The following is a 126,154-nucleotide window of genomic DNA, read 5'->3' as shown; positions in this document are numbered from 1 at the left end:
TGGGCGAAATGGATGAAGGCCTGAATTTTGTTATTGCCTCCTTCAGAATTAGGAAAAAATCTTTGTGTTCTGTCCCAATATGTCAGGCTCTGGCAAAGCCTCTTGGAGCCCAGACAATTAAATTCTACATTTACTCTCTAACCGGAAACACTCGTGTCAAAACAGCCTTTCTCAAATGTTATACTAACCCTCATGCAGCCGGAAGAACCTGACGATGGCTATGGCAAATGCTGCAAAGCTCAAGTGCTCAGAAAGCTTCACGCAGTGTAGGTTTTGGGACTCTGCCAAGTTAGAGCCTACCTAGGAAGAAATAATTAAGCGGTATTGTTTTATGTTTCACATGAATTTTGAAATTGATTTATCCCTGGTGTTGCTGGGCCTAACTGCACAAAAAATTCCACCCGCTGCTTTCACATCAGCAGTCTCTTAAAATGTCTGTTTATATTTAACCAGAAGTATCAAACAAAAAGATGATGTTCAAAATACCTTTCCTACGAGCTATAAAGGGAAACAGTAACTTATTGTTTGAAGGGTCCCTGACCTAAACAGAAATCGGAGATCTCAGTTCTAATGTTGTTTTAGCTGCCACTCATGCCTGGTACAATGTGATCTGGCATCCCGTTTCTGTGACTGAAATCTCTTAGTTACTGGATCAGCCTGCATGTGTTGCTCTGAGGGTATTCGCCATGTCTTTGCTGACAGTGAAGTTTTCCTGATCCTTTTCTAGAGGGTCAAGATTTTAATGTATTAAGTCACAAGGACAAACCAATATAAAGCTCCCTTATTTACAATCATTATTTTAACTTACATTAAATGAAAGATTTAACTTGTGTCCACATTCTAGTATTATGATAAAGCACAAAAAAGGAAACAGATACAATTAGACAAAAACACCTAAACACATTCTGGCTAATGAGAAAAGAGACAGGTTTTAATTTTCCAGATTAGCACATTGCTGTGTCTTTAATAGTCGACCTCTTACAGTACTTATTCTATTCTGCAGGCTTTTGCTGAGCAACTATCCATTCACATTCACTCATACAGTAGCACTAAATACGCTGCAATAACTGAAAGGGAGGAAACCATTTACATTTCCACTGCTAAATCTGACTTTCAGTCGAGGTTAGAACAGTGTTTTCAGCACCTGTACTGAAAGAACCAGATTTGGGTCAGTTTGTCAGGCATCCAGTCTGTCCCCATAAGCCAGCATGTGCCCATTACCACGTACCTGTGAAAGTGAACTAACAGCTGTTTAATACAGTTAGTATAAAGTGAGGAGAGGGTGGGGCAAAGCCTCTCCCCAGGGCTCCAGAAGAACTGTAGTTCATTTGGTCTGATCAAAACAGCTAGTTGGTCTGACCACAAGAACTTGTACCCATGTAGGAGAGAAGTCTTATTTTTATTCAGTTTCTGGGTGATTTTCATTTTAAGAGTAGAATTTGCCAGACTTACATCTATGTAAGAACATCAATCTGCAACTTAAAAGTCATGAAAGGTGGCTTACACATTTTGAAACACTGAAAGTAAGGAGCTCAGGCATACACTAAAATGCAGTCTGTCAAGAACTCTATTTTTGGTGAGCAGCCAGAAAATCCATGGATTTTTTTGAGACATAATTCACACTCAGATCAAAATATTTCAGTATCAGATATGCTTGCATTCAGTTTTGACCAAATGGTGTGACAACTTCCCATGTAACAGCACTGTGATGTGACTGTTCTCTTTCTAATTTGCACTGGGTCCTCAAAACGTCATCATCATTTTTTCAAGCAAAACAGATAAGCATCAACATTGCAAAAAATAGGCAAATTGAAAATAGCAGACAAATAATACTGTGGGACATGTAGTTGTCTTTCTGCCGTGCGTTGGCACAACGGTATCTACAATCTCAAGAACAGCCTTCCTCACAGCGGAGCTGGCTGGGACAGGTCAGCTGCATGGAGACTTTAAAAAAGGGTGAAGTCATACCCAGGAAAAGGTTGCTTTATGCTTTTGGGACAGGTAGGAAGGCAACAGACCCCTCACTTGAGGGGCATTCAGTGAAAGAAGTCACGTTTTCCTGCAGTGGTGTAATATGGCCAGGACCTGTTCCCTTAACTGAAGAGGAGCAGAAGCAGCAGAAGGACAAGGAGGAGAAAAGCAAACTGAGTGCCAAAGGAAATGTTGAGTTGCTCTTCTGTCAAATCTATCTGTGGATCTACAGCAGATGTTGCCAATTATGTACTGCATTTGGAGGACTCCAGAGACTCATGGGAAGTACCACTAATGACAGTTGACTTGTAACATCCATGTTATTAGAATGATAATTAGGGAAATTTCAGAGCAAGTGAGAGTGATTAGATAGAGCTCACTGACTTCCCATGAGAACTGGTAACCTCAGGGATCTTTGTCCCTTTGATAAGAAGTGCATATGCGCTTTCTTTTCTAGATGTTACATGTCTTACCCATTCAGCTCCGGGCTCAGTCAATTTGCTGTTTACATTTGCCATCTAAATTATTGTAAAATTGCATGTTCTACAGTCCATTTTCTGCCTTACAGCTGAAACTGTTTTCACCCGAGTCTCAAATGACCCAAGTCCCAGAAACAAGACTCCATCGTTATTCTTAGTGGCTAGTTGACATCTTTCAAATCATATGGTTGAATTTCTCTCACTGAAATCTTGCCACACTTGCTTTTTTATGGCAACATTGGCTCATGATTCTCCCATTTTTCAGCATTGCCTTTGGAGGATTTGTCTTACTCCTTCACCCTTTTCTGTATACCCTTCACTTCTTTCTTTCATCTAAAGCACAAGTTGCCACCTTTATCAAAATCACTCCCAGGTCTTTCTCTCTTTCATATGTGTTTCCTTCTTTTAAAATTAAGATCTCAGCCTGTCCTTGACTGCCAATCTGCCTGTGGATGTCTGGCTTTCAGCCCACATGCAGCATCATTAAAAACACTTCTTCCTCCCTCTTTGCACTCCTTCAGTCACCAGGAGCCACAGGTTCCTGCCAGTCAGTACCCATCACCGAAGAATTATGTTTGTCTCAAACCTCTCAAAGCTTTTCTCTCAATCTGTCATAAGACGTGTTATGCAGAAGTTAATTTTTTATCTAAGATAGAGTCTTGTCCGTGTACCTTATAATATTTACTACCGAAATCCTTGTCCGGATCTTCACCTTACATCTCAAGTACTGAAATATCCTTTTTTTTTGGTCTCAACAAATACAATTTAACTCTCCTAGTCTTTGGAAAGGTAGTTTTTCTAGAATGTGAGCTTTGACAATGTCACCTATCTTTAAATTCCTCCACATCTTCTGTATTTTAGAAAACAACTTTGGTTTTGTGATTTTCATTCCTTATGGTTGATGCTTGCCCTAATTATCTTTTGTTTAATACTGAGAAGGTTGATGACTTTCTTTGAAAGGATTATAACATAATTTCTGAATAGGAGCTGTCAGTTGTGCCCGCAGAGCTCAAGAGAAACACAGTCCAGATCTTAACAACCGGCTGTGGGTGCTGGACGCCGCATGGCTGTGTTACCATGGCTGTACATCTGGATGAATAGATTGTACCTCTCAGCCGGGTAAACGGCCCAAAGAAAATACCACACTAATGAATTTGTTCTGCTTCCAGTGCCACGTTAACTCATTCAGAAGCAGCTCAAATATCTTTGCACATCATTACATTAGTACTGTGAAGATGTAGAATTCATTTTTCTTCCTATGCTCCCTCTTCTGTTTGGAAAAACTTTGCTGTTAGCACCAGCAAAACTACTTGATTGTTCTCCTTTAAACTGGTATTTGCTATGATATTGCCAGGAAAAAATCCAAACCAACAACAACAGCAATAATCCTTCCAACTGCTGGGCTAGTAATGCACTAAGACAATCTTCTAAGCTGTTTAACGCTTGTCTTATGGCTCCCTTGTATATATCCTGGTCTATCTGTCACAGATGGATCTTGTCCACTTTAAAAATAAAAAACAACCCAGTGAAAAAAAATCTGTCTAATGAAAACTGGACAAGAAAACTTATTGTGTGATAGGTACCACCAGTTCAAGCTTTGACAAAAGAGCTGATATCCCTTTGTAAACCTGTATTTTAAAACCTCATTTTCAATTACTAGCACATCACTTCAAAAAGAACCCATACGAATTCCAGTGTATCGTATGTCAGTACAGACACATCTTCCTTCAAATACCTATTCCTGAATCTTCTAAAGTAATATTACTGGAAAAGTTTACTTTCCTCCCAGTATATTTCCTACTGTTGATTTCCAAGTGACTCATTGTATACTATACTGTTGAAAACGATCCAGTTTAATTACATAAGATGACATCTACGTTGGTGGAAATCCAGGATGTAAAACTGTAATAAAATCTGTACCAGAAGGAATTATCTAAAGAATGATAAAGTTCTTTATATTTTATTTAAATCTGCTTTTTTGAAAGTGGCATTTTTATAATCTTGCCCCGATTTCCACCGTAAAGAAGGAAATGTGTATATTGCCTCTCCACAATGAGGACGCCAGAATCGTTAGTCCTTTGCAGGGAAAAGGGGTATATGCTTACTGTGATCGTGCTGGACACAGATTTTTTGTGTGTGTGATTCTCCTCTTGCTGGCAAAGAGTGGGTAAATGCTCCTGCTTCTTGCTAAACAGTTACTACAAGACTACTAACACACAGAAAGGAGATGGTAACATTTGGAATATCAGGAATATTTGCAATATCAGGAATATTCTGCCAAAAATACACTGTTGCTGTTGTGTTTGTGCTTTCAGCCACAGACTGTATGTGCCCAACAGTGAGTAAAAGTTGAGCACAAATACATTTAACTGAGTTACCTTATTACAGTTCCTTGACTATGTTGAAATATCTGAGTATAAACCAGAAGACAAAATCTCTAAATAAGTTGTTTGGAAAATGTATTTAATGTATTTTTCCTTACTAAAAACTGTCTTGTGCAGTTTTATGTAAAAACTCGTTAACTGAGTGTTCACTGCGAGGGCTGCTCTACTCTCCTTACTCAGGGAAAAGGAATTTTTGCCAGAATTAGGACTTCATGAGCAGATCCTGTACATTATGAACCAGCGCATGGAAGGTCACTATGAACTAGCTGAACACTGCACAGAGGTTGACAATTCTTTTTCTCTCTCCTTGTATATCTTGCCAATACCTGATTTTTTTCTTATGTATCTGAAAATCGTATTTTTAATACTGCCAAACTGCTTACATTTCTGGTGTTCATATATCTGTCTGCACTGTTAATACACATTTTACAGAAAACGGGTCACAATCTGTATTTATTGACACTGGTTAAAAGAAAAAAAACCAAAAACAATGCACCAGAAAAGTTTAAATACTTGCATAAAATATTTGCCTAAACTATGAATGTAAATGTAAGCACAGTAGAATTAAAAGGTTTTTGTATCCTAATTTCTGAAAAGATCACAACAGTTAAATCTGGAGCAATATTAATTTTATCTTTTGGTCCTTTAATAATTCTTTTTCCATAGTTATGCTTGGAATTTGTAATGGCAGAGGAGATTCTACCCACAGATAATGTTTCATAGGTTTTACTGCTACCCTAGTGGAGTCACAACTATTGGATTTATTCAGTGCCAAGATGTTGAATTCATGGGATATTTTACTCCTGATGTCGGTAGGGCCTGGATTCTTGCCCTTGCACTGTGGCTGCACAAGATGAAATTCTATCCACTCTGCAGTAAAAGACAAACTTTCTAGTATCTTCAGTCAGGACAGAATTTCACACTTTATGGGTAACTCAAAATCAATTCCCCTTTGGTAGCAGAACCAGTTTAAAACTCATCTCCTAGCTCCTTTTTCCGCTGCAGCTGTTAACATTTGCCCCTGCATCACTAAAGTGGAAGAGATAAGAATGAGAATGTTGGAAAGAAATGGATTAACAATATCTTAAAAAATTTAATTTGGGGTTATTTTTAGTACTAGTGATTTTAGTGAGCCGCCTTATCCTAGGGTCCACAGACGGCTCTGTTCACACAACTGTTGCGGATGCAAAGCACGATGCAGATTTGATCAGATCAGGAGCAATAGAACAAAGCCCATCAACTTGACTTGACTTGAGGTGGCTTTGCTGCCAAAAGCAGCGTTACATGGATCTGCAGCCTCCCTGTGTAAAGCAGGTTGTACAAATGGGAAAAGATCCCGTGTTCATTTCATTATAGGTGGAGACGAAAGAGAGGTGGAAAATTTGGGTATGGAGATAGTGGTTGTCAGTTTTTCACTTATCCTTGGCCATCCTGGACGACACTACCAATGGTCAGAGAACTGTGGCTGTTCTGAGGTCAAAAGTGCTGAGAACATAAAATATAAAAAGCCACATTGTAAGCAAATTGATAACCTAATTTCCTAAGGTGCATGTGACTGTGCTGTCAGCCATTGCCTTTTAGCTTTTGAAGTCAGTGACCAATTTCAGCAAGAGGATAATGATCCTAAAGACAATTACCATCTTACAAGCTTTGTAAAAAAACCCCACAGTTGTCCAGAAGAGAAAGGAAATTTATTCTTCAGCAGAGGGAAAGGTGAGTTCAGCTCTGCTACCGTCCTTTCTCCAGGTTTGCTGCAGTTCACGTTCTCTTTTGTCCAGGGCAGGTACCACAGAAGACAGAGGAGGACCTGAGATAGCTGCAGTGGCGAAGGAGGTTTCTGGACCAAAAGACTCCGATCTTTACCAAACCAGACTCTTCTGGTTGTGCTGCTCAGCAAAACATTTGTTGTTTCCTCATTAATGGCTACTGAACTTTTCTAACGAGTGCAGCTGAAAGCCCATTAGCTCTGGATTCTCTGGCAATGCAAAGAAACGCTTCGATTTTCATTATGAGGTAAAAATAAAACCATTAAAAGAGAAGTAAAGAAATAACTTCCTAAACAGCTTGAAGGGAAGAGGAGAAAAGACCTCCTTTTTTTCTGCTTCCCTCTTTACCGGATACAGGGTTCCCAATACCCTGGAGCAGAACACCTATGAATGAGTGCAATCTGACAGCCCATTTTTAATTACCACCTTATCTGCACTTCTGCAAAACAAATTAAAAAGCCTAAATCTGGGTTTGCACGGGGAAAACCTAGGTGTTCGCAAGACTGAATTCACCACACTTCTCTCTACACTGTTTCTCTTTTCTTCATTCTGACTTTTGAATCTGCCCCGATGCCCTCATCTGACACAGCAACTACATCAGGGAGAGAGAAAACAGGATAGGCTTTCACTTTTGTCTGGCAGCACAAGCTTGCATTCTGTGCTTTGGAGGTTTTCAGAGGCTCTTTATTCCATGTAATGTTCCTGGAGTGGAGAAGCGTATCTTTTGTTCTTCCTTATAAAGGGATATTTTTATACACAAAGATATACAGTACACTGAATTACAAGAGTTTTTATGTATTGGATTGTGAGGCTTTAGCACAGAAATTTCTGATGATTCTTTAATTCCGCCTTATCCAAAGCATTTCACTTCAAAACCTTTAAAGCATAAATGAATCAAAGCCTCAGAATCCATCCAACACATCAACTAATTGTAGTGACATCAAAAACAGAATGAGATCCTTAATTTAAACAGATTTCACTCCTAGCATGCTAAACATGCAGCCCGTGTATATGTGCTAAGCTGTATTATCTTGGTATACATATGTATGGCTTTATACACTTGCAAGGAATTAAAATGAGGGAGGGCAGACGTATACCTTCTCTGCTAATAAAAATAATAATTTTATGTTTAAGTATATCTCTTCTTGTTTTAAACACAGCTTCCACATTTTTGCTGTGAAGCACGTTATGTTCAAAGTGTAGAAGCCTGCATAGGTCTTCTGATTCCTTTAATATCGTTTCCATATTAGATAGCCAGATGGTGGAGGGCGATAATACTCTGTGCTAATCACTTAGGAAGTCTACAGAGTGGTGCTTTGAGATTTAGACCCACAGCTACTGCCATCACTCTTTTGATGGGAAGCCACAGATACTATTCCAACCAACTGAATGTTTTTAAGTATATCAACACTGAACAAATTATCTAAACAGGAAAAAAGACTGATAAATACCATTCAGTGCTAATGAGCAGACGGTTTTGTCCAGAGGAAATAATTGCTTTTACAATGATCAGAGATCAACAGGGCATTATGCAATAGTATTTATACACATCTAAAAATATATTTTTGTTTCTTTATAGCTGTCACAAATAGGAGAGAGATGTGCATTGCTAAGTTACTTTACAAAGAAGAAAAAAAAGAAGCCTAAGAAGCAGAATAATTATCTCAATGAGTTCCTTAGGCTTTGAATTTTAATTCCACACCGACCTTCTGCCAATTTTAAGATTTTGTAATTCCAACAGATTAATCATCAGAAACCTTTTTTTCCTACAGCAATATCCATTTATGCACAGGAATATTTTTTTGGTTTCTGTTTGTACCTTGAAAATACTTGGTTTCCTTTCTGAACTATGCATTGTTAATCTGTGGGTGCATTTTATAGGAATGAAATGTCAGATGTGCCCAATATTTCTCTGTGAATTTTACTTTTATTGTTAAGCCTTTTACAAAACCGCACACTGCAGGCTCCACTCCAGGCTGGCAATCAGAGACTCTGGAAAAAGACACAGGCAGCACTAATCAGCACTAGAATAAGATAAGCAAGCAGACAAAACATGTAAACAAGTCCTGTGCTGAGGGCTTTGTTTTGGTAGCACCGATTGTCATTTCAGCAGAGGAACAAACAACCCACTTCAGTCTATCTGGCTTATTAGTTGCAGAACACTTTAAATAGTACAGAGAAAACACAAAATAATGTTGAGCAGAAAGGTTTGTAATCCACTTCTCAGAACTGAGCTGCTCTAGCAATAATTTTCAAACAGCAGCAATGTTTTACTCCATCCTTAGGGTAAAATGAGCATCTTTGTCTTAATATTTGTACAGCATTGTACTAATGTTGCAAAGATAGTGGACTTCACAGAACCCACCTATTCAGCATTATTTTTTCAGCACTACTGAACAAATATTTGCTCAGCAATTCTCAAAATCAGGCTGTTTAACCCATGAGAACAGAAAACTAAAGATAAAGTCATCATTTAAAAAATAATGTATCTTCTTAATTCAAGGTACATTTTCCCTCTGATTATGCTTAGTAAAAATATATTACTGTTTTGAATGCCACTACTAAATTGCTAATTTTAATTAGACTTCTTTTCTCCTATCCTAAGTCCTTTGCTCTGTATATAGTAGGTATCATTGCAGATACATTAGTTACATTCCCCTGTAATGTGGTATTTTGCAAAGCCGCCCGGTCAGCCTGAAGCCAGAAAGCCTGTTTTTAACCTTGAATGACTTCACGGACTTAATACACACTAATATATTAAAAAACAAACACTGGGTCATAAACTGTATAAAACCAGCACTCAACACATACTACTGTTAAGCATGCAGTTGTGAAATATATGTGAGAAATAAACAAAGCATTAAGGAATGTCTTTAAAATGAGGATGGTGGAGGCACATGGAGAGGAAGAACATGTAAACAAATGGTGGAAAAGAACAGATGTGTGCCATTTAGATACGCAGGCAACTTGCCCAAGGGAAGTTTGGATTATTGAGCTAACATGGCAAAGATACATAGTCTGTTCACATTTAAATCATAATAGGTTTTGTGTGTGTTGCGTGAAGAGCGTTGCTGCTACTCCTCTAAAGACGTATGTGATTTCTTAGAGTATGCCAGTGTCATGCATATAACCAATTTAGAGTTCAGTTTGCCTAGAAATTTCCTCAGAAACGCTGGGAAATGCTGCATCTAGTATAAAATTCAACAGAGATGCAAGTTACAGAAACCTCTCCAAGATTGCTTCAAGTCAACAGAAAAAATGCTTCCATGAGGATAATAACTTCAAAAGGTGTTACTGGTTTTGCTTCCACAGATGCATCCCCGTACTAAACCTTTACCTTTTTCAAAGTAGAGAATACAGTTCAGTGCTGTCATTACTGCATGTAGGTGGTCCTGGATATACTTTTTATTTGTGAGGCCAGCTTCCCATGACAGTTGTGGACGGTAAAAAACAAAAAACAAAACAAAACCAACCAAAGAAACAAACACAACCCTGATGGAGCAGGAAGGGGAGAAGAGAGAAACAGGTAACATCTCCAGACACTCTGATGGAAGTAGTCCAGAGATTCACAGACCACAAAACTCATCTGACTTAACTTTCCTGCCTTCACCGTAGTTAAGATCGCAGTAAAAAAAATAAAATAGACCGAAGAGGAAACATATAATTTTATCCACATTAGGAGAGAAGAAAGACATTTTTTGTTCTATTTTAAGTCTGTTCATAAAAAATGGCAAGCCACCAGAGTACCTAGAGGAGAGAATCTATTATATAAGGATAGCGGCAACTTGTCCATAGCGAAATGAGTGTTAGAGCTGAAGACTATACAGCAATAGTCAGTAGTTCATTGTCACAAAAATCACTCTTCTATATGACTCAGGTTTGCATCTTCTCACCAGCATCAGAATCTCCCTGACACCTTGTCCCTAAATCTAAAGCTTTAACAGAGAGCAGAGATTGAATACAGGGTCCTGCAGCAAGTCAGGGAAAGGAAGAGAGGGAATAGTCTGCAGATGGGACAGGTGATGCTGAGTGAAGTGCAAGTTTTGAAATGAAAAATATTTCATGTGGGGTGCCCTGCCTGGGCCCTGAGGAAGTGGACAGACATGACTTTCCCCAGCAACTCCAGCTATAGTATTCTCTCCTCTCAAAGAAGGAGAACTTAAGAGGATTTGTAACGTAAGTGTTTGTGAGGTATGCAGAACTGTTTGTATACATCTCCACGTGCTGCTACCAGGCTCTTAGGAAGGCATTTGGTTACCCTTTCTCCCTGTGCAGTCACCCCCCTGTCCTTCCGCAGCACCCCGTCACTCTTCTCTGGGTCTTGCTCTTTGCACCCCACTGCTTGGCTCCACAGATGCAGCCTTTCTTACGGAACACCAGCAAACAGTTCAGTGATGCCATCCTTCTACAGGGCCTGTGGGTATATTTTTTGCATTTATGACAGTGGCTTCCCATGGCAGCTGTGCACAGTGAGACTGCGGACTGATGGAGTGGCAGGGGGAGGAGAGGGGCCGCCAGCGCCCTGTATGCTGGGTGCTTGCACAGTAGGACCAGATGAAGCTCGTGGACCCTGCCAAAGGACTCTCCCGGTTCTCCTGATCTCGCCTACAGCGACTTGCCCTCTGGCTCACTGCAGAGAAGTGGAGGAAAAGAGACAATGTGATGGTGATGGGTAGGGAAGGGAGCCAGCAAACGATGAGATTAAAGGAACTCAGTGTGTCCCATAAATTGCTCCTCCTTTTGAATTAGTCGGGACCACTTTTTAACAGAGCTGTGCTTGCCAGAAGACTACCAGTAGACCTTACAAAAAGAGGCTGACTGAAGCCTGTAGGAACGGGGAGGCTAGGACTGTCAGGCTTCCTGTAGGATAGGGGCTTACTGATTTTATTTGAGAGAGGGAGAATAAGTAACACTGCTAGGCTGGCAGCCAAACCACTAGAAAAGAATTGTGGAGCACAGGGGAATCCAGGCAAAATCCCTGAACATCACCACCTCCTGACAGATTGGTGAGAGCCTGCCATTGTGCAAAGGAATGGCTGAATGCACCCTGAAACATTTAACCTCCATTTGCAAGGTTGTGAAAAAACATTTGGCTATAAGGTGTGCATGCAGTATGCTATATAAAACTCTACTGTAAAGTAAGAATAACATTATTTATACCTATTTTTTAATACCTTTTTTTAAATATACCTGTACTAACTGAGGTTAACAGTGCATGAGACCACAGAGCAGTGCTTGCCATGAGTTAGACTGCACAGAGTCTGCAAACAGCACCTAAGTACACTATATGATACAGCAGAATGTCACTAATCCACAATAATGCAGGGAAGCCCCAGTGCAGATTAGTGTGGTTTGTGGATTACGGACTGGGAGGGCATTCGAGGGGAAGTCAGGCAGGTCTCATTCCAGACTCCCCTCTCAGCAGCGCGGTGAGTGGTGGAAGGAGCTGCCATGGGCCCCACTGTGCTGCTCCGCTCCAAAGGGCATTACAAACAACGTCAGTGCTGCTATTGCTTCTTTTTCACAAGTTGTAGTAGGCCCACTCTGAAGAGAGAATTGCACTCCTGGCCTCCCTTGCATCAGTTTAAACGCTTAGCATGCACCTGCTGTGCAGGCACATTAAATCAGTTTAAAGTGAGGTTACTTGGTGCATATGGAGTTGGCAAGAAACTCTAAGCTGCTCTGAGCACAGCTGGCATGGCTGCATGTTGCTGTGTGTGCAAGTCGAACCCTGAATGCAAAAAGTTAGTTTCTGAGACTTTCTGGGCAAGAGAGTAGTGACATAAACAAGTATGTTTCGTGACTATTAGCCTGTGATTTTCTACATTTAGTGGCTGTTTTCACACATCCAAAGGTCAACAAGGCTCCCTAATTCACTTGAATCTAAAATTGCATACAGGATAACCGTGTGTTCTCACTAATGATACAATTAGCCACATGATTTTTTAACAGCGGAGGATGCTTTCACTTGTATAAAACTGAAATACTGCTAAATGTCATATGGATAACAGTCCAAGTTAGTATCATTATTAGTACGGTAACCATTTTGATTAAACACTTTATAAATACTTACAATATTAAAGAACTTGAAATCGAATAACTAGGCCCAATATTGTTAGTCATGGTCATTTCTTCCTTTCAAAAAACAAAATGAATAATCTATACTGAAAAAAGAAGAGTGGGAAGGTTTTGGCTTAGGGTCAAGCAAATTTTAAATTATCTGAAAATCAGGATATTCATTATTTTTGATTCAAGACATCACAGACATCTGGGCAAGGTCATGGCTATAGATGGTATGCTTTTTTTAATGCTAAAAAATGACCTGAGGCAAAGACTTGAGATAGATGATTTTAAACAGGTTGACTCTCCGTAATGCACATTTTCCCCTCAGCACCCTGTAGGTTCAAACAATGAGTCTGTGCAGTTTGAGTTTATTGACCTTTGTGAAAACAGTACTTGAAAACTGGTAACAGATTTTTTTGAAAATCAATGCCAATTGTGAAGCTGTTTGTTATCCACTGTTTTTTCTTGAGTGTGATTAATAAAAAGATCATATATGTGGAATCGTAAACTCAAATTGGTTAAAAAGGAAATATTTGTTCCATTCTTCCTGGGAAAAGCAAAATGTAAAAGATCTGGATGTTTTATCTGGATCTCTCTCAGACATATATACTAACGTAATTCACCACAGACCAAGCAAACTTCTAATAGTTAATCCTGCTCTTTCTATGAGAAAACAAAACACTGTGTGGAAGTTTAATGTTACAGATAAATGCCCATATAGTGGTAGGAAAAAAACCAGCAAGCTAATTTGCTTCTTCAATTTCTTTTGAACTAAGGTCTCAAAGGTAAAAGTGTTGATTCACACTGCTCACCATATTTCAGTGTAAAACATACAGGATAAAATTCAGGCCCCATTGCTGTCAAGAGAGGTTGTTTTTTAGTGATGTGGTGAAGCCAGGATTTGACCTTTATTTCTCTTATCACCATTAAAGTCTTACATGGACGAGTGAGAATTAGAGACGCCGACATAAGTACCAATTCTTCTTTAAACTATATTTTTCTGAGATATTTTCTGACAACAACACACACGGCCTTTCCCAAGGAATTTGCTGTAAAGGTGTCTAAGCCTAACTGGCTGCATGGGAAATCTCTTGCGGGCAAAACCAGTTTCTGGCTCTGCAAACAGACAGAAAATATGAACTATGTACCTAAAGGTCTGCAGGACTGAGGTCTTGGCAACCTTGGGCCAATCAATACAAATGTTAAAACCGAGTTACAGGGTAACTTGTCAATAGCCAGGTTCCCTGAATCAGCTGTGGCTGCAATAGGGATGGGGCCCTAGAAGCTACTCAATGAAAACATTGCAAAAGCTGCTTGCCATTTAATGATTGCATTAACACCACTATCTACCATGTAATCAATGCTGTGATTGACAACTTTGCAAATCAGATTAGCTTTCAGTCTGTGTATGAGAGTAGCGTGGCCAGGAATGGAAAATAGTGTGGCCCCCAATTTATAGCAGATGAACAACAGTCATAACAGTGTATAAAACAGAAAATCACTGATAATGTAGATTAGTTGTAACAATTAAACCCCCAGAATAAATTAAAATCAGTCCTGTGATTTTATTCACATCTTGCATCACATCACTCCAACGCTGCTCGCATACAGTGAGGGGAAGTTCCCACCCAATGACATCATAGTTTGTCTTTGGCTACAGCGAGCTACATATTTTTAAAGAGGTCCTGTTTGTTCCATAACTGAACTCTTCACCTTTTGATTATATGTTTTGTTGTTGGGGGAGGAGGTAAAGGGAAAAGGCCTGCTAGTAAACTTGCTTAAACTTGGCGTTCACAGGCTGAGACTTGGGTGGGCTGCATTCCCTCCTCCGGTTACACCCTACCTGAAATCCTTGTATGTTAAATCACTTGACTGGTTCAGCCTTAATGATTGGGTCATACCCTGGGAAGCAAGTTCAGAGATACTGGAAATGTGTGCTTACAAAAACACACATAATTGTAGAAAAACATGTGGATAAACTAAGAGAGGAACACTGGGACTGCACTGACAAAACAACAGTTATTTGGAAGAAAAAATTATCTCTTAGTCAGGATGAAGTGTCACAAAATAGACATAACATGCTGCACTTCCAGTGACACATTTTTATGAATAAAAATAAACCCCTTGCTCATCAGGAAACTTTAGACTTTTTTTACATACTAACACCAACCTGAATATGCCCTTCTTCTTCAGCTGCTACAAACGCATTCCCTATTAATTATATTTTCTTTGCTCTGTGAAAGGCTTACACAAATGTGGGAACACAGTCACATCATGAGGAGGAGTTTGGTTGTCACGAAAGTACTAGTATGAGAAAAAGATATTTCTATAAATATCTGGATCTTCAGATCAGTGGAATGAGCTATCAATAAGCTTGACCTATTGGAGAAGTTTTATGTCACGATCAAGTTAAGTGGATTTATTACTACAGTTACAGACACACGGCTTCTTTGTGTTTTCCATAGTAGCTATCTCCAAGATGGCATCAGCATGCAATTTTTGAATGGTCTGTAGATAATTGATAGAATGCAAAGTGCTGCTTTCTTGCTTCCAGATACCTGGAGGTGCATCCAGGAAAAGTTGGGAATCTTATTTAAGTACTTGGAATGGGACAGAAATAAGTATCTTCACTGCCTCTTGTATGCATTGTCCTTGCAGAGAAAGTAAAGGCCAGAACTGCAGCTGAAACCATTAGGAATGACTAAATATTTTCTTACCATTATTTTTCCAGTGGAACAGTTGCTGTGGTTGTCCCTGTTTATTCCAAAAATGAAACAGGAGGTGACTCTCACCATCAGTATTCTGTGGTCCTCACTACAGCCTGGGAAAGCTTGAGTTAAGAGGATCCTCAGCACACACCCTGAAGAAGAGACACAGAGTTGATGCTGGATATGGTTTTATTTTGAAAAAGTTTTAGGTTTCAGGAAGCAGGTAAGTGGTTGGATATGATATCAAATTTGTATTTTTCCCCCTTTACTAAAATTGTAAGTACCATTGCTATTTGGGTTTTTTGGTTATTGTTTTCAGGGGACTTGCTGATTTGATTTTGTGTCTATGTTGTGAATTCCTGCTTTTAACTTTTTGCCATTGGAAAGTTTCAAAACTTAGCAGGAAAATCAAGTCAGTGAGTGATAGAAACTGAAAACATTTTAGAAAGCAATAGGGAAAGTAAAGAAATAATTTGTTCAAAGCTCTAGCAGGAATTTGACTTTATTCCTTTACAAGTATTCTGATACATATTCTGAATTGTCTTTGTTGGAGTCGTGAGGCCAAGACTCCCACGCAGAGTTTGGGGTTGACATGTAACTCATCTAATTAACCAATGTCATCTTCTCTTGTGTGATCTGTCACATTGAGATATGCTCTTTCCAAAGCATTCTTAGTGAATGGTTTGGCTTCCTACCATAGGACAGAGTGATACAAGAACTTCTTTAAAGAGTCATGGCAAGTGTGTTCTTACAAGGTGTTAAGTGATTTATACTGAGTTATAATCAGCCTTGGTTTCTTTGAACATTGCTAAGTGGTAAGGTTGCCCACAGCTTGGTCTCGGGTTCTTTAGCTGAATGATTCTAGGAATATGTGTGGTAGATACTACGCTGGTGACATAAATACCCATTGAGGATAATGGGACCAGGGTGGGACTTTAGGCTATTTGGCACAGCTCTCATGGAACCCCAATATAAATAAAAACCACCCCTCCCAGCCTACATTTTTTCCAAGATTGTATTTATCAGCCCCATGAAAATGCCTTTCAAATGTAATAATTATCCATAGCTTTTGTCAGCTGAGAGTCCCTCTCTCACACGACCCCATCCACTAACTCTGAAATTGCAAACTAAAAGTTAAAACAAGAAAATCTTTACCCTCAGGAGGAAATCACCTCAGCATGATCAGCATGGTCTACAGGCTTTTTATAGCAACAATTCTTACAGCAGGAGTAGAGAGCAGAGCTTATACAGGCACACAGAAATCTCCTAATGAGGCAAGAGCAGCTATGTCCCTGTACAAAGAACATGAAGGCTACTTCCCTGAATTATCTTAATGAGACAGCTATAGGATGTGCCTCTGCAAGTTAGATTATTATTATCATTATTATTAATGCACACGAATCCATTTCATCTAATCCTTTCCACACTAACATTGATGTCTTAGACAGGCAGCACTGTTTTCCAATCCTCTCTTTTATATTCAGCTTTTCTTCTACACTGTACGACAGAGGCAGTTGTTTTGGCCTCTTTACAAGGTGTTCATGCTCTCATCCCAAATGCTTTTCACTGTATGGACTTACACCTAAACGTTGCAGCTAGTGTGTATGTGCCAAATTTATCCATCCCATCTTTTGACTTGCTGAAGATAAGTTGTCTCCAACCAGAGCCTAGAAGCTTTCATCAGTACTGAAATAAATTAGAACCAGAAACATTTTAGAGATATGTTAACAGAGATTGTGTATGAATTGAGAGTTAACAGCTTTGCAATCAAAATCCCAGACATGCAGCAATCTTGTTTTTACTAAGTCACAAAGACATGCATCCTTTGCTTTTCTTAAAGTTATTTTTTCTCTGGAGTCTCCATTGGTTGGTCTGGTGGAGCTGTGAAATAAGGAAATTATTTTCTTTCTTAATGGCTTTCATCCTCTACTTTATCACCACACAATAATGTTTCAACTACATTTCTTCTGGCACAACTCATTTGAGCCCTGGTTGGCCTGCCAGCTTGGATCTTTCCGTCTGTTGTGGATGTCTGCTCTACAAACAAAATCTAGGTCTTCAGCAACACTTGCCACTTACCCATGCCAATATTTGTTATCCGCTTCACTACCCAGTCTGTAGCAATGCCAAGCAGCAACATCAAGAGAATACAGGCTTTTCACATCAGCAGTCACTTTGAACTACTAGTTGTTTTTTGCTGTTCGGGGGAATTTATGTTGTGGCATTGATTTTGACACAAAACCACTACAGAATCAAACAAATGGGGAATCTAAAGATAAAAGACACCTATGGGTATCAATTTCATGACCACCATGTTGTATTTCCCATGGAATTCTCTTCCTCCCCGCCCCTAGAGCTGAATTTAGAGAATTTAAATTCATTGTATTTACCTTACATCACATACTGCTCATCTTCTGGATTTTCTGCTATTTTGTGTTTTGCCTTTAGCACTCCTAACTCTACAACTTCTATTGCTATAGAAGTCACAAAGGCCCTTAAGGTGTGCTTTTTCTTCCAGCGATAAAAGCAAGCTTCTTTTCTTTAATGGTATGGTCTGACAATCAATATCTTCTTTAGAGGCGACATGTCCTAACTTGAGGACAATCCTCAAGTCAGTATAGAAGTAACCAGCAAGAATCTTTGCAATTCAGAAGTTGCACTCACAAGAAAGAATACTTTAACCAGTAGTGTCTGCAAGAGTGGAATCCTAGTAATTCCAAACCCCCACAATTACATTTATCAGCTTATAATCACCATATAAGAGCTGTCAGAGAAGGATTGCTGCATTTGCCCCCCTGTCAGCACCACAGCTGGGGTGTGAGAGAACTCATACCTTCACACTGCAGTGACATCAATTGTCTCTTGGTTTGGTCTGTACCTGACGGGTCAGAATCTGAGGCCGGATTCAAAATCTCTAAAATGGGGAAATCCTTGCATACAAGAAGGCAGCATGAGTATTTTTCCCTATGCCTTGTTTTCTTTCAGCATCAAGTAGTTTATAATTAGAAATGGATATTCTCATCAGAGGTGTCCGAGCCTGTCTGAGGAAAAGAGCAAAAAGAGAGAAGTCTCAAACTGTTTCTTTTAAAGTCTTCCTGAATTTTCTAATCTAGGAAAATGTCACTATCAGCATTTCCACTGGTTTTAGCAACACAGGGAACCTTATTGAAGACAAGATTGTTGCAGTCACAGCTGGTTTTAGTCCTGTGCCAATTAAACTTGCTCAGGCCAATGGTATTAAATACTGGCAGCCACACAAGTACTAGCAATAAGAAAAAGCAGTTTGGATGGTGCAAACTCAGGTATCCTCAGAAAGCTTCAGACACCAAGTATCTCCTGTTGTGGCTGTATATTAAGCCTCTAAAAGTAGTAGTTACTGTTTTTGGGAAGGCATGTGAAGCTGCTCTATTATTTTTTTAGGAACTGGCACATAGTCTGCTGTCATTCCTTCATGCTTAGAGATGTTAAAGCATCTGAGGAATGAAACAAGGAATATCATACATAGAGTTTTAGAGACTGTTCTGCATATAAAAAGCATCTAGAGGTAAAATCCTAACCTGGTTGGTGCTGTGGTAATTATAGCATCTACTATATCAAAGAAAGAACCACGGTGACTGGTTTCCCTGAAAAAGAAAAATGATACTACATCTCCTCTGTGAAAGAGTTGAAGGTTTTTAAAATGCTGGTTTTGAATGTGGAACAAGAGATGCTGAAAATACTTCATTAGCTCTCTTTAAATAATACACTATAATAAATGAAACATGAAGATTACAACACCAAGCAATATAGCTAGTCAGAATTAAAATTGTTTGTGCACATGCATTATAATTCCTTCTTTAATTATTGGTCCCTAGCCTCTTTCACTGGATGCAGAATGAACAATGCTGAATTAAGCACAGATATCTAATACTGTCTGCTCTCTATTCATTGCCAGCTCATTGCTTCTCTGTGTGCTTACATTAATTTCCTTTAACAGCACTCCCATGAGCTGCAGGGTTGTTTTTACTTCTGAAGCACCAAGATTAAAGAAGATATACTCATCAGTGTATAGCAGGACTTGATTTCTTTATCTTACACACTATGAAATACCTAGAGTATTTATGTTATATTGCCTGTTGATTTCATTTTCAGCAGTAAGCTACTCTAAATGAGACCTCGGCATCTTAAGACTGGAATTGTGAAAACATATCTCTCAACCCCTTCACAAAATCGGATTCAAGCAACGTACCACATGGCATCACACATTTTTTAATAAAGAAAACATAGTATCTTACCATTTCATTAGAATTCTGTAAAGAACACTCAGCAGCCTCAGTCATGATCCTTTCCCTCCTCCTCCCCCCTTTTAATTTTCATAGAAATGACACAAGGCTTACATGGAAAATAGCTTATTTTACTGCACAGCTCTGCTCCAAAGTAGAAAAATCTATTCTGTGCACTAAAAAGGCATGGCTTAGTGTGCATATGACTGTGAGATGCAAAGTCTGTAGTTAACTTTAGGTTACAATGCGTAAAAGGGATGAACTGAAATTGTACAGGCAATATATACTGCATGCTGGATTTTGCAAATTCAGTATGACTTCATGTAACGTAAATAATTTTCTTAATGAGAAAAGATCAAAGCTAAAAGAGGCCTTGCTTTCTTAATTAGACAGTTGTTTTGTTGTTTTATTGTTGAGTTCTGTTTTTTACACCTGTTAGTACTACATTTCTCTCCCAGCTTTTTCTTTTCTTCTTGTACATACATGCACAAATTGCAGGTCAGACCATCACATTGTGGTCCAAGATTTGATACACCTTTCATATGCTGGAAGAAAAGTTACAAAGAGAATGAAAAGGCTTAATATATGGTTTAAAGGAGGGCCCGAAGGGTTAGGGTAAGACAGTTGCCCTTGGGTGGGGAAGGTGCCAAGAGCTGACTACCCACAGCACCCCCAGGGCCTACAGCCCATGCAGCACAGCAACTGCCTTTACACTCCGTCAGGTTTTTCATATCCAGGCCTTTCAGCAGTCAACATCCACAACACACCTGAAAGGTCTTTAGCCAAGTGGAAGACAACCCCCATCAAGGCTGTAGGTCATCAGAAAATTCAGGCTGTAAGGAGGTCTCGGGTCCCACCTCCTGCTCACAGCAGGGCCAGCAGCATGGTCAGGACAGGCTGCTCAGAGCTGTGTCCCCTCACGTGTGGAAAACCCCCGAGGAACCCACTCCACTGCCTGAATGTCCTCAGCAGGAAAAAACTTTGTCTTACACCCAGCCCGAACCTCTTATTTCAGCTCAAACCCGTTGTCCCGCAGCCTCCCACTGTGCAGCACAGTGAAGACCCTGGCTGCATCTTCTCGACCACCTCCCCCTGGGGTTTTGGGAGGCTGCTGTTAGCCCCCCAGTGTGGTCTCTTCCCCAGGCTGAGCCAGCGCCGCACAGGAGGGGTGCGGATCCTGAGACCCCTCCGGTGTGTCCGTGTCCTTCCCGAGGAGGGGGCCCGCCTGGGGGCAGCGTGAGCGCGGGGTCTGGGGAGCGCTGGGCTGAGAAGGGCACCCGCCTCCCCGCAGCTGCCGCTGCGCCCCCCGCCCGCAGGGTCGCGGTGCCGCTGGGCTCCTCCGCAGCCCGGCCACAGCTCCCCCGCGCAGCACCAGCGGGTCACGAGTCTGCGTGGAGACGCCGCTGCGGGGACAGCGGCATCTCACCGCCCGCACGGCCAGCACGGTGCCCGGCGAGCCGGGGCCCTGCCTAGACAGCGGCGCTCCCGGGCAGCCATCCCTCCGACGCCGGGTGTCCCCAAGCCCACCCCGCCACCAGGCTGCAGCTGCCGGTCGGGCGAGAACCGCGATGCCGGGGGACAGTAGCCGTTGGAGGTGGCTCAGGAAGGGCGCGCGGGGGCGAAGCGCCCACTCTGATCATTGACGGCTGCTCCAGCCAATGGCAGCGGGGCAGGGGTCGGCGGCGAGAGCGTGGGCGGAGCGAGCAGTCGACGGGCCGGCGCCGGGGAGGCTCGGGCTGAGGAGGTGACGGGGCCGGGGCGCGGGGGCGAGCGGGGCGCGGATTGGCTGAGGGGCGGGGCCGGCGGGGTTTTTCCCGGGCTGGGCGGAGGGCTGCTGTTTGGCCGCTTCAATTTCGTATGTGAGCGCGAGCGGCGGCTGTTTGGGCGGCAGGTACCGGTGAGGGGCGGGAGCGGGGAAGCGGGTCCCTGGGGGAGTGCGGCCCGGAGCGAGGCCTCTCGCTGGCGGTGGTGAGCGGGGGGTGGTCGGGAGGGTGGCGGGGAAGGAGGGTGGTGGGGCGGGGGGCTCCGGGCCGCCGCAGCGCTGCGGGGGCGGGCGGGCGGCCGTGCGCCGAGGGGGCCGCTTTTCCCCGGACCCGTCCGGCGTTTTCTCCCTCTCTGCGCCGCGGGCGGAGCCGGGCCGGGCGGTCGTCACTACGGTCGGAGCTGCCGCCTCCCTGCCGGCCCTGAGCGGCTGCTGGGCGGGCGGGAGGTCGGTTGGGGGCTGTCAGAGCCGGGGCTGGCCGCGGGAGGAGCGGGGACGGCAGGGGGCGGCAGCGGCGCCGAGGAAGCGTGTCCGGAGCGTCGGCCGCGGCGGGGGAGATCCCCTCCCCGCCGGAGCCCCTCGGGGCGGTGGGGCCTTTTTCCTTCTCCTCGGGCGGGCAGGGGTCTCTGGGGGGCTGACTCCTTCCTCCTTTCCGTGGGGGTTTGGGCGCTGGTCGCGGCGAGGCCAACCGCGCGGAGCTGCTGCTCGCCGCCCCTCGCCGCTCAGTTTCAAATGTCCCTCCCGGGGCTGCACCGGGGGCGCTGCCCGCAGCCTTCGCCGCCCGCCCAGCCCGCCGCGGGGCGGCTCGGCTCGGCAGGGCGCCCCGGCCGGGCTGGACGTGCGGTCACGGCCGGCCCCGCATCTGCTGCGCTTGTGCGTCTTCCACCTCCCGGCCTGAGGCGCGAAAGAGAGGAGTGTTTTTCTCCGAAAATCTGCCCTGATTTCTGTTGGCTGCTGTCCCGCACCCGTCGTGTGAATGCTGTGCGAGGAGAGGTTGTTGTTGGTGTGGTTTGGTGTGTTTTTTTTTTTTTTTTTTTGTCTTACAGCACTTCTCCTTATTCTGTTAACTTCATCTGTTTGCATCTTGGGCTGTTTCTTTCTTAGAGCTGGAATTGAGAAACGGCAGAAAAATGAGCTAAATAGGTAAAAATGATTTTTACCCTACTGAAATATGTATATAGTAAGCTAAAATATAGAGAGCTTGTTCTCTTTCAATAAGTAGAGTAATGCTGTATACCACAGACATAACTATTAACAATCTAAACAATTTAGATACTTTTTCTGCCACTGAATCTTTTCATAGCCACAATTACCTGCTCTTGTCCACATTACAGGTACATCTATCACCATTTCATTTTGTTCCATCCCTTTTTAATCCTTAAATAGACCCTGCATAGAAGTCGTTTATTGCTAATAAGGTGGGGGGTGAAACTGAGGAAGACTCTACATTCCTAATTTCCTTTCTCTTCAGGATTAGAATAAAAATCATTGTAGAATCCTATTGTATGTTCTTTATCTGCTATTTAATAAAAAAGTTTACTTTTCAAAATGGGGTGACCTGGCCTCTGTGTGAACACTGTACACAGAAGTCTTTAAAAAACTTGAGATGTTATTTATAACTTTAAGCCCAAAGTTCTTTTCCTATTATTGTTCTTTTTAAGGCTTTGATTACAGGACTGTGAAGTCTGAATACTCTCAGAAGAGCTGTTAACACTGTGGTAACATTTTTAGTGCAGCAGCTCTCCACAGGTGAAGATCCCACTGAGTTGAAGATAATCCCTTTTGATGTTAATAGTATTGTGCATACATGTGTATGGCTAGAATGGACTTAAAGGAGGTTATGTTATGAATGATTGCTGGTTGACATAAAGGGAGTTGGCTTGAGAGTTTGTCATCTTAATGATTATGATTTCCAGAAACAGCTTCTGAAATAAATCAGTGCCAGAGAACAAGTAATAGCCAGCTAGGGAGTAAGTTTAGATTAAGGTGCTTTGATACCAGTAATGACTAGCAAGCAGTTCAATGAGGATGTTTTTTCTTCTTATAAAGCTGTCTCAAGACCCATTTGTAATTGAAAACATGTAATTTATAGATTTTTTTCATTGATATATAGTGCTTTGCTTAGCTTTACTGTCTTATTTTCTTGTCTGCTAGCATGGATGCTTCCAGAGTGTTAGCGAAATGCAACAAGGATGTAATTCTGTAAAACTTAGCCTTCAGCAAATTCTCATAAACTTGCATATTTCTAGATCTGGAGAGTTTAAAATGGCAAAGTACTTTTTTAACAGGAACTATCTACAAAATAAAGCCGCATCCTTTAGTGTAATAGTTTAAAGTTTCAAGCAGCACATAAATTTAGTCCCTAAGCTACAGAGCCAACTGGTTATAGAACAAACCCAGTTCAGAACCTGTTTTGTGGCATGTTGAGTTATGCAGGAGCAGCCCTGAAAGGGTCTTCAGCCGAACTGTTCTGCTTCAGCTGCTACTCTCCTCTCTTCCAACAAGTTTCCATTTCTGCTTGCCATGCTGTTTGCTGTCTGGTGTTAACCTCTATGGTGGGAAATTGAACTGCTTTTTCTTGCTTAAATTGCAGTGTTTCACCGAGTTTGATTCCCTTTGGGCTTAGAATATGGTCTTCCTTTTTGTGTTTTCAGAGGTTATGGATCTTGAAGTTTTTCCATCAACAGTTTGTACCAGTGACAGACAAGCTTGCACTTTAACAATGTCATTTAGAATGATCTAGACAAGGCTTTCAAAATGTACGCGTTCTGTGTGCACATGTGTTGAATAAAAGAGTTCAAACTTCTTAACAGCCAAGGCCACATGAAATAGGCTTCCAGGCTTCATTCCTTTGGAAATTTACCTTGTGTTTCACTTCTTATTTGGTAAGTCTTCAGCAATTGCAGTCAATTCATAAGAAATTTTGAATTTTGTTACCACTTTTTGATATAACTTTAGGAGAAAACAAGGGCAGCTCTCTGAAGCTGGTCAGACTTGCTGATGTCTGTTATGTGGGTTTTCAGTGGCAACACCATGGACTGAATAGCTCTCATTTGGAGAGGGTAACCTGAAGAATAATTGTATTACTTATTGGATTCCATATAATCTGAATCATGTAGTGAGTGTGGACATAGGCAAAATATGCATTTTTTGTGTAGGCAGCTCCTGAGTTGTACATTTAAAGATGAAGAATGTGGATCATAGGTGCAGAATGGAAAAATGTTCTGGGAAGTACAGACATTTAAAGGAGGTATTGTGGATTGTGATTAATAATAATTTGAACATAAGTTGTCTTTAAGCTGTCCAAAAAAATCAAACTAGGTGTATAAACCACATAAAATATAAGACAATAAAATCTTTCTGTAGTTGGTGCTTATGGCATTCCTTTTTGAATTCTGTGTTAACTTTCAGCGTTAAACTTGATAAAGCTGATAGTAATAAACTGAAAAATTTTAAAATGTTAGAGGAACTGGGAAGCATGTTTCAGTACAAAAGATTGATTATTTAGGGACTGAAAGGAGAGGGGACAAAATAAAATGATGACATATTTACCTGTAATGTGGAGAAGTGCAGATAATAGTGGCCATGAAAGGATTCAGTGCCAGGAAAAGGATCTAAATGGTTTACATTGTTAATAATTATGTCTGTAGTATACAGCATTACTCTAATTATTGAAAGAAGACAAGTTTTCTACATTTTAGTTTACCATGTGTAAATTTCAGTAGGGTAAAAATTATTTTACCGAAGGTTGTAATGTGTAGCCTGTTTGCCATTATATATTTTTAAAGCAAGATGGAATGCTTTCTTGAGAAAGATGTACTAATTCAAATGGTGGTTTTATTATGGAACTGATCATAATTTGGAGGGAGCAAGAAGAGGGAAGGTGGGCTTTCTTCCTTGTCACAGGCAAAATTAACACAAGCAAAGCGGTGTTGGAAAACTCGTTGTTGTATACTTGCACAATGGCTGGACACAAGAAGGGATGGGAGCAAGAAAAGGGGATGTGAGAGCGTGCGATTGTGTTATAGCCTGGGTTATATGAGAAGTCAAACTGCATTGTAAGTGGTTATTTCTGGCCTTCTAAATGGAAAGAAAAGACTCCTCTTCACTTTGTGTTAGACTTCACTATATACTGGAACACTTCTACTTTTTAAAGAGAGATAAGATCAAAGTGTAATTTAAATGACCGCATTTTTTTTTCTCCTATTTGGAATGGTGTTCACATTTAAAAATATATTTCTCGTTTAAGCATGGTTCAATTTCATGTATCTTTTAAAATTTACTCAGTGGGATACTTTTTGGTGTGATTTGACTCCAGATTTATCTCTTTCTTATAGGTAAAGAAGATATTGTGCTGTTATCACGTTGTAGTTGGTTGCATTCTACTAATCTTCAAGACTTCCATTGAGTGAAAGGTAACTTGTGTTTTGTTTTGGTTTTTTTTAATATCAGAAAATTCGCTGTAGGAATTTACTACATAGGTGAAGTTCTGTATTCTGTTTCAACTTCTCAAAATATTTTTGCTGTTGATGTGATAAATTTACATTATATTACAGTTTCGTAATATTATGCAGGGAAGAACATACTGATTCAGTAAATATTTTGACTTTTAGCAAGTCTTAAATTTTAGCAAGTCTTAAATTAAATTTGTGAAGGTAGTTTTACTAGTAACTCATTTCTTCCATAGACTTCACCTTGTCTTTGAATGCTTTGTAGAGATTTACAGACTAGGTGAAGGCCATATCAACAGAATATGGGTTAATTACAATTGGGTAATTGAAATTAGCTGTTGTGCTTGGCTAGTGAAATGAGAAAAGTATGTTCTGTGTATAGTATGAGACTATAGACTTTCATGTAATGCAAGTGGGACAGCTCAGCAAGAATTCTGGCTTGTTTATTGTAGCAGATTTGGGGAAAAGAAAAGTTCGTTTCTGTTGCAGTAGTGTCTGATGTTTTAGTGGCCCTATACAAACACTGCGTTACAGCAACTCTGCGAGTGCTGCTACCTCCCCAGCAAGCTTTATAGGCATTGTTGACAGTAATTCTGCATAGCTTTCTCTAATTTCAGTTTACAGCTCATGGCTTGGTTTCTCAATTTTATATTCTTTATGTAGTTGTCTACGTCTGGCCTACTACCTTGAAAATAGAAACAGTCGTAAGAAATCTATGGACTTTATATGTAAAACTTCAAACCCCAACAAAACAAAACTCAAATTCTGTTTCCCTTCTCAAATGATTCTCTTTACCTTCTTGTCTCTACAGTCCTGTACCCTGTGGTTTTTTTTTTTTTTCCTAGTTCTCGAGGAGAGCTGAGGCTGGATCTTTTCTCATTTTTTTAAGAGTAGAGGACTCAATTATAGGTAATGCTTATGAGGTCTCCTAAAGGACAATTTCAGATGCCTACCCTTTCCTCTGCACATCACAACTTTCTTTGATGGTATTATGTTTTGTGACTGGACTCAAGTATGTGATGCTTTGAAGGCCTGACTTTGGTTAAGCTGGCCTCTTGTATAAAAACTGATTGGCTGGCTCTGAATATTCTCAGAAGCAGGTAGTAGTGTTTTTTGGGTTTTTTTTTGCCTGGTGATTTTTTTTCTGTAATGGAGATAAGGTACTACTGCTGTTCATCTCTGTGTAGTGCTTTTATTAATAGTAGCTTGGCTTTTCAGAGACCTTGTTGTGAAGGAGCACTGCAGGAGGATCTTCTCTTTAAAGCTGGAGGCTTCTTTGTCAGTGTCTAGGACATTAACTTGGTGTTTTACTTGATGTTATATCTGCAATAGTGCTCATATTCATCTTTGTCTTGTTTTGTCCTCCCTGGATTCTTTCTGAAGAGTGTCTTTTAACTTACCTTGCTGTTACTAAGTGACACAGCCCGTGTGCTCTATAAGGTCATTGTTAAAAGACTTTGGAATTGTACTATAAAATAGGGTTAGCTAAGGACAGTTTAAAGGGATCTATGGTGCCTTGGTGCTCTAGGTTTGAATCTTTCCTTTTGCTTCTGACATCGTCTATGTGGTTTGCTGTTTGCAAAGCAGTAGTTCTGGAGAAATGTTCTGTAGGAAAAGATGTTCAGTTACCAGAAAATAAAAATAGACTCTAAAAAAGAAGTGTGGATTCTCTGAAAGATCAGTTTCATCTTAAATTGCTTGCACTGATGACAAAGCAGAGTTTAACCAAATATTTATTGTTGAAATTACTCTGTAATTAGTAGTGTTGTACAGCTAAATGTAACACCAGATTTTACTGTAAATTACTGCTATCCCATTACTGTGGCTTGAGAAGTATAGGCTATAACTGTGGTATTCTTTTTAGTGGCCTGGATAAGAATTTGACTACAACGTTTTAAGAACATAGGTTGTATATTTTTAATAACATTCTTCAGTATGTTTTTAAAATGCATCATGTGCTCTCTTACCACAATGGAAAATTAGAAAAGCTTTCTCTTATTTGAAATACTCAGTTATCCTGTGTATGGGATTTAAAATATATATTCTTATCGCAAGCCTTTGAATTTGTACTACTCAGACCTTTACATTCTGGTTGACTCAGCATGTATCCGCCTTCTTCTGAAAATCAAATAAAACTTAAAATTTTATTATAAAAATGAGCACTTGGGTTTCACATGTGTTGAAACATTTTTATTGCTTCCAGCTACTCCCAAAAGCAAGGATCCATTAATAAAATAGTTTTAATATACTGAGTATGTCCTGCAAAGTCCTTTGAGTTTGAACAATTCAAGTTTGGATCTGAAAGTTCTTGTTCAGTTTCCAAATATATTTTGTCCTTTGTAGACATAGTTTGTAAATGAGCTATTTGCTGTTTCCTCAGCTGAAAGAAGCTGTTTTATCCCGTTTGGCTTCCTCCTTTTGAATTTGTACCTAAATGTGTTACTTAAATAATTCTGTAAATGCTCCATCATCAATCAATTAAAGAAACATGGCAAAATAACAAGCCTGTATATCATTGATCTTCCCTTAGAGGACTGGATCCTTTTTTCTTATATGGCTTTTTGGGTGCTTTTCCTGGTAGGATATTGCATTATTGGACCATGAATCTGAAGCAAATCCAATGTCTGGAGGAAAAGAGGAGGCGGGGGAAAACCCAAAGAATGTTGTAGCATAAACTTTGTACTTAAGTCCTCGTTTGGTCTGAAGGCTGCTTTGTCCCCTCTGTGGTCAACACTTTTGTATTGCAGTAATCTTTTGTCAAAGAGACAGGTTAGCTACAGAATGGTCAGAGGCAGCTGCTCAGATCAAGGCTGGAATTGCTACATATCAGTGCTACTACTCCTTTTTTTACAAACTGCAATTGCAAGTGATTTTAGTATTAAACCTGTTTTGGACCTCTAATTATCTCATGTTAATTAACTTCAGCTGTTGGATGTTTGAGCTTACTTTCACAGTGTAGTTTCTCTGCTCATGGTACTCTTGAGGAGATCTTATAGAAAGCATTAATGTTTAATGAGAAAAATTGTAGAGGAAAAAATTATCGATTAGGTGAAGGGTTAACAACTTTCCTGCAGTTCAGAGTGAACAGGAACCTAAAAAAAACTAAGTTAAGGTATTGTAAATCTTTTGTATTGTCTATTTTGTGGGTCATCATTAGGAGAGATGGTTAACTAATATTTTTATTTAAGAACTTAAGGGTAGTTTGGTTGATGTGAAAATGGTGTTGATAAAAACTTCTTATAGAAGATACAGGAAACTTCATAAAGCTTTTTTTTAATTTTTGTTGTTGTGGTTCTTTTTTGCTTGGTGTTTTGTTGTGGTGTGTGGTTTGGTTTTTTTACTTCACATGGTCATGATGGGGGTCAATTCTTTTTCCTGACAATACTCTTCTGACGTTGGGCTGTGCTTTTGATCAACTGCTACTTCAGAGCTGAAATGACTGTATTTTTAGCAAAGGTAAAAATCAGAGCAGAACTGAACTACTTGGATTTAGTGTGTTAGAATTTGTACTACATAGTATATGAAGAAGTGATCATAGTTCTTGTGATAGGAAAAGTGCTTTAGGTTTTAAGCATCAGGAGCTAATGCAAGATGTTATTATAAAATACATTGATGTAGTCATGGGATTTTTTTGTTTACTTCTAACCTTAGTAAAGATGTATGACTTCTTTCATTAGGAATTAATTGTATTTTCCTTGAATGCTATTTTCTTTTTGTCTACCTTCTGTTTGTTATTAGATGCTGTTCTCTATTAAATTTGGTCCCTTTTTTAATTGAGTTTCACAGTTTCTCTTTTTGAGGTAACTTTTAAGTGGAAAAGGTGCTTGTTGTTTGTTTTTTCTTTTTCCTTGTGTGTGTGTTGTGTTTGGTTTTGCGTGTTCCTTTTCTTTTTGATTTTTAGCAAAGGTAGGTGATTCTTAATATGTAGTTAGTTGAGCCGAAACTTAGTAGTGCAGCAGGCCTGCTGCACTTCTGGAGTATCTTTTAGAAGGATATCCTGTTTTTATAGATCCTTTTGAATTACACTGTGTTAGGTAGTAGTAGTATGTTGCCAGTGGTTTCTGCAGTTTGTCACATCTTGCTTGTTCTTTCCTCACCCTTGGTTTTTTTCAATATAAAATGGAATAAAGAAGATCCCTCTTTTTCTGGGGAAACAAAGGTGGTGTGTATGTGTGTGTGGTGGCTTTTTCTTTTTTGGTGGCTGTAGAGTTTTTAATTTCTTGTAGAGAAGAGCAGATTTTGCTGACTAGCTTCTGGTTCTGCCTGCCACCAGTCTGCTGGAGCCAGTGAGTTACCTCGAAGTCTATTGCTGCTCCATGTGTCTCTGGGGAGTGTCTGCAGGACAGTGCTGTTTTGTGATGGTATCTGTCTGCTGTCAGATGACACTTCAGTTCTTGAAAGTATCTTGTCCTGATTTGAGGAAGAGGGTTCCTATATTCTTAGGCAAAGCAATGGTGCTTCATAACAAATATGACTCAGATGAGTCTGATTTTCTTACACAGATGCAAAATGTCTTATTTTGTGCAGTTAAGTCTTTTTTCCCAGATGTGTTCAGGAATAGTATTATTCCCTGATAGTTCAAGAATATAACTGATACTTGAATAATTGTATGGAAATTCTCTTATGAAGTTTCTTGTTGTAGAGATGTGGGTAACTTTCTTACATGACAGAACAATATTAGTTTGATTTCTATACAGAAACAAAATTGGAAAGTTTTGCAGTGTATACTTCCTGTATAAAATGAAAAAGAAACAATCATAAAATAGCAACTTTGAGTCAAAACAAAACTTAGTGGATATGATATATTTTTATTAGAACAGAAAGATTCCAGTATAACGAGAGTTCCACCTATACCATTGTTAAAGTTGTTTGTTTGCTATTGTTAGGGTATTAGCAGTTATCTTTTTATAGAAGACGAACCATGTTTTGCCATTAGATTTTCTGCAAGCTTAAAATTATAATTATTTCTACTTTTCAATAACAAAGTAAAATTACAGAAATTTGTTTTCTTTAAAGATATTTTTGTGGAGCATTATTAGTCTGAAATGGCATATAAACTATGATGGCATGAGGGGAGAATGTACCACTGTGTAGGAGTGCATTAGATCTGGAGATACTTGAGACATTTCTGACTATGATTCATTATTTCTTTGTTGGGTTTGGTGAGCTTAGAGTGTGACTTTTGTACCTTTGATCATATGATCTTGTATGCGCAAACCTTTGAACAGCAAATTTGGCCACCAACTAGGTTGCTCTTTTTCTCTCTTCAATACAAAATTTGAGCTAATTAAAGTAATGATATCAGTGGGCAACTCTGTGGATCATTCAAGGACACTACTTTCTAACTATTGCTTCTATTGTGGGACCTTAGACCAAGAATGTACTTACAGCAATGCCTTTAAAGTAGGAGGCTCAGTATCTGTAGTCTGTATGGAGGTTACATTAAGCAACTGAAGTCGGGCTTCCATTTTCAGCAGATGTGGTGTTTTGAGTATGATTTCTTTTCCCTCCGCTCCATTTCAGTTTATCCTCTAAAGGTGTGGTTCTCTGTATTTTTTTCTCCTTTTCATCCTTTCAGCTCCAAGCAAGCCCTTTGTAACTTCTCTCCACTTCATTTTCTTCTGTTCTCTTGTCTTTTTTGATCTCCCCTTGAATTAACTCTAATCACTACAATTGTTTACAAATTCCTGTACTACTGAAGAATTGAAGACAGCTAGTCATCACTAAAGAAACATTTGTAATGAGTTGAAAGTGGTGTGATGGTGATACACTGCAAAGGTATGCAAAACTTTTTGTCTCTGCTGTAAGAAGGAAAATGCTACCTGATCTACAGCTGGGATGTTTAAATGCTACACTACTTCAACATGGAAGGCTTCTTGTTGCTTTAAATGAAGGTGATCACATTCAGGGTTTTAGCTGAAATTGAAGCAGCCACCTCAAAATTCTTTGTTTAAAATAGGCAACATAGCTATTACTGCAGATGAGGTAGTCTCATATAGATATTACATCAACATGGTTACAGTGTAAAGACTATTCTGCAAAATCAAACTAAGCTGAATATGCTCTCATGCAGTGCTTCTAACCTTTTGTTTTGAAAAGAGTTTTTCCTCCTTTCACCCTGATAGACAAAGGGATATGCCTTGTTGTCTTTTGAGGTATGTCTTCCTTTGCCTGAAAAACCTTTCAGTTTACTCACTTGTCTCTATGCTCGAGAAGCACTGCCATAGGTTGCACTTACTTTTCCAGAGTATGCAGTCATTCACATGACAAAACTGTCTTTGATGCTGATACCCTGAAGAGCTGGTAATTCTGCAAAGGGCTAAACGGTTCTGCAAGAGTTTTGCCAGCAATTCAGTGCTTTTCAGTCAAGAGAGCATGTGTATTACATTCAGTTTTTCAGTTTGATCAACTGATTTGGTTGTAGTTACTTTTTTGAACCTGTTCCATGTTTTGTTTTGCTGCTATTTTTTAAAGCACACTTGCAGATTTTACTGTAGAAGTCTGGAGGAACCGAGCAGTAAGATCAAATTCTTCTTTAAATTTTTGTCTTCTTGCTGCACAGGGAGAAGTGATAGCAAGAGAAAGTCACTAATGCATGTGGAGTGCATAGGTACAAGCTCCTGGCTTTGACTTCTACTAGTTTTCAGTTCCTTATTGCTGTGCTAAGGAAGGTGTAACTTTTGGGACGAGAAGTAAGAGAAAAGGAGGAATCTAAAAATGCATGTTTTTTTCTTCTATTTTGTTGTGTGTTTGTGATTGGTGGTGTGGTTTGTGGGGGTTTTTTTAAATTCAAAAGTCACCTATGTTTTTTGTTCTCCAGCTTTTCTACCCTGTAAGGATAAGATGTACTTGTTCCACCTCATGGGTTAATGTGGCTAGTATTTTCCTTCTTAGAGATAGTGGGCTTTGTGGCTATTTGTCTAGCATCATAATGCAAATGGTGATATTCAGAGGTCTGACTAGCAGCTAATTCTTAAATAGCATAAAGTAGAAAAAGTGAAGAGACTTGCAGTCTGATGTAGTGCAGTGACTCTGCATTATTGCGGTTTTGTGTTCATAAGATATTTGAGTCAGCATAGCAATGAATGATCAGTAAGATGCTGGTGTGTTTCCTGTGGGTGGTTTTATTTCTTCTTATGTATGGAATTTTGACTTAAACATTTAATTCAGTCTATAAAGCTAAAATATTTCTAAAACATCTTCACCGACTGTTGTTGCTGTTCACTTAAAAAATGTATAAGAAATACAGGAACATTAATTAGCAGAACTAATCTCTTCTGGTTATGATAGACTGTCATTGCCTACAGTAATATCATATTTTTAAGATGTGTGTCTTCTCAGTTAAACTTCTTGCATCGAAATAGTTACGGTACACTTTCTAAAATCACTACCAGCAGTTTACACAAGAGAGGGTGTTGAAATATAGCAGTTCATAGGCAGAAAATACCTTTTGGGGAGGGATTTATTGTAGTGAATATTATGATTCTTTTACGTCTTAAAAAAGCAAAGATAGATGTATTAAGAGATTTCGGAATGTTTTCCGATGATTTCATTTTTTGTGATCTTATGACTATTGTATCTGTGGTATTTTGTAGCTTACATAGTCATTAGGAGTCTAGAGTGTTATTAAATATGAGGTACCTCCTGACCTTTTGGAAAAGGTTGAGATGCTGTTATGAGAGTTCTAAATCAGATCTGCTGAGTTCTTGTAATAAGATGCCAAAGACCCTTCACTTTTTTTCTCTTCCCCATAGAATCTCAAGTATATTGTAACTATTTATACTTTTGTTTTCTCTGCTTCCAAGTTAAGAAACTTAATTAAGCAGCTTAAGCTCTACACAGGCTGCAAATGAACTTCTGATGTATTTTATGGTAGATACCTCTAACATACCCTACAGAACTTGGTATATCCTTCAAAAGAAAAGTAGATGGAAGTTGCTTAGTCAGTTCCCTGGGTGAGACCGTAGTGCTTTCTATATTGGCTATATGTGAAGATGTGTCTGTGTCTAAACTGTCATTGCAGCTTTGAAACTGTCCATTAGTGCTCAGATCAGAAGTAGACAGACTACCCAGCTGTGAGTAAAGGTAACCTTTTGTTTTGGGACTTGACACTTCTGTTTCCATACATGGTGCTGTGCTCTCTGCTTCCAGTCCAAGAGGTCACCATGCCCAATAAAGTAAACTGCAACAAATTCTGTGCCCTTGTGACAGGGGTACAGAAATGATGCCATGAGTGATTTGTAGTCTGAGGGACTGCTGCTGCCAAAATTCCTGGATGAATGTCTAAAGTTTTGTGTTCTCAGATTTGTCAGCTATAATGGTTGAGATACATTGATAATCAGTGTGAACTAACTCAGTTTGAATACTTGTAAAACCATAATGAATGTATGGCCAAAATTATCGAACTAGCAATTCAGGAGACAGGTATTTTTTAATCTACATCATCCTCTCTGCATGATCATTTGAAATACCGGCAGCAGGCGGAGCTGCTCAGCTCTTTGTGCTTTTATCATTAGTTAACTGTTCATGTGTTTCTGAGTGCAATTTCTTTGGGTTAAAGGCATAAATTAGTTTGCATTCTGAGTGTAGTGGTGGATGGGGAGGGGATGGAAGAAACCCAGAATGCAAAACTCATGATGAGAGTCCTGCAAGCTGAATAAACTGGATTTAGAGACCTCATCTATCTAATATCAGCTGAAATTGGCTTATATTGCTGGATTTCCTTCTGTTAACTTCTTTCCAAAACTTTCTAATGAGTGTAGTAATAGTATGGTTAATGTAGGATATGAGCAGTAGAATTTTTATGTAATTGGTTTTTCATGTATTTGAACTATTGTTCCCCTCATGTTCTTTCTCCTTTTTCTTCCCTTCTCTGCTCTGATGCTCCACTATATAATATTCAGTAATAGCTGGAAGTTAGTAATATGGGAATACTAGCCTCTCTTAGCTAGTGGTGATAATATTTTTGTCGTTGACCTTCTTGTAATCCTCCTCAGAATTAATTTCAAATTTATCTGAAAGCATCAGGACTTTAAATATTTGAAACTAAGTTCTAATGGAAGAATTCATGAGGCACGGTAAAGAGTAAAGTCAGGAGCCTGAATTTTAGGAAAGCCAACTTCCAGGTCTTCACAGAGTTAGTCAAAAGGACCCCCTGGGAAACTGCCCTCAGGGACAAGGGAGCAGAATAGAGCTGGCAGATCTTTAAGGACACTTTCCATAGAGCACAAGAGCTCATGATCCCCAGGTGTAAGAAATTGGGTAAGGAGGGCAAGAGGCCAGCATGGCTGAGTTGAAACATGCTGGTCAAACTAAAGGGCAAGAAGGAAATGCACAGGCAATGGAAGGAGGGACAGTTATTCTGGGAAGAGTATACGGACACCATTGAACCTGAACGTTACTAGAGAAGCATAACAGATTAACAGGCAGTATGACTGCATAGGTCTTATTTCTGTGGGAGAGCAGGCCAACAATTGTAATATTTCAGTGTTCTTGTTGGAGTTCAAAATAGTCTTTGTCATCCTGTTCCTAACACATCTGATGATGGTTAGTATCTCATGGTCTCAGTTTGGCTAGATTATTAGCTGGTTTGAGGTAGGGATACTAGTTTTATTTTTGTGAAATACTTTGCATCTGTCATAGGAGAACATAAAGACATTCTTGTCTTAACATTTCCTTTTTTCCTGCTTCCATTGGAGAATATGATTAGTCATTTTATGTGTGCCAGGAGTTACGGAATTGTTGAGGTTGGAAGATGGAGATGGCCTGGTCCAATCCCATCTGCACAATGTGGGGTCACAGAACCTTGTCCAGTCAGGTTTAAATACTTTTAAGGATGCAGACTCCACAACTTCTTTGGGCAACCTATTCTTGTGTTTGATGATAGTCAAAGAAAAGGATTTTTTTTTTTCCCCTCTTATGTTTAAGTAGAATTTCCTCTGTTTTGATTTGTCCCTATTGCTTCATATCATTTCACTAGGTACCACTGTGGAGAGCCTGGTTCTGTTTACTACCCTCCATCAAGTCTTTATACACTGTGATAAGATCCCTGGACCGTAGGCCTTCTCTTCACCAGGCTAAACAATTCCATATTTCTCAGCATCTCCTCATATGCCAGATGCTGTAAGCCTTTAACCGTCTTTGCTAGACGTGCTCCAGCACATCCTCACCTCTCTTGTTCTGGGGAACCTAAAACTGCATGAACCTGCAAACCATAATGTGCAACAGGGACATAGTGCCAGATGACATTCTACCATTAATCCATAGGCCTCTGTTAGATATGGGAGAGGGTCCTACCAGCCTGTCTTGTAATGTTCTGTCGCATGTGGCGTGTGTACATTTTGCCAAAGATTACCTTGGCACTCCTTGTAAGAACATGAGGTTCATATTTGGTTCTGAAAGACCATCTTCCAGGCTTGTATAAGGTATTTCAGATGGTAGTAATAGGGTAAGAGAGGATTAGTCAAAAGAGGCTAAATACACAGAATGGGTTTTAAATATGTATGCATATGTATGTACTTATGGAGTTTGCCTAGCTTGTGATTTATAAACTAATGGTTAAAAATTAAAAGTTACATGATTTAGCTTCTAAAGCAAAGGCAAGAGATTTCTTCTCTTTTATTTCATTTTGATCATTATTTATTTGTACAGATATGCCTTGAGGAGATGTTGGATGTGGCTTAAATTCTGTATGTGAGGTGCAGCAGTTAGACTTAAGGCAGTTATAGAAATGTTATGACTGGGAGACAGAGGTTAGTTTCTAATTTCAGTTGAGAATTCTGATTTACTTTAGCAGGCTTTCCCCTCGCTGAAATATTTTACCCTTTTGCCTGCTTTTTACTTCAATAATGGTTAATACTACTTGTAAAACCGAGTATTTGTAGACTGCCTTTTGCTGTTGGGCAAATCTTGCTGCTGGACAAACTTACTCTGTATGTTGTTGACTTTTGTTCCAAAAGCCACGTCAACTTTTTTGCGATATCCTCTGTAGGCTTTTAAGTGCACTCATCTGAATAGATCTTACTTAGCAACTGAAACCTCTGACAGCTTGTCATGAGTAAAAGGTCTTATTTCCTCCTTTTTTGCAAATAGGAAAAGATGTTAACTAGCAGAAGGATGTTGCAAATTGGGGAAAATACAGTCATGATCGCTACCTTAATAGCACTTAAGTCATTTACTTGGCATCTTTCAGTACATGGATGACTCTTGTCTGTTAGAACTAAATGACAACGGATTCTTCTTCTTTGAAAGCCTTATGAATGTAAGAATTTTCTTAAATACGTTGAGATTACTTTTGACATAGGGTTTTAACATAGTTATTAATACCTCCTTCACATTTGTTCTTCAACAAGATCTTTTGAATTTGTTGTTAGCTATCCTTAATTTTTCCTTAATGAGGACTCTTTTGAAATCCTAGCTTTGATTTGTCTAGTGCTTTACTCGTATCACTCATATGGTGTTATACTAAATTAATTACTAGAACATTGCCATGCTGTAGTAATGAAGCAAACTGAGTGCCCAAGCACTGTAATGCTGTTATTTGATTCTGTGACATGTGTATTTTGCTTTTCTACTTACTATCTTTCTGTTGCCTTTTTAAGCATTGCAAGCTATTTATCAACCTGTATGTATCCTGTTGTTTAATTAAAGCCTGTGGCATGGAAAATTTGTAGCAAACTTCCCTTTCCCATGACTTGAGTGCAAAACCCGTAGTTGTTCACAGGTATTCCTTTGCTGTTTCAGACCGGGAGAGAACCTACTAGTAGACCACTCAGTAGAGTGGGCCTGACAACAACTGGAGCCATATTCACCAAATAAATATAACCCTGCAGCATGTTTTCAAATGTTTGAGTGATGGGAGATGGAGACTCTGTGTTAGATTCCAAAACTTGTCCTGGTGGTTGTCATCTGAGTTAAGAAAATACAGAATAAGCTTGATCAAATGAAGTGAGTATTCCAGGCAGAGAATTAACTGATCTTCCTTAAAATGTGGAAGCTATGCTGTTTCTTGTTCTCTGACCTTAAGCACGTGGGAAAGAAGATTCTAAGCAAAGGGAAAAGGAAATTGTCTCATATTTATTAAATCCTTTTCCTATCAGGAAGTATGCATCAGGATTATGTGCTTGGCAAGCAAGAGTACATATTTTGGCACATAGTTCTCTGTTTGTAACTTTAACAGCCTGCCAGCATTGCAGGCAAATCTAGCAGCAGTCTGTGTTCCAGACAGTTTTGATTGTAAATCCCAGTGCCCGCAGCAGGGGAGAAAGCTCCATGGGGATGGGTACTACTTGGTCTCTGTAGCTCCTTTTCCTTCTCTAGTGCACTGGGGAAAGAGAGGGTAAGGAATAGCTGGAGAAGGCAAGAAGATGGTCATGCTGGTAGTAACCCTCTCTGCATCCCAGTTAAATATCCTGGGAATATTGTCTACATTTGAGGATATTTCAGGCTTGTTGTGATGGAACCAATGGTCTGCAATCTAATTGTATCTGAAAGATCTTCTATAAACCATTGTTTGAGTGCACCAACCCCCAGAATTACAAATGCCATTGCCTACACAGGCATTCCAGAAATTTTGTAAGCAGTTTTTTCTTGCTTATAGAATGTGAAGTTGATTGTTATTTCCAATTTTTAACAATATGGCTACATCTTTGGTAAAGTCCCTCTGGTGCCAAACATAGTGTCCTTAACTTTAGTCCACAATCAGTAATCAGGTCTGTATTGATAACAGTGCCAGTAGATGTGACAGTGGCTTCCCCATTTGCACAAGAACAGGGGCAAAAATATTTGAGCATAGTTATGTTTTCTGTTAAGATTTTGTGATAGTGATGACGATGCTATTAAAGTAGCTAGACATTTAAATGAAGTAAAACTTTTAAAGTGTGAAGAGAGGAAAATGAAGAGAGTAGATGCACTTGTATGGGAAAGATTCTGAAGGAAAGGCTGGATGTCCAGTATCCTTTGGTTTTCAAGAACAGTTTAGTACCTTTTTTAAAGCATGGAGTTTTTTTAATAAACTTCAAATTGTTAATATAAATATATTTAATAAGGCTTAACAAGGTAGCTAAAGTGTTACATTAACACAATTTGAGTATTTTATGTAAATTTGTTCTTCTAAATAATTTGAATAGAATTCAGTTCTGAAATTTTATGGAAGCATTCCATCTACAAATACATTTTATCATCATTCTGTGGAATGAATATGAAGAGCACCAAATAATGGAATGGCATGTGTCTTTCTAACTTATATCTTCAAGCAAATTGTATTTTATTTAAGACTTGCTTTAAAATGTGTAAAGCTTACATCTTAAAATCTAGGATATTTCCTTTAATATTAAAGTTAGTTCTTTGGGGGACTGGAGACAAATGTACAAGGAATATTTTGAATAACTTGTTTGACTGTAAATTGCTTTTAGGGAGCAGTTACAAACATTTTCTGATTGTGGTTAAAATATTTTTTGCTTTGCATTTTTTAAGAAAGATTTTTAAAGCCAGTGAATTTTCTCAAATACTAAGAAGGTATTTAGGTTTTGAACAGTATCTGAACTTAAAACGGAAACTTTTCTACTGACTTCCTTTTTAACTTCATATAAGCTATGTAAAGTGGTACATATTTATGGCATGTTAATTCTCTATCTACATATTTAGTTGTGTGAAATGTCTGACAATAACAAATTGTTGGTGCTCTTAGCTCAATTTTATCACATATCTATTAGTCTGTTGTTTGATCTCAAATGTAGCTTTTTAAGTCTGCAACAAGGAAAGCTGAAGCTATGGAGAGTAAAAACTTTGGTTATTGTGTATAGAAGCTACTCCATAATTCAAAGGAACTGGATTAACACAACAATACATTTGTTTTTCTTCAAGGGAGCACTGAAGTGCTGCCAATAAAAGGACTGTTGAAATAACTGTAGAGTTTTCCATAGTTTCAATTATATCTACCACATGCAAAGTGGTTTGTATCTTGTTATAATCAAGGTACTAAACACTACTTAGTAATGATAAATTAAGATAAAGGATGGGTTATTTTTATCTGGTGTGAAGTGTGAAACTTGAGTTCATAACATCACTAATGTATCTGTTTCCTGAAGATATTCATAAGACCAGATTGCTTTCTACAGAGATTCAAAAAGTTGATTCCCAAAGCTGGGGCCACAGATTGTCAAGCCTTATCTTTTGATACCTCTCCTGAGTCAAGGATCCTGAATCTCAGTTCTGAGTTCTAGATATTTCACAAGAGATTGTAGCCATCGACAGGACAAAAAATACATTACTATTACTACTTGCCTTAACCGTATCATATAATTAATTCATTAAGTTGGTATTAATTAGCAGAAAAGTGTTGTTATTGATTTTTGCAGATAAGGTCTCTATTGTCTTCATAGCATAAAAACAAACAAAGTTTTGATTACCCATTATAATTCCTTTGGCAGCAATTCTCATTAAGGAAACTTCTGCCACTGTACACACTCTCCTTTATTACCCTTTTCCCGTACCACATAAGCAAGTGCTGCTTCAACTTTCTCTGCATGTCCTATGAAGACAGAGACATTGTCCCTTGTTTATTTAGTTAGCTGTATAGAGGGCTTCTCCCTAAACCAGGTATGTGACATTGTTCATTTTAGACATCAGCTGGAGAGATGCATTTTAAACTAAAATCATGATGAGTAATTGTAGCCTTACTAGATGGTACCTAACATCCTTCTTCCAGGTGTGGAACTGGTGTTCATTCAATTTGTTAACATTTAACTTGGTTAGGAATGGGCACACTTGATGCATGATGTGCACTGCAGTGAAAAGTTGAATGAAAGAGCGTTGCAGTTTTTTTAGGGGCACCAGATGGTATAAGATTAAACTGGATGAGTATCAGTTTAAAAAAATGGTACTTTCTTACTTACCAGTGCAATGATACACCTGTTTGGTATTTCTCAATGAAAGTAACTATGCTTGTTACTTTACTATGACAAAAAAATAACTTTGAAATTACTATTCCAAATACTTCATACCTATGGCATAATTCTGACTAAACTACAAAGCTCTTAATGACTGACATTGTGGAGAATAGTTTTTTTAAACACTTAAGAATGAGCCTATGGCTGAGAAGTCCTGGCAAGTTACAGATACTGCTGATACTAAGAGCAGTATTGAATGGAAAATGCAGATGTCATAAAATAGTTCTTAAAATTTATATAGCATCAGTCTGTGTAAGATGTAGGTAGCTGATGGCAGCAGTTAAGTGTAGCTTTAAACAGAGGGACAGCCGAAAAGGGATAAAGAATTTATACTATAGCTTTGTAGAGTTAATTGCAAACTTAATGCAGAAGAATGTCTCCTGAGGCACTTCAGGAGGTTCCAGTGAAATAATTCACTGTAATAATTTAGCCGTAACTGGGAACAAACTAATTTCTTTTTGCTTCAGTAGTATTGTTAGCCTGATTTCTTTCTCTACCCACCCATGTCCCCTGACAAATGAAGTTCATCTGAAATACTTAGTTTAAATTCAACCCCTGTGAGAGCTGAACTGGGCAGATATCTGGAAACCTGTGAAAGGTTAGAAATTTGGACAGAGGAGCCAGGAGCACTGTATGAGGGCAGCAGGACTGGAGTCATTGTGCAGTGAGCTGGGGGGTGGAGGGTCACTGGGGCTCCTAAACTATGGGAAGAAGATGGAAGTGGGAGCTACTACTGCTGCTGCAGCAAACATGAATTGGACTGGAAAAAGTTAGTCTTGTCAGTACTGCTGAGAAGCCTGGAATTTGCACTGCTCTGTCTCTAAACTTTCCAATGAATTAAATGGTTAATGGGCTTACTCAGTGACATGACTTGTGCCTTTTAACAGAATAGACAAATCTTGAAAAACTAGATACCAGCTATGTTTAAAAGTGTCTTTGTGATTTGCTTTTGAAAATGTGCTCATAATAAGTGATAACATGCACCTCCACTAATAGCTTCACTTTTCTTTAAAATGTTTCCCTTTAATTCTTTAGCATATCAGGATGCTAGAAATAAGAGAAAAGGTTGAAGGAATCTTGAAAAGCCTCAGTGTTTCAATAATGTGTACAAAACTTAAAGCTAAGGTAACCTGAGAAACGTGGTGCTTGACCTATGATACTGCTCTAGCTTGCTGTTGGAATCGGATGAACTAGCCAAACCAGTAAATCCACTGTGTAGAAAACAGTATTCTGGAAAAAGACCACCTTCAACAAATACTTTGCAAATCAAATAAATATGTTAAGTAACATGAAAGTCTTTAGTTTCTTAGGGAAAAAAAAGTCAATGCAGAGTAACTAATTTAATACTAAAAATTTCACTTGTCAAATTTGTTGCTTCTTAATACTTCTGGATTGTTCACCTTTAAAACACGATTCGTTGTGCCTGTTGTGGTAAACAGAGTTAAATCCAGTTGGTGGCCAGTCACAAGTGGTGTCATATCTAAATATGATTGCCTTATGCTTAAGTCCAGAGACATTTCTGAAAAACAACATTATAATTCAGATTTAATTCTGAAATTCAAGACTTCTGTAGAAGTGACAGCTGGCAGTTTCTGGGAGTTTAGAGATAATCTATATTAAATACTGTGTTAAGGTGTATATAGCAAGATACACAGCCTGGCTGCCATCAGGTGCTTTCTGAAAGGAAATGACTTGTAGATCAGGGAGGTAGCATGGGCACAGAGTTAAAGAAAGGTGTGTTTTTGTTGTTTGTTGAAGAGAAGCCTGACAGCCTAATTTTGTGTATGAGAGTCCTTGGGTGGATTTTTGTGTTACTTTGTCTTGTTCAGAATTTATATCTTATTAATTGACAGGTGGCAGAATTGCATTTTCAGTGCATGAGTCCCAAACGTGTTTCTGAATTAGAGATTCTAACCATGGTAAAGACCTGGTATGTTTACTTATTGAGGTGCTAGTGTGTCTGACTTAATTGGGTAGTAAATTTGAACTTTAGTTATCAGCCTTTTCTGAGTGTTCAGCAGACTTTAAAACTGAACACTGCATGAAAAATTGTTTCTCATTGACTCCTTTGGAAAATTCAACAATAGTAACCTTTGGAGCCTGAACGGTTTCCTGTAAAGTATTGTCTTGAATTCAAGTTACTTCACTTCTTTCAGGTAGTTGCACTGTTGCTCTATTGCTTTACAGTTTTAAAACCTAAAAGTTGAATGGTATAGTGATTCGTTACCTTAGTGAGAAAGTAAGCAGGAGTTTTGCTGTATTGGTGTTTTTTTGCTTATAAAGAAATAACTCAAAGTATATAATTTTGAGTAAACTGGAAAAAGTCATTTCATGATATCAAACACTTCTAGAGGTTAAATTAAAACTCTTTAAATGGAGGAATAGGCATGATGCTCTTGATACCAGTTTTGATGTGTATATATACTTTCTTAGATATCTTTGACACACTGTGGATTTCTTATTGAAGTCGTTTATCAACTTTAATTGTGAAAGCAGTTGCAGTCAAAGCAAGTTTTCTCCTAGCAGCCAAAAATTCACTTCAAGACAAGAAATACCTAAGCATTTGCCTAATACATTGGCTCTATTAATTAACTGGCGTGCATTGTATTAAGTGATTGAGTGTCTGTGTGGAGATTAATTATACTCTGGCTCATAGTCAAATCTTATTGCTATAAACAAGAAACTTCCCCTGATTTGTCTGGGAATCTCTTCTAGCAAAGTTAGAGAAATAACCTGGTGTCTGAACATGGTAAGAACTGCATTGTTGTTTTGATCAGGTACATTGTGGAACACAGCATTATACAAATCAGTGAGCATTCCAAATGGTCAGCATCTGCAGTTCTTCTGCAATTTTTCTCCAGTTAGAGTATGTGGGGCTTTGGCAGGGTGTGCAGTGACATCTGCCATGTCTCTCATGTAGGTTACGCCGTAGCATCATAGAGCAGCCAAAAGGATGGGTGGGTGAGGCTTCTGTGGTTTGCCAGGGACCTTCAGTGGCTGAGTGCTCACAGTGGTGCTTCTTTAGTTGGGTTTCTTTTTAAAGCGGTAGACCACTTCCAGATTTATCTGCACATCCTGACTGAAAATGTTAACACTGGAAATTTGGGCTTTTTTGGTTTTTACCACTATGTTTTTAATTATATCCTCTTTTTAAAATGGTAGATAAAAGAGAACTTCAAGGAGCAGGGTATTATGCAGGTGTTCTGTATATGGCACAAAACCAGCCAGGATTCAATGAGTTACTTTGTGTGAAATTATTTTTAACCCGTCAATTTCAACAATTATCAGTTGGAAATCTGTACAAAGCTTTATGGTTTATAGTAATCTGAATGATTTTCTGACCAATCTCTATTATAATAGCAGTCTGTTTGGTGTCTCATGTAGGAGGATATTTCCTGATGAATCCTTTGCTGGTTGAGAGAGATAAGGCTATAGTACACATACATGTGTCTGCAAACATTAAAAAAAAGTGTGTGTGCATTTGTTTCTTGTGCATATAGCTTCTGTGAAACTCCTCAGTCTGTTAGTAACTACTAACAAATAATGGCAATTCTTGGATTAGCAGTGTTTGGATCTCTTAGCACCATCTCGTAGCTATTACTGATATTACTTGCATGACTTCATTAACCTGTGTGAGTTGGGCTTGTTAAATGTGTGCAGGTGTATTGGTCTGGCTGCTATTTCGCAACTCCTGTTTGTTGTGCAGCCTGGTAGCTCCTGAGCCTTAGCGTGCCTGCGGCAGCTCCAAAGAACTCCTCCACTTCCACTGGCAGCTGTGATTTTGGTCTCAGCAAAAGCAGCTATACTGATTATATCAGAGGACCTCTCAACTGCTATTATGATATCAAGATGACATTTTCTTCCATGAGCACCTGATTTCAATGAGATATTATTACTGTAATTTAATATTAAAATTTGGAGTTGTAATTAGCTTATTGTCAGTGTAAGCATGTGTTGAAGTAAACCCTAGAACTATCACTTGAAGGCTTTCCTTTGTTTCTCCTGTGAAAATAATATGAAAGACTGTGAGACTTCTAGATTTAGCCTATGGATAATCAGAGAAAAGCAACTTGTTTGTTCACAGACTTTCCAGCAGCTCTGTAATGGATCTCTCATGGCTGATACATGTGACTATGTTGCTCATAAATTGACCGTGCTTGAGTGCACTGATGATAAAAGAAATGAGTGGATTATCTTTCACAATAGGCTGTTATGACTGACAGTGATTAAATTATGAGAGATTGCAGAACACATTCTTTGAGTGGCTACAAAGAGAGTTGTCTGTTCAAAGCAGCAGAGAAAGTACATTGCGTTTCTGTGTTCCTGTTCTGAAAGAGTAAAATGGTGCATAAAGGAGATGCTGAGCACTGTGACAGCAATATAAGTTGACAAAGTCCTAGTTTCAGTTTTGGTGAGTGTTAGGATGTTTGAATTGTTAGTTATTAAAGACTTGGAATAGGTTCCCTGGGTCATCGAATTGAAAGTCAATACATCAACTGTTTCAGTACCTTTGCAAGTGCCATTGAAAGGGTGGTTTGTTCACCTTACTACTTTTTAGGGAAAGTGGCATCAAAATCTCATTCATTTGTTGTATGAAAAAACAATTAACTTACATTTAATATAGTTAGTCCAGAAATTTTTACCCATTAATTTTTGTATCAGAATTTTTCAATTAAATTGTTTACTATTTCTTTTCACTGTAGTGTTATTGTATAGTTCAGGTTTCCTCATCCAGTGGTAATGGAACTCTGAAAGCTGTTGTAGCTTTTGCATTACAACAAATAAATGATTGTAATGCGTGTGTGTTTATAATGTACTTTTCCTTTATGGTAATATCACTTTTATTCAGAAGTAATGTGATACAGAATATTCTGTAAGTCAAACGCATTTAGAGACTTCATTAGGAATTAACATTAGTTGCTTTAAACATCTTGAGGTATTTTGATTTTTTTTTTCCTCTCTTGTTTGCATAAATAGAATTAGTATTTTATTTTGGGTACTACAATATATGATCTGCTAATTAATACTGATTGTTGTTGCGGCGATTAGTGGAAAAATAACATGGCAGTTACCATTCATCCTTTATTCTCTTATAGGTATTCTCTTATAGGTTTTTATTCTCTTTCCCATGAAACTTATGGAAATGGGGCAAATGGAGTTCTGCACAAAGTGGGAAAACATTGTAGCCTGTTAGTATTTTTACTTTGTAGAGTATTACATGGGTTAGGGATTAGACATGTAAGTTGGTTGGTAAAGGTTTACCTAGAGTAATAATACTGGCACAGATGTAACTTAGTTTGTCTTCTCAGTAAGCGTTTATAAATCCTTTTCCTCTACTACTATGTCCATTAACCTAGAAGATGGGGAGAAACAGAACAGTGCTTGCATGCATTTCTGTGCAAAATGATGGAGGTATTGACTAAAATATGAAAAGGACTCTCTTCGTGGGGAATTGCTTCTCCAGTGCATTTTTCTGTCAGAGTGAATAAGCATGTGTTATGTACAGCTCACTTTCTCACAGGTCTTTATCTGCTATTTTATAGATGCTGTTTAAGCATCAGGCTTAATGCGTTTAGTGAACATCATATATTACTTTTTTCCTGTACTGGATCTTGTGCAGACTGACACAAGATGTCCCTCCTAAAATGACTATTCTGATTTATGGGTATATATTCACTTCAGACTTGACCAAATGATGTGGGTCCCGAAAGTATGTAATACAAAAGCAAAGTGCTGGTTGCCGCTTGGGGTGAGCCTGCCGGGGGGGCACAGCACGCCATGTGCTGCCTTGTGCTGTGGGTCAGCCTCTGCTCCCCCCAACACCTGACTTTTCAGCTCCTGCAGCAGAAATGATGAAGCAAGAAGTGGGCTATGCTGCCCCCCACCTTGTCTTTCCCCTTTCTCATGTTCCTTAGCAGTAGCGTGTGGCTGTGGCATGCTGGTGAAATGCAGGAGCAGAGCTCTGCGGTGTGGAGAGGGGCTGCAGCCTTGGGGAGAGTTGTGTTGGAGTCAGTATCTGAGGTGACGTGAATGGTGTAGGGGAGTATAGGAAGGTGAAAGGAACATTCACCTTAGCTAATTTTTTGTCTAAAATGTTTGTTACTGCTAGATCTCATGTTTTTGAAATATATTTTGATGCAACTGTTGGGAAAGACTTAAATTTTATTGCGCGTTGTTAGTAAACAGGGACTAATCTCTGTGTTTTTCTGCACTGTGCAGAGCACTACAACAGCTAGGTTGCAGACTCTTTTAGTTGTAACTATATGATCTGCAAAAAACACCAATAAATCTTAATGGTAGTGAGAAATGAGAAAATACCAGCTTAAAATAAAAGGTTGCTGCTGTTCAGGCTAAGTTCATACTGTAGTTACATAGCTCCAATACAAAGGGAGTCACTTGCTTATGAAGTCTTCTGGCAAGATGGAGATACCACACACCTGCTGGTGGACAAAATTGCTGCTGTTTTACCCCATGCTATTCAGCTGCAGAATTTGTATAAAAAGTTTCCTTAGAGGGTTCATGATCCTGAAACAGTAAAATACAATCTATAAGTTAAAAGTTCTACTGAAACTCCAACCTATGTATTGAGACACTTTCAGAATGGAGAATCTGGTTCAGTAATGGTCTAGTCATTCTGTTTCCTTTCACATTTTGCCCACTAAGAGTGCATACCTGATTTCAAGTATGAAAATAAATCTCTGTATTTAAGGAAAAGTCTGTGGTAGCTTTTGTTAAAGTTTGGCGTAGAAAAATATGGATATTCAATAATGTATCCTGTAGCGATCAGGACTCACTGTATCTTTTTTGGCATATGTAATTTCCTACTGGTGATATCTAGGCTAGAGCTAGGGAGGGTGTGTTATCTGTATAGCAGTCATGCTTTTTGTTCATACTGGAACAGATCTGCTGGCTCACTAAGGACATCTTTCACTCAAGATTTGAGTCACAGTAATCTTATTTCTGCCTAGAGTTAATCTCATTGCCTGTTTGCTGATTACATATTCGTAATTTCACAAGGTCAAGGAATATAGTTATGTAAGGGGAAAGATGTTTGACAGAGCTTCTTTCCAGTGGCCATGTATACACTATTTTTGGATGTTTTTAGAATGTGTTTACAGTCAAAAATGTGACTGCAGCTGCTATTGATGTAGCTAGGTGAATTAGCTGAAATGCCAAAAATGCTGCAACTGGCCCCAAAAATGTAGCAGTTGTATCAGAATTTTACAGTTCTTCCTTTATAACCATTGTTAGCTTCTGAAGTAGTTTGGGTGTATGCAGGCACATACTTGCTGCTTTGAGACACTAGAGAAAAGCAGCTATGAGAATATATATTTTCTAGAGATCTATGATTTTAAAAAGGGAAATTTTGGGTAAGAAATCTTTGGTTTAGCAGTACCTTTTTTTTTGATATATGTTTAGGTCAACAAAAAGTGTGTAGAACATTGGTACTGTTCATTAGGTGCTAATCTAAATACAAGCGTGTTCAGAATTGTGAATATAGCATCTTCTGTCTGAGGCTGTATGTAGTTTAGTTTGGGAACTCAGTGGTTGTTGTCAATTACTGACATGAATATAGATATTTGGGCACAAAACTTAAATTCAGAAGAGGGATAACTCAAACTCCTTTTGGATACATCTCTACCAATAAACCAACCCATGTCAAGCTTCTGCCAAAACTGGTAGAATCTATAATAACCCATCTTTTTACCCTTCAAAATAGGGTGACAGGCTGCTAGTGCAGTGCCAGAGCTGTAAAGGAGCAATGGAATTACCTGATAAGTGTGCAAGAGACTTGGGAAGTAGGAGCGGGGAAAAGACCTTGCTGCTTTGTATGCTGTAAGTAATTGTATATTAAAACACTATCAGCACTTCCAGTGTTGCCCATTTTTAAAAGCATGCTGAAAAGTGCAGAGAAGAAAACTAATTTTAAAGCTCTTACATAATGGTTCTCAAGGATTTGACCTGTTGAGTTTATCAAAACTAGTTTACCAACAAGACATTGAGGTGAGATGATTTAATACAGAAGTATGTTAACAAGGGAAAAATAGTGAGGATCTATGGGCTGCATAATTCCCGAAAACGAACGTTGTCTTCCAGAGTCTAGTTAGAAGCTGCATCTGACACACTTAAATTAAAAAGCTGTTCACTGTTTTTTAGCAAGCATGGTTGGTTTTGAAATCAGATTTGAGCATAGCAATGCATTTTGTACACACAAAGTCCCTAATCAAACTGAGTATCTATGCAAAATTATCTCACTGATGTAGTTTTAGTGTTCTGTGCCATATTTTGAAAACAAATTTCAACTTCATTCTAAATAGCGTGAGGCATTAATCACAAAAATAGTTATTGCCACTCAACGTCATAAAGTGAAGAATAAAAATAAGTATATAGTAAGATTAATAATAACTTGAATGTGTGGGTAGTTGCTTGATTATTACAACAGCAATGCCAAAGGTAATATTAGCCTTGTATTCTGCTGAAATAAATCCATTTTAACAAGTACTGAACAAAAATAAATGGATGTTTCTTGAGAAAAATCATGAAAACATCTATGGGCAGGCATATGCACACAGTTGGATAGAGCATTACTGACAATCAATTGAAATCAGGCATATTCTTTTAAGATAGTTTTATATTGAAATTAGTACAACTTGTGTGTGTAGTCAATCCTAAGAAATAATGCCCTTCGGCAGGCTATGTTGACCTTGGAGATAAGTTTTTCATCCCCTTACTGATGGACTTGAGCAATGAATAATGGTTCTGGGGTAATTGATTTAAAAGTAGGATGTATAATATATTGGGATACTTGTTCTAGTTGTTTAAGAAATAAACAATAAATTCTGTTTCGGTCCATAAAGTAGTCAGTTCTAGCTCTAATTAGATCATAACTCAAAGTTGACATCTAACCTTGATGTTTTTCTTGCTTTGCCATGCATAGAACTTTATGGTTCCTGGTTATCCTTTTCAAAAAAACAAACAACAACAACAACAACACAAAAAAAATTTAAAACCAGCTGTCAGATCCATTTGAGCACCTGTGACTGAAGCAACCTAAAAGAATTTTAAAAACACAGATAGAAACAGAGCTATTTCTTTAAAAAACTACTTTTTTTTTTCTAAACAGTGTTCATAAATATTAGCATTTTTTCTATCAATTTAATTTTTAAATTTTAAGGGCTTTTCTTGAATCACTGTCAACATAGTGCTCAGAACTTCAGAACAAGAAGAAAAGCTTGCTCCAGCACAGCTTCTTAAAATTTGTTTGCATTCCTCTTATTCTTGCTGTGTTTCATGAAGGGATTAAACACTAAGTGGAAGAAATATTGCAGAGCTTACAAGAGACTTCAGTATTCTTTCTTTTTCCACAGGCCCGTAATGCTAGGAATTAGTGAAAAGACTAATGGCGTCTCTCCTTCTTACAGTTTTTTTTCATTATAATTGATTTTTGTTTCTGCTGAGTTTATTTTCATTTACTGAAGGATATACTAAGGATTAGTTAGAGCCAATTCTCGAGGTAGTGTCATGGTCAAAATTGAGAAGAAAAAGCATGTGGTAATTTTACCATCTCTGCATGACGTTTGTAAACAGTAAAACCTGCTCTGAGTTGAGTAATGCAGAATATATATTTTTTTTTCCTGAAACCTTTATATTCATTCTTTGAATTGGAAAATTTACTCCTTAAATAAACACAGTCCTTGATTAGAGTGAAGATGAGGGATATTCTTTCCTTGCTGGGCATGAGCAGATTGCAGCTCTCCACGTATCTTGACCTGTAGACAGATTAGCGTAGCCCGTGCAGCACAGCATGCTGCTTAAACCCTGGCTCAGATTGAGCAGTCATAAAATGGATTGGTGACTTAGGCTATTCATCCCAGCCGTGACAGTTTAAAGGAGGTCACTGACAACGTCAACAGAGTGTACAATCCTTTTCTTCGAGGTAGGCTTTGCCTAGGGTTTTTTGTTAGGCAGATTCTTTCAGAAGTATTAAGGCGTTCCACTTTCATCTCCATTAATCAGAGGCTGTTCTGGAAGAGACTCCCTATGAAAGGAGCTCTAGTGTTGGGTTTTGCCTGTAATCTCTTCAGTTAGGGAATGTGGAGCTCTTCATAAACTATGGATCAAGAATGTAATCAATCAATGTTTTTCAGAAGATGATACTTTGGGAGATTAGTGCAGAAAAATCATGTGGGTTATACTTTTCTCAGATTTGATTATCTCTTCGTTTTAAAAGGATTTCTGTCATTTCCCCAATTACTGGGTACGTTGGGAACACTAACTGGAACATATGCTGCAATGCACAGAAAGAGACCTGAATTCCCTTTATTTCAGCCTTCTAGCACATCTTTGTGATATACTGCCTATGCTGCTTTCCAGTTGCTTTAGGCAGAAACAAATCCACAATACTAGCTAGTTGTATAGTTCTACTTAAAAAATGAGCTGCAGAAATGCATTCTCTATTTCTGAAACTGTTGAATTCATATTAAATATGACTGTGGCATAATTTGTGATGAGGTGAACAGCTTTTAAGTACTACCTTTGATTTTTTTGTTTGTTTTTATCAGTTAGCAAATAAAGGCATTCACATAAATTTGCAAACAGCTTATTTTGTCCTTGTGTGGATGTGATTTGAAAGAAAAATCCAGCTTGCATATTGAATTGCTTATGTTCTTTGTTGTTCAGGTGAGATGCTAAACCATCTGGATGTAAGCCAGGCTTTTGACACAGTTTGGCACCCTGGCTTTCTAGCAATGGTGATGGACTTAAGAGTGGAAGGCATAGGACTTAATTGATAATCAGGAAGATTCTAAAAAAAGTAAATAAGATTAAGTCGAGGTACAAGAGGGGAGGGAGAAGAGGATGAAAGAGATGTTTATACATGAAACTAATATGAAGTGAGACGGGTGTCTGTGTGTTGCCAATAGTGAAGCCCACATATCACAGATTAAAACAGCTTTGTTGATATGTCTCAGGAGTTTTAGGGAATCTGTTTCCCATTACAGGATTATGGAACATTGTGCTCCAACATAATTCTTTTTTCACAATTTCCATCTAAATGTCTCTTTAGCATATGGCTCTCTGTATATATTTAAAAGGCTTATCTGTATATCTTAGCATGGGGTAACACAAGCTGGTAATACGTTTTCAGAATAAGAATTATGTAAATCACTTTTCAACTTTTTTGAAGTATTTTTGAAGTCTTTTTGGATAGCTTAGCATACTTTACATTTTATCTGAAGTATGGTACAATATTTTCATTCATATAAGCTTTGTGGGATGAAAATTTTTGTCTTTTCAACAATTTGAAACTCTTATTTGAAAGTCACCCCAAACATGCTATATTATGTATCTGTATATCTTTAAAAGGAATGCCTTAAGCTACATCTCTCTGATTTACTTTTCCAGTAAACTTACTTTAATCTTCACAATTTTTATCTCAAGTGTTGCAGTGTATTTGGTAGGTATGTGCAGTCTAAAATCCATTCTCCTTTGTTAAAGAAGACAATGAAACATTCCTTCAGTTGGCATAAGAAATGTATGAGAAATACTGGAATTTTTCTTGGCAGAAAAAAGACTGCATATTCATTTTGCTTCAAATATTGAATTGTTTCTGTGTAAATGTGGTCATGGTGATTAATGAAGTTGCAGAAAATCACTTGATGACAGCAATACCTCATAAAAGGAATCTGCCAACACAAAATTCCTTCTTCACCTGATGTGGATAAGAATTTGGTTGATTTATGCGTAACTGTGGTGAATTCTAATTCTGTTGAACTGGAATGTATAGCTAGTGGTGTCTGTCTCCTCCAGACTCAGATTTGACCTCAGATTTTAGTGATTTTGTACAATCATGAATTAGCTTGGATTGTTCAACAGGAAAATGTTACATCGCTTGACAAGAATAAATTTTAGCTTGTGTAATAGTTATTTCAGTGGAAATTGAGCTGGGGATACTTCTGTTGCAGGTTATGATTTTAAAAGCAAAAAAGCTTATTTAATAACTTTTTGTAGTTTTTGTAACTCCCATGTAACCCAGATCTGACACTCCAATTTTTCAGTTAATCCGTTAGACAATAAACCCCAAGCATTTGCTGCTTAAAAATAAATACAGAAATAATTACAAGTGCAAAGGAAGAAGCACTTTGTTTAGATCTTATAGTAGAGGAACATGTCATGAAATTAATCTACAAAAATGAATAAGCTACTGGAAAAGTCTTAAAAGTATTGCATTGTGTGAGACACTTAATTGCACAAGAAAGAGATTTTTAGGCTCTTGAAAATAAATTCTTCTGCGTAAACAGTATGTCATAAGGGCAGTGGGTTCAAGGGGTTTGTTTTTCCCAGCCTTGTAGGTGTTCGTGTGCCCTTTCTTGCACAAATTCTTTTGTGGTTTAATAACTTTACTGGGCAGGATTTTATGTGTGAGGGAGAAATGGTAGTTGCTGCATTTCCAGCGGCCTTGCACTTGAAGGACCAACACCTGGAGATCTTGTGTTCTGTCTGGTGGCCTCTACAATAGAACTTAGCCCGCAGCACCATTCTGGTGTCTTCCCACCCTTCCCCCCTCTCTCCTCACTGCAGTTTTTTAGCTATTACACAAATCATGACCTTTTTTTCCTGTTTTGTCTTCAGCTCTGTTTCCTGTTTTCTCCTTCCCTCCCCCACCCCATTTTTTTACTCCCAACTTTCTCTCCAGTGGTGTCTTTATTTTACTGTTACTTGCTCTTCCTAAGTTTTTTGTTCACAATGAAGGGAAGAGAGAATTGAGAGCTATAACATCAGTCCTTCCCTTTTAATGTGTTTCTGCATCCACCCTTGTTAATGAATTTTTTGAATATCTATTTGCACATTGTTCATACTGTATCTCAAAACAAGTCTATCATGTGGATGTGTTTCTCCCTTCCTAACACAGTGACACAGATGTATGCATTTTCTCAGTGCTAGGAGTTTTCAGTCTTTGAGGATCGTAAGTTTAGGCAGACTTCTTAGAGTAGCACATCCCAGACTTTATACAGACCAGAGCTCCAGTTCTTGGTCTCTGACATCTCATTTTGGGAACTATTGTCCAAATGATCTTGATTTCTGAGTGAACATGATGTAGTTTTAAACAAGAGTCTGAGTTCTTTTTGTTCTCTATGCTTTGTATGGTTTCCACACAGGAATATGCTCTTGCAAAAAAAGGAACAGTTGTTAACCATTATAATGTGGTCAAGAAAAATAAGTTTGGTCTGTTTATATGCTTATGCCGATTTTCCCATTCTCATTGCTTTATATTTCTAAGTACTTTAGAGGTGAATCCAGAATTAAGGAAAATGTAGATGGTATGGGGGAAATCCACAACTGCGAGCTCAAACATGGTCTTGGATCTAAGTTTAAAAACAAAAGAAGCATAACCATAGAGAACAGCAGTATACTTGAGGATAAATATGCTTTCAAGCATTTGTTCTGTCAGCACCTAAACTGATGAGCCCAAAAGGAGGCAAAGAAACCCCCACACCTATGCAGATTGGGAGTTTCATTCAAACAAATATGTTTTTGGCATGGAGTTCATAATATTGTGCTCTATGTGTTTGTGTAATAAAGCCATGAGATGATAAATTGCTGTCAGCTTGGATTTGTGTTTTCCTAGGACTGTTTCAAAGCTTTCAAACTTCTCTGGATATATAGAATGAGAATGAAAATGTGGCTCAAGAACGCAGAATAAAGCCTCTACTTAATTTCGCTTGAAAGCTTGCTATAATAAGACACCCTCCCCATTTGTATGTGGTGGTTAAAACGCTTTTCTGCAATGGGTGAGGCTGCTTTGGTACACTGCAGTTTGTGATGTATATTTATATGGGAATGACATTGCAGTTGTGGTTTGGCAAGTCATTGTCTGTTTTTCCTTGTCTACAGGACGGTTTGAAATACTCCTCCTCACCTCGTTCTTGGTCTTCACAAATGAATTATTCTTTTAAATCTTTTTTATCTGTTATCTTTCCCTAACTCTCCAAAGAAAACTTTGTTTAAATAGTTTCTCCCTTGGGACTCTCATGCATATCCTGTTATCTGTTTTATATTACAAACTTTCATGCTGGGAATGTTCCTCCAAAAAGCACAAAACAGCTAAGGCACTTAGATGACTAACAAACATGTTAAGTGCTGAAGTCTAGGCACAAAACCAGCGTTATTAGCATACAATTATTTCGCCGTTTTGTTCCCCCATATTAGTATTTTTGGACTTGTTCCTATGTTCTAGGGCATCATTTCACTTCATGTAGCCCAGAGATGTTGCAGTGGTTGAAACGGTGTTAATGTTGAAACCATTGCCACAAAAAGCAGGAAACTTTTAGAAAGTTGCTGATATTTTCACTGTTCTGATCAAATAGCAGCATTCAGAAGAGCCTATGGGAGTGATGAAGTTTTGGCTGCCAATTTTATTTGCTCAGCTAAGAGGCATCTCTTTCAGTACTTTTTTTTTTTTCTTCAGGATTGGCAATGTTGTTCTCCCACAGGAGCAGTAGATGCATACTTTCCCGAAGAGCAGTATTATCTGTAGTTTCAATGCGTTGTTATATATTTGAGTAAACATAAGTATGTCGGAAAACATTTGCAGTGTCCTGCTTTACATGAATCATTTTAGATACATTATAATTATTTGGAGGGAGGAAACACTGAGCAGATTGGTTCTGCTCTTTCAAGAGAATACTTCTGTTCCAGTAGCATACAAAAGACTCCGCTAGCTTGTGCTAGCTGGAAACATAAAAATTGAAACGCCAACACAAGATGTCTTGAGTGGCTAACCTCTGAGGCCTGTGGAATGTGGGGATAGCTGGCAGGGAAAATGGGACAGCATTTATTCATTGCAGCAGCAGTTGTGAATTATCATGTTTTTAACTATTCTTTTTTTATTTGTCTATTTTTCATAAAACATACTATACAATTAATAGCCAGGAGTTATTTACTTACATGTGCATTGAGATTTCTGCAGGTCCTTCAGCAGTTGATTAGCTGGTAGCAATGCACCCAGCAAAGAGACTAATGCAATTGACCTGCAGAAATCCAGCAATACTTCGCTATATAGTTTGAAACTTCATACTTATTTGGAATTTGGATTAAGCTTAAGATTAATTGCCAGGGATGTCATTTAACCATGTATTTGAAACTGGCTTCATTATCAGTAGGAAGTGGTGGCAGTATCAATTTTTGTATTTCAACTTGCACTCTGATTCAGGAAAACTGACATAAAAAAATAGTAAAAGGAGAAGATTCTATACCTGTCACCTGTATAAAATAATTTTAAATTTTAATGACACTTTTTTCTAAGTTTTTGTTTCCCTCAGTAATGTGCGAACATCAACCAGTATTGTTAAACTGGTTTGCCAAAGAGAACCGTTCTCTCTATAGTGCTTGTATTTAACAATAGCAAAAATGATGAAGTGCACTTTATAGTTGAAATACTGAACTCTTGTTGCTGCCAGAAAAGGCACTTGTGTGGCTGTGTTTATACCCTGAAGCTTTGTAAACAACATTTATCTATCAAATTCTGTTCTTGTACATAACAGAGCAAACTGTCTTAATGTTTTCTGGCCATTGTTCGTAAGTTGGATTAGCTAAAATAAAAAGCTAACAAGTATTGTCAATGTGATCTCAGTAGTGCCTGCACCTTTGTGACATTCAGCCATGACACTGGTGAAATAAATTTAATGGTCATATCTGCTTATGAAAATTACTTGCAGATTTGTTCTGTTTCCAGTGGTCTGTGACTAGTACTCTACCAAAAGCACAGATTAGTTGCCTCTTATTTCTTTTTCCTGACATAGAATGCTAGTATTGCAGTTATTTCCTTCTTTTGCATGCTGTTGTACGTTTCCTAAACATGTGAGATGGTAATAATACTGTATATGACTTCCACTGAAGAGGAAATGAATACTTGTCAGAACAATGATGTGTGTCTGGGATTCCAGCATCCAGGAGCTTTATTACACCGGGGACTCTCAGTTTGCAGTAAAAAAATTTGTTGTGTAATAGCTTTGATTAACCGTGTTATTCTGAGTGCCTTGGAAGTGTACTTTATGCAAGAGTCAACTTAATGTTTGAAGTATAAAAAGAAACTGGTTTTAATCTTGTCAATACATTATAAATAGGAAGAATGAAAGTTGGAAATGAAAAATTTATTGTGGCATCTAGAAATCAATCACTCGCAAATCAGAAGAAGCTGAAAACTTTACAAAACCCAAATAGATTTCCCTTTCCTGGCTGAAAAAATGAAATGTTTGCCTGTGCTTCAGTGGAATTGTGGTGCTGTTACAGAAACAGTGATTTGGTGATGTGGGATAGGGTGTAAGGAAGGGAATGAAGATTGGAGGGACAATGTTTCCGATAACAAATGATGGGTCACTGCTGTTTTTAATCTCTAAAATTGTGGTTATTTTGAGAGTTTAATGTGAACAGTTGAAACTCTCTGTAAAGTTGCAATGTTGATTTTAAAGATGGGGCAGAGATTTTTCTCAAACTGCGTTGTTTTTAATTTGTTGGACAGATAACAGGAAAACGGAGCTGTCTCTTGACCCATGTCCATTTTCTGACTACTGGAATGAATTTGGCACTAAATCCCCGTTTTCCACTGAGCATGCCCTTCTCTAGCAGTGTCAGGGCTTGGGTGGGGTCACTCTTCTTCAACACAGCTTTTCAAAAAGGCTCTTGGATTCTCATCAGCTTACAACATTTTTTCAGTGCTGGGGAACAGCACAAAACTACCTTCATAAATAGATTATATGTGTGCATATGTACTCTGGCAAAGAGTTTTCTCGATTTGAATTAAATTGTTCTTTGAGATTCTTCTTCTTTTTTTTTTTTTTTTTTTTTTTTTTTTTGCCTGGCTATATTAGAGTATTTGTAGATTGAAAATACAGAAGGAACAGATTCCTGTCATTTCTGGATATGGTATAGATAGCACTGAGAGAGCTGCAGGATGTATATATGCTTAAATGTAATCTCAAAGAAATTTTGATGTGTGCATTGCACCTTGGCTGTGTGTAGCACCTGAAAGGTATTTGCGTTCTGATTTTGTTGAAATTTTTGGGGTGGTTGGTTGGTGTGTGTGGTTTGTTGTTTGTTTGTGGGTTTTTTTTGTTTTGTTTTTTTTTTTCATATGCTGTTACACAAATGATACAGTCCTCAATGCATTTCATTTAGTTTGGGAAACAGCACTTGCTAATATTATTTCTGTTTTACTATACATTTTCAGGCTGCTACTTAGTGTCAGGAGAGAAATTTTAACAAAATAGTGTTGAAAGAATTCTCACTCGTTTTCATGTCTAGTAGTATTTTCTTTTCTTTCTGTAGAGTTGTATCCCTTCAACTGAATTAGCCTTTAACATTAATCCTTTTAACTTGTTCATGGATTCGAAGTTATTCACCAGATAAACTAGAGATTGTCTGCAGCAGGTGTTTCATGAAAAACTGGGAGCACTTGAGTCAAAGGGACTAGATATGTGGTGGTGTGCTGCTTTAACAGGAAAAAGATTTTTGAGAAATAGTCATGTTTTTGTATTCTATTTTGACTTTACAAAGAGTTGAGGCAACTTCCCTGGAGTTGTTTTACAGGTATTTGTCAGCATAATAGTTTTATGGTGCAAATACTCTATCTAGACTCCTTACTCCCTTTGCAGTTCTAGACAAATAGATTTCTTGGTCTCATTTCATTTGTCTAAATACTTCATTTCATTTTTTTGTCTTCACAGTGGTCTTCAGAATTACTCTAGTATTTGTCTTATATTGTCATTTCAGAAGTATCTTTTAAGTTCACACCATGTTATGTAGGGACTTGTCAGTGTTTTTTCTGGTGAGTCCTGTATATTTTGTGTATTGCAAGGACTGATGACATGTTTGCAGTAATTTTCTAGCACTACAAAAGATAGTTCTAGAGACTTGATATTTTGATATTTGTATAAGGACAAAAATGTTTTCCTAATAATGCAGGTAGGGTACTGCATTTGGGAGGGAGACATTCTATGCTTGCAAATCTTCGGCTGTATGACAGCGTAGATAGAAACATGAGGCCTAACAAAATACCTGTTATTTTGAATAGTGACTTCACTATCTAGGTAAAATGGTGCTTATGTGTATAGTTGCTGTTAACTGTGAGTCTGCTAGCCACCATTATGTCCTTGGGATTCTCTGGAAACTGAATTTGAACCATTTTGTGCCATTTCTGCTCTTGGAAATAAACTTAGATGTTATGTGAATATATGTATATATTTAGATACAAACATGTTCATGTACACATGTAACTAATTTTTATTGTCATGAAGTAGTAATTAACTGTCTGGCTCCGAAGTTATATTTATAAAATTGTTATGGTAATACTTCTGTGAAAACATTCAATTACTTGGCATAACTTGGGAATTACACTTCAAATTGGAATATTGTTACAGTTGGAAGTTTGACATTTGAAAAGTGGTGCTGATTTTTAGAACTATTATGGCACCATCTGCTGACCAACGTACAGACTGGCAATGACAGTTTGCTCACCTGGTTACCTCCTTGCAAATAAGCTTCCAGTTTAGGAGACCCTTGGGACAGAATCCGAAGGAGAAAGGGTGATTTTTAGTTGGATTGTGTTTGCAATAAATATTTTTAGCAGGGATACTATTACATTGGGAAAAGTCTGAATTGTAGCACAGCTTTAGTTGTCTAGTTACCTGGATTATTGCATAAGGCTTTTCCGTGAACTGTGAAGCTTGTTGTTTTTTGGTTTTGTGGGGTTTTTTTTTGCTATATGTGGCATAGGATTGTTCTTGGTATTTTGTTTATCAATATGTTACCTTTTAAGCCTACAAAGAAGAGCCGTGACAGCATGAGATCAGTTCAGGCCCTGGCTCTGGTGGCTTTGTCACAGTGTGGGGAACCGACGGGCTCTGACAGGCCTCTGCCCTGTGGCTGCTGTTGAGACTCACAAAAAAGCAGAGTCTGCATTGACTTTAGTCTCGTCTATTTTTTCAGGAATGTGCTTAAAAATGAACTTAATCCAAATTATTAGATTCAATACTCAAATTATATCTGTTTGTATATACAGTCCGGTGGATGTATAAATACAGAGAAGGGTGCAAGTTCCAATGGGAAAACTAGGGCTTTTTTGAGTTGATGTTTGACCGCAGATGAGTTTTATTGGAAGCTATAGAAGGTAAACATTGTGGATTGATGTAACTAAGACAATTTAAGGGATGATTTTGCTTCCTTAAGGATCTCAAAGTTGAAAACTATATTCTTTAGTTGCTAATTTATTCCTTTGTGTTCAGAGAGCTTCATGTCATTGCAGTTGTAGTAATCGACCTAAATAATGACTAAAAGGTGAATTTGGATTTACATTATTTTTGTCTGCTAATAGAATGCGTACAGGTTATATTGGCACCTTCAGCAAAATGATGCAGTACAGAACTATGTGATGCCATGAGTTTTCTTGTTTACATACTGATGATAAAATACAAGTTTTAAAATTTCATGGAAATGTAAAAGAAAGTTCTGTTTTGCAGGTACATCTAGCATGATTTGGAGTATAAATTACTGTACTCTACAGAATTGATTTATGCTTTCGAAAGATCTTCTGGGGGTAGTACCATGTTCCTCAGGTATCACCTAGTGGTTAAACCAGACCCTTTTACGACTCTGTAAAATCCGGATGACTGTTCCAGCTAGGATTTGACTTCTTTATGGCTTTCATGTCAACAAATTTTATGTATTGAAACCAGCAAGCATATTGTTTGTAAATGAGCTATTCTAACCAACTCTGAAATTCAGAGCAGTCTTTTGTGCTTCAAATCAATAATACATCAAGAAATAAAACACTTTCTTTAAAACAAACAAAACCCACAACAACTCCCAAATAAGTTGTTGAAGTACATATGACCTCATTTTATGTTTTCGTGTATATTTTTAAGAAGTTCTTTGCTCTCTTTTTGTTCTTTTTTTTTGGTGTACTTCATGTGAACTTTAATATTTGGAAGTACAAGTGTGTAATTATTTAATTTTTAAGAATATAACTATTTAAATAAATTATTAACAACATGATGATCCAGCAAATTGCATGACTTGTGCAGACACTCATGTTGGCTTTTAGTGCAGAGTTGTAATTTATTTCAACAGAAGTAGGATGGATTTTTTTTTTTTTCTTCTATGACACGCTGGTTCCTTTGTGAATTGTAGTAAGGTGATGGAGATATAAATATCAATGCAATTTTGATTTCTTGAGTTTGCTGTGAATTTCAGTGACAAACTGAAAAAGAAAAAACAAGTTTAGGACAGCCTTTTCTGACTTTTAAATACTTAGAGCATTGAAACAGTGAGTACAAGGGAGATGGGTGCAGGGAACGGCAGGTAGACCTGATTTTCTGTTTCTCAATGAATGCCTGATTCTTGTGCCAAAATGAAACTCTAGAAAAAGAAATATATCAAGCTCATGTGCTAGAGAAAGTTGATATTTTGAGAAGACTATCACTTACACTTGGTCCATGCCCTCGTTCAGTAAATTCATCCATGTCTAACAACTCATTCAGAGGTGGCTGGGAGTATAAAGAAATCCACAGGCTTAGGCAAGAGGTGCGTTTTGTTTTGTAGGTTTTTTCTCCCTCGTTCTTTTTCCCCGGAAAAGCAGTGAAGTTAGAAGCTTGTGGGAAGTTGAGCTTATGAAAGAAATCACCTCCTGCTGTGGGCATCAAATGAAGGCATTAAATGAATGTGCACAGACCTATTCAGACAGGGTCTGTTACAAGTTTCTCTTGCTTCTGCAATGTAAAGCCAAGCTGTCCTTTTAAATATAACTTCAGTTGTGAAAAACCTGGACACTTGGTGGTGCAGATCCTTTCTTGTTTCACACTGAGTTTGCACCACCCACTGCTATCCTGTCTTAATTTAATCAGTTAAGATGTATAACTTGGTCTCCTCGGTTCTTTCTATTGTTAGAACAATATAATAGGAACACATTTACAGGGTGATTTATTTCTCTCAGTTCTAAGGAATTTTCTGGAGATGCCTCCTATTCGACTGTATAAGCAAAATATGATCTTAATTTTAAGAATGGTATATAATTTTTATTAGTATGTACATGTATTTCATGCATTTCTGCAGATTTTGAAAAGTGAAAAACATATGCAGGAAATATACTGATTTTCTGTTCCTGTAGCTTCTTTGAAGATTATAACCACCATCTCTGTTAATAATGAAACCTCCATTTTGACTTTATTAAGCAGAGTGGATTGCTATTCTCTGATCAGCAGAAGTTTGTGGATTTTTCTCTTGCAGAAAGTTGATTTTGATTTTCTATATATTGTTGATTTTGACAATAAACTTTTACATTATTATTAGGATTCATACCTACCATTAGGAAAGAACAGCAGCAATAAGATAAGGTGGTAGCAAAATGTAATTTGAATAGTAGCAGCTTTAAAACGAACATACTAATATGAGGCTTGAAATAGCAAATTATTTAATCTCAACAGTCAGTCAGATGGAAACCTGCCTTTCAGAGGCCTGTTACCTCTGAGATAAATAATACATGCATAAATATTAATACTTTATCACAACGAATTTTATTAACAGAATCAAAACTTGAAAGTTTTATGAAAAGTGAAGGAAATAGCTATATAACTGTAATATTTGGCTTGAGATGTATTCAAAAGTCTCTAGTATAGCAGCAAATAAACTAACTCTTAATTTCCCCATTGGTGCATGTTTTGGTTTAGATACTGAAGTTTAAAATAAAGAAAAAAGAACACCTACAACGTGTAGTTACTTTTAATCTCAAGATGCTTGCTTAATATGAATTTGCCTGTAGATAGTTCTAGTCTATGTCAAAGCTTTTTACTAAGGTAACTGTCAAGTTGTCTCCTTTGCTCTATATTGCCTACCCACCTCTTTTGCCAGACAGGCTTCTCTCTTGGGCATTTATTAGTTTTCTCTTTTTCTTCTTTTTGTCCTTGGGAATGGCTTAGTTTAACTTTTTCTGACTAGGGGCAATGTGTTGCTGCTGCCTTGTGATCTAAACTAGTTTCTGGTTGACTTCAATTGCATTTTGAAGTGTTGTGGGAGTTCACTGTATCAAGCCTGAACTAGATGACTTTCTCTTTGACACTTTTTTTTTGGGGCAGAGGTGTGGGCAGGAGTAGTTGAGTTCAGCAGGAGTCTTGAACTGCTGATAACCTCCTGACTTTCATGGCAGGCATTGGTGGCATTTTAATGGAGATGGCCCAATGTTTTACTTAGAAATATGATTGTAGCTAACCTGCTATTGTTCAGGCCAGACAAATAGACCATGAGTTTAAAACTAAGTATTTTAAGAAGGTTGTAAATAAATACCACTGACTTCTAGTGGTATCTAACCATTTTAAGCCAGTATTTCTTTAATCCCAGTAAGTTTAATTTAGAAACTCTTGTAGATTATTGCTACAAATTACTGCAAAGAATGTATGAGTCAGTAAAACTAGTGATGCTACATAATAAAATTATTTTTATTGTTGTTTCTTTTAGTGTAAGTTGTGACAATGACAACTGAAGTTGGATCAGAGACTGAAGTAAAGAAAGATTCTGAGCAGCTGGGACCAGACAAAGGCAAGGACAAGCCTGAGGAAGTATCAGAGACTCCAGAAAATCAAAAGTCTAGGGAAACATTCTCTGAAGAAGCTCAAGATTCTTCCCCTGTCCCAGCACCAACTAGCCAAAGTAGTCTAAGTAGCCAGAAGAAGGAAAAATCTTCACCTGAAAGAAAGGGTATTTCTCGCTTCCTCCCTCCCTGGCTTAAGAAACAAAAATCATACACTTTGGCAGAGCCCAAAGATGAGACCAAGAAAAGGACCACAGAGGAAGAACAAGTAGCTCAAGAAAGTGAATGCCAGACACCAGAGGGGGTGGCTCAGCCAAAAAAGAGCTTAAAAGAAGCAGCAGCGGAAAATCAGCATAATGCTAAAGCAGATGACAAAGAAGAAAAACACTCTGTTAGTATTGCTGAAACACAGGTATGTGTGGGAAGGCTAATAGATGCTTTGGAGTGATTTTAATGAGACCTGATTCATGATTTATGTAATTCATGTAAAACTTGGGTAGGATCATATCAGGGCAAAAATGACAGCTACAGTCTGGCTTTTTGTGCAGTTGAGTTGATGTAGTTATGAGTAGCATAGATGGTTTTCAAAGTTCCTGCTCTGTGACAGACTATTTTTCACTCCATTCATTCTAGATGTCTAATTTTAGTGTAACCTCACACTTTGGCATAGTTCAAAGGAACATAGAACTGTATCGTTGTAGAAATGAGCAGGGATAAGAGAAGCTTCTTAAGTCAGATTTATCTCTGAAGGCACTGGAGTACCTCCTTAGTGACTTAACCACAACAAATAACAAACGGATTCTCTCAAGTCCTTCAGTACTCAATTTTTGTTATCCTTTACCTAGAAACCATGCTTGTGGTCACTGTCCTTACTGATTCGTTCTAGGAGGTTGGTGCCGAGTTCCAAGGCAAACACCACCTTCTGCAGTGCTCCAGGGTCTTGGTTTTTGAAAAGTTGCGTGCCAGTTCTTAACACTCAAACCTCACGTTCTAGGGTGACGCAGATGATTAGGGGAATAGAGAATCTTTCATATGAGGAGGGGCTGAGAGAGCTGGTAATGTTCAGTCTGGAGAAGAGAAGGGTCAAGGGAAATCATCAATATTTAAAAATACCTGAAGGGAGGGAATGAGGAGCCAGACTCCTTTCAGTGATATGCAGTTAAAAGACAAAAGGCAACAGGCACAAATTAAAAACATGAAATTCCACCTCGAATCACCAAAAAATCTTTTTTACTGTGGTGGTTCAAACAGTGGAACAGGTTGTCCAGAGACATTGTGGAGTCTCCATCTGTGAAGATATTCAAAACTCAGCTAGATATGGTCATAGGCAAACTGCTCTAGGGTGGCCCCAGAGGGGCCCTCATGTCATTGCACTACATGATCTCAAGAGTTCCCTTCCAACCTCAATCATTCTGTAGAGCTTGACTTTCATAAACACTGTTTTTTAGTTTTGTATAATTCATGGAGCTTCTTGTTAAATGTTTCTGTTCGGGGGGGTAGGGGGAGAGCCAATAAAACATTTACAAAAATTATCTCATTGTAAGGAAAGAAAAGAAAGGCGCCTTCTGTGGTTTGAGAGCAAGAATATCTGGTCCTCAGAGGAAGACCTTAATGCTTATACTGTTTATTATGCTTCCAGTATCTGAATAACTTTAATGAAAGCTTAATGTTGTGTTTATTAGAGGCTTATAAAAGAAAGGAACAAGTTAAAAATATCCACCTTCCTGAGTTTCAATCATTGTTTAACTGTATTTTATGTAGTCTGCCAAAGAAGATGGTAAAGAAATAGAAGTAGAGAAAGTTCCAGAGGGAAAGGAGGAGAAACAGGAAGAAAAAGACAAAAGGGAGACAAAAGAAGTGCAGACAGCTGAAATCAAAAGAGAAAACATTCCTCAGAAGTCTCCCAAGAAAATTAAAACTGTGCAGTGTAAAGTGGTGCTTCTGGATGGCACAGAATTCAGCTGTGACCTAGAGGTAAGGCATCAAGTCTCTAGTAAAGACCTGTCTATATAGCTGCTTTAAAGTAAGAGTTCTGCACTTTAATATTAAAAGAAAAAATCATCCTTTAACACACAGTGGTGTTAAATTTGGGGATAAAATAGAGATTTACCTGCAGATGATTCACATGGATATTTTTCCCCAAGCATCTTCCTCTTAAATTGACATCACTCCTGCATAACATTCTCAGAATCTATATATTTATATGTGACTTGCAGAATGCACTGAGATATTTCAGAGTAAAGAAAAATTTGTTTCTGTGACAAAGTATTTCTGAAAGCTAATTCCTGTGTATGTCTTCTCTTTAATGTGTTGCGTCATTTGTTGGTGAGTGGCACAGAACAGAAACTGGTAAGAAATGCTCAGAGAAAAAAAAATACTTTTAACATGTTGAGATAGCAAGCTTATATGTGAAATTATTTTTGGCGGGGGGAATCACTCACGGGAATCAGCATGTTTTTACTGTAATATAGAGGCATCTTTGCAAACAAATATAATTGAATGCTGTTCTTTTATAGTTCAAAATTTGTCATCAAATGTTGCTGTAGGATTACAGGTACATTTGTACCCTCCTTGTGGTTTTTTTGCCATTGATATCTTTTGTATATAATTACTTTAAGTTCTGGGTTTTTGTTGCAGCCACCTAGTGTTGTTTGACAATGGAATTATTTCTCTGTCTTGTTTTCACATGTCTTTCCCATTGCCCCAGGCATGCCTGCCATGGCTGATGTTTGGCTTCCAACATAAAGCACATCTCAGATATTTCTCTTTTTTGAGAGTTTCTTTGTAAATTAATTTATCACCTCTGAGAGTAATCTGTTTGTTCTTTTGCCCTTAGAACTCTTTCATTTTGCCTTAATAGGTCACCTGACTGGTGTCAGCTTGCCAGTTTGAACTTTAAGTCAATAATTCTTTTTCTACAGAACTGTTTCAACAGATATGTCATTTTCTTGTGATTATTCCCTTCAGGTTTTTTTCTCATCTATCTTTGTACCTTTATTACTTTGCTTTTGTAAATGCAGATTTGAAGGACTTGGTTTATTGTCCTTTTCTTGAGCATAGCTTCTCCAAATATGCTTGCTCTGAATGCCAATGTAAATACAACATTTAAGGTACTCCCCTATTGCCCAGAAAAGTCCATGACCTGTCAGCAGAATGAAGTTAAGCCTTGTACTGAGCGAAGCCTATTCCTCAGTTCATTGTAGCTTGAAATTCTTACTGTAGTGTTTCATGTTGTGTTGTTGTTGGTTTGGTTTTTTTTTCTTTCCTCTTAAATGAACTGTAGTCAATTCTGACATCAGCATCTCTGCATTGGTATTTTGGATAGTTGATAAAATACGTATTTGTGGTCTGTAAGTGATTCCTCGGTATCTTGGGTAATTGCTCTGAGGAGTTAAGAACTTTAAGTGCTAGTAGTGTTACGAACTTTGATACCAGGCACTATTCAAACTTATTTTATTTTGTTTTGAGGGAACCTGGAAAGTTTCATAAGGAAGAAGACTAACCTCCAGTGAAATGTTATATTTAAGCCCTTTAACTTTTAATCTAAAATGTATAAAGTTCCATAAGTCCACAGGTTCCATATTAACAAAACAGTTTTCTGTGTTCTGTAGTTTTAAAGTAAAAACGTCTGAAGCTCTTTATCTGTAGGAAACTTCTGAAATATAGGATGACATAATATTTTTTGGAAGTAGTATACTAAAGGTGAGTTATGTGTACACAATATGTGCATACATAGACAGCATAAACAATTCAATTAATTAATTTTAACTTTAAAACTGTCATAATTCTTAAAATTAATGTCCATGGAGGCTCATACTCTTCAGAGTAATGTGTGAATTCCTGGAGAGCTAGGAAAAGGAAGAAACTACTGTTTGAATAGTTCTGAAGGAGTGTGACTTAAAACAACTTTCACAGGCTGTGAACTGTTAGGAACTTTCAGTTACATTTTATTGCTTACTTTAAAGAGAGTTCAAGTCACTTATAGGGATAATAACATGTAAGTGTATCAGAGAGACTTGTCAAAATATGTGAGAATGAAAGACGTTGAGTGGTATTTTCCAAAAATTGTAACTGGCTGGATCTTTGTTTTTACTTGAAATGACAGAACCGTGTTAAAGGATAAAATAACTTAGGTTCATGATTCAATAGTGTAATATTTGTGAGATGTAATGGCAGTGGAGTTTTAATAGCCTGAATGAGCTGACCGTTGGAATGTTTGAGATTTAATTTCTAGAATAATTGTTTGGTTTTTTTAGCACAGTGCAAATCACACAATTTTGACCTACTCCTTTCCTTGTAATTGACATCTGTGGGAGCAGGTGTAAGTTATTAATTTTCTACGGTGATCTACATGTGCCTCTTTCATGAAAAGGAATCAACTTGCTTTTTTTCCTCACTTTGTTCTGTGGTTTCTTAAGTAGTTGAGAGGAAATTTTGTCATTAAATTTGAGATCTGCAATAAAGACTTGTTCAGATTTTCTGCTTTAAATATAATGTGGGTTTTAGCAGAGGATAAACACAGTTTAAACAAACAAAAAAGTGCTAACTGCCTGCATAATGATTACTAGTTAGAAGCAAATGAAGATCCTGTTGGATTTGTTTACTGCATTCAGTCAGTGGTCTAATTAAATATTTATAACAAAAGGCATTTAAAGGATGCCAGCATTGACTGTTTTATGCACGTATGAACAAGTGAAATATATTGGAGTTGACTTAGATTCTACGGTTGTTTACAGTTTGGTAACACAAAGTAAAAAATGTTTGCTTAATGTACAATTAAGATCAGTTTTTAACACTGAATTAAGAAAATCTGAATGAACTTGATACAGAACAGATGTTTAATCATAGTTGGGTTTTGATTTGCAAATCTTTATTTCTGATTGCTCAGTTGTGTAGACTAATGTTTGAATAAAGCTAAGTGGTCTGTTTAAAGTATGACATACTTTATTTAGAAGGAGGAAAATACGTATGACATTAAATTGGACACATTGAAAAAATGTTGGTGCAGACTGAACATACACCACTGAAAGTAATGTTTATGTGTGAAGTCCTGTCAAAGCCAAAAGATGCTCTCTGCATCTCTGCAAGGTTCACGTAGAGGGAATCAAACCCCGTTCTTTCACCTCTGGCATCACCACAACTAAATGTATATGGTATAAATGCCCTTATTAACATAGTCTGAATGTACATACCAATTTTGGCACCAGCATACAAAATGACAAGAATAGTACCTTCCTTTCTCTTTCAGTACTCAAAATACTAAATCCTGAAGGAAAAAGAGGTTTGCCAGGGTTCTGATCTGAACATTTTCCCAGAAATTGAAGTAGGCAAATAACTCTCAAAAAGGTTAAATACTTTTGCAGATTTTTAAAGCTATATCACAACATTAAAAAATAATGAAAAACTAGGAATCTTTTAATTTTACAAGTAGGATTTTATAATGAGAACTGTTGCTGATACTGAGAGGCTTCTTTTGCTTTTGAATCCACAACAGAGGTCTATAAAGTGTAAAAGTGTTTAATTTGCAAAAACAAACTTCTCAAGTACAATTTCTTTGTAATCCCTTTGGGGACAGGGATTACTATTCAGTTTAAATTATATGATAAAACATGCTGTAACTTCTTTGTATTGTGCTGCTGTCTAGAATGTAGACGAATGTAACTTGGCCTTCATGGTGTGGTGGTGTTTTTCCATATGTGGAAGAGTTATAAACTTACCAAAACGTCTGTAAAGATACAGTGGATGTTGCCAGTGTATCCAAATTCTGTGTAGACTGTGAGTTCCTAAGAAGAAACTGCAATATTTTACTGTTATATTTGCAAGATATTTCCTGCAAATTTGGCTGCATTATGTTTCTGTATGTCAATGACTTCATATTAACTGTGGTTTTTAGTTTATGAACTTCCTGAAAAGCTACATAATTAGTAACTGACTCCAGCTATGGACTTTAATGATAGCATATATTATTTCTGCAGTACTCTGTAGATTTCCTTTACTGAAGTGTATACCTGGAACTTGCCTTTGCAAGGCGTGATCACTTTAGGGAGAAAAATTAGATCTATTACATGCATGTCAGCAGTCCAAGATTCTTCAAACCCTCTTTTGCTTATACTTTTCTGCTTTCAGTTTAGCTCTTCTCTATATTGCTGATTTTTTTTATTAAGCTGAAAGTGATGCTGTCAAGAATAATAAGTGGCTACTTCAGATTCTTGGGGGAAATAGTCATCTTTCCTTCAGTAGAGTAAAATTTCTGAAAGTACCAGACAGACTTAAGATTCCCAGCTCCCCATTTCAAAAGTGACTGACTTCCAGTTGCCACTGCCTCACTGTGATGCTTGTGCTGCAAAATGTGCTCATTTTATCAGGATTGCTTTGAAAATTTTCTGATCTTTGGGACTGTAACGCCTGCTAAACAATGCGATCTTGAACAAATAAAGCTTTGGATTCTTGGGGAATAAAACAACAATGCTTTCACTATTTGCTCAGTGCATACCTCCTTTTCTCTGCCTTTCCCCTCCCGGCCTTAATGTTCTGTGCCATGGGGCTGAGCTGCAGGCGAGCGCTGAGCTGGCGCACGTTGCGAGCACCCTGCGCTGTCTGCAGGGACAATGGCTGCAGTGTCACGATGGCCTTTCTGTGGAATTGCAGTGGTGTTGGTCATCTACTGAAATCTGTAGGATAAGCAAATGCAAAAATTCCTTTAAGCTGCCAGGCCTCTGAAAATGCCATGTTGTGGCCTCATTGATAAATGCCACAAATAGCTGAAGAGTTGTGAAGAGGTCAGTTCGAACTAGGAGACTGCATGCCATTCATGTCCAAATTTTGGCTGTGGAAAGTAATTCTCATCTTCCTCACCGTTGTGTATGTGTTGTGAGCCGTCTGCTCTAAAACTTTGTCTCTTGTCAGCTGCCATCTCCAGTACAACAAATCTTTTCCCTAAAACCTTGTTCACAGAAATAGGGCCTTGGCCTGCATTTCATTACCAGCAATAGGAAGATACAGGATGCCCTTGTTTATGTTCCCAGTTCCAGGTACAAGAAACACAGATAAAAATTCAGGACTAATTGCCATTAGCTTCAGCTGCAGTAATACTGAGCTACAGCAATCAGCCTTTTTAGGAGTGTCCTCGATTACTACTATAAACTAGCAGACTGCAATATTGAAACTAACCTTAAAATGTCATTTTTTTTGTTACTGACTTGCACAAATATTATTTTGAGGAAAACTAAACTTCTTTAAGACTGGTTTTTATTTTTGAATATTTGAAAGAGTTCATAAATCTACAAATAGAAGGCAGCTCTCTTATTTTCTGCCCCTCAAAACTTCTGCAGTATAGACAGCTCAACATGTTGCTTGTGCTCTGCTTACACTTGTATGTTACTTCTGCTGATCTGATCACCAACTTTAAGTGGTCTGCTTGTTCTTTTTGTCTCTTGAGGATGATAATTTGCTTTATTTTTCTTGGGAGTTCGTATCACATGATTCATAAAAGATGTATGCCAAAATGCTAGAAATGCAGAAGTTAACAGAAATTAACACTGTAGGAAAGATATTAGTTTTTAGAAGATAATAATATAGAAGAAGTCGGCTGACATGAAGAACTCTGTTATTTCAAAAATAAAGACACAGAAAAACTAAGAACTATTTAATGGTGCTTAATGGTGCAAAATATTTAAATCAAGTTAGGTACTGAATTTTCCTTGTGCATTCAAGTCAACTTTTTTGATGAATCGAAAAAAAATGAAATGTCTTTATTTTTGTCAGTGATATGCAGAGCTTTAAAAATATGGTAAACAGTTTATTGTAAGAAAGCTACATCTTTATAATGTTTTATTGGTGGTTTGTTGGTTGGTTGGTTTGTTTTTAATTTTCCTGACTAATACCATCTAATTGCAGTACCTGTAGTTAAGGATTTACTGATAGTGCTTTAATTTTTTTTTTTTTTTTTCTCCCAGAAAAGAGCAAAAGGCCAAGTGCTGTTTGACAAAGTATGTGAACATCTCAATTTACTGGAGAAGGACTATTTTGGGCTGTCGTTTTATGAGAATTCAGAACAGAAGGTAAGCTTGTATGGGGGGGGGATGTTTGTTTTTTTTCTACATTGCTACTGACTTCAATAGTTTAGTGAGGTATATTGTATTAAATGCATACCATTAGAAGCATTTGGGTAAGGCATTGCAAAATATCAATTCTAGTCTGCTGTAAACTTACAATATGTGCAAGAAACTGATGTGTATGTTCAGATACTTAACAAAGTATTCATTTATTGTTTAGAGTGGGGGAATATTTAAAATACCTACATTTTTGAGAATGCTAATTGATTAATTGCTAGGCTTTATGGTAAAACAGTAAACATCCCTGCAAGTGAAGGCAAGAAATTTTAACTAATTTCTTTGCCTTAAATGTCTGACAACTCCCCAGAGTTCTGGGTACTTTCATTTTTTACTTTTTTTTTTTTTTTAAGAAACAAACAAAACAAACTTTGGATGATAAATAATAATAAAAAATAACCTTCTACCTGACTTTCCAATAATTTTACTGCCTTTTCTCTTGTATTTGAAAAGGACCATGAAGGAAATCTTGCCCTTAAGTAACTATTAGGCTTCAGAGTTCCTTTTTCATTACTTTTAAGCTTAAAGAAAATTTTGACATTTGTAAAGATGGAAGTCTGGATCGGTGCAGAGTATGGTGAAAGGCAGGAGTTACACAATTTTGAATGCCAGTGACTAGCAGTGAAGGAGGGGTTTATTTTAGATATTTCCTGGCTGTATAACCCATATGCTCTACATTGTACCCAAAGTGCTGTTATATAGATGGTACTATGCCTCTTGTGCAGCTCTGAGCTGTGATGACCAGACGAGTGGGAATTGCCAGGTTTTTAAATAAGAATTTGAAAATATGGGCTTTGGCACGAACCACTCGTGTGGCCTAAGTGCTTACAGGCTTGTATGGGTTGGCAAGTCCGTAATGTGCACATTTGTATGGGCATGTTTATTTTTATTGCTATTGTCACTCAAGTTACATATTTTAAAGCTATTGCTTTTTTACAACACCACGTTTGGAAGTTCTTGCACCAGTTATGGTATAAACTGATAGTGTGAAGTGTAGCTGCTGCAGTGTCTTAATACAGCAAAATTACCGGTTGTGCGCTGAGGAGGTTCCACTTCCCCAGCTACCATGTTTTTGTGCTGGTGAATTTGAAATTGTGTAGCTGCACAGGATGTGGTCAGTAAGACCGGAGTGCTCATCTTTCTTATTGAAGAGATTTATTTTAATACATAGATGAAGAACACTGAAGTTGTTTTTAGCATGATAACTATTTGTGGTATGTTGTTAACCAATCCTGTGCTTCTGTCTTAAGACTTTAAAGTGTTTCAACCTTTTTTCATTCTTCTAAAAAAAAGAAAAAAAGTCAACATTTGATGTTTTGATTTAAGAGATAGAGGTGTACTGGGCTGATCAGTTGTTTTCAGCAATAGCTGCCAAAGTAAGTCTGGGGACTTGGAACTTTTGGTGGTTTTAGGGCCGCCTTTTTTATTCACCTCTGCAGTAAGTTTGAATTCTTCTTCCATCTCAGTACCAGTTCTTTCTGATGCCTTTTTTTTTTTCTCCTGTTATGAGTGTTGACTCTTTAGATTAAAATTCCACAAATCTCTGACCTCCAGGCCAGTCAGTTCTAAATGCTGAATGCTGATGTGTTTTTCTCATTCTTACGCACTCATCACAGACACCCATTTATAAGCCAGCTGTTGAACTTGACGGCAGCTGTGGGGTGTGGAAACTGAATGCCAGGCACATTTTTGAATTAGAGCTGCTCCCTAATGCACCATCAGGGTACCATTGGAGGAGGAGTCCCATTAACTTTTCTCTATGGGTGTTCTGTGCAGCTGTGAGAGATGTTATGTCTTCAAATCAGACTGAATTTTTTTGTTAGCTTTAATACACATTTTAAAACTATTTGGGTCTAATTACTCATTAATTATTTCTTTTGTGGTTTTGCAAATGTGGAATTTATTGGTCTAGAGTATAGTTAGTGATTTCATCGCATTACACCCATGAATGCTCCATTCACACTGTAATTGGTCTGCAGAAGTGTTAGAAAACTTCTGCTCTCACATTCTGGGCACCAGCTTGGAAATGTTGCTTTTCTGGATTTGCACAAAATACTTTTGTACTGGTAGAGAACATTTTGTTGTTCTTTGACAATTCATTACTTTGTCTTATCTGTAACCTTACCATTCACAAATTAAACAAATAGATTTTTGCCTACTGGAGCAAAGTAGTGTATATACACTTAGTCTTTTGTTTTGAAAGACAGACCTGTCTATTCTGCATTAAGAGGTCTATTTCATGGTAGATTCTTTTAATAGTGTTTGTTTTATCCATAACAAAAGGCACAGATGCAAAAACCCTCGCTCCTATCACTATGTATGTAAATGGAATATAAGCATCTGATTTTTTTTGACAGAACAGTAATGGAAGTTGGTGGCAAAGTCTGCTTCAAATAAGCTTAGTCCAGGTTTGGAAGATCAGAAAATGAACTGTATAACTCCTGTAAAGAGAGGATTATTCTTCTCATCTTGCAAGATACTGTGCATTATGTTATTTTCTCCTACTTTATAATGGTAAAAGATAAAGCACTGAAAGTAACATACACTCACAAATCCTAGTTTTCTGCTGTAGTTATGCCATGTGATATTCTATACTTATTTATTTACTTTATACTATATTTCATGTAAAATTTAGGAGTTTAAGCTACTTCTGGTTATCTGTAACTGGAAGAATATGGCTGTGTATGATTTCAGAATGGAATTCATGCCAAAACAGAAAACCTAGAATGATAACTGTAGCCAAAGTGACTCTAAGCTAAATTTATTTGAAGACTTCTGTTGTCTTCCAAGGCATTTCTACATCAAGGCTCTTCTAACAACTAGCAATTTTTCTGACTTAAGCAGTATAAATGGTACCCAGATTTTTTGGAGGAGTGTTTTCTGTTTCTTCCTTTGTAATGATGTTATGGACTGAGCATCTCTGGAAGAATTATAGTAGCTTTGAAATGCAGAGGTCGCAGACTTCTTAAAGCAAGAAATGTGGGTGTTTTTAATTACATCTATCAAAATGATAAAAAGAGGGTTTTGCATTTAATTTGTAAACAGTATTTGTCTAATGTATACATGCTGCATGTCTGTTGAAATCAACTTGGATCAAGGTCATTTAAAACAGAGAACTTAGTATTTTGGGTCATATTCCTAGAAGCCACATCCTTTATCAGCAGAGATGATCTACATTAAAGATTTGCATTAGGACAGAAACATGTAGTTCCACATTCACCTAATCCATACAGACCCATAAAACTATAGCCTACCATGTTTTGTCTCCTTGAAGGAAATTTGACCTTGGATGGAAAAGCTTGTAATAAAGACTGAGGGATGTGGTATTGGAAAACAATTGTTGCATCTGGAGTTCGGTACCATAGACTGAAAGCTGAGTCATGTTATACCCAATATCGGCTATTTGGCTAGGTTAGGCAAGCAGCATTGGTAGAGATGTCTTTAGCAACATCTGTGCTGGCATTGGGGCTCCCTTCTGACCTTAAAGCTGCTAATATATGCAGTGATTTGTGAAAATGCAGGTGTTGTCCTTGACCTTACAAGTTAGTTGCTAATTCTGCCCTACTTTGCACACCTCTGCCTTTGAAATGTGCTGAATCTTGCTGGCAGGCTATTTGTCTGCATGTGTGCTTGCGTCCATGTATGTGTATAAGGCCATGAGAAATAAAGCTTGAAACACTGTGTAAAGTAAATTCTTGGTAACCGCACTTAAAAGGTTTGTTTCTAGTATCTCAATGTATTTTCTAACATTGATGAGTAAAATTAGTAAACAGGATTGTCTAAGTTACTGATGAATGTACGCTACTGATTTCTTAGTCTTACTTCCCAAAGTTATATTCTTGGATGATCAGTCACAAATGTCTCTTTGCACATGTCAATAGTAACTGAAATGCTATGAGCTCTTTTAATTGGTTGCACAGATTACATTAAAATATCTTTTGTATTGAGGATAGAACACATTTGATAGTGAGGCATCTAAATATGAAAAACTGCCTTTATTTGCATTGTCTAAAATAGAGCTGGGTATCTAGATTTGAACCTTGCTAGTGTATCAGTGTTAACATGCATGCTCATAGAGAAATTTGCCTTGGGGGAAAAAAGCATGAAATTTCATAAGGTTTTTCCAAGCATCTTTGAGTACTATCAGCAGTAAAATGTATATACCTTGAGAATAATAAGTCTTTGGAGTTGAAGAGAAATACCATCTTAAATAACTCTGTACACGTGTGTAGCACAGACATGTAGAGATTACGTAGCTGTTCCTGGAAAGTCTGCTTATGTCAATAAAGGGACCATGAGAGAAAATTGCATTTGTCAAATGCAATTTGCTAGACCACCTCCACCCTAAGATTATCTATTTTAAAATTACAGGGCATAAATAGTCTAAAGCAATAAGACAACGATGAAGGCAGTGGCATTACACAGCTTCATTGATGTGCATGGGTGGTGAGACTTGCTAGCAAATCACAAGTTCAATTTTAGAATTTTCTGGGTTATTTTAAAATAGAACAGATGTCTGAACAATATAAACTTTAACTGCACTGTATGAAATTACTTCACTGTCTTCAGTTTCAAATGATTTTAAATGCTGGGTATTTTTTTTTTCAGAACTGGCTTGATTCTTCGAAGGAAATTAAGAGACAAATTCGAAGTAAGTACTTCTGTATTCAGATGCTATACTCCTTTTATTTCCTCACAGAAATATTCTTCATAAACTTAGTAGCCTGGATGTCAACTAAAATTGTGTACTTATATCATTATCAGATAAAAATTCTTTTAATGCTATATTCAACCTTAGAACAGAAAGTAAAGCTTCTATTTCTTCCACGAAGGAAAGGAAGAATCACTCAGTGTTGTCTGTAGAAGTTAATCATTATACGGGCTGCTGTCCCAAAATTTTCCTGTGTTGTGGGTGACTAACAGTTGATCTTTTTGCGTCCTGAAACAGTAGGTGTTTTTCTGCTTTGTGCTGATATTTGGATTATAGGATGGAGAATGTCATCTTGCAAAGGTGGTCATGGTTGTTGCTATAGGACTTCTAACTCGACTCAAAAACATGAAATATGAAAAATATGAAACTATAAAAAGAGAATCAACATGTCTCACAGAAAATGTGTATCTTTCAATCCTGATCAGGATTTTTTGATGTGTCCATCATTTGCAGAATGGGAACGGCATAGAGAGCATAATCTTTGAATGTCTTGCTACAATGGTTTTCAGACTGAATCCATGTGAGAAGTGTTTCTACTTCCTATACTCAATACACGAGTAATTTATTTTACTCTGTTTGCATAAAACTCTGTCAAAACTCTTCACTAGCCAGGTAGCTTTTGTAGTAGATAGGGGAGTGAATGGAGAGTAAATGCAGGAATTACTCTTTGCGAGTATACATATCTCAAAATAAGTAGCCACTAAGAAGTGGTAGACAGCTCCTACTGAAATTCTTCTCATTAGTTTACTAATTTGTGGCCAATGCAGCGTTTTTTTGTTTTATTTTTGATGGAAATCTTATTTTGTGGGTGCCTGTCAGGAATTGTAAGTGGAAGATGATGATGATGATGATAGTAAGATGTACATGTCTATACTTCCAACACAACAAGAATTTAAGTAATACAAGAAACTGACTTTGAACTCTTTTGAGGAATGTGATCCAGTGGGAACACTTGTAATTAAGAACAGCAGTGTGGTGTTTACAATGATAAGCAGGTGGTTTCTTTACTTTTGTTAACTTCCTGTTTTAAGGCAATACATTTTTCCAGAAATCGTAGTGGTATTCATTTTGCTTTCCTTAAATCTTTGCCAATTGATGAAATCCCTTACTAGGAAGATGTGGTTTATATTTTCAATAAAGAAATGACAGTTACAGAAGCTTCCTTGGAAACTATTTTTTTTTAATCTAATGTGTTCTTGTATAAGCAAACTAGACCTATTAAAAAAGTGAATGTACTAATATACTTGTGCAAGTAGAGGCCATCCTTTTAATTAAGGAAAAGTTACTGGTTTTGTAACTTCTCATTCTGCACATCTTCAGTAGAAACCTGTTAGTTGTCCAAACATGTGGGCTAAAGGCTGTTTCGTTTGGTTTTAATATCTGACAGAAGACTGAAGACATTTATACTTTTAATATTGTCTTCTGTAGTGATCTGCATGCTGTGTAGCCTGCAAGTGTCATTAGTCTGAAGTGTAGGAAATGACCTTGGAATTATTTGAACGCATTACACAACATTTTTTAATAACGTGTAATACGTCCTACAAAAATATTTTATGGGGATGTGATTTTTGTAAAGCATGAAGACCTGCATTTTATATTGGAGATCAAGTCCAGTTTCTTGAATTAAACATCATGACTGGAATTTTTTCTCTGCTCTGTAGCATTTTAGAGTTGATAAGCATAGTGTATAAGGCAAACCACCAAGTGAGCCATTTTAAGGATTTTTAGAATGAAACTTGATTACACCAATTTGCAAGTAATCAGCATACTGTTGGTTGTATTCCTTGTAATTAGTGTATTAGAGCTTCCAGATATTGGAACGTACTGCAAAAACAAATTTTATCCCCTAGCACCATGATTACCAAGTAATGAGGCTTTTCCTTGTTTCAGTCTTAGTTCTAAATATACTTATCTTTGAGTCAAGAATGGAAATCTTATGTACAAAAATACTCAATTATAATAAATTTAAGGTACCTGTAAAACTTGTCCATTTGAACATTTGAGATGAAGAAACAAATTTCTTTTTCTCATGTACAGCACAAACTGAAGCACTAGCGTGCTAGGTAAGTGGATCTGGACAAACACATTGATCTGAACACACAAAGATGACAAATTTGGAAATGGAGTTCTTATTATTTATATAATATTTTCAGACTTAATATTTAAAACAAACTCTGTCACTGTTTTACATGCGAACAATACAAATACTCTGCACTTTGGGCATGTATGTACTACCTGTGACTGGGGACGACAAAATAAGAATCCTGTAGTCTCTCCGAAGTCATGTTCTACATCAGGCTGGCTCTTGCGAAGTCAGGGTCCTTAGGCCTTCTATATGATCTCTCATTTGTTCAGGTTGGCCTTTGGCTGGGCAGTTATGTTGGTTCTCAGCAATTATCAATGTTATTTCGGCTAATGAACTTGATCCACAAATTACTGGCTTTGTTATCACAGCTGTGAAGGTGGTAAAAAGCTTGTTTGCTTTTGGCTAGCTTGGTCTCTTCAGAAAAATTAGTTCTTGCCTTTTTTTAAACTCATGTAATTGGATATCCACTGGCATGTGTTAAAACCTCTAATTCAATCAGGTCAAAGGTGAGGTAATTACATTTCTGTCTCTATCTTCTTGAAAATTGCTACACCTGAAGTGGATTCAGGCTTTCGCAAAATTGAGAATTTTGGCTTGAATAAAGTGATGGTACAAGCAGTAGCAATTGACCTTGGAACAGCCAAATCCCAAACTTCATAAAGAGTGTGATACCTCACCCTTGTATAAAATCTAATTTGAGAATTTTTCTGTGTGAGATGTTGTATGTGCATTTAGCATAGAACACGTGATGTTCCATTCAGTTTTGTCTGTGAGTATTCTAGTTACTCTCATACTCAGTGTAACAGTGTGGGAAATTATGGCGGGGAGTATGGGAACAGAAATTAGCCTTGAAGATATTAAGCCTTACACGTGAGAAAGATGAGAGTAAAGGAGTATCTGGAGATATTTAGGTGTATCTGTGAGAAAGAAGGGAGTAAAAGAGTAACATTGATGTCAGCAAAATTAGCCAATGATGTGTTACTATTGCAGCCTGTAACCAATAGCAAAAAGACTCATGAGCTGGTAAAGACTATGTAAAAAGGCGTTTGTGGCAATAAATGGAGACTACTGTTTGTACATAAGAACTTTGTCTATGATGTTTGTCCGTCCCAATTGCGACATAACAGGGTTGAGTGAGTAAAGTAAACCTGGTTTCATCGTAGTGTTAGTTGCAATTGAAGACCAGTCTTTCATATGCAATTTAAACGTTCACAGTTATATCATGGGTAAAGATTAGAGATGCGAGTATATAAGCCATCAGTTTTGGGAAGCCTAATTATTTGCTCTTGTTGTTTGTGTAATTGAAGTATATGAAACTGAGTTATAGACCTCACAAATTTTGAAGCTATTTTTGGGCTATGTCCAGGTTTTGGTGTGGATATAATTTATACTCTTCCAAATACATATTTAATTTCCATGCTGTATCAAATAGTTGCTTAAATTCAAGGTAATGTTACATCAACTAAACCTATTTCTAGTGTGTGGCATGATTATTATTTTTATTGCAAAAGTAAAATTCTATGATAAAACATAGAAACTTCATATGTCATATCCTGTCTTTTTTATCTTATAAGAAATGGGGGGGGAATTTGTATATTCTGAGAACAGAATGGACTGATACAGGGGTTCTTTTTTGACATTCTCATCTGATAAAGGGTACATTTAACTGGTTTTGCCATTGAAGTTAACTGTAAAGTTGTCTTATTCTCTTCTGTCAGGAAAATTCTTATTTAGCCAGAAAGATTCTAGAAGCTCATCACTGTACCTAGATGGTTAATCTGATCTAATGTAGGTTAACTGCGTCCACCTAAGGTAACTGCACTTATTTTCTGAAGGAGCAGGTGAGTGCATTCTGAAATGGGGGGCTAAGAGGAGAACCAAACCAGCCTTTGCAAATGCCTGTTTTTTCTATTTCTTATAAAGGGAGTCTGTGGTGTCTTATGTACATAACTAAATTTCAGCAGTCTAGGGTTGAATTTAATTATGTTTACTGGTATCAAAAAAGATAATGATTATGGTGATAGAAGAGTTATTTTATGTTTAGAAAGGAGTGATTAATTGAAGGAGTAAAGACAGAAAACTTAATTTGGTTGTTACTTGGTTCACTTTATTTATTGAGGGGTTTGAGGGAAATCCTCTGTAATTCTATGGAAGTGGATTTGAACAGATGACGTAGTACAATAGGTCAGGCAGCTGGCAGCAAATCTTGGGCTACAAGTTTAAACCGTGCTCCTTAGTCATGTTGAAGACTGTTGTTAACATCCTTATGTTTATGAGCATCCAGTCATTCAGATTAGGGAACTTAAAACCAGCCAAACAGAATACTGGCCTTGTCTTTGAGACATGTAGCTGTGATGGTTTAACCCCAGCTGGCAACTAAGCACCATGCAGCCACTCACTCACAGTACCCCAGTGGGATGGGGGAGAGAATTGGAAGAGTAAAAGTGAGAACTTGTGAGTTGAGATAAAAGCAGTGTAATAGGTAAAGCAAAATTGTACACACAAGCAAAGCAAAACAAGGGATTCAATGACCACTTCCCATGGGCCGGCTGGTGTTCAGCCATCCCCAGGGAAAGCCGGGCTCTGTCATGTGTAGTAGTTACTTGACAATACAAACGCCATCACTCCGCATGTCCTACCCTTCCTTCTTCTTCCCCCAGCTTTACATACTGAGTGTGACATCATATGGTGTGGATGTCTCTTTGGCCAGTTGGGGTCAGCTGTCCCAGCTGTGCCCCATCCCAACCTAATGAGCACTCCCTGCCTCCTCATTGTCAGGCCAGTATGAAAAGCTGAAAAGTCCCTGACTGCTCAGCAATAACTGAAACATCAGTGTTTATCAACATTATCATACTAAATCCAAAACACAGCATTACACCAGCTATTATACTAGGAAGAAAATGAAGTCTATCCCAACCAAAACCAGGACAGTAGCCAACAATTAAGGTAGTTTTGGGATTGTCGTGGAGTTGAAATGGATTTTTGACATTGGTTCTGTGGTATATTCTGTAATACAGCCTAAGCATCTTGACTGCTCAGAAAAGAGGATGATATGGAAGGGTAATGATATGGTTAAATATGTATATTTTCAAATTCTACAGTAGACCAAATGGTGATAAATTCATAAATATGATTCTCTGAGAGTAATATAGCATGAGTTTAGAATTTCACAACACCGTACTAAAATATTTAAGAAATTCAAAATTTGTATTTAAAGTGCTAAGGGAAGTTAGACTTAGTTAAGGTATAAGCTTGCATTTTAAATGTATGTCTCTGGTTTGGTTTTAGTACTAACAAAGCATGGTTAAGCTCAGGCGTCAAAACATGGGGGTTACTTTATGCAGGGTCACTTTATTTTATATCCATCTCTTTTACGTAAATAACCATCTATCTGTAAAAGTTGTGGCTAATTTCAATCTAAGCTAATTACCCTAGAGTCTATCTTATAATTCATGAAGAGAAATAAGTAGCTGTGCCAGGGAAGAGTTGTCCTGCAGAAGTGCTCCTCTATGTCTACTAATTATAAAGAATGATTTTGCTGTTTGGAGATGTCTGAGTTTGTGAGCTGAATCTTGTTAGTCCAACTAGGGCTGGCTAGACTCAGGTTTGTGAGGGTTTTGTGTGGGTTGTGAGGTGTGTTGTGTGGGGTTTTTTCTCTTTCTTTTTTTAAATGTATTTTTGAAAATATGGACTGGATATAGATCTTATGTTTTCAATTTTCTTGAAAGTAGCTCAAGTAAAATTGTAGAAGTAGGAATTTTCTTACTTTTATGGGGCTTTTTTACATCTGTCTGTGAGCAGTGTTTCTGTCCTAGTCTCACAGTACTCAAAACATATTAGCTGAGACACAGAGGTATCATCAGAAAAAGCCTTTACTGGAGGGAAAAAAAAACCAAAACCAAAAAACAACTCACTGATTTCCAAGTTTGAATGGGATGAATCATGTTAATTGTATGCTGCTAGCTAATTGGTTATATTGCATTCTTTTTCTCTAAGAATGTGCCTAAAGTTGCCGCAAAAGCATTTTTGAGGTAACAAGCCGGCTAGAAAAATTTTTGACATTTCTATATCCTATATTATTAAACATCAAGACAGAGAGCCTGATCAGGGACAGAATGCTAAAGATCGTTTTAAATATCAGAGTTGTTTATTTTTTTGTCTTGGCCACCAATTCCAGATGCCTGTAATAGTGTGCATTATTGTGTGAAGACAATTATATTTGTATACATCCATTATGTGGCTCTAAACAGTATGCTCTAGTGAGAAGTACAAATATAGACTGTGCACATTGTAATACACTTGCTAGTCTTTATTCAGGAGATAGATATGCTTTCAGTCATCAGGCAAAATAAAAGGTCACCAACTCTCCAGAAAATATTTAGTAGAAAGTCAACTAAAACATTTTTTCTATGATTTAGTTATGCGAATTAGTATGAGCAGACACTAAGATTTTTCACATAGTCTATGCATCCACAGGATTTATGCTCTTTTTAGACTTATGTAAAGAAGTTTTTTTTTTCTTTTTCTTCAAGCGGTGTCTAGGTCTCCTGACTACAGTGCTTTCTGAAAGCTAACTGTAGAAATGCTGACAAGAAGGAGAAATAGGTTAAGCAGGAATTCATCTGTGACTAGTTTAACAGCAATTTTAGGCCAGGAAAAAAGGCTTCAGACCAGGAGACATTGCTTCATTCCAGGAAAACTGGTTTAGTACTTGTGTTGGAAGGACACATCCTTCGTCCATCTCTCCCCATCTCAAAGCCCTGTTTAACATGACAGCTCTGCCTAAACATTTTTTCATAGGCATTTTGGCACAATTGCTTCTTTTCATCAATTTGGCCTACTCAAAATCAGTTGCTTTTCATTAAATGATGCTGCTAATTCCTTGGGAGATAAATTATGGAAGTAGGCTATTCCAGCTTTAATTCTGTTTGTTCATGCTATATGTATTAATTAGTGTTAGACATTTTTAAAGGTATTTTTTTTCTTAGTTCTATCTTGCACTGGATTACAGTAGATGATGCAATGGGGCATATTTTACCTGATTCAGTAGTCTGTGTACTGCTGATAAATTAGGCTTTCTCATTTAAGGAGTTCTACCTTATTTTGTAAGCAAAGGAATCATTGTTCTAACAAATAAATAATCACTAGAAAGATTAAGATATGTTAAAACCCTGAACTCTCAAAAGGAAATAGTGACTTATCTGCCAGGTGGAGAATGATGTTCACATTTAAGCAGAAATTGGAGTTCTCCAATGAAGTCATGTCTGAGAAACTAAAATAATTTTTGAAATGTTGAAAGACATCAGAAATTTTGACACAAAGCACCTCTTCAACAGCTGTGAAATTTTAAAATAGGTTGTGTGGTTTCCCCCCCCCCTTTTTTTTAAAAAAGAAAAAGAAAATAACCTTAAACAAATATCAGCACTCTTTTCTAGCATAATGTTGGAAATGGCATTTCAGTCTTGTTGTTAAAATACACATTTTTTCAAATCCTAATTTATCTGCATAGGACAGATTTTTAAAATCATTTACTGTCCAAAATTCATCATTAACAAGCTTTATAAAATGTTTACCATGATTACCATGCTTTACCAAAGATTATTTGTGCTAAGTCTTTCACCATAATATTTTTTGTATTAGGAAGAAAAGGGCAAGAGGAAGGCAAAAAGGCTGCTTAATTGTTTTGATAATATTTTATTTCCTCATTTTCTTAATTTTGATCTGATCCACATTGTAGTGTTATTTTCCATATGTTTGGCAAGATATGGTAAAGCTCAGCTGCATTTGCTTTCAAGCAGCATGCAAAGCCAAACTATTGAATTCTTTTCTAGGCTCCTATTTTGGGATTTTTCTATTACATATACTGTATTGTACTTAATAAAATCTGTTCAAATTAGGGAAGTTCTATGTTTTGTCAAGTTATTAGTACTTTCCATTTAACGTATTCTTCTTGCACAGTGTTACAATACTAGTAGAGTAACATTCTGAGAATGTATTTTAATCATTGATAAGTGACTTCAGCTTTCAAATCTTAAAGATTTATTTAAAATTAGAGCTATGAAGAAAGGCAACAATTTATGCTTTGTCAGTTAATCTAGTTTTAAGCATGCTGTTGCTTAAAATGCATGTGGTGTTAACAATTCTAACACAAGAGAATTGAAACTTAAAATATCATTGCTATTATAGTTGCTAAACGTGTTGTTTCATAAAAATATTTTGAAGGAGGAATGGTTAATATTTTGTCTTCCGTGCATTCTGTAGGAATATGAATAATTTACATATTATCTTTCTGTTATGCAGCACAGACCTCATTTTGATGTCTTATGTTCACAGCTATTGTAGGGTCTCTCAAATCAACAGTCAGTTTAAATGGGGAGACTGTTATCTTTGGAGGAGTTGGAAATAAATACAACTTCATTGCAAGTGTCTTTGAACACAGAGTATCTTAAAAGCATTAGTGTATCAGGGTAGTTTTCAAATTAAAAACTTATTCTGATATTTTCATAACTTATTGTAAAACATGATTGAAAATAATTTTTGACATGCTATTCTTTCACTGTATGTGTATATGAGTTACTACCTGATAATGGAAATAATCTATGCTTCTTACTAATGTACTGTAAAAAGAGGGGAAAAAAACTTCCTTCAGTATTTCAGTGATCCAAGATATATATGACTGCCTAACATTTTTCACTAAGTTCTTTCTTCACTTGCTTCAGCTTGTTTGAGATTAACAATCAGACATTTCCCTTGTTTAGGTTTACCTTGGATATTCACCTTTAATGTGAAGTTTTATCCTCCTGATCCTTCACAGTTGACTGAAGATATCACTAGGTATGCATGGTTCCTAATTTTAAACTTCAAAACTACTATTAGTGTAATTTGAAGGGCACATAAAATTTCTTCTTCTGTTTCTGGATGCTGTAACAGGTTTGGCTATTACTATAGATGTTCTTATATCAACTGTGTTTTGGAACGAGGTTGAAAAGGTAAAGTGAAAACTTCAGGAAGAAACCTGAGAAAAAAGAATTTAATCATAAGTGGGGATATGATTTGGGCAGGAGTTGAGAATGATCATATTGAAAGGAGGTTTATTGTCAGGCTGCTGCATTATTATATAGCAAATGAGGGTGTGGGGGTGTTGATATTAAGAGTGAAGCTCACGGGACCCAAGATACTTCAGTAACTATCTAGGCTAGGTTGGTAAAAACATAGTTTTATATATATGCATTAAATAAAACATAATAAAACCTGAAAATAATTCTCTTCCAGAGTTCTTAGATAGAAAGTACTTAGAATGCAGTGGATACTAGGTACCTAAAAAGTAGCATTGCAAGACTTAACGTAACCAGTGAGTGCAAGGAACTGACACGCATTTTTTTCAGAAGTGATGGAAAACCTGAACAGTTTCAGTTTGGAGTTAGCTGACTGTGCTGAGGCAGAATATATGTTACTATACATCACATCATACCAGTCTTCTGGACAAAATAAGATAGCTGCACAAGTCTGTAGTTGATACATTACTACGAATAGTCTAAGACGTTTAGTATGCAGTATGTTTAAAAGAAGCTGTCAGTGTTTACTTTGAAAATGTCTAGCAAGTTGGTTGAATTTTCAATTGCATATTCAACTGATAAAAGCATTTTTATGGTTTTAGCTTAAAGCTAAATTCCTTAAAATATAAGCTTCACTTGTAAAACCTTAATTTTTTTTTTTGTTTACATGAAAAATCTGTGCAAGGGTAAGATGTCTATGGATTGTTAACTTGTTAAATTTGGTAGAAGACTGTATGCAGTACCTGAAATATTAAATTCTAATACAAAGATGGTTTAAGGAAGGCAATTATGAGTTTGGTACTAAACTGGATTTCTTTTGTGTATTACATGACTTGATTATCTGAGGAACTGCAAGGGATAGAAAAGCTATAATTTTAAAGCCAAAGGGAAATTTCAAAGGAAATGCATAGGGGTTTACTCATAAACTTTTAGATACCTGCAGGCTAGAATGTGAAATGAAGGAGTTCCTAAGTCAGGTTTTGTTACAAACTAGATACAGTTTTTCATTCATTTATATTTGAAATCAGAAATTTTCCTGCTTTTCAAGTTAGTTATGAAAGTAATATTGACTCTTAGAAATGTAAGTGAAATTCACTGTGTCTATAATGCTCAAACAATATAAAGTCTAACAAATGCATTGACTTATTTTAATATATGCTTATGTGATTACATGCATCTCGATAAATTCTGCCATATCTCTCACAAACTTGTCACTGGTAACACTTTTTTTTTTCTTTTTCTACTTCCCTTTGTGCTGCAGATATTTCTTGTGCCTACAGCTTCGTCAGGACATTGCATCTGGTCGACTGCCGTGTTCTTTTGTGACTCACGCCCTCCTTGGTTCCTATACCCTGCAGGCTGAGCTGGGCGACCATGACCCAGAGGAGCACCGCAGTGACTATATCAGTGAATTCCAATTTGCGCCCAATCAAACTCAAGAAATGGAAGAGAAAGTAGCTGAGCTACACAAAACACACAGGTCTGTCAGATACTGGGGGATTAAATGAAATCATCGTGCTTTGTCCTATTTATGTCAATTCTCTTACGAGTATATGTGGAATTGCTAAGCTGACATTATTGTCACTTTGGAAATCTTTTGCTGTGTAACTAGAACCTCTTACTTTTTATATGTTTAAAAATTTTAGTTTGAAAATAGTAGCTTCACTAAGATCTCAGAAAAGAGCACTTTTGGAGAAAATATTTTTATCTGAGCATATGAGTTTAAGCAACGTACAACTAGGATATTTTGAAAGAGTGAAGGTGGAAATCTCTACTAAAGAAATAAAAATATGCTCTGAAAGAACACTTTTCCTTTAGGCCTAAAATGCTATTCATACCTTACGAAACTGAGCTTTTTCTATTTGTCTGAATTCCAGGATTCCACTCAATTTTGATTTTCAGTTCTTTTGTCAATAAACTCAAGGCTTATTCAATGGTTTTAGGGGCTTGACTCCAGCACAGGCGGATTCCCAGTTCCTAGAAAATGCTAAGAGACTCTCCATGTATGGAGTGGATTTACATCATGCCAAGGTATTGGGGATTGGTTTCGTTTTGTTTTAGGATAGATGTGCTTAGTATTAAAGGACATAGTATGTATAGATAATTTAAACATTTTCATACACTCAATTCTTAGGTATAAGCCTTTTATCTCTTGGTCATGATACTCTGTTCACAGCTCTAACATCCTTAGAATTTATTTTAAATCTAAGTTTATTTAGTGCATAGATGTGTGTGAAACTTGGAAATAATATTTTACTCATAAGAGCAGCAGAATACATTTTAAATGTCAGATTTTTATGCCAAGGAGATACGTGGCTGTAAAGTAAAGCCTAAAAGAACACAATTGTTTTTGTAATACCGTGAGAGTTAAACGCAGAAGTCGGGGGAGGTCTTGGGGGAGGGTGGTTTTTTGGTGCTTTTTCTATTCCTCTGGGTAACTCAAATCAAATTTGCATTTATAGTGGGATTTTTTTTAGTTAAAAACCAACAAACCAAATAATTAACTGCCTTCTATTCCCTGACACAAATCCAGAATCTCAAATCATTAGGAAAATTAATGCATTGTAAGCATATCAGTCCTATATTTAAAAAAGAAAACAAAGACCTTTAAGTACTGGAGAAACATTTAATTCCGTTTCATATGGAAACAATGTGCACTTGTTTTTTCTGATTTTTCCATAGACTATTTCCTGTGTTCTGTTAGAAGCACTTGAAGGAAATATACTTAAATTTTTATTCACATACACTAACGTCTGTAAAATTCTTTTTTTAATACAAGTGCATTTTGGCTGTTCAACTGGTCTGCAGTGTGTGATGGAACTTAGATTGGAGCTTTCTTTTGCTGTAGTAAAGTAACAGCAAGCATTAGACCTGCTGTTTGCCAGGATCCGCTTGCAGCTGTTGATTATGTCAGTGAAGTAACTTTTTAATGACAGTGTTGGCATTTGGTATAGTTGGTTCGTTGTTGGGGTGGACATGAGATTCTGCTGTACTGTGTAGTGCTACAGCATATCGAAGCCTTATCAGTAACTGATTAGTTTTGTAACTCGTACAAATGGTACCAAACTCTATCAGTGGAACAGAATGCTCAGAAACCCAGCCTGCCAGCACTTGGAAATCATTATGCTGACATTTTCAGCCAACTATCCATTACTGTCTATATCTTTGCTAGAATAGTAGATGATTGTAAAAGATCACCATGATCACAAAGTCAGACTTTCACTGACTGTTTTAAGTTGGAAAGGCTTGTTTTTAATTTTTCTTATTTTAATATTTGTTGAAATTATTGGTAGTATACCCACCATTTCTTTCCTTGCTTCTAAGTTGTTGACTTAGTCCCTATTGCCAGAATGTTGACGAATTTCCCAGAACTGTGGCATATGCAATGGCCAGATCCATTACTTAGAGTCCAGAGCCTTTCCTATAAAATTAATATACTTGGTTATTTCTGCTTTAAGAATCTCATTGTCAGAGCCTTTCAGGTTTGAATATGAAACAAGTCCCAGTTGCATTATTCCCTCAAGGTATGCCTGCAATAACTACTTCGTTGGAATATTGAACTGATGTTTGTGAAATTGTCTCATACGTGCTAGGATTCTGAAGGTGTGGATATCATGCTGGGTGTATGTGCTAATGGACTGCTCATTTACAAAGATAGACTCCGGATCAACCGCTTTGCATGGCCAAAAATTCTGAAAATTTCTTATAAGCGAAGTAATTTCTACATCAAAGTCAGGCCAGCAGAAGTAAGTAGTACCTTTCTTTCTCTTGTTAGATTATTTCTATCCAGCAGCAAGATAACATCCTCATTTTTTTTTCCCCAGATGTCCTCACAGGCTTATATTGGATTTGAATAAAACTTAAGAGGGTTATATTTTCCTCTCCAAATTCTACTGGTTGTTTTAAACACTTGTCTTGATTAGTAAATGCAAACCAAAAAGAAAATATATTTTCTTTTGTTAGTAGACGCCATCCTGTAACTTTTTGTTGTGAGGAAAGCTAGTTACACGGGCCATGTTCTTACTGTCTATACAAACTTGCAGTCCTGAGAGAGAGGCAGCCTCTCTTCTTCCTTGGGTATAATTCTTCACTAAATGTCAATGTATCTGGTTGTATGGGTGTAACCAAAAGCTTGTGAGTTGTCATGTAGGACGTTATAGTTCTTCGTTTGCTGCTGTGGAAATAGTGAATTCAGCTTTCTTTTCAGATACAATTGTAAGTTTGTGGGAGTTCCTAAAGAAGGCCAGGGGGGTTGTGTACATATTCTAACTACGAATTTCACCAAAAAAAAAGGTCAAACACTATAATGCTTTTTAAAATTATACTCTAAAATGTTTAAAGTAGCTTTTACTGTGTGAATAAATAAAACAAAGAAGTCTAAATACCAACAGCACAATACAAACATTGTAGTTTTGTAAATTTTGGAACACAGATGTATTGTTCTTGCACTCACTGATGGTGCATAGATATAATATTTTAATGAAGAATTTATTATATAGCAAAACGGATCAGGTAAGCTTAACACTGCAGTATGGATTTCAGATTTTTTTATTAAATCCAAGGAAAGTATTCAGCACAACCTGCAATGCAATTACTTCATAAATACATTGGGCAGCTAGTCAGAAAATTAGCAAGGAACACTAAAGTATTATTGGATTCTTCAAAAGAGTCGTTAGTACAGCTGGGAAGTGATAATGTGATGATTACCTGTCATATCCAGCCTGCCAAGTATAATTTTATTAAAATGCTGGAAATTCTGATTTTTAAAATTTTTTAATCTTATGAAGTCTTATGAGAGGAGAGTTACAGCTTGTTACAGTAATGGAACTATCCAAACACTGCCCGCTAGTTAATAGCCAGCTTAAGGAAATGGATTAATTGATTTGTGGATTCTTTCCAGCTGGAACAGTTTGAGAGCACTATTGGGTTCAAACTGCCAAACCATCGAGCTGCTAAGAGGTTATGGAAGGTTTGTGTGGAGCACCATACTTTCTTCAGGTAAATGGTAATTCTCTGCTTCCCCCACTTTGCCAGGTATGCTCATATCTCTCTTTGAAAGAATATGAGGAAAGTAGAGAAGATTTTCCCCCTCTTTGCCACTTATTTCTAAGTCCAGTAACACCTCTTAGACAGAAGACACTCTACCAATCATTGACCCCAAATTATCAATTCTGAAGGTCTCAAGTACAATTAACTATTTAAACTTTAAGAGTGCTAACAGTATGGAACTGAACTAGTGATCAGATGTAAGACCTGCTGAGAGACTGACTCTTCAGAGCAACCATCTAAAAATCCACTATATTCCTTCAAAGAAGCTCTCAGGGCTTGGCAGTAATTTTTATTCACTTCATATTCTGCTGGCTGTAAATGCTTACAGCTGAATTTTTCCTTATTTATAAACTGGACTGAGTCCACAGTCATTTTTTAAATAACAGAGCATCACTTTAAAACACACTACTATTTGTTTTTATTGTAATCCATAACTTCTCAGCATTTTTCCCCCAGTAACCAATAAACATAAAATTCTGAGTTGGTCACTGAAATTGTGGCCTATTTGTAAATGAGCACTTTAACAATAGGCCACAGAGTTGTTTCTGTTTCTACTTTCTCCATTGAAAAGGAATTTGAAAACATCTTCATTTGATTTTTATAATAGCACAAACTCTGAGTGCATGTGCCCCTTGCAGCCTTGCAGTCACAGGTTTAGGTTGAATCTATTATGCATTGAACAGGCATCGAATCTGAGTTTCTTGCTTCAAATGAGCACAGTAACTAGGGCATGTAAAAGGTAAGCTTTCTCCTTTAGCAGCCTGTTTGTTTTGTTTTAGAAAAAGCAACTGTGTTTGAAGGTAGATGCAATCCTGTCTCTGCATACTAGTGTAAGCCAAATATGCTTGCTAGACTGACACCATGAAAGAACTTGGGGAACATGAGACCTAAGCAGTTCATTACTGGAACTCTCTCACTGGATGGTTTTCAGGATTTAGATTTTCATGGAACGTAGAATATTCTTGAATGCAGTATTCGAATTTGTGCTGAGTTTGGCAGTCTCAAAATGACTAGTTTAGAAGCACTTCTTTTTGAAATCCTGATCAATTTTTTTTTTTTTTAAATATAGTTCATTGGTTAGGTTTATTAAGAAACCTACTCCAGCATTCTATTCTTTAAAATTTGAAGTCTGTTTTGGCTGATGACATCTGTTACCAAAAGTAGCATGCAGTTCTGTTTGCAATTAAAAGTTTGTCAACACTCTTTAAATAATTCATGCAGTGGTTTGTTTTGCTGGGAAACTGTATTTCCTGGTTTATAGTAATAAAATGGACCTGAATAGAGACACAACCAAAATCTTATGGAAGTGAAAAATCATAAACTGAGCACTACCATTTGCAAATACAAGTTTCCAGGGGCGTTAACACATATTAGATAATTTTCCTACAGAAATGCCAACATAATAAAAATAATTGGATTTTATTCCAATCAGAAGTGGCTTTTCCTAACCAGGAATGACTATAATGAGAATTATGCAACAAATGCTTGAATCATTCTGTAAAATCCATATACCCCACTGATGTCATCAGACAGAAAATCCTCAGAACCTCTCATCCTGATTTAAAAACATTGAAATAAATCCAGCTCTGTTTTTCTCCGAAGATAAAAAGCAGAACATAATTGCTATAGTCCAAGAGACTGATGCTTTTCAGAGCATGTGTAAGGCATGTGTGATACCACAGAAAATTGTGCTCAATCTAGGTGTACATTTTTAGCTTCCAGATCTCTTAGCATGTCTCATATAACATTGTAAGATTCCTTGTGTTGTCTTTTGTAATGCTTTGTTTTTCCTCAAATAATTATGTTAAGATTCATTGTGTTATAATGTATGGGGAATGCAGCCAGCATATGAAGTTATTTATAAAAATTTGCAATGAACTATATTGAAAATGACAACAAAAAGGTATTGGATTCACTTGTATCAGCTCAACCTTATAGGCTTCCAGTAACATTTTCAAAGATCAACAATCTGCTTTAAGAAATACAGACTATGTATTGACATAATTCTTTTGAGGTAAGCTTAGTCTGCAACTCTGGATCTTAACCAATGGCTGCAGAAACCTGCTCATAATTCTGTTTTATGATGTTTTATCTGAAATTTTCATGATCGTTTCTGTGTTTCCCCAGAATGTCTTAAAATGGTAGAAGCATAGTTTTCAGATATTTCATGTATTTAAGCTTGTAATACAAAAAATGCACTCAAATACCCTTAATCAGGAAGTAATTAGTTCTCTTGGTTTTTTCCACATTAAAAGATTAAAAGTTTATCTCAGCAGGGTGAAAGATAAAAATGGCAGTTAATGCTGTAGCCTTGCCAAGACTGGAAAAGAACAGGAAGAACCTTGGAAAAACCCTCTTGGCCTTCTTCCTCCTAGAGCGTAATGCACTCTCTCTTGGAAATAATGTGGAAAAATAAATTGTCACAAAGATTGCATAAGGCTGTTTTATAGAAGAAATGAAAATGAAGCTCCAGATACTTGTGATTTTATATAATAGGTAGCCTTAGTGCAGAAAGGTGGATGAATCTTGAATTCTGTTTTCTTAAAAAATATCTTGGAACAGATAAGGATTCAGGTGCACGCATCTGCGTCTTTGGCTTTGCCAGAGCACATGCCTTCAACATCCTCCCTTAGAGAAAATGGTAACCTGTCTTGCTCACCATTCTTTTTGCAAAGTATCTGAAAACTATTCAGTTTTGCTGAAGTATCTTTAGAATGACTGTCAGTTCTCAGAACCTACCACTGGATACTGTCTTAACATGTCTTGGATTGGATTCTACTGACACAGATATTCCCTGGGCAAATGCTTCAGAAGAGTAGAATGAAGTCAGCATACTTTTAAGTCTCGCTTGCCTGTCTGTGCCACCCTAAGTACAAAGGGTACAGTAGTTGCTGGTTCTGCTTGAAAGAACCTGATGTTCAGTAAGCTTCTCATCCTTTGTAGATCCTCAAATCAAAAAGCTCTATCTGTAATATTCTGATGGTTCTATGCAGAGGGAGAACAGGACATGGAGACTGCCATGCTGGGTGAGCACATATTTGCAGCACTATGTTGATCCAAGGAACAACATCAAAGACCGTTCTAGAGAAGCTGAGACTGGGAAGAGTTCCTGCAGTGATGGTTGTTTATCCTATCAACAAGGATGGCACTGGAATGAACAGTACCCTCAGTGTTGAAGCTGATGGCGTAGATTTCAAAAACAAAGTACAAGCAATGAGCATTAGACGAATAAGAGTGTGAAGTCCTCATACTGAAAGAAAGTCAGAGAGGTGCAGAGGACCTGTTTCTTTAAATTCATATGGTGTCAAAACCAGGTGGAACAAAGCAGTGTCCCTCATAGCAAAATTGTTACAGGACTTTCTGACATTAGCTCACTTAGATACAAACATACATACCCTTCATTAATAGTACTTGTAACTGAATCCCTTTTTCACCCTTTTCACACAATACCCGTTTTTTCGCCCCCTCCGTATATCCAGCAAGCATCAACTTATACAAATCTATAAATGACATTGTAAAGAAACAGGAGTCTGAATCTAGCTTGTTAAACTTCTTACTATTGGGTCACAACTCTCTAGCTGTTTGAGGTGCCATTCCCTAACTTTGAGGAAGAGCAGCCACTGGATTGCTATCTCAGGATACAGGAAAGACAGTGGAAGTGAGATTTATAGATAGTACTAAAGTAAGTTTCTAAGGAGAGAGAGCCGAGAGGTATTCTCTATGGACCCATAATGGCCTCAGCTTTCTAGAAAAGATCATTTGACCAAGATAGCACCAAAAGATAAGGATCCAAGATGCTTAGTCATACTGTGGAAAATGTGGTTATCAACATCACTTCAATTCCAACTGTAAATAATAAATAACATGCAGTGTTTTAGAAGTTCTTCTCAGAGCTTATGGTAGAGTCCTGTCTTGGAGTGCATAACTCATGCATGATGAACTAAAGCTGAAACATAGTAAGTAGCTTTAAAGTACCTCATTAAATGCATAAAATAAAGCCTGTTTAACTGGCTTTCTCATATTTCCTTTTTAGACTTGTGTCACCAGAACAGCCTCCAAAAGCCAAGTTTTTAACCTTGGGTTCCAAGTTCCGCTACAGTGGACGTACGCAAGCACAGACACGGCAGGCCAGCAACCTTATAGACAGACCAGCTCCGTACTTTGAGCGCACTTCAAGCAAACGTGTTTCCAGGAGCCTTGATGGAGGTATGAAATTTGGCTTATTTTTTCGGTGTAATGGTTATGTTATGTGTTGTCACTCTGATCTGACCAGTATTCCAAAATGTTGACATCACGGATGCCCAGAATGTCAACTGACAAATTTATGAATTTCAGTTTCTGATAGTTGATGTGAGGAGCAGCTGGTTTGGTTACCTGTCAATTTTAGGTGACCTAAGCAGTAAGTTAAGGCACTCTCTAGGTTGTGTGGTAGTGCTGCAAATATATAGAGGATTCTATATTAGACATACAGTGTTCTCTACTCTTTTTTTTTTTTTACAGGTTAGGCATGCACTATATGCTGTTGATTAAGATTGTTTGGTTAGTGGCATCTTTTGGGCTCTGTATTGGCCTGGGTGCTACTCTACACCAAACAGAAAAGGCAGAACAAGTTCTTCTAGTTTTGTATCTATTTGTTCAGTTTATTGTTATCCTAGTATATTGATTAGTTACTTCTGTGTTTAGTTAATGAGTTTTATGTTGAGGTTGTTTGAACAGATAAAATTTTTGTGTTGTTACTGGTGTTTGGTGTTTGAGCAGAAATACCTTCTGGTTCTTTTTGTTGGAAACAGGCATGCTTTCGAAAGGCAGGTATAGCGGCAGTATGTGTGAGAGATGTAGAAGCACGTTTTGCACTAGATCACTTCTGAAATAAATATAAGGTAGAGAAATTCTTCACAAAAATGATGTGAAGCTTGACTTTTATTCTAGTGAAATTGCGTATGCCTGAATCTAAGTGAACTGTGACAATGGTATGTGACTTTAGCTACAGTTCAGCTTTTGACTTTACCTTTTTTCTCCAAAACATTTTTTACTTAGAAGACTTTTACATCTGAGTTGGTTTTAGTGTCTGTGCTTCTACTCGTTAAAAAACAATTTGCTTTCTGCCCAATTCTTGGAGATTGCATCAGGAAGCCTTTCTGAGATCCCTTGTGCATCATCTGAAGAATACCGAGGTGTATGCGTGTGTGGTCAGGGCCAAACTTTCACTTGTACAGAGCTATCACAGTCAAAATTTTGAGCATTATGAAACGTTGCTCTTGGTTCTCCTTTTTTCCCCCTTAATCATCTTTGATTTCATCTCAAATGAAACCAGCTATTCCTGGCAGCATTTAAGGCAGCTTGCTGGTGTTGCTATCTGCAGGCTATAATAGTTTTAAACTGTTCAAAGTCAAACTTAAATATTATTATTTCATCAGGCAGTAGTCCAGATACAGGTTCATACTGTGAGTGAACAGCTGAAATGAGAAATCATGTAGGGGGTTACTACCTCTCCTTTGTGAGCAATCAGTCCAGCACCACTGTTCCTCCTCAATACTCCTCAATGTGTATTCATCCTTGTAGGGGTTACTCTTGCTCTGCTCCCACCTCACTCTCACTAGAGGGGCTGCAGAATGGGCTGAAAGGAACCTTATGAAATTCAACAAAAATAAATGCGAAGTCCCACATCTGAGAAGGAGCAGCATCATGCACCAGTACACACTGGGGGACCAACTGCACTGAAAGCAGGTTTGCAGAAAAGGATCTGGGGACTCCTGCTGGGCAAGTCGAACATGAGTCAACAGTGTGCCCTTACAGCAGAAGCAGCCAATTGTATGCTGGGCTGTATTAGCAAGAGCGGAGCCAGCATGTTAGAAGAAATTATTATTCCTCTCTATTCAGTATTTTGTGAAGACCATGTCTGAAGTACTTGTGTGCATCTTTAGGCTTCGCAGTAGTAGACGGGCACTGACATATTGCAATGAGTGCAGTAAGGACCACCAAGCTGGCCAGGGCGCTGGGGGCCATGATATATGAGGAGAGGCTGAGGGAACTGTGGTTCTTTAGCTTTAAGAAGAAAACACTGTAGTGAGATATTACTGTCTACAGCTACCTACAGGGAAGGTATAGAAAAGATGGAGCCATGCTTTTCTCAGAGGTGTCCAGTGATAAGGCAATGGAGAGTGCCTGCAAGTTGAGATGCAGCAAATTTCAGTTAGAAATAAGAATTTTCTTGTTTTTTAAAAATACATTGGATATGCTCAAAACTCAACTGGACAAGTCCCTCAGCAACCTGGTCTAATTGGACCTGCTCTGAACCAGGATTTGGACTAGCTGACCTCCAGATATTCCTTCCAACCTAAATTATGCTGTGATTTGTCAAAAGTTGTTTGTGGAACTTGAGGGACATATACCCAAGAAATACTCTTGCCACCCAAGAAGGGATCGGAAGCTTAAGCTGGAGAATTTACTACTTAGGCCCTGAAAGCCCAACATCCCAAATCTCACATTTGCCATTAGCTGGCCTTGGCTTCTCAGCAGCTTAAGGGAGTCTCTGGTGTGGAGCCGAGACTGTTCTCAAAAGAGGATAGCCCTCAAAGGTACTCCAAGAAATGCCTCTTCCTCTCAACTTTCTGTACCTTGGCTTTGTAAATTCAAGGCATATGGAGGTATTACAAGATTGCTAAGTTTATATCAAAGTTGTGTTTATTAAAGCTGCCTAATTAAAATTCTTCTGTATTTCATTACTACTGTTTTGACTGAGCCAGCCATCCTGCTCATTAATCCTATTATACTGAATCAAATAAGAAAAAAAACTAATTTAAGGCCTTTCGCTCTTTGTGCTTTGACTACATTCAAGTATACATATTCAGTATTTCCCCCTTCCATTTTTTGCAAGCATGTAGGAAGAAAAAGTCTTGCACTGAGCTATTGTTTCATCACATTTGCTAAGTTTCCAGAATAAAAATACTGTGACAGTTATGTATATAGCTATTTCTATATTGCATTTAAACAGTCCTCTCAAAATAGTGAATTTCCACAAAACACTGTTGCTTATTTCTCTCTTTCGCTATCGTGATTTACACTGTTAGAAGAACAGTACCTTCAATTTGCCTTCCAAGACGAATCAGAAAGTTGATAATTAAATAACTACCTGATACTGTGGGTTTTTTCCCTTGCATAGTAAGTGCACACTATATGACAAGGGCACATTGCTGTTTCTGTCAGTGCAATGAGAACCATAGACCTTTTTGCAAAGCCAAGAAGCTTAAAAATATTTTATCACTTGATAACTAGCCTGTATTGCTCATTGATTACATCACCATAAAATCATTTTGTTAAGAAGTCTTAAAACCAAAATGTTCCAACTTACCCTGATTAACCAAAATTATTTTGTTCTCTAATAGCTCCCATGGGTATATCAGATCAAAATCTACTAAGAGACTTCCCTGCTACTGCAAGGCAGGCTGCTGGAGATAAAATACTTGACCTTGACGCTGCTGGTCAGGCCAAATTAAAAGAAGGTGGCAGAGAAGAAGATGGAAGCCCAGTCAAAACTCCACAATTAGAATTGACTCAGGATGGAAAGGTATGGCTGACTATTACACCAGAATTATTTTCCATTTGTGGTTATTTAGTGCCTATCACTTCTGAGCATCATACAGAACACCATATTAAAATATTAAAGGAAAATTGTCAAGTGCTTGCTGTCGGTTTAATTTAATGTGAGTGTAAGCAAAAGAAAATACAAACTTCTAAATGCTATTGACCTAAGGTTTCTTTTATTGCTATAAATTTACTTTGCTTACAGGAATTCTTGGAAAAAAATGTTTCAAAGCGTAAATAATGTTTTATTCATTTCCTTAGTTTGTTTAGACTTAAAAAGAAATTGTTAGTATACCCACAGTTGTGTACATTCTACAAAATCGGGTATGTTATGACTGTTTAATTACCATAGGTAACAGTATTGCTTTAGTAGCCATTGCAGAATTACTTCATCCTTTAAAAACTTGTATGTCGACTGAGGCGTAGATTTCTGTGAAAAGTTGAGTACTTTGGTCCGTTCCTGTTGCAAACAACCATTTACTTGTCTTGTTTGTTTGAGCTGCTGGGGGAATAGGTCAAAAAATTAAATTTATATCTTGTATGAGTTGACGTAAATATTTCCTTCCAAAGTGTCAGCTGAAGTCTGCTGCTCTTCTCTCTGAGATCATTTCTTTTCCTGGCAGTTCTCCAGAATCTTCTTTCATATTTAAAGAGTAATTTTGTTTTCAAACATTTTTGCAAGTCAGCTACCCATTTGATTCCTAGGAGGACTGCTGAGTTTCTCTGTGCAGTTCACAGGTTCCCAATGCATTCAAGTGTAGGAAGGGAACAAATACCAACAGTTGCTTTTCTTTGTTTTTGTTTTGTTTTGTTTGCTGGCAAGTTGAAATAATTTTGAATTAGCCTAGGAAAAAGGCACACACAGTGTTTCTTTATGGGAGAAAAATGGTAAAATAAATTACTGTGTTTTGACTTTGGGCTTGGTAAAATGGTGGTACTCCCTTGTTTTCAAAGTTGGCAGTATCTTTCAATATTTTAACCAAAAGGAAAAAAAAAAAAAAAAACCCAACAAAAAAAAGGCAGTATTTTGGGAAGTTGTTCCAGGAAGCTGTTCAGTAAGGTTTTGTTACACATGCCAATTCTGTGAACAGCTTGCTTTCCCCTCTAGTGCAGATACTTCTTTTTCTTTCTGACTCTCTTTAAGTCCTAGAGGAAATGGTTATAAACCCAAGAATCAAAGTCTCAGCTTGTCTTTCGTGTACTGCACTGTCCCTTGACCTTTCTGCAAAAGCTTTGAATGTCTGTCCGCTTCCATCTGTTGTGACTATTACAGTTCAAAAGTGCCCAGTTCTTTACAGCCTCAGAACAAAACATTCGTAATGGGTTCCTTTCATAATCCACAGAAGTAAACAAGTTGGCTGCTTGTAAAACACAAAGGGATTTCTGTTTTTGTTTGCCATTTCTATTGCATTAGTAGAGCTATCCCTGCTTCTAAGTAAAAATTTTCACTAACTAATAATTTCTCTTTTTTCCCCTCTTCTCGTGCCTTCAAACTTGTTTTGCTTTCATTTTCCACTGTGCACAGAATTTTTTTCTTCAGCTCACTCACGTACACCCATCATCACTACCCATCCATTCTGTGTCATGCCATCTCACAGACCTGTCGCCTGTCCCCGAGATGGACATGCTTTCAGATATTTCAGAGGAAGATATCTTTGGGGAGCCCCTTCTTACCATCCCAGACATCTCAGAGTGCAGTTCCATGAAAGAAACACCAAACAATAATAAAACCAAAGTAACTTTACCAAATAATATCTTTGAATCTATGAGACCCCTAGCTAGTCGAGGTTCCCCTGCTGTGGAGGGAAAAATCCATAAAAATGACTACAAAAGCACTGAGCTGTGTGTCTCATTCAGCTTTATCAAATGCTTTTCTTTTAGTTTCCATTCACTGCTTGATGAGGATGGTTATATTACATTTCCTAGCCTTCCTGATGTTTGCATCTCTTTCCTCCCACCTGGCCTTCAGCACTATATTCCCATTACCTCTCCTTCCTTCATCCCCTCTTTCCTCCTTATCTTTGTCCTGCTTCTGTCTGCTTTCCAGTCTATTCCTTTTTCATTCACATTTTCCCTTCCTCTTGCTCTGTCCCTCTGCTACCTGGAGCCTAAGGTGACTTCCTTTAGTGCCTCTAATGACAATGGCCTGAATGACAAAGCAGAGGAAGAGGAGGTCTGTAATTTTGTTGCTTAAATGTTGACATTTGCACATAGCTTTTGTGCCTGTTCTCCCAGAGGCTTGCTCAGTTTTGCACACTTCCTAGTATAGCAATATGTCTACGTACATGCCTGTATATTTATAAATACACACGTATAGCTGAATCTTTCTAACTTTTGTCATTTCTGAAAAATTGCCGTTGTGGGATTTTTAGTCAGTAGATAGCTGGTGGTTTTTGTGCTTGAATTCCTACAGCATGCACAATTTCATTACAGAATCACAGATACAGAGCTGCAGGTAGAGTTGCTTTCTACTTCAAAATGTTTACGAGCACAGAAATCTGAATACTGAAAGTGCTGTGTAATAACAGATATATTATTACTTGATACTATGTACGTTTCCTGTGTGCACTGACTGGAATGCACCACTCCAAAGTTCTGTTTAGATCCGAAAAGTAAAATTCCTAAAAGCTGAATTCAGGAAACTGTGAATGCTTTAAAACCAGAGATTTTGTTGTTCCAGATTTCGGATATTTCTGCTCTACAAGGGTGTGTGCAAAGTTGAGTCTGTCCAAGGCACTGTGTACTGTGTGTTTTGGGGTTCTCTTTTAAGTGCTGTGATTAATCTCTAGCAGCAGTTAAGGTGGAGATTGATTTTGTTCATTAGCTGGGATTGCAGGTTGTATCAAACTTTAATCACTGGATTCTGAACATTCTTTGAAATATACTGTTAAAATTGCTATACAGAAGCCTCAGTCACACTAATACACGATGCTCGGATCATCTGGAGTGGCTGACAAAATGCTTCCTTTCCTCATGTCTACTGTGCATGTTCCAGCAATACATCTAGAAAAAGGTGGTTTATTTTGACATTCAAAGGAAATATGAAACCAGATATTATAGAATCAAAAACGGGGAGGCACTGTTCAATGTTACATTAAACAAAGTTAAACTGAGTAAATCAATACATCTATAGTAAAACATGCTAAATAAGGCATGATGCCATTAAAAACACCGATCTAAGTTTAAAATAGTGAAAAACACGACTTTAAAGACTTTCTCAATTTTTCTGTAACCTAATTCAATCCATCATTTGTAACAAAGTTGCAGAAAATAAGCAAGAAATGAATAAAAATGCAATATGTACCACATGTGTGCATTCACATAGAACTGAAAATACAACAGTATGTGCAATAAGTAAAACCCTCTTCAAATTTATGTACTCGCACAGTGTTGACTTCTATAATGCATCTTTTCCTAAGATTAGCAGTTGGTATTTGTGCCTGTGGAAAGACTGGCAATTGGTTTGATTGCTGTTCTTTAAGAAATTCAGAATACTAGTAGGTAAGAAATGAAGATTAGCTATCATTTCCAGCAGAGTGCATTGCAGTTTGAGGAAGACTATATTCACCTAAAAAGGGAGTGGGGTGCAAATAACTCAGCCTGAGACAGCAACATTCTTAAAATAATTAAGACAGTCTGTAAATACTGTATTCAGGTGTTTGCCTTGAAACTTAGATTCTCTTACCAAAAGAACTCACTCACTAGATTCCATTTTCCCATCAACTTGTTGCAGAGTTTAAGGCGCTTAACACAGAAATCATATGTATCATTGTTTTTTCTTTACTCATTCTTAAATTTTCATCTGGGAAAACACTGGAAAGTCCAGCAATAAAGGGACACAGTGTAAAACTTTCATTTTTCATGCCACTTACACCAAATATTCCTTCAGCCATTCTACAACAATGTAGGTGAAGGAAGACAAAAGTCGCTTAATGATTTCAACAACATCTGGGGCCGAAACAGTAAAGGTCTGTAAATATAGCACGCTTTGCAGCATTTACGAAGAGCTTAAGCCTCTGTGTTAGTCTGTAAACGTATGTTAATGGTTCCTTTTCTTGATAATTTGCCATGTGCTTGCATAGGTGGATTCTGAAGAGGAGGAAGCACAGCAGAAGGTGCATGGTTGTTTTTTTAAAATTAAATCTGGCTGTAGCCGCTTGCCTTGTTAGCACCCTAAACTTTCTGTGGATTTAGTCTGAAATAGTGCTTTTTCACCTTACCATTTTATTTCCTTTATTTTACTGTCTGATTCTAAGGGTCTTTTTTTATTTACTTGGTGGTACATTTTATGTTCTTTTTTTTTTTTTTCCCTTCTCTCTGTGTGGCTTAATTTCACAGAGCAATTCCTTGAGAGTAGACGGGGAAAATATTTATGTCAGACATAGCAATTTAATGTTGGAGGTTTGTATATAATATAAGAAACACTTTCCCTTCTCACGGGCTGCCAGGCTGCATGGGATGGGAGGTCACTTGCAGGCTGTTATGGTCACAGTGCATGAAGTGCATGGGGGAGAAACAGCTTGGAAATACTGCATGTTATTGTTCTAGTTTCTGAGTTTAAATTTTTAAAAAATACAAAAAAAATTCCAACCAACAACAAAAAAATCCAGTAAACAAAAATACCCACCCCTCAGCTTGAATGTTAAATGTACATTTTGTATATTTTTTGATACATGTTTTCAAGGTGACAACTGGGAATAATAGCCCTATTTAGATAAAGAAAATACATGAGGCCAATTCATAATCCTAAGTGGGATTTCTATATTGCTCCTCAATGTATGCATCTTCTGTTGGGCAGGGTTTCTAGTTTTCACCAGTTCGATCATCCTTTATCAAATTCATTATCTGAATAAACGTAGTTAGTAAGACACAAGCAGTGATAGAAGTATGGATAAACTAATTCTGCTTCTGACACTTACTGATTTTTAGGAGCTTTTGGAAATGTGGCAATATATTCTTAAAGAGAATGTTTAGATATGTTTCTGAAATCTTTGCCTTACTTTTTCAGTTTTTAAATGGAAGTAATTCTTGCTTCCTAAGGGTTGTTTTTGATTGAAGATGAGCATCAACGAAGTGGTTTGAACAGTATGTAAATGCATAGTGTTTTGTCACGAAAGTAGGGGTTTTTATTATAAGAATTCCTATATAGTCTGTTAGTCAGGGTCATTTTATCCAAGATTGTCTTTAGTTGCAATCAGTGTCATTTAATTTATGGTTAATAATATAAACTAGTAACTAAAGAAATTTTTAAAAGTTGTGCTGTCGTTTTTTATTTATTTTATTCATCCAGATGGGGCTATAAATAATTCCCTTTGTCACAAAAACTGTCTTTTAAATTGGTCTCGTTCAGTAATAAGGAGATGTATGGATCGCAGTAACCCAACTAATACAATTTTTTTGGCTTTTAGCAGCTTTTGATCACTATTGAAACTTTGCTTGTATGTAACTTACTAAAGCATTGAAAGTGTGCATTGCGTAACTGTGCTTTGATCAAGTCCAAGAAACGTGCCTTGTGTCAAGCCAAGACAGGTTTTAAAATTATGACATGATTGTTAACAGCTTCAGTTGGGTAATAGAATGCCTTCAGCATAAGGTTTTACTTCACTCAGTAAATACACGCTTTAGGGGGACATATTTAATGTCTCGTTAGTTAGTCTTAGATTAAAAGTGAAGCTTTGGTCCTGTGACAATATGGACCTACTGAGTTGCCAGAAGGGGAGAAGTTCTTGGTGTTCAAAGTGCATGTGTGAATATTTGCAGAATTAGGAAATAGATGTGCAGCACCAAACCGTTACTGGTGCTGTATGTGCAAGTGAAAAGAAATGAGAAACCATTGAGTTTGTATTGGGTTGGGGTTTTTTGTGACTAAAGATGTGATGTTTTTGCATTGTAAACACTCACTGTAAAAATCCTAACAAAAATGTTTAAGTAAAATTTCAAAAATCTTTGTAGAAAACCCAGATGCTTTACCTAAATTATTGTATTTGATTACATTATTTCTATAAAACATCATTAATAATTATGTCTACATTGATATTATTACATTTTAATCTTCAGTCTTTTAATTCTGTACTAAAAATGGATCTGAGGATTAAACTTGAATTTCACCACAAAATACTGAAAAATATTCTTCTATTAGAGTTTGCGTAAGCAACATAGTTTTTCTCAAGAGCTGGCGTGCTGGGAGGAGGACAGATTATGAAAGCAGAGTGAAATCTGTTCTTCCCATCAAAGCCCAGCATTGTATTTAAAGGATAATGAATTTCCAAGAGAGCTAAGCAGATAGATTTTAGCCTACTGACCAGAACAGTTATGTTTCTGCATAGCTCCTGATAGTTACATCTGCTCCTGCATCTGGTCTAAAGTGAAAGACCAACTGGTAGTTATTTGATCCAAGGTGCTGCATCTTCGCCTCAATGGGTCATCACAAAATCTAATTCCGTATTCACGCTGTGGTGTCCCCTTTGGCACTTGCCTATGTAGGTGCAATTTAGGGAGAACTTCTCTTTGATGTTGGTGTGCACAAGAACTATCCCTACTTGGCTACTGTGTCAGCTGTCAGGTTCTTAAACATGGAATTGGCAGATACCAGGCTTTTTAAGTCTTAAAATCTTATTCTTCTGGTGAATTTAAGCCTACATGACAGGCACAATGAGTAGTTTTTCTGAAGTTAAGCAAGTGTTAGTTGTTTGCACATTTGGCCCTGTAGTATTGTCTTCACAGAAGCAGTATTTTTCATGGAGCTTGTAATATCGAGAAAGATGCCTTTTTATAATGCTTCTTGGGTTAGACTATTGTTTCTTGCACAACTAACCACTGAAGGCATCTGTGATATCCCAAAACGCTTGCTCTTGTGCTTACAAATTTTAGATGAAAGCAAACAGCTACTGGAAATCATTACTGTTTCATAGGGCTAGTAGGTTTATGTTTTAGATGAAAATAGCCTTCTGTTAAATAATAATGCAGAGCATTATTTTTCCTTTGCCTTAAAATATGGAAAGAACAGTCTATGAGGGGCCCTTCATTTCAAAAACAAAACCAAAATAATCTTAGTTCCCTTATAGCCTTAAACTTTTTTATTTTAAGGCACTCCAAAGAAGAACAGCTCTTCAGACATAAGGCACTTTCCTTGGTTTGGTTTCTTTTTTTCTTTCTTTTTTTTCTAGTTAAGTTTGCTTTTGTTGTCGTGTTTTGTCCTACTTTGTTTTACGTTGTGGGTTGCTAGGACCTGGATAAGACCCAGGATGACTTACTGAAACACCAGGCTAGCATTAGTGAGCTCAAGCGCAATTTCATGGAATCCACACCTGAACCACGCCCAAATGAGTGGGAAAAGCGGCGTATCACACCTCTGTCCCTACAGACACAAGGGGTATGTCACTGCAGACGCTTCTCCGCATGCATTTCCATACAGCCCTGTATGTGATATAGTAAATGCAGTTTGTCCTTTAGATTAACACTTTCTTTGGCTAATGTAATATTTGTTTATACTAAGTATACCTTAACTTCTTACCACTTACCATTGGACTTGACTTTAATGTGTGGAATTTTATTCTACAAGAACAACTGAATTAGAATCAGTGAAAAAAAAAAGGAGGTGATGGCAGTATTTTCCTGTGCATTAAAGAGAACTTAAATTTCACTCTGATTTATGCGGATTGGAGTTAACTTTTTAGTGACAGTAGAACTTTTCCCTCAGTTTCCATCTCTTTAACTCTTCATAGACAGCTTGTACATAAACACACACACAGCCTGTGTGTTGTTTTAGAAGGACCTTACATGATCAGTTAATTTACAGCGGTGACTTCTTCAGGACATATTTAATATGGTTGTTAAAATTTACTCAGATTAATCTCCAAAAGTCTGCAAAATGAATTCACCTACTGTTTCTCGATACCTCCTTCCTGAACTGAACTTGAAAAGAGCAGTTTGTAAAACAGTTTTCTCTAAATATCCTGGATGCCTGTGGCAAAAAAACTACCCAATTAAATTTCTCTTGCTCTTGTGAAACTTCTAGTTTTATGAAGAGTTATTTGCTGCATCTTTCTTAAAGTAGAAGAGGAAGTCAGTCTTTAAAAGCAATCAATTTATCTTCTGTTATTATCCTTTTCTTCCACCAATGTTCCTACCCTTCCCTCCTGAATGTATTGTCCTATCCCATTAAACTCTTCAGTATCTTCAGTCCCCAGAGAAGTGAACTTTCAATTAAGTTTGCTTGATGCTGCCAAATGTTTTTTGATAATAAGACTTTATTTCAATAAGATACTTAAGCAATCTGAACTGTATGTGCATACAGATTATACAGTCACTGACTCTATGGATCACTACTTTACTGACTATTTTGTTAATTTATGGTTACTGACAGGAAATTATTCCTCAAATTTCTGAGTAGTACCTGAATATTTCTACGCATAGTGGTATATGCATAGGTACAAATACTGATCAAATTTTCAAATGTCCATGACACATTGGTTCACTTAACAGCTATAAAGATATTTTTGGTTAAAATAGACATTTATGTAAAAGTGTAATTTAATTTTTGTTATGTGGTTGTGTGTGTTTTCTGTGTTGATTTCTTTGTATTGAATTTGAGACTGCTCCAAGTTTTTTTATCTCTGTAATTTTTTTTTCCTTATCTAGTATGTTGTGTCACTTTCAGATGGTTTGGGTTTATGTTTATGTGTAGTGTGTGTCTGTCTCATTGCTTGTTGATTTATATGGTTTTATAAAATGAAAACCAAATAGAAAAAAGGAGACCACATTTTCCAAATGAAACCGCTGCCTGGGAAGGAGAAGCAATGGAATGCAATACCATGGATCGCTGGAGCAAAACCAGAGGAAACCGATAAGGTGGCTGCCCTGAAACCTACTGCCTTTCTGCTGTATCTGCTGTGGGCTAGCTTGGGCACTTCTTTCTCTTTTTTTTTTTTTTTTTTTTTTTTCCTCCTGATGGAGAAGCCAGTACTGAAAGGAGAAGTTTGAGTTGTAAACCCAGGATCTCTGTGTGTGTATGTGTATTTATCTACACATCCATGAATGCCAACAACATTCTGCTTAAACACCAAACTAGCTGTGAAGTTCTGAACGGCTACTGTTTAAAAAGAAAACCAGACTCTTTGGGGAAAATTACTATGTTTTATGTGACTAGGATGACAGCAAAACATGTATTTCCATTCTATATGGAAATAATTGTCTACAGTTATTTGACACTTCACACAAGAACCTTTGCTTTACTTGTTCACCATGTAATCATTATTCAAGTCCATAATGCTGTAGAAGCAGCTTCATTTCAAAGACAGCCTCGTTCCGAGTAACCTCCATGCTTCTGTACCTCTCTTTTCATCCAGGAAAAGAGGGAAGTTTTCTCCCCCATAAGCTGGTTTAATACCTGCGCAGTGAAAAACACTATATAACCCGTGGGACTAGTGGCAGTGTAATCGTGATCATGGGTAGCAATTGTGGTGTTGCTTTTTTACATCACTTTTGGACTATTTCCCACCACCTAGGAACTGGGACAAAAGTAGGTTAGTGTAAAGCTGTCAATCCTGTTTCAGTAACATATATAAATATGAGGTTTATGAAACAGTATATTTCAATCCCAATTTATTTGTTGAGGGATGTAGAGAAGTTTGTGTTCAAGTGTTCCGTTAACCCCAATTTATAAACTTGCTGATATTAGTAGATTAATACATTGCTCAGTCCTATTCCTGGACTGTATGTGCTTGCCTATCTTTTAGGGTAGTTGGACAATAGACAAAAATAAAGCAGGGATACCACTGCTAATACTCTTTCTTTTCTTCCTTCTTTTGCTCCAGTGAAAATATTTGCAAATAAGTAATTTTCTGTGTATGAGAAATGTTATTTTGGGTACATCTCGTTTGTGCCGCTATACTTCTGTATCACTGTACTCCCACAAATGCACAGCATCTGTGACTTAATAATAACAGAAATTGTGACACATTGATATGTATGTCACAAGTAAATATGTGAAATGTTGTTATGCTATGGATACCTGCAGTATTATTTTTCTACTCCCCCCCCCCCCCCCCCCCGCTTGCAAACAGTATTTCATATTACTGTACATGACTATGTACCAGAAGGGATTTGCAGGAATTTAAACATCTTCCTAGGCTGATAGATTATTGTAACTACAGTGATTTGATGAAAAGTGCCAATTCTGTCTATACATTTAATCATTTTCACTAAATGCCACCTCAGTGAACAGGAGTTACATTATCAAACAAATCATATGATAGGGGTTTTCCTTTTAAAAGATTGCAAGACCTAAAAATTTGAAGGTGCTAAAATGCAAAAAGATGGGTGGTATGTGCCTGTCTTTCATTATATACAACATATGTGGGGAGAGAGAGCTGCACACAGTCTGACCACATTTTTTTTTAACCCTGTTTTTTTTTTTTTCTTTTTACTGCTTTGGCTGATTAGAAAACATGTGGTACCAGAGTATGGTAGAAAGAGTATTGTGAACATTTTTGTCTTTTGATGTAATTGTTAATAGATGAACATTTTTTGGGCATGGTGAACTAGGGAAAGAAGTGGGAGGGAGGAACACATTGCCCTGATGGATACTGAATGTTGCATGAGGGCACATTTAATAACTTGCATTCACATTAACTTTTCTTAGCCACCTTTGAAATGTACTTTAAATTTTATTGTAGGGAAAAAATACAGGGATTCTTTATCTTTTCCTTCTCTGTTCTTCTGCATGGCATGTGTGTTGCAGTATACGCTCAGTAGCATGGTATAACTTATGTCAGTTCAGATTCTACATCACTGCTCACACGGTGAGTTCGCATGGACTGCAGTTGTCTGCATGGTCTTTGGCTTTCCTCTGGCGTGTGCTTCTGCTGTGATTCTATGTAGTGCCCTTCTAAGGCAGAAGTGCATCTTACTGAATGTTGTCAAAATGTGTGTTATGTCTGTGTTAGGTACGTGTTACATTATTGGCTGTTTAACTGTTTTTATTTCTTACTTAATGCAAGAGCTTGTGGAAGGAAAACTGAAATAATTATAGCCTTTTCAGAGGCCTCTACCCACGTGAATTTTAAATGTTTGCTTTACCATACAGATTTAGAGTACTATAGAAAATAGACCAGACTATGAATGTAATTTATGCTTTAAAGCAGCACATGCTTTTATGTATGTTTGAATAAAACAAGTTTTTTCCTATAGAATGGGAAAGGCTTGTTTGAAAAAATGACACTTTAATAAATATGAATTTACTAAGCTCTTATGCATTTGAAAAGCATACGTATAATAAATAATATAAAATACATATATAAAGAATATATTGTGCAAAGCAAATGCATCTGACTGCCCTGAAGCTCTGAGTGAATTAGGAATTAGAGGGTGTTAAAAATGGATTTTTGAAAGGGAAAACTCCCAATAGTAATTATGGAATTACTGCCTAAGTAAGCTGTTCTGTTTGCAATAATCCATGGAAATGTTAAAGTTTTTAATTTTTCTCGTGTGAAATAAGGAGCGAGGGTGTGCATGGTGGAGAGCTGAGTAAGACGCGTGTGTTGTCACAGCAGGTTTGTGTCCCCTCTGTTCTCGTTCCACCCTGCGGGGGGAGCCCGTGTCCCCCGAGCGCCTGCAGCCTCCTCCCAGCCGACCCCCTTTTTGTGTCACCCGTCCCTCTTGTCAAACCTTTCCTTTGTAGGTCTCTGCCGCTTCGTCCGCCGCTGTTTAATTCTTCCCTCTCCCTTTTCTAACTCGTCTAGAGCCTAGAAGAGGAGATAACGTCCATTTTATTTAGTAAGGAGGGCTTTGGCGCTGGCACCAGAGAGCCTCTCGCCGCCGCCGCCAGCCCGCGGCCAGCAGAGGGCGCTGCGGGGGAACAGAGCGCGGCCGCGACGCCGCCCCAGGTGCTGCCCACACCCCCACCCCGCCCGCACCGCGGGTACCGCCCCGCGGTCAGGCACCCACTGCTCGGGTGTCACAGCCGCCAAGCTGCTGACAGAGGGGGCGTCCAGCTAGAGAGCTTAATTCTGTATTGGCAACACTCAGGAAATATTAATTAGTGCTTGTTTAAGCTTCACCGGGAATGCCGCCTTACACTGTGTAGGTGTTTTGCTTGGTAAACAGCAGTAATAGCTAGGATTAAGTCACAGATGATGTGTTTTGGGTTTTTATGTGTTGGGTTTTTTTGTTTGTTTTGTTTTGTGTAGTCTTTTAGCTTGAACTCAAATTTTGCTGCAAACCATTCACTAAAAATACATTAGAACAAAAAAACTACCTAATACATAATTCACAGTGGGCTTTCTGTGTCATATCCATCCCAGATCATTTTGTTATGGAACAAATACTAATATAACTGCTTTAATCTCATCATTTTGGCTCCAAACGGAATCCTAATGGGATCATCTTGGTAACCATGTATTGCTGTTCTGACAACATACCACCCTAAACAGTCCCCCCTCCTGTTACCTATTAAGTTTCATAAAGTGACATAAAGATGAACAGCCAAAAAAATCTTGCAATAAAGTTTTTTTAAAATCATTTTTATGCTAATAATCTCATAATAGAATGCTGACTAGGTTTTGGGTTGGGTTTTTTTGTGTGTGTTTTTGTTTTTAACTTTCCCTTAACATTATTCTAATTTCTGATTTAACTGAGAGAACTGCCTCGGTAACATCACTGGTCAGTGTATTCATGCTTTTATTCTCAGCCTTTCATAATTAAAATCTTATTCCAATTAATAATGTCCATATTTTTTACCTAGTTTTGAATAATTTCAATGAAGTGCAAGGAAGGGAGTGCTTTGCGAGTCTTGCAGTGAATACATAGTGTCTGTCTAGTATCATGTATATTCTTAAAGCTTGCTTGGAGGGTGTTATGCTGTTGAAAAGGGTTATGCATTGATTTTTGTCCTCTGATTGCTTTTTGTTTCACAGAGACATGCTTCCAGAGCAGAAGTGCCTTGTACTGGAGTCAGCGATGCTGATAAGGTTCTACTGATTTTTTTCCATAGTTAAATTTGGCTCTAACTCTTCCAATCCATCTTCATTCTTTCTTTCCTTCCTTTTTCAGTTAACCATCACAACCATCTTTTGTCTTCTACATGACATGAACCAGCCATCAGCTAATTTTGCTTCCATTATTTTAATTTATTCATATACTCTACTTTTATTTTTCCTCATCCGTGTTTTTTGTGCAGAGTTCACATGAGACTCTGGACATAGTGGAGGAGAAGAAGCAGGCAGAGGTTGGGATAGAAGAAACACTAGTCGTAGACGAAACCAACAAAGGGAAAATGCAAGTTGCCACTGGTGCTGGGGAAACATGTAAGGTGGAGGAGCATCTGTCAAAAAAAGACTCTTCGTCATTGCCTTCAGATAGTAGCAGCAGCAGCAGTAGTAGTGAGAGTGAGGATGAAGAGGTGGGAGAATACCAGCCACATCATAGGGCAACTGAGGAAGTCATCAGGGAAGAACCGGAAGACGACGACGTGAAAAGGAAAGAACATGAAGAAAAAATACAGCATGTGGAAGCCACACCAGAAGGCAGTAAACTAAATGTACCAGTTGAGCACACACAAGTTACAGCTGAAGATTTGGTCCAGGAGAATGCAGTTACCATAGCTACAGAAGAGAAGAATTTGTCAGAGGAGATTAAGCAAGATTTAGGTGAAGAAAAAGAGGAAGAACAGCTCAGACTCAATGGAGATGTGTCTCATGTTGACATTGATGTTGCACCACAAATAATTTGTTGTTCTGAGGTAAATGGTAGAACAGTTTGACAACTAGATTAAGCAGAGATATTTCTTGGGGTGAAAATATACCTGCCTTTCTTCTTCTCCTGTTTCTCCAGCTCTTCAGGCATCCAACAGGATTCAGATCATTTGGAAGGGGAAACCATTCATGGGCAGTGAAATTCTGTCTCCTTCAGTTATGGTTTCTGACTTTTTGCTAGAACTGAGTGAGAATCACCAGTAAGGCAAAACTTCCGAAGACTGCCATCTCCCTTTTATCTCCCCCTTATTTTATATGCACATACATAACCTATATTTATTATTTACGTTTCCAATGTTTTAAGTCTTGTCTTGTCTATTTGTCAATTGTTTTTGACACGTCCATAATATGTAATTGTGATTGGAAAACTATTGGCAATTGAAATTAGAAAGCACCCATCACAAATTTTTGTTCCTTTATTCCCCCTCATTACTCACTGGTTTTCTTGCGGTTTTTTTTTTCTCTTTTAAAAAAAAGTTATTAATTTATAGACTAGAATAAGTATAGCTAGAAATTGTGTAGATGAGAGCACTGCATTGTAAAGGGATGAGGCCGATATCATCATCTTACTAGGAGGTCTTCTCGTGCAGTAGATATTTAGGGAAGCACACATGGGTTTCAGTCACAATCAGTTATTTTAAGCCAAAGAAGGTTGAAGGATTCATTACTGGGCAAACCTTATAAAGAAGCAGAAAGAGGAATAGTGAAACACAGGGATGCATGTCTTTTTAAAGCTGGCATGATCTTCTGCTGAGTTTTTCAACAATTAGGTTGTTTTTTTCCTAGTTGTCTACCTGCTTGTTCTATTAATGGTGACAATTTTTTTTTTCTTTGCGCTTAAATCCAAACAACTTACCTTGGTTTTTTTTTTGTTTGTTTTCTTTTGCATACACATGTATTCTGATGAATGATGTGAAAGAATTAGTTTATAAGACCTTTGCAAGTTGCAGGTAACCATGCTTCCTAAAAATGTGCCTAGTTTGGAGGAAGAGTAGAAGGGCTGCTGTGTATGCAAGTGTGTGTGACGAAAAGAAAGGATTTTTTTTTTTTTTCCCCTGGGATTTCCCCCCATGTGTGTCCAAAATCAACAGGAGATAGCAACTGATGCATCTAGAAAAATATCAAAAGGCCTTACTATACTTTTTTTTAAAGTTCTTAAATATATTGAAAATCTACTCCAATAAGAGAAGTTGTAAGTTCACTGGCTTACAGACCCCTGCTTAATTGCTTTCTTTGTGATATTGCAGAGAACACCACTAGGTAACTCTAAATGGTTAAAATGGCTTTTTATCTTGTTGTCAAAAGAAGCTGTTGATTACCAGAATCATTACATTGAATGCAGATTTGCTTAAAATCCAGTTATCAACGTTGTATTTCTATTCCAAACTAGTACAAATTAAATTTTTAAACTTTTACATCATTTCCTTGGAATTTCTAGTCCTCATGTGCAGTTTGCCTGAGCAATGATAGGTATTTTCCCAGATTATTTCGAAATGAAGTTCATCCGAGTTAGCTATCATCTTCTTTATGCAAGGTTTTTTTTTTTTCCTAGATACTCTCTTACACATTTTCAATACAAGTGTTGCAGCTTTGTTTTAGCAGTTGCCTTCTCTGATACGTAGTGTTGGCTGAAACACAGAACTTTGGCCAAGTTTTTAATACTGGAGAGTAAATTTTCCTGCCATGTTATGCAGATACTAGAGGGCTGGTGTGTTAGACTTCATTTCACTTTGCTTATTTATTGCATCCTTTTTGATTGGGAAGACAGTCAAATACTTATCTTACTGTTAAGGTTTTCTTGAGTTTATGGGTGTGTTTTCTTGGTCCACTTTACAAACCAATTTCTGTCTTCTGAATTGATTGCTTATTTCTTGCACCACAGCCTCCAGTAGTGAAAACAGAGATGATAACCATTTCAGATGCCACACAGAGAACTGAAATCTCCACTAAAGAAGTTCCAATTGTTCAAACGGAAACTAAAACTATCACCTATGAATCTCCACAGGTATGGCAGCTGGGTTATTGTATTGTTTGCAAGCTGGTTTTTATTCCAATTACTTATAGATCAAAATCGATAATGGCCACAAAGTGCTTTTCAAAAACCTATCCTTTTTTCTAAGCAGCTAAACTTATACTTTGGCTATGAACTAAGTGAAATGTGTGTAGACAAAGCAGTGTTACTCCTAAAGTCTAAGTGCTCTTTGGTTGTTTTTAATGTAAGAACTTAGTTGCTGTCTGCAAAAGTACAACTCTTTTTTTTTAGTTTTGAAAACTTGATTCAAATGTCTTACTTCTCCTGAAAGGAACAAGTGGCTTTGATCATAAATTTTCCTCAAGAATGAACCATAACAACAGTCTTACATGACTGGGTAAACTCAGATGGCTTCTGTTTAGATAACAGTTCTAACTGAACTAGAGAATGTATTTAGTAAGAAAACCATCCCTTTCTCCTGTGAAAACAAAGCTTTTAAAGACCAAAATACAAAAATACCATTCTTTTTTCCTTACAGTTTGATAGCAGTGCTGGTGGCAATGCTGGTGTGCTGCTGAGTGCACAGACAATTACATCAGAGTCAATTTCTACTACCACAACTACACACATCACAAAGGTAAAAAATAATAATGTCTCTCCAAACTAAATAAAAATTTTAAAAAACCCTCAAAATAAAGTCGTACGTGAATTTTCTCATACAATTTATTTAAGCATGCTGACTTGAAATGGCTTGGGTTCATTCCAAGCATGTGTGAGAGTTAATCTTTCAGTACACAGATGATGCACAGGGAAACCCTAATGAATAAGCAGGTATATCTGGGAACAGTGCAGGGAAAGGGTGAAATATATTATTAGCTCTTTTAGTATTTCATACAGGTCTCAGTTCTGTGTTTGACAAATAAGTGTATACCTAAATTTTTACAGTTTCAGTCCTGTCATGACTCACTGATCTCTTACAGACTCTTTGTTAAGGTAACTGATTTGTCTGTGGTCTGTAGGAGCTCTGCTAATGGCATCTAAGGATGAACTGAAACAGTGTTTTCTTGGCCTTAGTGTTGGTGATCCTTATGCTTCTAGGTTTAGAGAATATTTAAAAACAGACCCTGCCACTAGAATACTTTTCAAGCACCTTTTGGTGCTGAATTATGTGCGCTGCACTCCATGCTTGAAAAGGAAAGGAAGACTTGGTGTTAACATGTCTGTTTCAGTTTCATGTAATGTTGTTTCATGCCAGAGTACGTCAGAACCACCAAAGTGTGGTGGTGGTGATGGTGGTTGTTGTTATTAATTTATGTAAATATTTATCTAATTTTAGGCATGCCCTAACAACACAATTTTGAGATCTGGTCATTGAACTCTTAACATAGTTTTCCAAGAAAATTGCAGAAAGCATTGTTTAGGGTGAAGCAAAAAGGGAGAAGGAAATGTAAGGTGTGAGTTTGCTATTTTTTCCTCCCAAGACAAGAAGTTTGACGTCTTTGCAGAATGGAATGGTAATTCACTCCTCACTGGATATATATTCAGTATTTGTAGTCTTAAGATTGAAAATTGTATTCACAGAATGACAGTGCAAGGATGATGTTTAGAAAGCTGTCAGATAAGTCCCATTAAAAAAAGTAAGCTCAGAATTTAAAATGTGTGTATTTTGTTATACAGAGTAGTTGACAGGTGCTTTTCAGTCTCCTGCTTCCTTTTGGAATCAATAATCCACAACCATTTTAGGAAAAAAGTCTTTATTCAATAAATTGTGCTACCACAGCTGGGTGCAGGGGGGACGCAGACATTTACTTGTCAAGTTCAGATGTCAAATAATGCTGCTTTTTGGGAGGAACCAGTAAAGACAATGGTTCTAGTCCTCTACTAAAAATTACTGGGATTACTGTAATGCTTAGTCTTAGAGACTGCTTATCACTGATTCAAAAGACTGAATTTTCTAAACTAACTTTCTGGTTTACATCACAAACTGTTCATTCTTGATAAAGGGACCTGCCAAAATAGTTTTGATATTCTCGTGATGTTCTTAACAGAATCATCTTCGATCTTTTCTAATATGGTCAGCGTATCTTAAGTATTAGTTTATTATTTTCTCTTACAGAGGCTGATTTTTTTTTGAAAAAGTTATTTCTGTGAGAATTTTTTTAAGCTAAAATGGTTTCATCCTTAGAGTAAGAAATGAGGAAACAAAGCACAAAGTTGTTTCCATCAGCAATGTGAAATAAGTCAAAAATACCTCACTAAGGTCCATGGAAAAAAAAAGTGAAAAACAGATTATCTTTGTATTTAATGGCTTCGGATTCTTCAGAGTCTGTGAAGAGGCCCACGATAGATGGGTTGAAACCAAAGAAAAGACTCTCGGAATTTCCTTGATGCCGGATTTATATGGTGGAAGAAGCTGGAATTCCAGCTTGTCTGCATATCTAGATCTGTTCAAACTTGGGCTCCAGTAAGAGGAGGAATTCTCTAGTTGTTGTTTTTTATCAGGTTTAGCAGTTGCTAGAATGTGACTAACTGCATAGCTGAAAAAGGACAGGATGATTTAGTACTGTGAATATTTACTACTAATTGCAACTCATTTACAAAAATTTACTTGTTTCAGTGCAACAGAAAGGAGTGCTTTGTGGCAATATGGAATAATCACGAGGATGTTTTCTTCTTGTTTTGTGCTGTCTGTAGATGGTAAAAGGTGGAGTGTCAGAAACAAGAATTGAGAAGCGCATTGTCATTACTGGAGATGCGGATATTGACCATGATGAAGTATGTAAGCTGTTAACACGCACCATGTGCTTTTTGTAGTCCAGTATGATCTAGACGATATTTCAGAAACCTGAAATAAGAGAAAGAGAAGTTGAATATGAGGACATAGACCCTGAGACTGTTAATTGTGACAAAGTTGTTAAGTGATGGTGTTTTATGAATAAGAAGGCTTTAGAATATAACTGAAAGAAAAACAGCATTTGTAACTTTGTGTCATAGATCATGTGAATGGATTTCTTACTATTTTTAAATGGATTGCTTTTTTTGGAAGAGACCAGATTTTGTTTAGTGCTGGTTTTGCCATTTTAGAGGAAAGGCATTACTGAAATAATCTTATTTTGATGCATTAATCTGAGTAGATGGGAGTCTCTACCACATTGTGTCAGCAACATCTGAATGCAGCAGTCATTTTCACTGAAAGATTTGAAATACATTAAAGCATAAACTGCTCAAATTTAAAAAATAGGTTTCGACTTGTATTTATAGAATTCTGTATAATAAAAGTAATTGATGACCTGCTGGAATCTTATGTAAGTACCTTTCATCTCTATCAGTACCAAAGCAGTATTTTATGATGTCCTAGAAATGAAGGTTAAAATCACTTCTACCTGCCCAATTAAGAAGGCTGAATTTACGCAGTAGACAGAAAGATAATTGAGAAAGTGTAATTATGTTTTCTTTCAAGTGTTGATTACACTATTTTTATTGTTTTTCATCTAAGAAACTATAGTAACAAAGTCAATTAACAGTCACTGGATAGTACAAATGGAAAAGCCTACCTTCTACATAAAATTGCAGTGAATCCAGTTCTAACTTTCTGAAAGCTACACAAATCAACATAGCAGGATTTAATGTAAAGTGCTCTTGGTGAATTTAATTTCACATTTTGATCTGCTTCCAGAAAGTGGCTCCTGACAAGTTGAATCTCTTCTTGAAACTCATAATTAAATTGAGATGACTGTTCAGCATCAAGCATCACTCTTGTTTACCCTGACACATGTTCAGTGCACTTCAGGTGTCTGGAAAGGTCACACAATATGTTTAGTATACCAGACAATGCTTTAGTAAAATGGTTCTCTTAAGCTCTTCTTTGTTTTTCAGATAAGTGGGTAATGAAGTAAAAAATGAAATTATAAAAAAGGAAGTACAAAATATGATTTAAATCACTGAAGTTTAAAGCAGCAGTGAGCAGCCTTTAACAGATTTAAGAAATCTCTACCACTTTTTCTTCAGTGGATATGGAGCTATTTAAGTGCACAAACTACATGCTAGCTGTTTTGTCTTTTAGCTCTCTACAACACTAGAACAGTTTTCAACAGGAAAAAAATATTTTAATTTGGAGTCTCATAATACAAATGCTTGTATTACCTGTTGTAATTAAACAGAGACTTATGGTTTTTTCATTGTTTAAGGTTTGATCATAAACACTGATTCTTAAATCTCAACAGCTGCTTTTAAGTCCTCATTTGTGCTACAGAGATTACACTTGGGGTATTGTAAAGGACAAACTAAAAAAAAATTGTTAGGATTAATACATCAGCAAACATCAGTGTTGTTCCAATGCACACTGTGTGTTCTTCTGTAGATATTTCCTTAATAGGACTTCAGATTCATTATCATATAATAGTTAAGGTGGCTAATGTTGGTGTTTCCAATCTCCCTTCAGAGTTACTTATTTCTTCTCACATTTACCACTGATGGCTTAGGAAAATGTCACTTTTATAAATGAAGATAAACTTTTTTTTTGCATTATATTTTTCTTGCTGCTTCTAGTGTATGGTGTGTGGTTTTTGTTTGGTTTTTATTTTGTTTTGGTTGGTTTTTATTTTTGTTTTGTTTTTTTGTGTTTGTTGGTTTGGATTTGTTTGGTTTGGTGGGGTTTTTTTGGTTGGTGGGGTTTTTTTTCCAGTTGTGGTTGATACTAAGGTGAGCAGTGAGCTTACTGTTGCCTCAAAAAGCCTTCCAAAACTGTTGCCTCAGGATGCCTTCCAGTTTTTTCTTCTTGTACTGGGTTCCAATAGTAATACAGCTTGTCGAGGTTTAAAGCAAGGCAACAATATACTGTGGCAGATGCCCTCTGTTAATCCCTCCCACCATAAAAGGTGATAGAAAGATAAGGAAGAGGGACTTCAAGTTAGAAAGTCTTGCAAGTTGGAAAAGTTTTAAAGGCTTTACTCATGCTACTAATAAATAGAGAAAATGATACAAAATGTACAAAGCCAATCGTGAATGCCCAGTGTGGATTTGGCGGAGCTGGGAGCTGGTGTGGCTCCAGCAACTGCAGGGCCGGCACCCAGAAGTCATGGCTGGGACTTCACAGCAAACCAGCAACTGGATTTCAGGGATGCAGGGCCTGGGGCCTATAGGTCGCAAGCAGACAGACAGGATCCTCTCTAAATGCCGGCCATGGTCGAAGAGGGACGAGACCCTCGTGATCTCCATCTTATATAGGGGGTATGATGATTATGGGATGGAATGTTCAGTTGGTCAGTTTTAGTCACCTGTTCTGTCCGTCCCTCCTTGCAAACACACCCCTCTCAATTATGGGATGTTATCGGAATTCTTAGCTGTCATAGCAATAAATCTAAACGTGAGCTTCTTCGGCATTCCATTGGTCACTCTTATCAGTTTCGAGCAGTGTCCAAAAAACATGCAGGCAAAAATTCAGGGAAGTGCAGTTACTTAGAAGGCACTTAGAAGAACTTAACTGAAAAGAAAATTCACTAAAAGAGAAACTGGTCTTGTGTTTAACAAAATTGGGACACAGCTCCACTGAAATGAGATTCAGATCAGGGGAAGGAATAGAAGATCCCAGGTGCTCTTTCACCTCTTCTGCCTCAGAGGATGCTTTTATGTGGCTGACTGTAAAGCCTTGTGTAGAATAGCATAGAATAATTTCAGTTGGAAGGGACCTAAAATGATCTTCTAGTCCAATTGCCAGTTGTATATATTGGTATATTTCTTAAGAAGATAAAATTTCCTAAAATGTGGGGGAGGGATTGTAAGAAAATGAGTAATACTTATATCTATATGTCCCTGAGTTGAACTAGAGAAAGTTCTCTTCAACTAGTAAAAGGAGAAAAAGAAGATTCTTGTGCTGAGAAATTTCTGACAATCATCTTCCAGAGTTCCGGTACCCTGTTAGTACACATTCCAAAGGATCTGTCCATTTTGTTCAGGAGACTTAAGGGAACTCTTATTTTTCTGTACTGTCTGTGTTCTTGTTAAGTCTTTATTTGCTAGACCTGTTGCAGAAGTTCAAAAACTTATGTGGTATAAGAATACTTTTTGTCTCCTGGAATGAGCTAGAAAAGTTACAGGATAACTTCATGGCTATTTGTTACTTCCCAGAATTTGCGGTAAACTTTTAGCATAGTGGGGCTTAGAGTTATTTTTCGTTGGATTTTGTGGTTTGAGGATTGGTTGGTTTTGTGTTTCGGTTGGTTTTGTGTTTCAGTTGGTTTGGATTGTGTTGTTGTGTTGGTGTTTTTTGGTTGTTTGGGTTTTTGGGGTTTTTTTGTTTGTGGTTTTTTTTGGGGGTTGTGTGTGTGTGTTTTTTGGTTTTTTGGGGGCGTTTTTTGTTTTTTGTTGTTGATGTTTTTTCTCACCCCTGAGCCCTCTCAAGTTCAGGAATTTAGAGTTTTGAAAAACTATAACCAACATTTCTGATGCTAGCCTCCTATTCTCTGGCCCCACGTGAATGTCCTTTTGCTGTTAAGTTACTTATTTTGAATCATTTGCAGGCCCTGGCACAGGCAATCAAAGAAGCCAAAGAACAGCACCCTGACATGTCTGTCACGAGAGTGGTGGTGCACAAAGAAACTGAACTTGCTGAGGAAGATGAAGAATAAAGTCAAAAAAGCCCTCGAGCAAATACTTCAGGTAAGCCAATGTATATAATTAACATAGAGGAATGCAGCATCAGTTTCCTGTTGTGTTCTGTAAAACAAGGCTTGAAAAATATGGGACATCTTTGATATATGCTATCACAAAATGGTGAGTTGAAAGAAGTGCTAATAGTAGACCGTTAGTCTAAGAATTTTTAAATCCAATCTGACATCACTTTTAATTGCAAATTTTCCTGTATATGTCTCCCAGTTTTGTCACAGTATTCTTATGGCATTTCCTATGATGTTTGGTCAAGTTGTTTTAGTTTATATTGAAGTGAGTTTGGGCTATTTCTGCAAAACATGAAGGATGTGTCACAGTTTTCTGTTTAGCTGTACAATTACAGTCCTTGCCTTACAACTTGCTTGTTTAGTGGAAAGACTATGTGCAGTTCTTTGTAGTGAAAGGGCACACTTGGATGTTTTAATTTAGTCAGCTAATTCTTAATCCTAAGAACACTGGAATATTTAACTTTTTATGATTTTCCCAGGCAAGGAGTTAAATGCATTGAAAACTCAAGTTTTAAAACCTCTTATCAGTTGAAAAAGGTATTTGAAGGAATGTCAGTTTATTAGCCCTCATTTCTAGGATGGAAAAAAAAAGGGGCAAACAAAAAAATCTTGCTCTATGCAATGTTTTCAATAGAAAGATCAGAATGATCATAGAATAAATGTGCTGTTGCACTGATTATAGGCCAATGTCTTACAGCTCAGTAACCATTCAATTGTATAAAGCTTCGCATTTCCTTTGCTGGTTGATGTCACGAAACTGAAGCTTCAGATTTTTCAAATGTGATGGTTTTGTTAACTGTAGATTCAGATTCAAGGAAAAGGTTTCATTTGGAAATGGTTAAATAACAATGGGAGAGATTTAAAAATAAATTTTTTAAAGCAGCGTTTTATGCCTTTGGGAGACATCTTTGTTTCTGCTGATGAGCCTGTATTTAGCTGGAAGAACAGAGGTGTCACGGGCACCTCAAGAGGGAGAACTGGTTTAATACAACTCGAAGCTTTTAATATGCATTTTGACTAACGTTAACGTAGAGGGAGGCAAGGTAAAAGAAATACATTTTGGTTTTTTTTTAAAGAAATGAGAGTTGTCATGATTCTTATTTCCTGGGCTCAGTAATTTATACAATGGCGTTGTGGCCTGTGGAAAAAAGAGCTCTAGGTCCTGCACAGGCATGCTTTCCCTTAGGATCGCATGGAGTTCTACCAAGGAAATTACCTGTCATAAACTTTAGCTTCAGGAGACTTCTACATATCATGAGCACTATTCGTGAAGTGCCAGGACTATATAAAAAATGAGACGTTGACTTGATTAGAGAATTGATGTAAGCTACTGTAGGAGTATGTATTCACATAAGGAGGATGTAGTCACATAAGGATGATGTATTTCACATAATCCTGATATTTTTTTCATGTTGAGAAAATGTTTTATTCCTGTGCCCAAGTGTCCTAGGAGCTGAAGATTTCACTGTCAAGTGTCACTTCTGTGATCCAGGGGAGAAAAGATTCAGGCATCAGTTTGAGACGATATGAAGTGCAGCTACTTGATGCTGCTCTATGAAAGATGACGATTATCAAGGAATCTGAGTCTTCCTGAACTAGTTACTGATCACAGGTGCATATTTTCAGCTGAAAGACACAGGCTAAAGCTTTAGTTTATTTCATCTACCTGCAAGTGTCTTTTCTTTAACATCTGGATGGCAGTGGAGGGGCCTATGTCACTGAGGAAAGAGAGCTAGTATATGTTGCCAGCTGTTGATGTGTATGCAACCAGTTCAAGGCTGCATATTGTGAGGTTTTCTCCATTATGAGATATCTGTTGGGAGAATTGTTGGTTCCCACCATTTCAAACATCAGCTCTTCTGGGAGTTTAACCTGAACTCCTGCTACCTGCAGCACTGTATAGAGCAATGGTGTTGAACGCTGTGGAGAAGTCTGTGAGAAGAGTAGGATGTCTGCCCTCTACCTGAACACACAAAGTTTATCCCCCTTCTCCATCCAAGTGGTTCCAGTTGCCTCTCCTGACCTCATACAGATTGTGCTAGAACTACAATGTTGGGTTTGTTTTTTTTTTATTATGTGAGTTCATAAATTACCTTTTGGCCAGTTTTCCTCTGAGCTTGCTGAGAACCTGGAGGTTTTACATCAGAGTGGAGCTAAGTTGGAGCTGCACCCTGCAAATTTCTTCAGTTTTGGTCAGGTTATTGTGTGTTTGAAAAAAGAATGAATAATTTTTGCTCATAACATGACAAACCAGGAAAGCAACATGGATCAAGTTTGGAAGTGCTAGGTCAACTCTCACATGGATATTAATGTTGTAACATTAGTACTTTTTAAATTATTATAACATTATAGAATGTTATAAACTGTGAAAATAAACAAATGTTGCTTGCGAGGGAGGACTGGAGAAAAGTCACCAAAACTTAGGAACTCCGAACAAATCTCTGTGTTTTTTCACTGCACCTTTGTTTCAGTGTTCAATTGGATTTGCTTTGTAGCTTTGTTGCTCAGTGACACTGAAGATGGGTACAGCGTGAATGCTCCAGCTTTATTCTGAAAGCACAGCAGAGGACGTGGAACTGCACTGAACTGTGAGATAGGGATGTGCGAATGAGTCCTCACATCGCATAAATGCTTCAGAAGGGCTCAGAAAAATCAGTATAACTTTTGAGAGAGCTGTTGGTTTGTAGCAAAGAGAATGCCTGTGGTTTAGGTAATTCCACTGGTCCCTTGGTACACAGCAACATTAAACATGCATGTTTAAAGCATCCTTCTTGTATTTTCAGCATTTACATAACAGGATCTAAGGTAGAAAGATACACTAAGGCCACAGAACAGATCGTTTTGATTTGCAAGGAGTTACTATTATAATGTGTTACCATTCACATATTCCATTTATTATTAATCAGTGTGAATTTAAAGGTCTTGGGAGCAGGGATATATTGCCTCATCTCTTATATTTGTGCAGAATGTGCTGGTTTCTTCATGCTACCTTAATCCAGAAAAGTATCTTTCAAATGAGTGTTCAACATAATCTATCCCATATAAGTAATTACAGTGTCTCTCTTGAAGGGACTGTGTCATGGGAGGAAGAAACAATCTTGGTAGGTTTGAACCACGTTTCTACATTAGTGACTAACTACGAAGGTGCTTCTGTTCCTTTATCAAATATTTAACCACTTGGTAAAAATTTTATTCAGAAAAAAAAAGTTCAAAGAATTCCTTCCATCTGCTAAGGGTGGGGTTTTTTTGCTTTTTTTTGAGAAAGACATGCATCGTGGAATGGTATTTGCTGTACAGCTCTTGGTCTGAAATGTTTGTGAAAGTAAGAGAGGACTAATATGAAGACATTTCATCATGTTGCTCTTGTATTTGAGACCTGGCGACTTTTTTGACTGATGATGCCTTTCAGTTAAACATTAAGGAAAAAAATTTGTTGTCTAAACACAGTCCACCTGAAGTGCCTTGAATATGTTTGCAGCTTGGACCATCAAGAGACCTGTGCCTTCCTGTAGCAGCAACTGAGGGGCAGGTGGGACAGCAGGGATGGCTCTGGACACTTGTGTTTAGGCAATGGAGTCGTGCCACAAATCTTGCCGAGGTGTTTCTAAGGCGATGAAAGCTCTGCCCTGGTGACTTCAGTATTATTTGTGTAGACTTGCTTACTCTAATAAAAGTGAGAGATATTACGCTCTGATTCTGAGGGATTATTAATTGAACAAATATCTTTGTTTTTTATTTATGCACTAGATTGTGGATTAAAATTTTCAGTAAATGTGCAAGAGGTGACTGTTAAAATACCGTGAGAATTTTGGGAAGGGGAAAAATACACTAAGACAAGAAAAACATTGATAGAAAATGAATTACTGTTTACGTCATGATTGAAGGGGTGCTATAGTTAATGCAGCATTTTTTAATGAAATAGCCTTTCCCCAAAATAACCTATGTAGGAAAAATTACATTTTTGACTCTGTGACATTCACGCAGTATCCATTATGAATGCTCATGAAATCTCACCTTTTTCTTCCAGAAGTAAAAATGATACCGTGATCATGATCATGAAGAACTGTAATCATTCCAAGTCATCACTACTCTACCGAATTCACCGAGCCTAGCGATGATGACCATATGTTCAAGACTTAAATGCCAATACCAAACTCCATTTTAACACCTTTGGTCTATATTCCCTTACAATCTTTCTTGTTTATTTTTTATAACCACTTCTTAACAATCTTAGATTTTTTTAAATGAAGTTTTAGAGGGTATGATCTTCTTCTGCACATAGACTTGCATTTTTGAAGCTGATTCTTAATTATATGAAAGTGAACAAAAAAGTCTGGAAAGCATTGTTCACTGGAGCAGGTGGTAATTGTGCAGGAAGAGGGATCTTAACTAATTTAGATATAGTTTTTCCAAATATTTCAAGTGAAATATCTTACTGGAGTAATTTACAGATTTTTTTTTCCAGATTATTCAGGTAAATATATGTATCACATAACGAAGATTTTTATAAAAATACAACATTTCCTAAAATTTGAAAAACTATATTTCTTTGAATAAATTTTATACTGCTATCTCTGTAACTCTTTCTGTTCTAAGGTTCTCCTCTCTGTGGAGCAGAGATGGTGCGGCAGTCTATAGAGGAGAAGGAGTTGCAGACACATTTATTCTGACTGAGCACTGTGTTCTTCTTGCACTTTGGTGCCAACACTCAATTTTTTGCAGATGTTTTGCTGTCTGCAGCATTCCAGATAAGGAAAGAAGGAAGAATGAAGTATCTTTCCTTTCTTCCAACAAGAGGTGATCTAGGCAGCTTAAAACCTTAGTGCTTTTTTTCTTACTGTGTCCAAACTTCAACACTTCCATTATTTGAATACATGTGTAGAACGCTCGCTTTCTATTAAACCTCACTGTCTCCATGTTAGAACTGACATTTCTTGAGAAGGTGTACGTTTAAGATGCTTTGTCTAATGGTTAACGCAGGTTTTTAGGATACTGAGTAAAGGTGTACAATGGACTCCATTCATAAAGTAGCAAGACAGTACCGTTATTTGAGACTGCCATTGAGAAAACCTGTTAATTATTTTGAATTTTATTTTTATTTTGTTCTTGCAGGGGGGTTGTTTGTTTGGGGTTGGGTTTTTTTTGTTTGTTTTTTGTTTTGGTTTGTTTTTTTGCTGTTGACTCTGTGTATAGTTAAAATGCCAAATTAGATTTATAGCAGCTTGAAGTTGTATTAAGTGATATTTTGCTTTCTGTAATTCCGCTATAAAATAAAGTTGTTTATTCTCTATATCTCTTTTGACACTCGGACATGAACTTGGAAGATACTTAAAGTGAGCAAGTCAGTTATCAGAACTGCAATTCTAGAGGCCATGGAACTTTGGAAAGCAGGGATTAGTACAAGTAGTCCCCAGGGCTTCCAGAACGGTGGCAGAATTGCCTGGCTCCTAATACTGGTACTAAACTATCAGTGTTTTTTAGACCTCTTCTGATAAGCATACTGGTTTCTGTTGTTCGGAAAAGAGATCTTCAGATGCCAAAAAAGACAAGATTTGGACAGCACAGCACAAGATAAAATGCCCCTCAGCCTGCAAGTGGTTCTACTGAGTTCATTGAGTTGGGATGCACTGTGATCTTCAAGTAACAAAACAATTCGTAATATTTCTCAGTATGTTCTTTGCACTTCTGAGCGATATATTTTTGGTGCTATTCTCAGTTTAGATTGCTGCCATCTGTCTGCATCCTTGTTTAACTGTTAGTGTTGGCTTCATACACTTTGGATAACGTAACG

At 37.4% G+C, this 126,154-nt stretch overlaps 1 protein-coding gene across 11 annotated transcripts; it reads left to right on the top strand.

Annotated features, from left to right (window-relative positions):
• Positions 1–21,457: 21,457 nt before the first annotated feature.
• EPB41L2 (erythrocyte membrane protein band 4.1 like 2) lies at positions 21,458–125,581 on the top strand. Of its 11 annotated transcripts, none has more exons than XM_065632350.1 (25): positions 21,458–21,524; positions 25,733–25,810; positions 48,515–48,630; positions 63,298–63,782; positions 65,132–65,344; positions 71,326–71,430; positions 76,090–76,132; positions 85,037–85,112; positions 86,595–86,813; positions 87,277–87,364; positions 88,927–89,079; positions 90,234–90,331; positions 94,416–94,588; positions 97,768–97,949; positions 102,305–102,367; positions 105,192–105,338; positions 106,712–106,816; positions 109,708–109,851; positions 110,881–110,934; positions 111,144–111,704; positions 113,600–113,722; positions 114,228–114,326; positions 116,384–116,464; positions 120,208–120,346; positions 124,391–125,581. In XM_065632350.1, the coding sequence occupies exons 4-24, from the start codon at positions 63,312–63,314 to the stop codon at positions 120,313–120,315; spliced, it is 3,306 nt and encodes a 1,101-aa protein (XP_065488422.1). In that variant the 5' UTR covers positions 21,458–21,524; positions 25,733–25,810; positions 48,515–48,630; positions 63,298–63,311; the 3' UTR covers positions 120,316–120,346; positions 124,391–125,581. The 11 variants fall into 11 exon arrangements, with proteins under 11 accessions (XP_065488422.1, XP_065488421.1, XP_065488428.1 ...); XM_065632351.1 differs by lacking the exon at positions 48,515–48,630 and adding an exon at positions 22,500–22,538 and having other exon boundaries at positions 21,504–21,524; XM_065632349.1 differs by lacking the exon at positions 48,515–48,630.
• Positions 125,582–126,154: the final 573 nt, after the last annotated feature.

The sequence above is a fragment of the Caloenas nicobarica genome, chromosome 3, assembly GCF_036013445.1.
Source record: "Caloenas nicobarica isolate bCalNic1 chromosome 3, bCalNic1.hap1, whole genome shotgun sequence".
Taxonomy (NCBI): Eukaryota; Metazoa; Chordata; class Aves; order Columbiformes; family Columbidae; genus Caloenas; species Caloenas nicobarica.
This window is presented reverse-complemented; position numbering and strand designations above follow the sequence as displayed.

Bases quoted from the DNA above. Each gene is read 5' to 3' on its own strand.
- EPB41L2 (XM_065632361.1), top strand. From the start codon at position 63,312: ATGACAACTGAAGTTGGATCAGAGACTGAAGTAAAGAAAGATTCTGAG. The intron at 105,339-106,711 runs GTATGTCACTGC...AAAACCAAATAG, and splicing joins TGTCCCTACAGACACAAGGG to AAAAAAGGAGACCACATTTT. The intron at 114,327-116,383 runs GTAAAAAATAAT...TGCTGTCTGTAG, and splicing joins CAACTACACACATCACAAAG to ATGGTAAAAGGTGGAGTGTC.